This window comes from Ammospiza caudacuta, chromosome 9, assembly GCF_027887145.1.
Source record: "Ammospiza caudacuta isolate bAmmCau1 chromosome 9, bAmmCau1.pri, whole genome shotgun sequence".
NCBI classification, from domain to species: Eukaryota; Metazoa; Chordata; class Aves; order Passeriformes; family Passerellidae; genus Ammospiza; species Ammospiza caudacuta.
The window spans coordinates 23,380,265-23,506,451 of NC_080601.1; the positions used below are offsets into that span (position 1 = coordinate 23,380,265).

A 126,187-nucleotide genomic window follows, 5' to 3' on the forward strand; every position below is an offset into this window, starting at 1 on the left:
GGCGCTTCTGCCCTTGAAACCATGAAGGCTGCAGAGTTAACATGGCCCTTTGAGGTGGCACCAGAGAGGTAACAAGGGCTGATGTGCACAAAGCATGTGGCCACCAAGTAAGATTTGGTGTGTACTGACTCATTTTCACCTGTTTTAAGTATTAATAGTGGTGTTTGTAAGTATTTTTTTCTTTTTGTAGAAGTCATCTTAACATACTAATGTATGGAATTCTGTTTTCATCTCTCAAAAATTTCCAGCTGAGGACCCATTTATAAAATATGCTTAATTAAAAAAAAAAATCCTAACTCTTTTTTCATCTAGTCCCAAAATATTTCATTTATCTAGACTTTGGGCAAAGTCTACTGTTCATTTTTGAAAAAAAATATCACACACAAGAAAGACTTGGGCAGAAATGAGGCACTGAGACATAAAAGTGTGCAATGCAGCTCCTTCCCCTAACACCTGGGGCAGATTTAATTCCCTGGCATTGACCCTTTGCTGTGTGTATGAGGAGACAGACCTTTCCCAACCTGATCACTGTTACCACCTAACACATCTTAGATATTTTGTCTCACAAGTTTTCTATCTGGTGCTCTAGGAGAGGTTTTTTTACTCCTCAAAAGCACTTCTAACCACTAATAGAAATACTGGTTTATTGGCCCAGAAAACTGACTCATCAGAATCAGGAATTTCTGTGAGGGCCTTGCAGCAGTGATGGCAGCCACAGGGGATGGGGACATGCCGCACAGCAAACCTGGGGGCTCCAGTGACACATTGCTTCAGGGTCTCTGTGTCCAGCTCATTCACAGGGGCTCACAGACCCTGCAGTTGTTCTTGTTCTGCTTTGGCAGAAGCCCAGGTATGAGAGCAGTGACAAGAATGGGACAGTACCTCTCTTGGAGGAGAGGGGTAACCCGTGTCCTGGCAGACAACAGTTCAGTTCTTCATCACTTCCCAGACTCCAGGGGAATACCAGTCTGGAGATCTTAATCAAGGAAGCATCTGGATGTCCAGTTTTACTGCCTTTCCCAACTAACTAGCTAGCATGCCAAGGGCTTCCTTTCAGTTCCTACCCCAGGATGTGCATGAAACCAACCCGTGACATTTAGACAAAATAAAGTCATAAAAGGGAGCACAGCAATGTCTGAAACCATTCACTGGGCATGGATTGCCATCCAAAGTGATGTACATTATGAGAGCATTTCCAGGCAGGAACAGGAGCTGAAAATGTAGGCTCCAACATCTCATCAGTGCCACAGGGTTTAGCAGCTCCTCTTTCTTTAAGTTTCCCGCTGCATAATACCCCAGGCACAGACACTAGCAAACATTGTGAGAGTGACAATAATAAATAACCTGTATTAATCATGGAGCTTTATAAAATAAAATAAACACTGTAAGAGTAATCATTTCCTATGTCATTTTATCCTTTATCCTCTGAACTTTCTCAAGTTGGTTGAACTGGCATGTAACAGATATTTGCTCAGGCTTGTTTTCAGATGCATCCGCACGGATTCAGAATAAACAACACAGAAACAGTGCAGGAACTTGGAGCTTCCACTGCCATGACCAAGAGCAGAACATAACCCACTGAAGGACATCCTGGGGCCAGACTTGGGAAATGCTTAGAAGATCCAACACAACCAAACCCTTTCAGGCAGGAGTGCCATACTATAAACAATATATTAAAGGCAACTTCCTTAAACCTTTCCTGGAAAGAAATTTATGTCATAGTTAAAGGCATTTCCCAAACATTTTCATCTTTGTTCTTTCAATCTTTGATAGTGTGGGAAGGAAATCAGACAGCTTGTGGATATTGCTGCTACCCTTCAATTCTACTGATAATAGTTGTGGAAACATACACATAAGAATAACTTCCTGAATGAAACAATATTTAGCGCATATAGAGGCCTTTGTTCTTGCTGCCCAAAGAATATACAGTTATACACAATTATAGTGACTTTTACATGACCACTAGGATGTGTGAATGCTTTCTTTGAAAAAAAAAAGCAGCCAAATCAGGTGGGTTTTTCCACACAGAAGGGACAAACAGATATGTGCCAGCTCCATTTTTCTTAAGCCAGTTTTATCATAACAGGAAGTATTGCTCATTTTAAAATTGGTGCTGAATTATCTTACAAAAAAACTATGATGAACAGTGGACACAGCTTTCCCCTTTTATTTTAATACTTTGAACAGATTGTTAAAAAGAAGCAGCCAATGTGTATCTAGCTGAAACACATTCAGTCACAGGACTGAAGACATAGAGGTTTGATAATCCTGCCCTCACAATTAAAGACAATCTACTTTTTTTTCTTTTTTTTACTCAGGCATAAAAAGAAGAGAAATTTATGACAAATATACCTGTCACAGCAAGATGATAAAAATACCAAGCAGTTAAGTTTTCCCCTGTGTTTAGACTTTCTAATTTTGTAAGACAGTAACAACTGGGGAATATTAAAATGGCCATATTGGGTCAGACCAAAACTCCACGTAAGCAAGTATCCTCCAGCTGTTACAACTGTGCTGGATAATTAAATAAGAGGACAAAAACAAAACAATGGGAGAAAAATAAATCTGAACAAAACAGAGCAAGATGAAATAACTTCTTACAACTGCATACACATACCTACTTTCCATCAGAAATGCTAAAGGGCAAGAAGGACCCAAGCACCAGTCCTCATAGAAGGTCTCCAGAAGGAAAGCAAGGGAGCAAACTAGATCAGAAGAAGTAAATTAAGACAAAAGAGACAACAGGTGTTCCTTGTTTTTGTTTGTGTCAGGTGAGTAGAAGGATTGGCATTTCCCAAAGCAAAACTCAGATCCCATAAGAAATCCTGGGGAGTGTAACTTTATTAAGCTTAGCTTTTCCCTCCTCTACACTGGAACATGAAGAGATTATTATATGCTCATGTCTCACCTGTACTGTATTTTCAGCAATTTTATTTTCCAGGTTACATGATTTTGACTTTGCCCATGTTAATGTGAAGTGCTGTCTTTAATGCCTCTTTAATTTCAAATCAATACAAAATTCTGATGTTACCTAATTGGTCAAAACCCACATAATTTTCCCCTTCCAAGCCAGTATATAACATAGTTATCCAACACATCTCAACAGGATGACTTGAATCTGTCATTGAATGGAAACAAAGCATGCTTATTGCTTTTTCCAAATTTTAGTGTATATATATATATGTGTGTGTGTGTATGCGTGTGTGTTTGGTGTTTAAGATTAAGCGCCCTTTTTTCTCTTTTTTTTTCCTTTTTTTTTTTTTTACTTTAGTAGAACATGTTTTGTTTTAAAGAGGGATTTTGTTGACTGTGTTTCTGCTCTGGTTGCCAAAGTTAAGAGAAGTCTTTGGTTTCTTATATCAGACATTACAAATTTCAAGTACAAAGATTCTAATTTCCCTCACTCTGCACACCTTGCATAGTTATTCACTCTAATCCTACTTCTGAATTCATTGCATCAGATATTTATAAAATTAATTACATCAGAAATGAGACCTGCAAATTTAAATCTACGCTGTTTTGAGGTACTTTATGCCATATCAGAGAACCATAATAGATTTCACCATGTAACAAAACCAATGGTTTATTTCATCTATTTCAGCCTAAGATGGCAAGGACATAACCATACCTGCTTCTCCATCCTGCCAGTTGCCTGGGCAAGCAATAAGCATTTAAAAGATTGGGACATGTGAGGAACAGTGTCAGTGTTTAATTAGAGAACCAAAGTAAAAATAAGCCCTATGCATTAACCTCATTGGCTTTAAAGTTTGAACAAACCTAAGTGGTTTTTAAGTTGAAGTTTGTAAAACATCCTGACGGCTGCTCCTTTATTCTTTCTGAGTATACTTGAGATTTTAACCTTTATCTATATTTATAATTTTATTCTAAATCTTAACCTAAGAATGTCTCTTCCTTTGGTTTCCTGACTGGAAGACTGAGCTGTGTTATTACTGGGATGAGACATTGCTGATAGTCAAATCTTCAGGAGGAGGCCAGCATGGCTTTGTCCACCACATAGGCAGGGAGGGATTTTATTCCAAAATTCAGTGGAGGCAGTTAGGCTAAAACCAAATACTTTTGAAAATCTCATCCTAGTCAGTATTTCATCCTCTGTTTTGCTCTATTAAGTGAATACACAGAGTTTTGGGGTCTGGTTCTAGACCTGCTCCATCTAAATGGTGGCTATGTATATAATACACTGGCCAGGCACCATGCTGGCCCATCAGCCAACGAGTGTGGCACCAGCAGCAGGGGTAGTGTGGGAAATCAGAGGAGACAAGAAGTGAAAAAAGAAGCTGCATGAGTTCTTCCTGCCCTTGGTTTGTGTCTTTTTTTTTTTTTCTTTTTTCTTTTTTCTTTTTTTTGGTGACTCCACCCACATCATCGCCCCATTAAAGCTGTGGCCGGGGCAACCCTGAGAAGTGTGCATGTGAACAGGAGCATCTTCAGCACATCAGAGGACTTCAAAGCATAACATTCACCATTTCCAGTAACAATGTTAAAACTGTGAGTTGCCCTGTTCCAGAAAATTCAGAAAATTGAGAAAAGCATATTTGTTTTTTTTACACATCACATAAGTTCTTATTTTCATTATGATACTTCTAGTCTCCAGCTGCACATTTTCTGATTTCTCTTTGAGAGTGTATCAGGGTCTTTGCACTTCTTTTCTTTTTTCTAATTTTTTTTTTTTTTTAATGAAAGACCAGATTATCACACAAGAGCAACAAACAAGACTGAAAATGAGCTCTAAAACCTGGTGGCAATAAAGAGTGCACTGCGAGGAGCTGGCGACACCTCCGCTGTGTGACCCTGGGCAAGCCTGTGCCTTTTTGCTCCCTTTCCGCTGAGTAAATAGATGCCAGAGGGGCAGCTCTCTGTGTACCAAGCTCACATGTGAAAGCTGCTGAGACAGTGAGATCACAGAGACCTTTGCTTTGGTGTCATCATCCTGGAAAGGCAGAAGTACTGAATCAAAGGCATCAGGTCTTTCATGTGAATAAAGTGCTGATCCCACAAGCTCTGAGGCCTCTGCTGACTGGCCCTGCTGAGCACAGAAGAGCTGCCTTTCCACCAGGTCAGCAAACAAAAGGTGCTGTTCCAGTGGTCCCAGAGGCTGATGCCACTTCTGCAGGCTCCCATGAGAATGTCGATCTCCACGCCAGCGCAAGTGCTGACCTCAACCCACCACACAGATAATTTTGTCTTGATGAGGACCCAGAAACATGTGTTATATTAGAGAATTTGTAGCTCCAGTTGTTGGGCCTGGGGCATGGGAGGAAAGCAGCTACCTGGGCTTGTCAAACACCTGTTACGCGTGTTGGTGTTGGCAGAAGGGAAGCTCTTTATATCACTTTTAGCTACACAGATGACTCCATTTCCTAGCTGGAAGATGACTCCCAGCCCCCAGAGCGTCTCAGCCCCTCCTCCTAGGCCCTGCAGGGAGGAGAGGCTCTCTGAGAGCCCCCAAATGCTGCCACAGCATCCAGCAAAGGCAGAGCCACTGCGCCCCTGGGGACAGCGCTGCGGGCGGAAGGGTGAGCCCAGGGAAGGAAGGAGTGGGCGGACTGCAAGCATGCACAAATATGCATGACTCTCCTCCCACCTTCTAGTGGGTCTCACTGGAGAAATTGCTTTAATTCTCCATCTTCTGCCCTTCCCAAAGCAGAGGCATTAACTAAAGCCCTGTGGCCTAAATTGCCGCTGGTGCCAGGCGAGGATTGTCGTACCCTTGGGCTGGTCATGGCTGAGCACTATCAGCAGGGGTAGTGCAGAAACAGAGATAAGTGGCACTTGAATTTCTTGTTGTGTCCTCAGATTTCAGACATGTCCACAGAGTATAAGCTGTCAGTGTTGGAACTATTTTTCCTTCAGTTTAGGTGGGGGAAAAATTAATTCATGCCTGTTCATTGAAAAGCGCTGTTTTCAGCGTCCTGAGTAGCTGACTCCACATACTTTCCTTACCAAAATCCAGCCACCAAAGGCAAATGATCATTTAGATCATGCAGATGCTGGCATTGGCTTCACTGGGATCAATCAAAAAAAAAAAAGGGAAGAAAATGGGCAGGGTGAATTGTACTCTTCACAAATCAGTGACTTCACTGTCCTTGCACTTCTGGAGACAGGGCAAAGTTCAGGCTTGACCTGAAATTCTGCAATTCATTTTGTTTAGATAATTGTAAAAATATGCCAGTCTTCCTAAACAGATGCACGTATCCTATTTCTCATGGTATTACTACACTGGACACAGAGGCTGTTGTGCAACTCACTCACTAATTATCCAAGGGGGCTTCAGCCACTCCTGCAGGAAGCCATTCCCTGCCAGTGCAGGTGAGGGACCAAGCACTGCTTGTTGGAGTAGCCCTTCTTGCTGGTGTCACACTTGTCTTTTTATTATTATTTTACTGATTTTGATAGAACTAGTAAAGCTCTAATTCTGTGAGCAGAGCCTGATGAAATGGGACGTGGCAGGGGAGGAACAGAACTCCCTGTCTCGTTTTTAACTCCTCAGGCTGTGCCAGCTGCCCCAGCAGTGCTGCAGCCCACACAGCATCCACTTCTAAACCCACGGAAGATGGAGGTGGATTAGAAATAAGTATTAAATAGTTCTGCTGCATTTATAACAAGATATTCCCAATTCCAGGTATTTTGAGCACAAGGTACCTGGCACTGGCAAATCCACACTATATGTAAGAGTTGGGGTGCAGGGCAATATGTTGTCCATTCTGACAGCCCTGCCTGGGTAAAGGCACACACCTGGAGGGGGTTTTAGAGCTAGAGGATTCTCTAGAATCATCTTGTCTGGTCAGCAGGGACCATATAATTTGGTCCTCTTCAGTTTTGCCATTTTTTGTGGAAAACCTTTTTTTTTTTACTACCAGCGGATTAAGAAATTTTTTTTTAAATGCTCAAGCAAGGGGGAAAAAAGGCCCTTTGAAGATGAAACTAAAAATAAGAGAAGAAATGGAAATCCAGTGGTAGTTTTAACTCTAGTTTCAGCTACCTTGACAGAAAAAATGCGGTATTTAGATAACTTTTGGCCACCTAGTCAATTTAAGCTATTTTTGTACAATTAAAACCTGATTTATAGTCTTGAACTTATCTACTGTAATAGAGCCAAATGAACTTTAGAGATCAACTTGTTATAAAATTATCAAAACCAAAGGTTTTAGGCAAAAGACAGCAGATCCCTCTCCATAGCAGCACAAGTGCTACAAGAGGCAGCTGTAATGGCATAAATGGACATTTTATCAGCTTTCTGTCAGGGACTGACAAAATCATGTCAAATGAGGCATTAAAGCTCTAGTTTTGAAAAGTGTGATAAATACCAGCCAATCTACTGACATAATATATTGTGAGTCAAATATTTAGTTTTGCATTAAATCTAAATCCAACATTAGAGCATTTCCTCTTGATTAAAAAGGATAAAATGTAGATGTTATTTTATGCTTCAGTTCCCACACGTAATTAATGCTCAACATTCAGAGCTCTTTCTTACTTTATAAATGTGTCAGTAAACATGTCAAGGAAAGAGGGGAGGCACAAAGGAAACAAGTGCAAAATCTATATGCTTAATTCATATTCCTCCATTTGCAGTGGCTAATATGTTATTGCAGAGCCTATTTGCAGACACTTGCCCTGCCAGTGAGCAGCTAACTTCCCTGATTGCTTGTATAAACAGTCTTCCAGATCAGGAGACAGACGTTGTAAGGGAGTTCATAGCTAATTTAATTTCAGTATCATTAGGAATTAAAAGCAGGGCATCAATAGATTCACAATAAATGTTGGCTAGGCAATGTAAGCATTGCATGATGTGACTATTAAAAGCCTTAGTATTTGTGAGTGATCACATGGAAAGGTTTTTGAGAAAGTTTATCATCTTGAAAATAAGATGTACCAAGTTAGAGAACAGATTGCTGCAGAGATATGATGAAACATTTCAGTGTTTTTGTATCATATATTACTGATCTTAGTGGGCAAGGGAAAATTCTGCTTTTAAATGTATATATATGTATAGGCTAGTTAATGACCTACTCATATCTAGAAATAAAATGAGACAAATCCTCATGAATCACTGAAATATATTTATTCATTATACATTATATTTCCAGCATTATGCTTCAGCTGATTCTTGGAAGACAGAAGTTTGAGAAATGTGTTTTATAAACAAGTACTATGACCTCAGACTCTTGTAGTTTCAGGAAACACTGCACTGTAATTGCTCCTTTTCTAGAGAATATGTTTTAGAGAACTTAAATGCAATCCAGCACTGTGTAAGCTGGCGTGAGTTCAAGTCCAATGAAAAACACAAAATAAGTAAACACCTGCCAGCTTCATTTTAGGAAATATGTTGATTTATTTGTTAGGGAAAAGGTCTCTCTAGGCTTACTAATTTTGACACATAAATCAGCATTAAGTGCAACCTGCAGGACTTGGTATAGCTCCTGCTACCAGAAAAATAGTTCTTCCTACTCTGAAGAACATGAAAAATCACTGAAAACAAGAACAGAATAAAAATAAGTAAACACACAAACACAACAAAAGAAGAAAAATACAAACTAAGGAGACCTTAAAAGGTGGAGTTCAGGATTATTCAATTATTTTTACTGATATATTAAAGAAAATTATACCTTGATACTTCTATTTTATTTCAAAAATAGAAATTAAATGGATTATTAAATGGATGGCTGTATATCAATCTTCAGGGTGCAGGTTACAAGATATTGGGCACCTAAGAAGCTGGATGAACTTTATTGCCAGTCAAACCCCTCAAAAGTTGTTTACCAAGAGTAGCAAGGCAGCCTCTGCCAGTGCTCAGGTCTGCAAGGGGGAGGAGAAGGCGCACAGGAGTGATGCCCTCATACAATTCACCATTTTGGTGGGTAGATGTTTTTATTCAGTTTCCTCATTTTCTTATCTGAAAACCACAAAGACCCTAAGCAGAACCATAGCTCAGAACAGTTGTGCAAATATTTGGCCCCAGGCACTTTCCTGAGCTGGCTCCTGTAGTTCATCCCTGCAGGATCTCCTGGAGCACAGGGCTCTGCTCACAGGAAACCTTCAGGCTCTCCTTTCCACCAGGATGGCTTTTCTGGCCCACCTACCAAGTAGGAAGTCAACCCACTGTTGATATCAGCTATCACCAGGAATTACCTTTGAATCAGTGCTTAAAATGGTTCAATTGTTCCTGTAAAATGTCACAGCCAAATCTGCTATAATTCCAAAAGCTGCCGTGGTAAACCAAGTTACACAGGCTCTACCCTGTCCAAAAATGAGTTTGTGCTACTTTAACCTGAGAAAAGCTGCAGAACCATTTTGGACAGACTGGTTGATCACAATAACACAGGCACAACAAATTTCTCTGGCTTGACAGTAACAGTGAGTCTTGGAAGAGCTTTACACAGCTTCTACTCTTTCTGCACATTTCTGCAGTCAATAAACAACAGTGCAGGGCCAAAACCTCCCCAAACCCTAAAAAGGCAATACCTAAAAAATGGAAAACAAACCCAAACTCCAGACCCTGAGTAGTTTTTCTCTCTGAAAGACCTAAATTGATGTTGTTTTCTTAAAAATCAAGTTTTGTCCTTTTCCTGCCCATTGTCTTGTGTTCTGGCACCTACAAAATATTAAGGAAGACTCCACGTGAATGTCCTCAAATTTGGGTTGATTTATATCATAATTTATATCACTGCCTTGTGCAGAATGTAATTGCCAATTTACATGACATCAAAATGCAACACTAGCAGTTTTATTTGGCTTACACTTTGCACCTCAATTCAAGTACCTAAAAACCTAAGTAACAACCACACCAGTAGTGTAGGAGCTACTGATGGATGGGAACTTCAAGCAATAATAGGTAATTATAGAAAGATAATTACATTTCCCAAGAAGTTTGGAGGCATGTGCTCCAAGATTGGGGAACTGGCACGTTTCCTTGTCAGTGCTGTGTGCTTTTGTCCCCTTTTCATATTTTGACAGTCATTTTTCACTCCAAAGAGATTTTAAGTGGCACATGGACTGGCACAGAACCAGAATCAGTGGGAATATCCCCCAAAACTGGGAAATCTTGGTGCTACAGAATTTCTTCTAAATTATTTCTCTACAGCTACTATGTCTCATTAACCCTTTGTGAAGGGGGAAAAACACAACCCAGCTCTTCCTTAATTTCTTCTTTTGGGACTTGTTCATAACCTCATCACATCTTTGCACCGAGAGAAAAACGTGTCTAGCCCCTTTCTGAGAGTTCATCAAGTTCATGTGGCTGAAGTCACATTGCTTGCAGGAATGAAGAAATTGATCCCAGATTCCTTCTGCATGGAAACCAGTTGTCTTTCTCTGAACTGATTTAAAAACCAAATGAAGTACACGAGGACAGAACCTTCGGCACACAGGTTCTGGAAAAGGCTTCCTACATTACTGTGTGAACATTGATTGATCACTTACCCTTTCTGGGACAGGCATCCTGCAAAATGAAAATGTGTTAACCTGAAAGAATGTCTTCCTATGATGTTTGGAAATACAAAAAATGCCACTGATTGCTAGCAGTGCACAGCACTCTGGCATATAGAATCCAGGAGGTGCTCTGCCAAGTCCTCTATCAGCAACTTCCCAAGGAACAAGGAGAGGCCCGGGATGAGCTGTCCTTGCTGCTCTGGAGTCCTTCTTGTGCTGCCAGGCTGGCACCTCCAGCATTTTCACAGCATGGGGCTTCTTCCTCCACAGAGATGCCAGATGCTGTCTTAGTTTATATTTATTCTTAATACAACCTCTGTTATGTGACAGGCACTGAAATCAATCTTGTATTTATATTTGAAACAGCTTTAATATTAAAAAATCATTATTTTCTACTTGTATTTTCCATCCTGTTGACAAGATTCATTAGAATAGAAGAAACCTTAAAATATTTAGAAGTTTAAGGATCATTTAAGCAAACATAAAAACATATTTCATATGCTTTTTTGCCCTTACATACCTGGTGCATGGTAGTAGTTCAAAATCTCTCACATGGAGAAAGCTTATTTAGATGTTAAAAATATCACATGTTTACACTTGTAAATCACCATTAGCAAATGATTTTCCTAATGCTTTAGACAATATAGTAGCAAAGTGCAGCTGCTTCAGCCAGAATGGTATTTTAGTGATTTTTAAGAACTTAATGAGATCAGGTAATTGACTAGTGAAGCTAAAAATTTTACCTTCAATTAAACAATCAACAGTTCAGTACATCAACATAATCATCTTTGCCCCTCCACCTCTCCGTTATTAAATCAATACGTGGGTAGCAGTTGTCTAAGAAACCACTTCCTCTGTGTTTCTAAACCAGTGTTCAGGACCCATTTTAAAGCATTTATTCAATCTGTCTGGTGTAATTTGCAAATAATGGAAAGTATGTAGTAATGCAGATTCCGTAATCAACTAAATAAAAATAAGGCCTTAATCCATTTGTTATTTAATGACATTATTTTTCCTACATTTGTTCTAGTGCAACCACCAAATAACTTAATATTTTACATACACTTTTAAGTATCATCATGTGTGCCTCATTTGCCAGTGCTAGATTATTCCTCATATATATAGGAAATAAGATTGTACAGGTTGTGTTCATGAATTTTGTGATTGATAGCTCAGGAGACAGTCATGAGGCAAAAGTATCATCGTGGAAAAAACCACAAAATAACCGAAAATTATTTTGCCAGGAAACCCCTTCCAAGGGTTATATAACAACACAGCAATCTCATTTTGGAGTGGTTGATGATGAATCAATATAAACCACCCTCCCCAACCACATCTGTGCATGTAAGATGTTTATTACTTCAAGCCCAGGGAACTTCTGCTGCCTTGCAAAAGACTCTGAAGCTGGCCAGTTGCATCCTACCACACAGGACTTTCTGAGAAGTTCTGGTGTCATGTTATACACAGGCCTCTGTGGCATAATTCTCTTCCCTAGAAAAACCTGCACATTTGTTTCCATGTGCAGGTAGCATTTCTTTTGCTACAGCAAAAAGTATCAGGTGAAAGTGAAAAAGGGAGAAAAAACATGTACTTTTCTGTGTAAGTTTTTTAATTAAGACATAAATATATTTTCAAGTATACAGATATTCACCATCTGCCCTTTCTGTGAGTGTACTCTGACTGCCCAGACACACCCAAAGGCTGTGGGGTAGGGGTAGCTGGTGGGGGTAGCACCAAGCATGAAAAATATTCATTGTGAGAGTAACACGGGCAGAAAATGGGTGTCTTTTATTCAGTTATTGCAGTGTCAGCATTCTCTTCCCCTACCACAGTATGGGAAGTGGTGAACAGCACAAAGACTATCTGCATACATTTCTCACTGAGATTTTCAAGAGTAACTAGCGTTCTGATGGGGTCCAGTCCTCCCCAAAACAGAGTTATCATAAAGATAAATGATTCTGGGGAAGTGCTGTACATCTCCTGCCTGTTAACAGAGGTGAGTTCAGGTGGCAGAGACAGCCAAGAGCTGCTGCCATCTTTGCTGCTGCCACTGTTGCTGCTATTCCACTGAACCAAATTAGGATGCTTCACTTGGAGTGAAATGCTCCTGAAGTTGCAGGGGGTATTGCACCAAGGAGACAATATTATACAGGTGCATGAGTGGTGACCAAGCCAATGTCGATGCGAGCCTCCAGGGCCAAAGGCTCAGAGAAGGCTTTAGCTCTGCAGGGCAGATCTGATCCATCTCCTAGGGATTGTACTGACCACTAGTTTCTCCCAAAATCTTACTTAAATGGAAAACTTCAGTCTGGTCCCTGACAGACTGTCAGATCAGTCTCTGCCCTTTACCCAAAACAATAATTTTTCATTATCTGACAAACTTTAGAAGAAATTTTTGGTTTTCTCCACTGCCTGCATCAGTATGTCATGGGGGCTGCAGAGCTACTGTCCCATCCCATAATTTTTGCCTCTGAGCCCCTGAAGCCCCTGCTACTACACCTCAACTCCCTTGGCCTTTCTCACTGTGACTTCTACAGCCCCGTGTTTGTTTTCAGCCAACAGAGCAACTCATTCGCAGTTCCTGCCACATCTAACTGGCACTGACATGCTCAGAGATAAATTTAATCTGGTGCCTTACTGCCATGGAGCCCAGAATCAACCAACAAAACGCCCTCAATGAGCCAAACTTGCTCTGAAGTGCTGGTGGGGCTGCAACACCCATCAGCCAAAATGAACCAAATTAGTGCAGAGCTGTTCCTTAAAGGCTTATTGTCTCCAAACTCCACACAGCAACTTGGGCCAGTTCCAAGGTATATTTGGGAAGAACTTCCAGGATAAGTCCTTGGAAGGTGGCCTCAGCCACTAGCCCATCCTCTTGCAGAACTGGGTCCTTCTATACCTTAGGACTACAAAAGATCTCTCGGATAGACTCTGTGTGCTAGATTAGGTTTTTGGCTGTGTAAGAGGGTTTCTTATTACAGAGAAGGAAGTGGAAGAACTGATGTGTATAAAATAAAGTTACTTCTTCCCCTTTTAACCTGTGATTTTTATCCTGATAGCTGCAGTAAGTAATTGAGATACAATTGCAGGGTAGTGGGCAGTCCTGACTCATTTTAAAATGGCTCTCCCCTCATGTGGGTGTACTCCAGGACAAGAACTCTCAGTATGGCTAGACTAAGATAAAAGCTGTGTTTTTAAAGGTACTGGCTAACAAGGTTTGACTACCATGATTTGAAACCTTGCATAGACAGGACAAGTCAAATGCTAAAAGGTGTTCAAAAGTGTTTGCTAAGTCATTCTAAAAATACAGCTTTGATACTTGTCTAGACAAGGACAGAATGCTCCTTACAATGGCATGCCCACTGCACCAGCCAAGGGGTATCATAGGAAAGGATCAGCAAGAATTTTCTCCACATAGGTCTGTCTTCAAAGCAATGGCACAGATTGAAGTTCAGGGAAACCCTGAAGGGTCAGTCTAGACAACAAGGGGAAAAGGATCCTTTTTTCAGTAGATTTAGTTCAGTCAGGAACTCTTTTTTCAAAAGCAAGACCCACTAAGAGTCTACTGATATAATCTGCCGAGTTTTAGCAGGTCATATTCTGGGCTCCTTGCTGACTGCAACTCAGCCTACTAAAATCATGTTAAAAGTTTTGAGGTCTATGTGTCTGTCAGATGGGATTTTTAGTCCTTAAATAAGCTTGATTGAATTAGGCCTCCTGGAAATGGCCCCTTCCCTAAGGCTGATGAGATGGCAGCTCATTTTTCATGCCCATTCCATCTTTTAGCCCAAATCATTTGCCTAAACTGTACAACAAACGTGAAGTTCAGTTTGTCTTTAGGGTCAGTATTTCCAGCTGACTGTGAGCACCAATTAATTTCCTACAGGCCACGACAGCAATTCGTTTTGACTTTGACTTTGTTTTCACCAAAATGTACTCAGACAAAATCCTTGAAAAATCTGCTCCATTGAGCAGCTACTTGAAAATGTCCAGCCCACATGCTTGCTCACATACCCACTATAACAATTGTCTTGTAAAAAGTCAGCAGATAAATTCTTAGTCATTAATACATATCTTTACATTGGTTTGCTCCTACCATTGAAAATTCAGAACATCTCTTTCCCAGAATTGTGCTAGTATCTTTGACATCTTGAACAATACTTTCAGGAAAGAAAAAAAAAAGGACGAAAAACGAAAAAGTCACTATGACAATTCTAAACAAGCATAAGCACAGCCTCTCAGACTGTTTAATATCAGGCTGTGTTTTGCTATGTAAAAAAAAAAACCTCCACAATGACAACAAATCAAAACAAGCAGAAAGAAAACCAAATAAACAAACAAAAAACCCAACAAACCCAAACAAACTTATTAGTTCTATTTATTATTAAGGCTTAATGACATAGGTAGGTAACAATTTAATAGGGAGAAAGAGCTACCTCTCAATTAGTCCCATTAGAGATTATGTCTTTATGGCATGGGTGGGTATCTAACATTCAGGGGGAAATTCACGAGTCACCAACTCAATTGAAAGACTCCACCAAACAATAATTTGCTGTTATAACTCGAAGTGACCAAAGTAACACAGTGTGGATGTGCTTGAGATTCCCGGGGTTTAGTAGTCATTTGTCAATAGCTCTCAGACAATGGAGTTGTGAAATGGAGCCACTTAAGTTAACATGATAAGGCTTTTTACACGATTGTGTAAAGTTTTTTTGGCCTTGACATGCACCATCTGAAATATTTTAGAAATACACATTGATTTCCTGTTTTGGATAAATAGGAATAAGCAAACCTCCTGTGCTCAGGAGGCCTGGAGCCAGTCCATGATTCAAAATAAGACAGAGACTCAACTGTCAGCAAAGGCTTTTTGGTAAGCTGTTGTCACCTGGACAAAGTCCTTACTAAGCCCAAACTACTGCTAAACGTTAATGCGAAGTTGATCTGAATCAGAGCAGCATGCTCTGACCTGCTGTTCATGCTTCTTTCACGGTTATAGCTCTGTCTGTCTTGGTACTTTCTCATGTGGTAAAATAATGTCTTCAAAAACAAACATTTTGCATACACACACACACACATATGTATATATACATACCTACATAGCTAAAAGATAATAATATCCATCCAAAGATTTTATTGTCTGATTCTTTTTTTGGTCCTCTGAGGAGACATATAACAGCAGATGTCTTCCAGGCCTAATACCATTTCTTGTCATCCACTAAACTGAGTGGATGGATAAAACTCCTTTTATCCGATATGCCCAGAGGAAGGTCCTTTTCAGCGAAAGCAAACAATTAGCAGCCCTGAGTTATTATTTCCTATTATTGTGCGATAGAAGAGGCTCTGGACATTTCAGCGCGAAGGATTAAAGTGACCTGCTTCACAAACATCGCGCATCCGCCTTCCTCCTCTCCCGCCCCGCGGCAGCACCGGCGGCGGGCGCGAACGCGCAGCCCCACGCGTGTCCCGGACTGCGGGCGCGGGGCGGCTCCGGCCGCGGGCCAGGTGCGGGGCCGGGCCTGCGGGACGGGACGGGAAGGGACGGGAAGGGACGGGCCTGCGGGACGGGAAGGGACGGGACGGGAAGGGACGGGACGGGACGGGCCTGCGGGACGAGCCCGCCCGGCCGGCGCTGCCCGCGCATCCCGCTCTGCGCTCCCGCGGGCCCGGGAACCGCGCTGCGCACCGAGTCAAAGTACACAGCGGCCCGGTCGATAGCCTATTAGGCTAGAAACAGTTCTGCATATCAAAGGCCGACGAACCTAATGACTAAAAATATAAGTACCTGACCCGGAGGATTAATCACACACTGTCAAGCTGAAATTGGTGCAATTCTTCCAATCATTAACGTTTTGCTTACAAAAATGTGCTTTTCTGTTTGTTTTTCTGCTAAATGATAACCATTTTCAAGTTGAATCGGCTGATAAAAAAGTCGAAAACAAGACGGGAGTTGTGCTGGAAAGGTCATACGTGCCAGTTCGGCATGGAATAGCCAACGGGCAAACAAACAGGACAGAGCTGGCTGGCACGGAAGGGGCTCGAAGGTTTTCCCGAACGGTGTAAAGTGCTTTGCCTGTTTTTCTCCTGCCAAAGAGAAGAGACTGCCCGTGGAGGAACACTCGTCCGCCACACCGTGGTCATCCCCACGTCGGTCTCCCCCGCGTGGAAACGAGCTGGGGAAATTAGGGACAGAGGCGGGGGGATTGCTTCTGAGCGGCAGCTCGGCCGGCCCCGCCGGTGTGTTTTACCTCCCTGAGCCCCCTTCCCGGCTGGGCGGGTGAGCAAGGACATATCGACTGCCCAGCCCGGGTTACAGCGCTGTTTGTCACTTGTCGCGACACCCTGGAAATCCACATCCCTGGCCAGGCGGCTGCAGACGGCGCATCCGCGCTCCGCACCTGCAGGGAGCCGCCAAATCCCCGCCACGGCGGGGAAAGCGCCTGGGTCGGCGAGCCCGGCTTCCCTGGACCCCATTTCATCTCCCGGGACGCGACCCCGCGCAGTTCCTCGGGCAAAGCCCCCGCCCATCGCACCGGGCCCGGCTGGCTCCCGGCTGGTCCCGGCGGCATCAGCCCCGTGGAAATGCGGCTCGCCCGGCGCCCACTCCCACGGGCCGCCGCCGGCTGCCCACCCGTGACGGCCGCCCTGTTCCACGCGTGTTCCCATCCCCACGCGAAAGCACAGCCGTAACACGAAGTGGCGCTGAAGAGGCGACGCCAGTTTCGTGTACCTTGATATCGGTCGGGACAGATAAAGAGATAAAGAAAAACAGAGGCGGATGGCATCTTCCCTCCCGAGCGCTCCCTGCTCTGCTCCGGCCCTCAAGACCTCACCACCCTCCCCCGCAGCTCCCGGGACTCACGGTGGGCTGTCCCCGTCCCCGTCCCCGTCCCGGTCGGGATCCGCGTTGAGGCCCAGGACGGCAACCGGAACGAGGGGAAGCCGAGGGATGGAGAAGGGATCTCCTCCTCCTCAGCGCAGCCCCGCTGCGAGCTGTCTGCGCCCTCAGCGATTCCTCTCGTGGGGCTCACCGCGCTGGGGCTCCATCCCGGCGCTAAGGCGGAGAGGAGCCCCAGGCACGGCCCGGAGCGCCCCGGAGCTCCCTCCCTTTGTCACGGGCGGTGTTAAACCAGGCGCCGGTGCCCGCGCCACCGGGGCCGCCGTGCGAGCGGAGCGTTCGGCCCGGCCGTGGCCCCGACCGGAGCAGCTCAGGGCCAGAGCCCGTGCCCGGTGTGCTCGGGCAGGGGGCACAGAACCTCCCGATCGTCTCGTCTTTTCGGGCCCCGTTCATGAACGCGGTTTTCGGATAAACCGAAGTTAAAGCCACTTATTCAGAAAATTCAGCTGATGTTTCTTTAAGAATTAACTCACTTAGAAGCAACAGCTTGTCTGGTCTAAGGGCCATCCTCCCTTGCCAGTCACAACAGTCACTTGTTGCTATCTAAAAGTATTTCTTGGCACTAAATTGGCTTTTAGTAACAGTTGGCCGGGTGTAAATCCCCGTCGCCGGGTGCTCACTGTGGCACCTGGAGGGGCTGAATATCCACGCGGGTGCCCACCCAGGATGCCCACTACCAGGAGCAATTCTCACAGCCCGGGATCTGTGCTCCTTCCCCGAGTCATTTCGGAGAAATGCCGATGAATAACCACTGTTGACTCAGGTGGGTCAGCGTCTGCCCGGCTGGGGTCGATGCCCGGCCCCAGCAAACCCTGCCGGCCCCGCTCCTCCTCCAGCCCGCGCCCCTCTGCGGCCCCCCAAGGTCAGGGCGACTCGGGGGTAAACACCCACGCTTCCAGCCCGGGCTTGCCAGCCAGGTTTTCCTCCTCCCGCCACAGAGCCCGTTCCGTGTGGGCAAAACCAAAATGCGGGGTGAGAGGCTGAAACACAGCAAAAAAATACAGCAGAGAGCCCACACGAGGCTCCTGCAACCGAGGGTGCCCAGAAAGCTGCGAGGTGGCTGATGGCTGGCACAGTACTGAGGGAAAGGCGCTTACAACACACCTGGCAAAGGAGAAGTTTGGGTTTTCTCCTGCCAGTAACTGGACGGCCAGAGTGGCGAGTGTTGCAGAGTTTAAGTTTATTTCACAGATATGTCCATCAAAAATTAAATACCAGGTTTTGCCTTTTTTTTTAAACACTGAACAAATATGTACAAAATATGAACAATGTGAGGTATAAAACCACAAGATTTTTAAAGAAAACTAGTATGTACAGAAGCAGATACGTGTACGATAGGCATTATCTTCCCACGGCCGTATGCTTCACTTATGCCCTGCAGCAAGGCCCTATCACTCCCTGCATTTTCTTCTCAAATATGAAATCCATAAAAAACAGTGCTAGAGATTTTGAAGGAGAAAAATATTTTTTTTCTGCAAATTGAACCATCCAAACTGTGAGGCAAAATTCTCAGAAATCTGAGAAGGCACATTTAATCTCACACAAGAAGAAAAAGGAATCTGTCTGACAACTCTACCTGACAAAGGAAGGATGTCTCAGTAGAGAGCACACAAAAGAGTGTGAGTATAAGGCACTTCTCGGGATGGTCAAATCCCTTCCTATTTCACAGAACATGCTTCTCTGCTTACAAAGGGCGTTTATATTAATCTATTTAAAGTACGTTTGTTTACACATATAAAGGGCTTAGTCCTGCAATCCATACTCACTTCCACACTAGTTAAGAGTTTTGCCTGATCACCGACAGCAGCTGATTCAGACCCTCTCCACCACCATGAGTAAGGACAGGGTGCAGGACAATATTCCAGTTAGAACATTGATAATTGTACAAACATATCTTACAAATAATTAAATACAAACCATGGTCCTTTAACCAAATTAGAGATGGCAAAACTGAACTGTTTGCAGAAAGTACATCTTTCTTTCTTTCTTTGCTTGTTATAAAATTAGTCTATTTGGTGATGCTTTTTTCTTTCAATGTAACGGTGAAAGTTTTCTCCTGTAGCACGATATTCTTTCAAACCAGCCCCTGGTAAAGTGCAAGCCGAGTTAGGTCCGCTCTCTGCATGGGACTGTTAGTGGGCAGCAGTGTAATAGCCTTTATCACCTTCAATGTCCACTTCTTGATCAGAGTCCTCAGAGACATCTGACTCCAGGTCCTCGTGTGAGGCTGGTGAGGGGGTGTACTGTGAGCCATCCAGAGAGACCTCCTTACCCTTCTGCTCGGGGCTCTGGCAGCTCTCCGGCCTTTGCTCACTGTGACTGTCAGCACCTTCTACTTCTTCTTTTTTGGTGACCTGGGGGTTCTCCTGCAATGAAAGAATCCTGCTTGGCACAGAACTAGAGGCCACAGAGACAGGAGGCCAGGGAATTCCAGCTGTGCTGTGTGGGAAAACCACCTTGCAGAAAAAGGCAGGTGTCCTGCTGCCTCCCTGGGCCTCCTGCCTATAAACCTGCCCGAGTGGGACCGGGCCGGGCGAGGGCTCTGATCCCACTCCCTCACAGCCACAGGGGCTGCTGCCGTGAATAGGGCTCCCTGGCGATGGTTATCGCAGCCACTTCAAAAGAGTCAGGAGCTGCTGGAGCCCAGGAACCTCTGAACTTTTGTCTTTAGCAAAGCAAATGTTTATTATGAGTCTACAAACACCGACACACAGCTTCCTCCTGCCCTGATCTTTCTTTAATTACACCCGACAGCAAGAGGAGGGAGGTTGAATCCATCAGTGGTCCAAAAGCAAATGGAAAAAAACTACCAATTAAGCTAAAACTCAACATTAAAACACTCACCACTAAAACCAAATCAAACCCCTGTTTGTGAAGGCAAGAGTAGCCCTATGTTGGCTCCTGTCTGGAGAGCCCAGTCCCCTAAGGGGGCACGAAATGCTATGTGAAAGAAAAAGCAGGCAGGGACACGTACCCATGATATAACTGTGCGGGCTTGGAGAAATGGATGCGACTGAATGAAAAGGAGGAAATGACTTAAAATGGCCGAGATCCCAAGCAAGCTCTCCGGACACTGCGGCATGGGCCGGGCCCTAGGCGGCCTCTTGCCAGAATAATAGAACTTTATTAAAAAATCAACTGAAGATTGAGTTAAACTCAGGTGAAGGTCACAGAACAGATTCATCTAGAGCACCGTACCGTGATTAGTTTACTTTTCTTTTTACTTTTACATTAAAGGCAAATCTGCCAGTAAACTGTGTGCATCCATGTCACATTAGCTGAAGCCAGACTCAGGTCAAGATGTTGGAATTTTTCAAAAATATTTGAGCCAAGGGACCTCAGTTTTGCTGAGTTCCTATGTGCCATAAAAATCCCTAAATAATTACCTGCTTGAGCATGATTTCTAAGGGAGGGGAAACTGCTTTAACTTCTTAGGCTCATGCATTGTAACTGCTTGTGAAAGGAAGGTAAAAACTACTCAATTTTCCATGTGGCTCGTCAAACCAAACAAGGTGTTTGTACCTGCTTTCTCCTTTGTTAGCAAAATACATCAACTTGTGTTTATCAAAAGAGGGCATTTTAAAACACCAGTTAATATTCTCCCAAAAAACTGCCTAGGTAATTTACTGACAATTACTTATCTTCTCCACGTTAATTGGCTAAACAACATATGGGTTTACAAAACAATTACCCTGGAGTTTTAATAGGTGGTGTGTGAAAGACGGGCATAATTGATATAGGAACTGCATTAGAAGCTTTTAACGTTAGTGCTGCCTGAACGAGCCCTCACGGATTCCAGCATGACTATTTGTCTTTTTAATCAAGGTGAAGAGGTTAAACAGCCTTTCAGATGACTTCTGCATACAACCTGGAATAGGCGAGCACGGCGTAAGATAAGACAATTAAAATACTTATTTCTATAGAAACAGAAACATCTCCCTACCTGCTTTAGACGCCTCCATTTGGCTCTGCGATTCTGAAACCAGGTTTTGACCTGAGCAACGACAACAAGAAAAGGTGCAGGGTAGTCTTGGAGCCAGTTAGTGCCCAGAGCCTTTCCCAAGCCACAAGCAAAAAGCAAGAACCCGTCAAAGACCCCTTCCCGCCGACCCTGAGCCGGCCAGGTCCCGATGCAGCGACAGCAGCTGCACGGCGGGGCCTGGAGCGAAGGGGAAGGGGCGCGGTTCCCCGGGGCGCGGGCATGGCCTCACCTGCCTCTCGCTGAGCTGCAGCATCTTGGCCAGGCGCTTCCTCTCCGGCGGGGAGAGGTATTTCTGCGTCTCGAACTTCTTCTCCAGCTCGATGGTCTGGTCGTTGGAGAAGCGGACCTGCCCCCCCTTCCTCTTGTGCAGCGGCCGCTGGATGAAGGGGCTCCAGAGCAGCGGCTTCCCTGCAAAGAGAGGCAGAGAGCCGAGGGTCACCGCCGGCCACGGACACGCGGGACTGGGGAGCCCCTGCCCAGCCCCGGCCAGGCCTGGGAGCGTGCCGGGTCTAGGCTCGCTAATTTCCTTCGCCTGATTTTATTTCTCTCAGTTCCTACTCTGATCTTTCCCCTCTCTGATTTTTTCCCCTCCGCCAAACGGAGAGACCGGTTAAAGTCACTTTACGGGCTTTGGCAACATTTCCGTCAATGTGTTTCCTGTTGGTCTATCTCGCAAAGAAAGAGACCAAAAAAAAAAAAAAAAAAAAAAAAAAAAAAAAAAAAAAAGACCTTTGCTTCCTTCTGCTCTTTCACTGCGATGTCCTAAAGAAACCGTCTCCCGGGTCCCTGTGGAGAGCGGGGACATCGCGGGGCTGGGCAGGGGTGATGCGCCGACAGGAGGGCACTGGGTTTCTAGGAAGGAGGGCCCGCATGTCCCCCACCCTCGGCTGGGGCTTTGCCCGCCAGAAGCCGCGGGGCGCCCGCCAGGCTCACCCGGGGCCGGGTGAGGGGCGAGGCGGGGCAGGCAGCGACACGCCGGGGAACCGGCCCCGCTGCGGAGCCGCAGCCGCGTCCCGGGGCAGGAGGCTCCGGCCAGCGCAACTGAGTCATGCTGTTTGTCTTTCGGCCTGCACCCTTTGCAATTTGCTGCATTGTTTTTCGAGATTTTGCTTGCGTCAGGCTTTAGTAATTCTTGTGCAAAACAGACTCAAAAAATAGGAAGCAACTGGTTATTTTAGCTGTCATAAAGTCACATCCCACACAGAGGAAATGAACAATATCAGAAAAACGGATCCCGGCTATCAGAAGTCGAGTGTTTCCTGAATTTGTCTGTATTGAGGATGTCGATAAAGTAATCAGCAATGTGCACGACTCCCGGGGAAGAGCCTGCTTCAGGCGGCCAGGAAAACACTTAACAGCTTCTGAAACCAGATTTACTCCTATCGAGAGCTCAAGGTTTCCTGTATGAACGGAAAGGGTCAGCCTCTTTCATTGCACAAATGTGGTGAGTCAGGTCCAGTTTTGCAATCACTAAGAACAAGTGCTGCAGCCCGGGCACGGGGCTCAGCCCCCGCAGAGGGGTCGCTTCCCGGCCAAAGGCGCGAAGTAACCACCGGGACCCCCGACCCGGCCCGGCCCGAGCCGACCCGCAGAGGAACCTCGGGGGCCCCAGCGAGCGGAGCCGGCCTCCCGAGTGTTTTTCAAGTCATCCGCAGGAAAGACTGAGATCTGCCATGCGATCTCCAAGCACAATTAAAACTCCCCACCAAAACCACACGCGACATTACTAAGGACACTCTCAGAGTCACTTGGTTTGAAGGAAAACAAATCTGAGTCACGGCGGCCGCGCACTGTGGTTTCGCTGACAGACCCGGAGCACGGCACGTCCTTAATTTACTGTAAATCAGACGGGGGCCGGAGGGAGCCGGGGGAACACAGAGAAGCGGCGGGGCGGGCGGGAAAGGGGACCGCTTTTGGGCACTTCCCATTTACCCCTGCCCCGACGGCGGGATGGGGACGGGACGAGATCTGCGCCGGAGCCGGGGAGGGCGGAGGGGGGCACATGGCTTACCCAGGGGGTCCTGCCGGATCAGGGCGTGCGCGTAGTCGCCGACGGCGCGGGGAAAGGAGTAGAGCGGCCCGGCGTAGGCGCCCGTGCCATAGGTGGCGGCGAGGTGGTGGGAGAAGGCCGGGTGGACGGGGGTCGGCTCGTAGATGGGGGTCCGGTACGGGGACACCAGGCTGGTGAAGGAGGAGTTGGGCGACGGCAGCGTCGGCGGCGGCGGGGCGGGCAGGGAGTGGGGGGCCGGGGCGGCGGCGGGGCCGCGGCCCAGGATGTCCTCGATGTAGAAGGGCGTGGGGTGCGCGGGCTGGAGCAGCGGCGTGGGCGCGTACAGCGGGACGCCGACGCCCAGGGCCGCCGGCGCCGCGCCCGGAGGCTGGTACTGCATGGCGCGGTCGCCGCCCGCGCACCCCCGCGCCCCCGGCCGCCCCTGCGGAAAGCCGGCCCCGACCGCGGCGGCTGGGTGCTGGCACCGCCGCCGCGGGTTTCTCTGGGCTCGGGTTACCCTTCGATAGGTTTCTATTGGCGCGGGGCGGAGCCCGCGTGGTCTCTGTCCCCTTCCTGCCACGGCGCCGTCTGGCCAATGAGCCCGGCCAGGGAAGGGGGAAACCACCCCCCGCCGGCAATCACTCCCCCGCCTCCCGGAGCGAACTCCCCGCGGCGCCAATCAACCACCGCCGGGGGAGCCCGGGCCGGCGGGGCGCGATCTCTCTCCCGCCGGGCCCCGACGGCACCGAGGCCGCGGCGCCTCCCGCAGCGGTTCTCGCTCCTCTGCCGGCGCAGGGCGCAGCCTCAGCGGTGCTCGGGCTTCCCCGTGGGGCTGCGCGCTGACCCCTGCAGCGTGGCGCTGGCGCGGCCCAGGCAGGAGGCACGAAGCGGACGGGCACCCCCGCCCGACCCGGGGAGCTCTCCCTTGGAGAAGCCCGCGCTGGCGCTGCGCCTGACTGCGTGCGCCGGGAACGAGTGGGGGAGTGCGTGGGCGGGGGGCAGCACAGGCTCCGGCCCCGTGCCCGGGACAGGGCCGGAGCCCGGCGTGGCGGAGCAGGAAGCGGCGCCGCGCTGCTCGCTGGCTCCGACGGCCGGCACCGGGCGGCAGGCTGGGGGGCGATGGGGCCGCGCGGGGCCGGGGACCCAGTGCCCGATAGCCCGGCTGGGAAAGCGGCGTGACGGCTCGAGCAGCGCCACCTGGGCTCCATCGATTCGAGTTTTAAGATCCCGCCGGGTGATTCCCCCTGCCCCGCAGCCCCCGCGGGAGACTCCCGCTCCGTCCGGGCGCCGCCGACTCCGCTCCGCGGGGCCGCCCCTCGCCTGCACCGCTGCCCGCCGGACTTGGGCGAGGGTGATTGGAGGTGTGAGCAAGGGGCAGCGAGCCCCGCTCTGCCCGCGCCCCTCAATCCCCGGGGCCTCGCCCCGACGGCAGCGCTGGCGCGGCCGCTCCTTCTCCCGCTCCGTGCGAGCCGAGGCGACAGGTGCAGCCTGCGTGTCCGCGGAGCCCGCCGTGTCCCGTCTCCATCACACGCCCCCGTGCTGACAGCGAGCACGGAAAGCTGTTAAGGAATAGCAGCTGCTGGTATAACTCTGCCTTTTTGGTTTTTTTTCTTAAAAAAAAAAAATTAAAAAAGTCTGCAGTTCAAACGCACGAAGATCTTAATAAGAGGCTCAGAGCAAGACGAAAGGGTGTTGGGGAAATGAAAAACAAAAAAAATATTTTTTAATAATACAGAGAGGTTAGGTTTTCTTTTTCTTTACATTGTTAACAAATGCCAAAACTCACCTTTAAAGCGTGGTCTTGTGTCTTGTAAATATCAGGTACACGTAAAGCGAGCTGACAGTTTTGATTATTTTTTCTCTGTGTTCAGTCTCCCAGGCATTGCTCTTTCCAAGGGGTTTAGTTAATGTTTTCATCTGGAAGTGTTGGATTTGCAGCTTGATTTACTTAATAAATGTACAGTAAACCGATGACCCGTTGCCCTCTGGAATAACGACGTGCATGATATGAGGCAGCAGAATGGAGGGCCCCCACAATATTTTACAAGCTGTCGATTCAAAATCTTGAGAACAAGTTTATACGAAAAGGAAAAAAAAATGTTTTGCTGTATTATTGGAAAACAAATAAATAGAGGAAGAGATTATTCTTTTCTGACTTTTATACAAGCAATAGGCCTTGTTAAAAGGAAGTTTTAATGACACAGTTATTACATTCCACTACCACTGCATAATCCCTAACAAGAAAAATGAAGCACTTAATTTTGCAGTTGTACAGAACCGCCCCTTTCAAATTCAATTGTTAGACCTCAGCCTTCCTCTTTCCACGGGTTGGAGACTATTAAATCCGCATTCATGAAATGTCACATTTATTGAACTACATAATTTTTTAATATCACTAGTGCAGGTTTTATAGTTGATTTTATTGTTTTTATGGCCATTCGGGGCTCTAAAACCCGGATTTTTTCAATGTTGTCCTTATAATTTTTTTCACACAGTCAGAACTAATAAAATAGAACAGTTGTGACTTTTTAATGCAAGGGGTCTCGGAGTTTCAATATTTTCACTCTGCTGGATACTAAAACCAATAAAAATACATGAGATTTTAATTATTTTCTGGATTAAATAAAATCTTTTCCTTTTCGCTTGGAACATACATTTTGTTTGTAGTTTCTGTCGTGAAGGAGACAATGCAACATCAGACAAAATACTTTATTACCAATATTGTTGCAATGAATACAGTTTTGACCGGATTTTACAGTCGAACGGGCATTTAAAGAAAGGTGCTGTAGATCGGGGCAACCAAGACAGTGTTGAGTATTTCTATTATTTCTTCTCCAGGTTCCCTCTGGAAAGCTCTCCAATTTATCTGGAAAACCCTGATGGGGGGGGGGGGGGGGGGAAGTGGGGGGATGGAGAGAGAAGCCTTGGGAGGGAGAGAAAATATACGCCTTTCTCGATGGAAAGAGGAATGCTTTCACATTAATTTTCTTGGTATGCACTTGAAACACCACCAAGTTTTCCTGCTAATCTGGGGATTTCTGGAGGGCGGCGGGGCGGGATGCGTGCATCCCCGCACTGGCACGGTCTCAGCCCGGAGGAATCGGCTGGAGAACTCATTATTTTGTGTAATAACTTCGGGGCCCTGTCTTCCCCTTCACTTTCCGTGAAATCACCCGCCTTCGAGGAGTCCTGAGCTCAAGGAAAAAAAAAAATAATAAAAACCAAGGCCCGCACTTGCAGCAGGCGGCGCCGCTGCCAGCCCCGACGGCGGAGCCGGGCGGGACCGGGCGCGCTGCTCGCGGGGCGCTGCAAGGAGCGGCTCTGGCCCTGGCCCTGGCCCTGGCTCTGGCCCTGGCCCTGGCTCTGGCCCTGGCCCTGGCTCTGGCCCTGGCCCTGGCTCTGGCTCTGGCCCTGGCTCTGGCGGCGGCCGGACGCAATCCGTGTGCCGCTCCGGGGTCCCCTCAGGCCGGGGGCTGGCGGGGAGCGCTCGGACGGGCTGCCCGGGGTGCCGGCCGCCACCGGCCGCCCCACGAGTGATGTTACCCCGCTGGCCTCGCAGGACGGTGCGCCCGGGGCTGTGCTGCAAGCCCGGCTGTGCAGCCTCGCCCATGGGCTGCTTCGAGCCGGTTTCCCTCCCCTTCCAGCCCTTGTCCTGCGTGGAGCCCCGGGCCGCTTTCCCACAGGTGCCCCGATGGGGGAAGCCTTTGCCGGGGGAAGCCTTTGCCGGAGGAAGCGGCACCCGCGGGCTGCGCCGGGGCTCCGGAGCCTCCCGCCGGCCGTGCCGGTGCTGCGGGGAGCCTGGCCCGGCTGCGGGTGGTCGGATCGCCCTCGGCCCCAGCCCCGGGCGGGGCCCAGCACCGCTTTAATTTCGCGTTTATGTGTCACCGTGTTCGTGCGCGGCTTTTACGGGGCGGCGGTAACGCGAAACACCTGGACAGCGGCACCGCGGCCGCGCACGGCGGGGCGGGCGCTGGGCTGTCCTCCGGCCGCTGCGTTAAAATAAAATAAGAATAATTTTTAAAAATCAAAACCACGATCCTCCCCGGTGTCAGAAAAATCAGGAAATGAAAGCTTCCAAAACCAGCGACACACGCCAGGCGGTATTTCCACCGCACCCATGATTATCTGTGATAAACGCCCCGATAAACAGAATATTCCTGATTCCTGGGGTGGTTATATCGGGCAATACATAAACCGGTCAGCAATTTATGGGTGAGTATGTCTGGAATCACAGAACACTTTCCTTTGCCTCACGGATTGTTGTCACTAACATATACCTAGCCGGTTTCTGCTCTCCAAACTGGGATTTTCACCCACAATCACACCCTCTGTGACACTACAGGCTTCAGCAGAGTTACACCAGAGTAGGATCATTCCCAGCTGCAATAACTGCGTTTGGCTGTACAGAATTAGTGAGCAAATCAGCAAAACTTCATATTTTTAACACCTAGAGCAGGCTACCGACAGCGTCATTCCCTAATGCTACAGGACACTTTCCAAGAGGATCCAGCCCACAGCCATTCCACCCCTTCCCATTATTGAAAATATTTCAAGACTCTTTCAAGAGAGGTGAGGCCACAGCCTTGAACACCTTCCAAGGAGGAAATAGGAGGGAGTTCACCTCTCTGATTTCCCCAGCATCATGGAAGCCCTACTGAGGCACTGCACGTAGCAGGGTGATGTCAGTAGGTGCTGCCTTCTTCCAGATAACTCATCTGTTAGATATTCACTTCTTACAACTTCCTCCTCACCATCATGATTTGATTTAATAAATGAGTTACAACTGTAATAAACATTAGAGCAAGTTAGTCTTAAAGGCATTCATTATATAGCAGAATAAGACAATTCTTGGTCTAAAAAGGAGTGGACGACATATAAACTATTTTTCTTGGCAGACCTAGCAGGAGCTTATCAGTTTTTGTTCTACATCACTATGATTTCACCAAATTTAAATCATCCAAATGAAAAAAAATCTGTTCTGAGGGAATCTCCATCATGCTGAGTACATTTAAGGTTTCAGCAAAATCAGTTCAGCTGTTTCTGAGCATTGGGTTAGAGGAAAGCAGATTTTTTTTCTCCCTGGCATTTAGACATCTTTGCTTTGCCCTGACAACCTGCAGAGCCCCATCACAGGGAAAACTTCCAGAGATGAAAGCAACTGGAAAAAGTCGGCCAGGGGTTTTCTCTTTAGTCCCTCCTTTGCTCTTTTACTTGGGATTGTGGTTTAGAGTAGGGCAAAATAAAGACTCCAAATCTCTGCAGAGAGACATAGGCACCTCAGGAATGTTTAAGCAATTCATTAATGTTAAATGAATATTTGTGGGTATGAGAGATGTGCTGCCACCAGCAAGGGCGTTTTTCACCTATGCTGTCACAGGCTCTGATGTGAAAAACAAAAAAACCCAAAAAAAACAAAAAACAAAAAACAAAAAAAAAAAAAAAAAAAAAAAAAACAAAAAAAAAAAAAAAAAACCAAAAAAAAGAGCAAGCTACAGAAAAGCTTTAATGGTGCTTTTGAGTCTTGTCAAGGATTTCCAAGGCAGCACATGCCAGACCCTCAGGGGAACATATTGTTAAGGTGCTTCCATTTCCTGTAGACCCCAATATCATTAATATCTCTTCTGGGATACCTTGACTTGCAAAGTGGAATATGCAACATTTAGAGCTCTGTGGTAAAAGGAAGGAACACATGGCCCCACATTATAAACATAGTTAATACCACTTTCTTTCTGGACTGGGCTGTCTTAGTGATTATTTTGACACAGTATCTCTAAAACAGTTTAATTCAGCTGAAATGTGATACAATTCACCAGGGTTTTTTTCTGAATTGCAAAGAGGCATCCTATTAAACTACATAAATTGCAATACTTTTAGAAATGTACTTTTCTAACCCTTCCTTGGTCTGAAAACTTTCTAATCTGACCATTATGAGAATGTGGTGAACAATGCTATGAAAAACAAAGCAATATATTGTTCCTCATAGGCTCATATTTCCTATATATCTGCCACCAAAAACATGAGCTATTCTGGATCCTGCCTATAAGTGTGACTGAAGGCTGCTTGTTTAATTATATTTATTTGGGGTGATGGCAACAGTAACATGTTAAAACTTCTCTATATTTTTATGTGTTGGCTACACACATAAAGATTACGCCCAAAACCATATATAATTCCCAGGGGCTAGATTGCCTCTCACATCTTGCACAATCATTTACGTAAGTGCAAACTGAATCTAAAATGCTGCTAACACAGACTGCTGGCTACTGCACACCCACTCTGTGTTGATATAAATGACTATAACAAGACATCAGACAATGGACAATCTGCCTAAACTACGGTGATGACAAAACTTTTTTTTTCCCTTAACAGAGCAATCAGAACACAAATATGTTTCAAAGAGGACTTGTGCAGCAAGATTTTTCACGGTAACAGTTCCAATGAGTCCAAAGTACACACAGCTAAATTTGATGTCAGTAGGAATTAGGTATGAATAGGGAGTGTTACTTAGTTATTTTTGTTAATGTTTTCCAGAGCTTACACATTCACTCTACATTTTTTAGCAAACTTTATCATTTTGGCATCATAAAATCAATCCCTAGATAGGTTTGTTCTATATGGAGCAGACACACACATGCAGTTGCTGTTAACAGTCAAATACAGAAGCTTACAATAACCATCTAGCTAACTATTAATGGTTGTTTAACAGTGGGGTTAGAAGGATGGATCTGAAATCTGTCCTCATCTGAAAAATGGATTGTTAGACTCTCAGGGGGCACAAACTCTTCAAAAGGCTTCATTTTCACAGGTAGAAGCCAAAATACTTGGGTGGAATTGGCTCTAGAAAGCTGGAGAAATTACCTTAGAGACAAATTCAGAACTTGTGCAGTGGATTTGGAGCCCATTGGAGCTGATGATTTTCATAGGCAAATCATTTATTTTTCATAACAGACTGAGAGAATCTGCCTCAATGGTTGCACATGGAAATGTCCCATTAAGTACAATATTAAATAGCAGAAAGGAAAAGAAGAATAGTTTTTCCCTGAGGTAGATGTCTCCCCTTCTTGCTCCTGCCCCTGAGGTCTCCCTGTAAGGGAAACTGCTTAGCCCAGAATGAACTGACAAAACACAGCAGCATCAGTCTCAGACAGTGCCCAGCCTTGAGCCTGAGTCCAGAGACCTCATCACTTCAATTACGCTCTTAGCTCATGCCAGAGGGGTCAGGAGAGTTAGACAACACAACTTCCACTTCTTATACTATTTCTCATAAAAGCAAAGAAAAAATAAGTTGTGCTTGACATGAAAATAAATATGCCAATATAAAATCTGTATATATCTATAATCTGTATTCAAAACATTACAGTACCTTCCAAATACTTTGAGCATTGGACTTCACTAACTTTTTGGAAGAGCTGCTCTTTCTTAATCCTTCCTTAGTTTGTCCATCTCATAAATTTACCTCATCTTATTACAGGGGTTGGAAATTGTAGGTGTAGATACAGAAGGTTTTAGTGTTGAGTAGAATCGAAACCAAAGCCCAGATGTTCTCTGGAAGTCAAACCATGACACCAGAGTCAAACCTGATACAGATGCTAATTGAAATATTGATCTCTAACCATACTCTGTTTATTTACTTTCAAACCTTACAGCAAAACTCATCTGAAAAGATGTAAGTAGGTGTCTGAATGGTATCCTCAGCAGACACACAGATGACACAGCTGCTGGGAAGAGGCAGCTGGACTTCAACCCAGGGCTCGGTGCTACATCCTCAAAGAGGGACAGCTTGTACCTGTAAAGCTCAGCTGCTGCACAGGAATTCAGAGGCAGATCTATGGTCCACACGTCTGCACCTGACTCTGCTGGAGCAGGCACATGCAGGAAATGCTGGAGAAGGATCCTGCACTGCACTGGGGATCCCCCTCCCCAGCACCGTCAGTGAATCCCCACCATTCCAAAGCGTGTGCGACTCCAAGGTCTCCAGGACAGCCACAGACAGTGCAGGTTGTGGGGGTCACTCACACAAAGAGCAATGAGAAATGTTGTGCATAGGGGTTATATGCCAATCTATACAGTTCTTCACATGTCAAGGCACAGCCAAAGATATAATCTGTACAAAAACGGGCTTTTAAAAATCCGTTCAGACTCACAGAACATTTGGAGAGGAGGGGCAGAAAGCAGACTCCTCACCAGGACAGGCTTCAGAGATCCTGTAGATAGTGGGAGAGACCCACTAATTACAACTGACCAAAATTATTCCTTGTATAATATTACCAACATGTACTAGAAATTAACTTGAGAAATATCTTCATTTAGAAGAACAGATTCCACACTGCTCTCTGTGTAGCTGTGTGTTTCAATAATATTTGGGAAATCTGTACACTTTTCAGTAATTTTTTAAAGAAGGTAGTGCAAATTAAAGTTTTAGGATTAATTAACATGATATAACTAATTAAAACTGAAGGTAGAAGTAGCTCACATCTGTCCTTGGAAGAACATCCACCAGTCTGGGAGGAACAGTGTGAACCCTTTCTGACTTTTGCCATTACATGACCTTCTAAGATTTGCTCTTGAAGAAAAGAGATCTTCAGTCTCAGATGTATTGGCCATAAAGGCAGGTTTAATTGGACTGTGATTACAGAATCAAGTCAGAGTACTCTACCTTTGAAGATAATTAAGCAATTTAATATTAAAATGTGTCTAAACTAAGTCCTCTGTATACTTTTATTTCTGTGGCTTGCCAAGCTGTTTTTCTATTGTTTTTGTCTCTTCCACATTATGTTACATTTCCCCTCAGGACTGAATCTATTGGTAGACATGATGTTGCTCTTATGTAGTCTTCATAGCACCCATCTGACACCTGTAAAATATTAAACTGTAAGAATGTGTGTTAAAGTCAGTTAGCCAGGATAAGTGTGTTCTACAGATAAATGGGTTTGTTTGGGAGAGAGCAGCACAGCCTCTGTCTGTATCACTGAAGGGTAAATTCCTGAAGAGTCAGGATGCTGTAGATAACAATTAAATCACAGAAAGCAGCAGAAGGAAGTCATGTCACCCGCAGTGCACACTCCCCAAACCCTGCTGCAGTTGAAACTGTTGCAATACAATGCACTTTCAATATTTCCTGTTGCATTTTCTACAGTTTTTTTCCTATTTAGTTCACACATGGGCTTTGTATACTTAAGTGTCTCTGTCTGGGGGTTTCATGATGTGAATAGTTTCTTAGGGAGTATCAATAAAGCCCAAACAGGATCAGTCTTTCCATGTCTGCCTATACCCTAACTTAGACCCAGGGATCTGCTTTCTCCAGAAAGCACCTGAACCAACGTTCTGCCAGACACAGTAAAGTGCAGGGGACATGAACTGTGCTTCTGTTGCTTTTGGGACATGCAAGCAACACTTGAGCCCCTCTTCACAGTGTGGGCAATGGCCCTGCTGAGTTTGTGGCCGCAGTTCTCTGTGCTGGGCGAGAGCATCCCAATGTGTGTGCTCCTGGCAAACATTGCACGCTGAGACCAGGAACACCCAGGTCAAACCCACCCATGGGGCAAGGCCAGGGATGATAAAGCCTTGTTATTACATTTTCTTTATGTTTGTCACTACTTATGCTAGTCTCTTGTCCCACGCTAATCTAGTTCCTCTCATTCCTGCAGGTTTACACTTAAAACATTACTTGACAGTTATTATACCATCTTACTCCCTAAGCCTTGGTTAGCAGCTATGCTGTCAGCTCTTTGTACTTTTTCTCATCAGGCAGCTCTTCCAAGCATACAGCTACAGTTGGCTCTTCTTCTCTGAACTTCCTGCAGCTTGGCTTCCCAGTAACGAGGTGCAGAGAACTGCTCTCACCTTTTCCAGATGCTATCGCACGTCAGTTCCAAGAAGAGAGACTCACTTGCTCTTTCCCTGTGGTGTGTCTCCACAGAGCCCCAAATCATTTTGACATTTTTAACTGTCACATCACCTAGAAAGTTCAAATGCAAATTCAGATGTCCTCAGCACAGCAGTCACCATATCTTGTCTTCCCTAAGAGAAAAGGAAGACTTCAGAGATCATCTTTCTAACAAACATTACTATTTCTGTAGAAACCTCAGACTGTTTTCTAACTTTTCACACTAATCACGTGAATTGGCTTATTTATGACAGGGAGAGGAACAATAGGAAGTATTAACTAACCCTGTACTGGTGGTCAGAGTAAAGCAAAAACAAAGCTGGTTTCCAGTTCTCTGCGCTGAGACTGATTTTCCATTGTCGTTCCACATTATCTTCCCATTTAAGTCTGCTCATGCAATTCTGTTGTGCATCCTGTAATTCTCTTTTAGTAGGTTTAAAACAAACAAAAGGAAGTACTTTTTCACACAACACATAATTAAATTATGAAACTTGTTGCCATGGGAAGTGCTGGATGCCAAAAGTGTAAATGGGTTCAGAAAAAGAGAAGAGAAATTAATGGAGGACAGGTACATTGATGAGTATTAAGCATAGTAGCTAGCTCACTGTGTTTGGCTCAGGAAGCCCTTTCAGAACTGTTTGATGAAAGCAGGAAAGGATTTTTCTGCTGGTGCCTGATTCTCCCACAGCTCTCCTTAGTAGCCTCTTCTGGTCACTGGCAGGAAGAAGACAGTGGAGTTAATGGACTTAGTAAAGCAGCTCCAGTGCTCCTCTCCTAACAAGACACACAGATGTCAGCAGATGCCTGTAAGTTTAAAAAAATACAATTTTTAAGCCAAAAATTTACTTCTCTTTGGATGTTTTTATAGATCTGATCAAGCTGACTTTAGTACATGCCATTTACAGCAAAGTGCATAACTGAACTGGGGAATTTTAAGGTTTCAGAATGGCAAGATTTATTGGCCCAGCCAAAAGTTTGATTTTGCAGATATTATAGGTTGGATCAACTTCGCTGGGGACTGATGTCAAATGGCAACCTGTTATCTGTGCTGTGAAAGTTGTACCTGCTCCTGGAGCTCTCTCTCCTCACTGAACAAATGCTCCCACCGCCCATTGTGGTGCCATCTCTTCTTGTTGACTTTGCTCTGTAATTGCTGCTTTATCAGTCCCTCCCGAGACTTCTCAGTTTGTCCTGACTGACAAGCAAAAGGAACAGTGTCGTTTGTGCACACACAGGAAGGACAGGAAGGCAGGCTGCTGGGACAGGGACAGCAGGGCAGGGACAGCAGGACAGGAACAGCAGGACGGGCTGCTGGGACAGGGACAGCAGGGCAGGGACAGCAGGACAGGGACAGCAGGGCAGGGACAGCAGGACAGGGAGAGCAGGACAGGGACAGCAGGACAGGGACAGCAGGACAGGGACAGCAGGACAGGCTGCTGAGGAAGGAGAGCAGGACAGGGACAGCAGGACAGGGACAGCAGGACAGGCTGCTGAGACAGGGCGTGAGCTCTGGCCCTTTGGCTGCCACCTTGCCTGGGCAGAGCCTCACCCCACAGGCTGCACCTGTTGCACCAGTCTGTGAGGGAGGGAAAACTGGCCCTTAATTTTGATAGCACCATGAATTGCTTTAATTTCTTGTTCTGTATTTGGCTGCAAAAGATGTTGTCTGATTTAATCTGTATTGCTTTGTCATGGAGGTGTCTTTCTTTCATCATTTAGAATGACAATATCTCATTTTGGTGACAGCCTTGTTTCCAAATGTCTCTTGCATTAGCTCAGATGATGTGTAACTGCCTCAGTTACTGCAGAAAAATTCACTTAGACACAGTAATGAATAGACTGAAGTGATTTATTTCTATTGTTGAGAAAACTGTATGTGTTTATCTACATTGTGTTGTCAAAATGCACATGGCTAAAAACCAGAAAACAGTTTGTTGGCTGAGGGCCGGCCTCACTTGGAAAGTAATGACAATGCAAGAGAATCAAATTCAGAGACTTAATTTTCTCTTTATCACCAGAAGCCCCAACATAGAAAGTATTACCTTTGATTTTGAAGAATATTTCAGATCCTTTGCTTGCAGGAAGGAGGTCAGCCTGCACAATCTGACTGAATTAGCCACCTGCTGCTGTAGCTCCATCCCATAGTACTTCAGCATCTCAAAGTTATTGACTCAAATTTTCTAAACTTTGCTATAGTTCATCATCTTATAATGAAATATGAAATATGGAACTCCTGGAAATATGAACTTCTAGACTCTATGGACAGAAAGCTTACGTTCAAGCAAAGTCTTAGGAGCAGCACTGATTCTCTTTTTGTCTCAGTGGTACTGGGATGGAGAGCACGAGCTCCCTGGAGGGCTGCAGCAGGGACTCGAGCAGCACTGTGCTGCCAAATGAGAGGGACAGCACTGTGGTTCAGCAACTCTGGGTTGGAAACTGGGGGCCTGCACACCTACTTTTGTCACATTATTCTGCTGTTGGAATTCATGTCACAACATCCACGCCTGTTTGTGCATGTTCACCTGCTCCCCAGCTTTTAAACTAAATTCTTCTACAGGTATGATCACCATTCAGTGTATCTTGATGGGAAGCTCTTGGAATGTCCACAATTTAAGCATTAATTAAAACACAAAAGCAGCGATCTAAATGTTCAAGCTAAGGTCTTGAAAAAAGCTATTAAAGTATTTATTAACCCTGCTTCTCTAACAAGCTAAGATGCCCCCATGAAAAACTATGATCAAGCTTTATTTCTGTCAATCAGTTATTAAAATACTAATCCTTAGTTTTTCCAGTGCCAATTAGTCTGGTATGTGCAGACTGGGGTGCACTGGTCATGCTGCAGAATATTCCTTAGAAATAATAGGTTAAAATAAACAGCCAACCCAAGCCCAAAGGCAAAGAGCTAGTCCTGGACAACAGGCAAGATAATCAGGGAATAACTAACATGGATAATCAGTAAATCATTCAAATGAATTGATTTGGCTCTGGTTGGCGTCCCTGTTTCTGCCTGAAAGCTTCAGTGAAATCTAAATAAGTGGCAGTTATCTCTCTGTCTCTTCCTGTTATCTGACTCTAATGACAGCAGAGGAGAGAGGGGAAATCATGTCTTTGAATAGGAGCATGGCCTTTCATTTAAAGTAAATACTGCATCAAAATGGAAACTGCCTGAAGAGTAAGTCTGTCTTGGCTTAGTCCTGAGCAGATTAAGTAATGTATTAAAACCAGACAATATCAGTTTCTTGCAATGGCTTCAGGACCTTCACTGCAAATGTGCACACAGAGAATCAGAAAGTGCTGTTTGTAACGACCTGAAGGTGGCTAACAGGACAGCGTGAGGTAGCTGTGAAGAGTTAAAACTCAGCCAAGGCATCTGTATTTTATGTCTCAATAAATGCCTTTACCATTAAAAAAATCACAATAGGAAAATTTAAGGGGAGTGATGCCTATCCCAGATTCAGCAATGCACTTGTAGCATCCAAGTTAAAGTCACTGCCTCCTTAGGTTCCCATAGCTGATGAGAAGCACACAGGGCACCAAGCAATGAATCATGCCATGAGATTCCATCCCATGAGGTGCTGGAGAGATCAGGGCATTGAAGGTTCTGACTTGGGTACCTCCATACCAGTGCCTAAATGAACATAGAAAGGCTGAATTCAGGCCATACCTTGCTTTGGGAGGAGAACTGGAGACCAAGAGGCAGCTTGACCACAAGAGGACAATGTCCAACAAAGCTTCACCTGGACTGCTGAGCTCCATCAAAATGAGCCACAGCTGCTGAAGGGATGGTGAGGATTGAACTCCATCCTCTGTCACACCAAACTCCATATGGGTTTAAGCCTGGGCCCTCGGCACCCCAAACACAAGGGGAAATGCTTGCAGCGCCATGAATACAAGACCAGACTGTGGTGGCATGGCAAGAGGAACATGGGCTTTTGTTGGCAGGCCAGGGAGGCAGCTCTCAAACCATGGCAGCATGAACTGCCAGCACTCCTGTGCCTCACCCTGCTCACTTTCACCAGGAGTGGGGTACTCACTTGTCAGGGGCTGTCCACACAGCAGGAATGCCACAGCAGGAATTTCTCTGTAATATTTGGATCCTGGCTATGCAAGATTTGTATTTTCCCTTAGACTAAGAAGCAAAGGTCCAAATCAACTTCCTTAGTAATACTGTTTTTAATTCTTAAAACCCCCTAGGTGTACAATTTTATTGTAGATCCAACATCTTTTTCAACAGACTCTGAACAATTTAATGACAAATATGAGAAATACAGGATGACATAATACATTTCTACTTAAAACTTTAATTTGTTTTATTTTACTTTTATAAGTTTAAAAATGTTTTGACCCTGTTTTATTGGAAAGAAAATAAACTAAAAGTGAGGCTTCAACCTAAACAGTTTTTCACAGCAGTAGGTGTAAACCCTGGGAAATAAAATGAAGGCTAAAAATGTTCAGGGACTATTAAATGTAATGGAAAAAAACCACCTATCACTTAACTGAATTTTTGCTGCTAAGGCTGTTTAATGTTTGCTATTCTCAGGTACTAACATTTATTATAGTAACCTTTATAAAGTAAATTTAATTATCTTTATCTTTTTACAAATATAAATTTAGTTGTCCTACAATGAAAATCAATTGTCAACATAAGCTATGGTTAACATCTAATAAAACAGCCCTCTGTAAATCCATGATTAATAAGATTGGCTTCTGTATTAACTAACAGACATCATAAAATTTTCTTCCTTGCAATAATTTGTATATTCAAGGTTCATCCTGCTGGACTGAATTTCCTAAAATAAACTGTTAGAGTGAATGAACAAAATTTTGGCAGCTATCGTTATTATATTATAACCATTTAAATATATATCTGTAGCTGAATGGCTTCCAAATTAATGTCATATTTTAATTAAGTCAGAGAAGATGGTGGCTATAGCAAATGATAAGTGATTCACTTCTTTGTTTCCTTTACCTTCTGAACATAATGACAATGCTGCTTACGTTTTAGCTTGAGCGTTAGAGGAAGCTAACTGAAATGTGAAAAGCCAATTTCCCAAAACAATCTTTACATATGACAGGGATTACTTAAGCTCTTCTGTGTCACCAAAAATACCCCCAAACCAACAACAAAACAAAACAAAAAATAAAACAACCCACGCCCCCAAAAACAATAAAAATCCACACCAAAAAACCCCAGCCACTAAACTCAAAAAACCACCAACACCCCCCCTATTTAGAATTCGCTCCCTTAGAAACAAATGTCTGCTTCCAAAGTGGGAGCAGTGGTGCTCAGATTCAGCATAAAGTTGTGTATCATGCACACACTGCCCAAGGATTGGTGGGATGCAGGCAGTGCTAAGCTTCAATTGAATTTGGGTCTAGTTTTTAAGAGCAGAGCAACTTAACACCAATCCTCAAAGATCTCAAAGTCATTTTATGAAGTAGAAGTAGGTGTGCTTGAAGCACCTACTAAAAGAGTGTAAAAGAGCATACAGAACTAGGCATGAAAACTACTTTCCCCCTTGCCCAGACAAACCCTTCCAAATGCCATGAAATCTTTTGGCCATAGAAACCTAACTGGGCCTTTGATTGTTTTGTGGGTTTTTAGACATCATTTTCACTCTCAGTGTGTACTTTGGAAAACAGAGATTCTGATCTTTCATCTTATTAGTTCACTGTAAGTCAAGTGATTGCAGCAGAATTAGCAAGACTGGACTTGTACAATGGGAAATCAGCCCTTGGAGAGGCACCAGTCATTATTATTACTTGAATGGAGAAAGAGAAGTATCTAACTCTGTATTTAATCTGTTCTAAAAATGCTAAAAAAGCATACATTAGTTCCTGCTAGTTGTTATATTTTGCTTCACAAAACTTCCATGTTAATTAGGAAAAAAATCTTTAACCTCTGGCAATAAAAAGAAAATTCTTTATCATATAAAAATGTAGCTTTAGTGCTCTGGACATCCTCAGAACAAAATGTTATATATACATATATATGTTGACAAGAACTGAGAAGCTCTGAAAAAACTGAGTGTAATTTTATGTGATATTTCCATTTATTTAATTCCTTTATTTCATAATTTTTAATGAAGGAAATGCACTTGTCAAGTTCAAAGTTTTGGTCATTGTGCTTCATTCTCTGAAGTACAATGATTAGGTTATAAACAGGCCAAGAGTAACAAAAGCATTTCAAGTACAACTAAGGAATTCAAGGGAATATTTATAAAGGTTTAATATTTTGGAAAAAAAGAAAGCAATTCAGTAAACTTCCATTATTTTACAAAATTTAACTTGTGCCACCTGGAAGCTGACAATCACCTCATAAAGTTATAAAAGGCTAGAAAAATTGTACAATTTTCAGACCTAATATAAAAGAGGCAGCTTATTTCTAATCTCTTCCCTGATGACTGCCAGACCAAGCATTTGCTCCTTTTTATCTGTCTGAAGATCACTTGTGTAGCTCTCTAACCATGTCCTCCTACTGGTAGCTAGACCCTTTTCTAGGGAGCCAAAGAGTATATTGGAAGCCTAGAAATAGAACAGAAACATAGAAAGGCAAACATTCCCTTCAGTGCATTCACTGTTCTCCTATGTTTAACGATTTCAAGCCTGAGCACAGCAATGCTGCTGGCATGGAGCTTGTGCTCCCCCTCCAAGGACAGCCTGCTTTGCTAGGTGGTCTGCACCTCACCTCTGGAACCTGCCACTTAAAGCCTATGAATGCAAAGCATAGCATGATTTACTGGTGTTTCACTTCATCCAGCAACTGCATGGGTGGGCGTGCAGTTTATAGAGCATTGCCCTCTACCATAAAAAGTAGTTTGTAACAGGGAATGAAAAAAAAAATAGCAGTCAAATGGTTGTAAACACTTGTTTAAAATGCATACATTTTAAAATACATAGCAAATATACGTATTTTCCTGTTTTTAATGCTCTCAACCATTAGAATTTTCTTTTTCCCCTTAAATCTCTTGTTGATGAAAAAGGAATGTTAACTTTATTTTTCCAGTTCTTCCTGGATTAATTTTTTTTTCTTTTTTCACCCTAAAGAGTTAAAGGCTTCATCTTGTTTCCTCTACCCTTTTAACAGCTAATTGTAATGCTGACTGACCCCTAACAGAAAAGAGAAAAGCAATCTAGCAACCCTGCACCTTCTCCTCACTCCTCTCTAGCCCCATGCAATTGTTGGATACCCAAAGTAAAGGCAGTCATCAATAGCAGCCACTCAGCTCAGTCTTCTTTTCTCTCTTCAAATAAACATTGCATACCCCACAAATCTGATGCAGCAAGTGCTGCAGCCCCCTAATTTCCAGGAGGAAGCAGGAACTTTCCCCTTCTTCACTTTCCTCCTGGCCACTCATTTTTCACTTGAAAATGAAGCTGGTGACTCAATTGTCTGTGCTTCTTGTGGCCCTCTTACTGTTGTCTGTATTTCACATGCATTTAAACTTATTTTTCCTTATTTCACTTCCCCACATTGCATCTAAGTCTGTTGTTAAATCAAGGGCTGTCTCACTTAACCATTAATCTAGAATCCAATCAGTACTCATTAGATTAATTAGAACATGGCCATGCACTAGAGCCCCAGTCACTGCAACTCTCCCTCATGCTCAGCTGGCTTGTGCCAGAGTGGGTGTGACCTGAAACAAGAAACAAGCATTGCTTTGTTTTTCTTACCCTTCTTTTCTCCTTATCATACACCATACAATACACCAAAGCAAATTATTGCTGCTTTTTGCCATGTGGTGGGGAACAGAGAGCAGGCCAAGACAAGAATTTGGTCACCAGGACAGTTTGCAGTAATGCAGACATGCACTAGATCATCTTTTACACAAATGGAGCTCTTCATAAAGCAAGCCCCTACTGAAGAATTCTCCATATGGAAGCAGAAATTCAGTATCAGATTTTGAAACTTTTTTTTTGACAGATGCTTGAGGGAAAGCTTGGCAAAAGCTGTGTTTCCAAGTTCTGTTTAGCAGCCAGCACCTGAGCTCAGACCAACTTTTAGTGTTGGGGCCATCTAGTGGGAGAGGAGGCACGGACAGGGAGACCAGGACATGCTCTGCGTCCGGATTTTCATCCTATTCAGCTTTGGTGTGGCCGCCAGATACCTGGGCCAATGGAATGATCAGCAGATCACTGCCAGCATTGCAAACAAAGGACAAGACAACTTTGAGGGCTACTTTAAAAAAAGAGAAAATGTGAAGCAGCACCTGAAATTCAAACAGCTGCTAAGGAAAGCAGGCTGTCCCCATGCAGCAGGAACCAAACAGTCAAGGCAGAGAGTTTCAAAGAAGATCAAGACAGGGAACACAAAATATGGCATGATTTCATGGATGTAAGCCTCCTCTCACTGGCTATTCCAGTTTGTTTGTTCATACTAAACCTTACAGCTCCACAGGGAAAAGGTAGTAGGGTGAAAGGCTTGTGCAAACCTCTCCCACTTGGCTTAGGCTACTCAAAGCTATGGGAGCAATCTTTGGGGTTGATTTTTTAGTTAATAAAGGATTTCTTGAACCATTGTGGAATGTTAACAGGTATATAGTGCAAGAAAATGGAACCTAGAGACTGGAGAATTAACCCATTAAGTTTTAGGTGCCAGAATTTGCATCTGCAAGTTAAGAGGAAGAACAGTGGGGTTCAAACAAACAAAAAGCCCAAGACCCAGCAGTAAGACTTCACAGAATGAAGAGGCACTGAAATAAAACTATTGTCTTTTGTGAAAGGAGGGAGAGAACCATCCTCTCCTGACAGCACAAGACTGATGACATAGCTGATAATGTTTTAGCTAAATTAGACCTGGCACCATAAGAAAATTAGGTAAGTTTTATTCTGAGCAAAGTGCTTGTACATTTGTTTTCCATTTATTAATTTATTTGAAGTATCACAGTAAACAAAACCGAAATTGGAATAAAAAGCAGGTATAAAACCAGGCCACTTATTTACAGCTGATTAATACATAAGATGCTAACTCATAATGCTGGCAAAGCATATTTCCACATCCCTTTCTGGTACTTTAGATCTACTGAGAAACAGACAATTTCTTACTTGACCACATATATATATATATATTTAACATAACAGCACCGTAATCTGCAGGGGTTTTTTTCTTCAAAACTTCGCAAGCTGCAACATATAAAAATGGAACCAAGGCATGAGACTGAGCAGGTAAATCTTTTGATTGAGCTTTGCATCACTGTATCACTACATAGACACTGAGAATACCCAAAAAAGTTGTGGCTCAGTAAGACAGTAAGACAGAAATATCTAAAAACAGGGATCTGCAGAGGATATATCTTAGTTCAGCAATCTTAAAGGATGCTTAGATTTCTGAAGAAACTCTTCTGTCATATCCTCCATTTTGTTCTCCACTGGAGCTGCAGATTTGTTCTCTTTACCCTTTTTGAGACTTCTTTTGTGCTGGGATTTAAAGAAAATATCCAATGTTAAGAGAACACAAAGATTTCAGACTTCTGCTCATGTGCAATGCAGTACATAGTGTTCTGCGAAAAAAACTTGATGTAACTCCTGAAAAAGGTTCCTAAGAGATTGCATTTACTCAAGAGATTGACTGTAGACATAGAGAAGCTCAGCAGCTATTTTTAAAGGGTCCCCAAGAAGAAAACATGCTCTCCCCAGCAAGACAATCCCTAGACTAACATACCAAGAAGTTTACACTGATGTGCTGGTAGAGCAAAAGGGTCAGAAGCAAGTAAGTATTAACAATGCCAATATTTCTGTCAAGCCTCTAAGAAAATACTGCATATACTTTCAACTCTCCCATTAACACATGCCTAGCAAATTATGACAATTTTCTTTATGGAAGATTATTTGCTGAGGAGTTTTCAACAGTCTGCCCAGCTTGTCAGAAATCTGCATTATTTTATCTACTATTGACTGCTATCATAATCTGCTGTTACTTTAGCACAAAGTTAACAACGGATTTGTTAATCTACAGGATTTGAACAAGTTGTGAGACTCCCCTGAAATGTTAAGAAGTGACTTGAAACTACAGCACTGTTATGAAAGTACTATTTCTTCTCAAATACAAAGCTGTTTTGCTTATCTGAGGAAGTTACCTGGAAAAAAGGAATGCCACCATTTGTGTGACAATATACATTTGTATCCATTGAGTATTTGTCACAAGCAAGGCCTTCACTGGGTTCTTGCAACACTCCTTCTTCCAGCAGGTCCTAAAACAGAAGTTTTCCAGAAAGATGTATTTAATGTCTGAATTTCCTTAATGACTGTATTAAGAATGATCGTACCTATAAAAGACATGGAATTTCTATTTTTGAAAAACAAGAAAGAAATCTAAATTATTAATATCATTGCTTATTTTTCAAGAGATTATTTTTGTCAAGAGCTCAGCACATTTGAGCCCAAGTACACTGTAAAACACAAAGGCTACAACAGCCCTGGGGTTCCAGTCAACTCTCTAAAGGGCCTGGAAAAACCTCAAAGATGTGAAATATTCATTCAAGACCCTCATTTGCCATTTATATACATACCTGACCTGCACTATCCTCCATCTCCTTTCCCACACTGCTTAGCATAGCATCAAGATTTGGTTGCCTTTGCCTCAGTTGCTCCAGAAGCAGCTGCCGGGGCTCTGTTCTCACAAGGGTGACAGGATAGGAGTAGTCTTTTCTCTGTGGAGTTGTCCCTGTAATGAAGATGATACAATTTTCAGTGTTTGCTTTAATTTCAGATCCACAATTTTATATCAACTCATTACAGAAATCATGCCTTGTTCACACACCATTCTTTGCACATATCTTAAAGGTGTAAGGCTGCCAGGTTATGTCCCCATCAACCTTCACTTATGAATTCTGGAACTCAAGCTGTTTTCTTTAAGACCATTCTGCCCCTGACCTGATTAAATACCTGTTGGAACATCCACTTTGAGATCCTCTTGCAGGAAACCATTAACCTGAGTTAGTCCATGCTGCACTTTTTCCTTAAGTGCCAGGTTCTGCTCCACAAGTATCTCCTGATCCACCTTTATCTGATCCAGAAGGCCATTTAGCACCTTCTCCTCAGCAACCTTTTGGCTGCCAATGTGGTCAGCAATTTCAGCTATTGCTTTATCACAATTTTCTTCATTTTTCTGAAAATGAAACAAAAAAACAACCCAACTAAAAACAAGTTAACAGGAAAGGTAAGACTATGGCCTCTTTTCTAAGATGTGGTGCAGGATTAGTGACATGACCTGAAACGAAACAACTGAGACCTCAAATTGAGAAGTTTCAGTGCCAGTTTTACACTCTCATTTTGACAGCTATCTTCAGAAGAGTCAGTTTCTTAGAAAGTATGATCACTTTAGAAAGCTAGTCACAAGAATAAAGATGATGCCATCTGGCCCAGACCAGACTCTTCATGCTTCTATGCACAAACCCTGCACAGAATTAGGATATTCACCTGAACGTGAACATCCTGTAAGTACTAGAACATTTATGCATTTGTAGGGGAAAAGGCAATTGTGTTTTCAGCCATTCCCACTGAAATGAAACTCTTGAAGTGTTCAGCAGGTGCAACAGATACAGAGGTCTTGAGACCAACAAATGCTTTTAGTTTAGAGTTTGACTTGATGCTTGGAGATCCCTTCCAACTCAGAGTATTCTGTGTGAAGGAAGTTTCTAGTGAGTTTTTCCTTCCAAAAGTTTGCAAAATATTGGATTTGCCTATTACAACAATAAAAATCAGGGTGGATGTGAAATTTGTGATAGAAATTAAGAAAATCCCCCAAAAAACGAGAGAGAAACTCTTAGATAGGAGGCCAGAATTTGTATATACTTAAAAGGAATACTTTCTCCCATATTGACTCAATCTGACCAATAAAGTAATTTGCAAACTCCAGAAAATAGCCTGCATGTGATCACTGTGCATCTCCCAAGGAGAGTACTGTAGATAAAGCTTTAGAATTAAACACCACCAAGATGATGCAAAACACTCAGATTACATGTACAAGTCAGTTGTATGGCATTAGCCATGACACCATTTTTTGAGGGTAGGGGCACTTGAAGTTCAAAGTCTTTCTCTTAATTTAGGCTTTTGATTTCCTCTAGTTACATCTTCTCAAGCTCAGTAACATGAGTCTGCTATCAAAAAAAACATAGTTTTGTTTTGACTACAACTTTTTTCTCCCCTCTATAAATTCTGCAGTAAAGTTTGTCTCAGGATGTTGCATTAGACTACAAATGACTATAAGTACCTTTTGTAAATACTGAAATTGCTGTTTCTCATCCTTTAATGACAACAGGTGCTGATTAGTAAAGTTGACCATCTGAGCAGTTGTAAATTCACCCCATGTATTGGTATCCTGAGCCACATTTTTGAGATTGGCGAGAAGATGTTGGCAGTGGTCATTGGATTCTTCCAGCATTGCCTTGTTTTCAGCATTTATGCTCCTGAGCTCTTGAGAGAAATGATCCAGATAGGCAGTAAATTTGCTGTGATTGGAATTTGTACTGCCGACTAAGTCTGTAGTTGTCCTGCAACAACATATTTGTAAGAGTTTAGAGATTTTGAAAGGTAGATTTTAACACAGTATACTTTTAGAAATATGAAACCAGAGCCAGTGAAATAGCACAGTTCCATCAAACTATTAATTATAATATTGTTGTTCTACTTATTAAATCTGCAGCACTTGCAGTAGGTTTGCTAAAAAAACAAAACCCCCACCAACCAAAAAACCCAAAAGAGAACAGAAAGACCCTAACCACAAATCAAAAACAACTTCAGCAAGACCTTAGTTATTCAGTCTGCAATTGAATGAAACATATTGCAACAGACACATTATTATGCTTCATGCTAAACCTTTACATGTTCTGAAGTCCAGACACTGAGGGATACTCCTCAGCATATTGCTCCCAAAATGATACTTTCTTATCTCAACATGCTCAAGAGACAAGTTCAAGGGCAAGCCTTCTAGAACTACTGTTTACTCTGGGGAAAGGCCAACTCTGATCTACACTCTGTGGCAGAACCCAGCTCTAACACACAGGCCATGCCCAGCAGGCTTTATAAGCACATAAAGATGGAGAGCATCCAACTTTGAAGTTCTCTTTATATATATTTTATCTTGTGTAAGTGTACAGCAAAAAGAATGTGCCCCTTACAGGTGAACATTTTCTTGCATAGCAGTGATGGTGGTCTTCAGGCTTCCATTTCTTGTAAGTACATCAGTTAGGCTCTTCTGAGTCTCCTGAGCAAACAGGTCAAGCTGGCTTTGCAGTGAAGACATCAATTCAGCTGCACTCTACCAAGAAAATTACCACAAGTTTTGCTGTTAATTCTGCACTTGTTAACAGTCTTAAAGCATACTTGAATGCCTGAACTAAAAATGCAGAAAAGGCAGAGTTCTGCAATTCTAAAGCAGAAGATACAATTTTTGTGTAGTGAAGATACAGACACCTTCTTTTTGGAGATGTATGTAAATGGACATATAGTGATATACAGCAAGGGGAAGGGGGTTTTTGCTGCATTCCTACATAAGCTACCTAAAGCAGCCTAACAAAAGCTGAATAGAATTAGGATCAAGTTACCGTCCTCCTAATATTTTTGTGAAACAAGTACAATGGCTTACTATCACATAAGAGTTTAAATCAAAGCAAGCAATCACACTTGATGTGAGGATGTTTTTTTACTCCAAGGATACCTTTCTATGTGCCAACCTCATCATTTCCACTTCTTCTTTTAAGCTGTCACAATTATGCTGGAGCTGAGCAAAGCCACCGGCTGTTTGTTCCTGTATTCTTTTCAGTGTGAGAGAAAGATCTGCAAAGAAGGTATCCATTTCCTTTTTATGGTCCTCCATCTTAAAAAAAAAAGTTTTACTTATAGTTATATTTCTGTATCTTGATTGAAAAAACTGGTATTTTTCCCTAGCATAACGAGATAGACTAGAACTCTAACTTGAAGCAAAGGGCTTTATAAGTGCAGTATTGTTTACACTTATGGTTGTTAACAAGATAAAGCATCACATTCCCCAGGAAACAAAGGGACTACAGAAAAAGTCTGGTATGAAGGCAGAAGATTTTTGGAGTGGTAGGACTTGCCTAAGTTGACTTTTTTTTTCCGATTTCTTAATATACTCTCCCCCTTGTATTTCAATGTATCATCGAATATTTGTTACATAAAGATTTAAGCATCTGTGTTTTGCCATTCTACTGTGGCACTCACACAAAAGGTTGTGCCAATACAGAGAACAAGCAAATTTACCACACCCAGGAGAGGAAAAAAGTCTGAAAGAAAGTTAAAAGACAGGACTTATAGAACAAGATAAAGGGGAAAAGGCCAGACAAGAAGTGGAAACACTCTGACATACTGCAGAAAAACAAAGAACATATTATCTGTAAATTAAATAGAAAGAGAGCATAAGGCAAGGAGCCAGGTTATGTGCATTACCTGGTCAGCCACAGCAGAATATTTCTTCATGTTACTCTGGAACTGACAATTTAACCCCAAGACAAATTCTACCATTGGTGTCAAGCTATTTACTGCTCTTCCTAATCCAGTCTGATGTTCTTCCTAGGAAGAGGAAAAAAAAAATTAAATCGGAACATGGCTGTTCCTTCATCTACATTTGCAAGAAGTTACTGTGTACATATCCATGTGCTCTATTATGGCAGTATATGCTATTTAGTACATTACAGCTTGTGGGAGTGACATGGGAGAGACAATCACGGTCAGGTGGTGAAGCAGACACAGGTAAAGAGCACCAGAAAAAATGCTATACATTTACAGAATCCCTTTTGATCAAAATCGGTTTTAAATATTTAAGTAGGAGCATGCAAATGTACTAACAATTAATCTCAGCAGCTCTGCTTTACAATCAAGTGATAGATTCTCATGCTGTGTTATTTTTTCAGATATGTGAGAAACTTCAGTAGACACCAATTCTTTAAGAGAGGCAAAAGATGCTGATACAACTGATGCAAGAATATCCGCTGTAGAAGAACTGGTAGACAGGAGGTCACCTGCAAAAGAAATCCAGAGTTACAAACTTTTTAAAAATTTCCCTGTAAGATAGAATTCTTTTTATTACTCATTACTTTATTGCCCCTCACAGGAAGGCTGTGGATCATCCCAGACACATCATTACTGGTGGAACTGTAACCATTATGCCACTTAAATAAAGCCACCTCTTTCCTAAAACAGATACATTTCAGGAAGTAGTCTTTGAGATTACAACAGGATGACTACTAATACAGGTATTACACTTACCTATAAGATTTGTGTAATATGTCAACATCTGTTGCTGCTTGAAACTGTTTTCAGTAATTGAATCTTGTATTTTGCTGAATGAAGCATTCATTTGTCCTGCAAAGGTATTTTGGACAGCAGCATTGTGCTGATCAACAGCCCTCTTACGGTCCAGTTTCGCATGGAGCCCAGACACATCTCTTGTCGTTTCTTCAACTGTACTTAGTAACTAGAATTTTTAAAGTTATTCCAGTAAGTCTTGAAACAAGAAGTCAAGCATTTATTATATAAGGAAAGGCAACAAAAGTTCCAAGTTAAAGAAGTTATCTCTCTAGGAAAACAGGTATTTCCCTTTACACCATCAAATTACAACTGTTCTGGACCCTGGTGTTATGTCATTTATGCTTTTAGAACATGGGAAAAAGTTACCTACTAGAGAATTTCTTCTGTTTTAAAATCAAAGCATTAATAAATTACTTCCTCAGTATTTAAGGAATAAAGGTATCATTTATCTCAGAATAGTAACTGAAAAATACCTGAGTGAGCACTTCAACTTTTTTTCTGAACAATCTGACAGTAAATATATTCCTCAATATAGTACTAAAACAAGAGGTTTTAGTACTAGTCCTGAGATAAACAATTTAGAATTCATAGAAATAGTGAAGTCCTTGTTTGTAGTGAGCATAAATAATTTCTGCACCTATTTGTCTCAAACACTCCACAACCCACATGTAAAAACCAGGCATTCCCTCCTAATCTTACAGGAATCCAAATAGCAAGAAATTGTCATGGTGCCTGAAGGTACAAGTTTCATCAGTTTGCAGTTTAAATAGCAGGATACACTCTCTGCCTAACTCAAGTGTGTTTTGATAATTACTTATTCTGCAAAAAACCTCATAATAATAGATACTGCAAAGCACTGGAACTCCCATGACAAACTGGCCTGAAGGAAAGTTAGTTCCAGACCAACCAGAGTGTTTAGCAGTCAGCTGTCAACACTACCACAGAGAAAGTCCTGCAATCTAATCCTAGTTTTCCATCTTAAATTCAGGTCATGTCTCACTCACATCATGCTTTAGCAACAATAGCCCATCCAACTCCCAAAACCAGGAAGCTGTTTTACATTAGGAACAAGAACTGTGACAACCTGGCTAGCTGTGTCATGAAGCTCTTGTTCAGTATTTTCCAAAACTGAAACCACATATTCTTCTTCAGCCAGCTGAACTTTGGTTTCTTGCAGATCTTTCTGTGTTTCTTCCAGTTCTTTCTCCTTGATCTGCAAATCTGTTTTACACTGTTCAAGTTCATTTTTACTAATTCTGAACAGTTCAGTGACCTAAATAGGAAGACAATAATCAAAAAGGCAACACCACTTTTTACAAATGTGACAGTCTCATTTCACATCTCTCAAATTACACTACAATGACAGAAGGCAAATTGTCATCTAGCAATGTAACTTCAGCTGTAGGACTCCAGACTTAAATCTAAACTACAGGTTTGTATAGTCTCTGTAATCACTGAAAATATCAAGCCAACACCATTCTCACTGTAATAATTGCTTGCTTCTCCTCTGAAAACATAAGAGCAAACTACCATTACAGAACACAGAAAAGAATTCCACTGAATAAACATAACCAGATAGACTGAGAAGAGCCAGTAAAGCTGATTACATAGAGGAGTTACATCTATCAGCAAATTAATATCTACATTGCTCCTAAAGAAGGAGCTCCAATTTTTGTGTAATTTGTTAAAAGGAAGCTCCTGACCACTCTCCCCTCATTCTTTGTTCCTAAGCAGATAGATACCTGTCAACTGAGATTATATCATTTTACAAGCAGATTTTTTGCTAAAAATTCAGCAAAGAAAATTATAGTAGACAGGAAAACAGCTTTAAAAATAAGTACTGCGATCTGCAATTTCATATTCATTATTTCAAATTCCTAACTTCAAGGACTAGGAAGCTTCCATTCTTGACTAATTGGGGAACTTTAAGACCAACAACAACAAAACCAATCTTCTGACTGTTCTTTCTTCACACTTTTTTCCTCCTTTTGACAGGAGGAATGAATTTTTTCCATTTTTTGGCAGATTTCAACCACAGTTGAAAAACATAACTTACCCTTTTCACTTCTTCCTCCATGACACTGATTTTGTCAATATACTCTGTAATTTTTTCTTCCTGGACTGTCAGCTTTCCATTAAGGGCTCTCAAGCAAGGATTAAAATAAATGAACAAATTAGTTAAGTAAGAGGTAGTTTCAAGATTTACACTAAATTTTCAGTAATTTTGGAAAATTCTATACAAATAGCAAGTCATTTTCACTTAAGGCAGAGAAGATTTAAGGCAATTTTCTATTGTAAACTTTCTAGCCCTATTTAAAGTGAAGTTAAGTATATCAAGTTTACTTTCCTGTACTAGTGTCCACTGAAAAAATAAAAGGCTGCATGTGTAAATCTGCATGCTGGCTAATGCTTATAGCAAGTTCCACACATACATAAATTCCTCAGTGCAAGCCCATGAGATTTTATCTGTATAATCATTAATTTTGAAAGAACAAGTTGACCAAACAGCTAAGTTTTCCTAACTATCTGCAACTTCCTGGATGAAAAATATATCTGAAAGTATTTCTGTATAAGTATAGGTACCAGTATCTGAGATTTGATGCTAATTATTTTATAGAAATTTTGCAGACATACTCATAGTTTTCAGCAGAGATATAGACTCCATTTTTCTCTCGAGCAGCAGCAAGGTCTCGCTTCAGACGCTCAATCTCTTCAGTGTATTCCTGCACAAAGAAACAATCACATGAACATGAACATTTCTATTCTGGTTTTGATTCAGCTTAACAGATACCTCACAAAGGTAGTGCTCTACAGAAGTGTTGCATAAGCACAAGAGCAAAGCACTTCACCTCTCTTCTAAATTCAGTACAGCACTATTTAAATTCATATCATTGGCTATATGTAGAGCACTGAGACTTTCCATTTGAAGGTCATACTTGGTTGCATTTAGCAGCTTACAACAGGAATCCCAACTTCCTTAGGGACAGAGCTACTTTACATTGGCTCTTCACTTGTACTTACTGACAAGTTCCCTCTAATTCAATCACTTTCTAGGGAAAGTGCAAAACTACAAACATGTAATCCCCACAGTCATAGCTAGTAGCAATAGCCCTCTGTTCAACTTCAGTCTTATTAACAGTGCCAGTATCTGCAGAGTCCATGGCAATCTAAGTGCAGCTTTAGTTTAAAAGCATCAGTTCAGTAATTAAAATCACTTCAGAGAAGCACAGCTACTAGTTAGTTTCTTCTGTACTCATAACTCCTGTACAGCAAAGATTACATTAACAAGAAGTCATACCTAACCTGTAACTTAATTTTTTAAGATATCTGTCTAGTTACCTTAATAAGAGCTTTTTTGGTTAGCTTCTGATTAACTTCAGGCTTGTTCATGATGTTCTTTGCTCTATGGGCATATTCCAGTGTACTCAATGTTTCCTGTGAAAAACAGATGTAACACTAGGTCAAGCTGATGAATTAACTCATATTTCTGTATCATTAGTAAAATTATTCCTAAAATATTACTTATTTTAGGAATAGGTTTTCAGACTTAAAATTTACCTCAAGATTTACAGATGCAGGTGAAATTGTGGCAATTATTGATGTTTTTGTCCGTCCTCCAAGAGAGTCTTGAAGGATTCTTGTGAGTTTAGATTCCCTGTATGGAATATGAGGGGTTCTTTCCACTAGAGCAGTAATAACTCTTCCAAGTGTCAGCAGAGACTGGTTGATATTTCCAGCTTCACGAGCTCTTTTGTCAACAGCCCCAGATCGACCAATGTTTTCACTTCCTGCAAGATCAACCTGAAAGGCAGGTTATACTTCTGTCTCAATCACTCTGAAGAATGCTTGCCCCAAAGTCTTGTAGAATACATAAAAGAGCTAACTAGTTTTTCAGGAGACACTGGGGTGACAAATGGGACTGATATTTTTCAGAGTGACAAACGCACTTCACATCACTTTATGAAAGCAATAATTTTTCCCTTTATCAGGAAAAAACTCTAATAAACTCCAGTACATAGCTAAAAATTCTATCAATGACACTTAGTTCAATACTTACCAAGTTTAGCTTTCCAATTTTAACAAGTTCTTCTCCATCTACTGTTGTTTCTTTCATATGGATGGTGATTGAAAACACAGAGTGGGAACGGCTGCAAAAGACACCAGTTTCAGATGTTCCATTAAAGCCAAATATTAGTTGCTATTTGACTGCTGCAAGTTTTGTGCTCTTTATAGAGAATACATTTAGCCCATGAACTACAAAGTACATTTTTAATACACAAAGTTATTCTGCTAAGTAGAATTTTGTGTGTGTATATATGAATTTGTATTTAAAACCAGTGATGAGGCAACTGGTTGACATTTGATTTATTCAATCCTATAGATTTTCTCTTATTTCAAGGAAAACCAAGAGAAATGCCTTCGTTTTGCTTAACTTTGAGTATTCTCAACTCACAAGCATCACATGAAAACTGACTTGCAATTTTTTTTTTCAGTCCTTGTGCTAAGAACAGTTTCACAGAATGTGAGATTAAGGAACATAACTTTCCTTATGCAGGCTAAGAAAATTCAGCAACTAGTTGAATTCAATATTAAAAATTTAGAAGTTCAATTAATTTTTCAATCAAAAACAGTAATACAGTTTAAGATCACAGAATCACGGAATGGTTGCATCTAGCTCCAACCCTGCTACCATGGGCAAGGACACCTTCCACTACACCAGGCTGCTCAAAGCCCCATCCAACATGGCCTTGGACACTTCTAGGGATGGAGCACCCACAATTTCTCTGGTCAACATGTTCCAGTGTTTCACTATTCTCATAGTAATAATGATTTCAGGCTGAGTTTATTGCTTTAATAAGCTTTTACTGTAGGAAGCTGACATATATAGGAAGCCATAGATGTCAAATAACACCAGTTTGACCATACATAAAACACCTCTGGCACATCCATTTCCAAAATTCCCTGGAATCTCAGACAAAATGAGTTCTGTGTTCCAATCAGTAGCAGAAAATACCCATTTCCTTCCACCACTAGACAGACATGCTCAGTATATCTTGAAATTAAAATACAATACAGAGAGGGTACATTCCTTACTGTTCCAGCACTGGATCACTACTTTTCACAGTGATATAGATTTCACATCTGCAGCTCAAGAATGTGAAAGCAGTAATAAAAAGAATGCTATTTCTGACCCAGGTGCCCCTATTACATTCTATGACCTGCAACCACACGAAGCAGCCCTTATTGCCATAGAATATTATCCCCAGCTTCCACAACCTAATTTGCAAATTTTACAGAAGCTGGCTGGGGTTAAACCATGACTCCCCTTCATACTCCTATTGCAATCATCCCACAGCAGGCGGTAAGGAAGATATTGTAACTCTGGCATTCTAACCAACATTTGATAGTCTGCACTGTGAGAGACATGATGTCATGTTTGCACTAGCTGCTTACATCTTCAGTAAGATTCTGTTTAACAAAGAACAAAACAAGGTTTCTGAAATGGGGAAGACTTTTACCTGGAATATGCGTTCATGTAAGTAGCTGCGGTTGTTCTTTTGGCTGCACCCCTTTCCAGGATTTGGTAAACTTGATTTTTGTTGTGTACAGTTACTTCCTCCAAGCCTTTAATAATTACACCCCTCTGTCAGAAATTAATACATGCTTATTATACATCTCTCAACAATTCAGAAAGCCTCAAGACAACAAATTTTGTAGCACTCACCTTATTTCGAGGATCATCAAACATCTGCAGTCTTTCTCCAACATCAGGAGTAGGATTCAGAAGATCAAAAAGCTCCTCATTATAGATTTCCAAAAGAGAGACTTTCACTGAAAATTCGGTTCCATTCTCTGTGAGCTTTTCAAATATTTGATGCAATGTACGGGGTATGATACCTGCTAGTGGATCCTATAAAATAAAAAGAAATATTTAATTTATAAATGTACTGAAAGAGATTTGGAGCTAGGGCATAGAGTTTCAACTAAACAGTCTGACTGGATATAAATAAGAATAAAGATGACCTTCCATATAAAAGTCACCAAGAGTTGAGTGTAATACATTAAAGATATTAAGTTGTTGGGAGTTTAGCTGACTAGAGACTGGAAAAGTACAAGGCCATTGCTAATTCCAAGTCCTGCACCTGCAAGATAGCATGTCCTTGGGCCTAGCTGGGTATGATAACAAGTAGACAGAGAGACATGGGAAATAGGGAATGTTGGCCCAAAGGAATGAGGAAGAGTTGATGGTATAGTTTAACCAATGGATTGCTTGGCTTACAGAATATTCATAAGCTTATTACTTGCTGTATAAGTGTCTGATGCTCTCTTCAATAAACTGAACTTGCTGTAGACTCGTATTGAGTCCTGAGTTTTCCCTGCACCTGACAAATGGCTCGTCCCAGACAAACGGACCATTCTGCAACATTAAGTTGTCCTTTTCATATAAATGAAGGAGATTATTTGTTAATCTACAAACATTTAAGGAAAGTCAGCTTCAGAATTTGAAAGGCATCAACTTTTGGTTTTCTTTAGTCTTCTGCAGTTTCCAACTGTGAACTACAGTACAGACAAAAATCTCAGAAGTGATAATATACCTCTTCCCAAGTATATTCTTCATTGGGTGACCGCTCCCCTTCCATTGTGAAGGTCTTACCAGTACCAGTTTGGCCATAACTGTGAGAATAAAAATTAAAATGTAAACAATAAACTAAAATACAAAAAGTTTCCTAACGCTAATTATTGGCTTACTTACGCAAACACCGTGCAGTTGTAGCCCATAATGACTTCATCCAAAATGGGACACACGACACTCCGGTATACATCAATCTGCTTTGCCTGGGCTCCAAAAACCTATTGGCACAAGACAACACGTCCCATTCAGCCATACAATAATGTGTAACATCACACCCAGTATTAGCTTGTTTCTGGAAGACCCCAAGCAGTTACTAACCATATCAAATGTGTAAGTCTTTCTTGATGACTTATCTGTCACTCCTCCAGTGCGGACACTGACTTCCTTTCTGGCTTGATCACAGTCCACAACAGCGTAGGAGCTCACCTTCAGTTCTGAGGCATTAAAAGGCCTAAAAGGACAGGAGTCAGAAATATCAGACTGAAATCATTGAAATCAATCACAAGAACACAAACAGATGAAGCAGTAATGTCACTCAGTTTAAGGATCTAGAATAGTAAAACTGGGCAAAAACCCCAAAGTCTTTAACTTTATCTGTTTAATAATTAAGAAAAAATGCCGCAGTTTGGCAGTTTACAGGCCCTTTTTTCCACTGTGAGACAATTCAGGCATCCACAGCTTTTTGTTTGTTATATACATATTTTTAACAGGCCTATAACCACTTTCAAGATCATATAGATGCTCACATAGCTAACAGGCATCAGGACACGTTCAGTTGCAGGGGGCAGAAGATTAAACATATCAAGCAACTGTCTAAATAAGAGCCTTAAAAAATCCAAAAGACACTTATTACATGCAAGTCAATGCAATAGTGAATCAAATGCTGATAACAAAACACTCTAAAGCACCAAAAATACCAAGAGACCCTACTAATCGCAGGACAGTAAGCAGCAATACCAGAACCTTCAGGTACTGATGCACCTGAATAAAACAACGAGGGGGGGGTGTGTGTGGGGGGTGGAATACACATTAATTTAAAGTGGATTATTGAAAGGTAATAGTAAAATATTTAACACAGTAACAATAAAATTTTTGAACTTTATGGTGAGCATCTTGTTTCACCACTAAGTTAATTCAAACTTGGTGCACGACACTTTTCTTAAAGAGACATTTGCCACTATTTCTCCTGAAATGTATGGAAATACCCTAAAAGGCATTAAATCCTATTTTATTCTTCATTTAGTAGTGCTACTGTACTGAATGTCTATGCTACCTATATGTAGGTGACCTGAGCAGTCAGCTTGAAAATATAACTTCTACAAGCTTGTACTCTAAAATATCTTAACACTAGAGACACTTCAAATACTCTTTCAATTGTAATGTTAAAGAAAAAAAAAACAAAACACAAGAAAACCACAACACACGGCACCTCGAGTTTCCTGAACCTTGTGGCTAACATTTCTCCCTCAATACATCACTGAGGCTGAAGTGTCAGATTCTAAACAGACCATGGGACACCTGGGTGCAAGATTGACTGATGACAACACAAGATCACTAAAATCTGGTGCAGAGGAGCAAGTCACAGCTTCAAGCTCGTGACTTTGAAAGTAACAGAGCAATGAACACATTCTGCTGTGTAACCATGAAACACTGACCCAGTCCATGGCAGGAGGCACAAGAGCCCACAGCTGTGCTACTAAGGGAACAATTTAGCTGGGCTGGAGTAGGCATACAGATCATCACCATCACACAAGGAGCTGCCTGGTGTGCCATGGAGACATTTGATCTCAAGTTCATCCCCATAGCTATGAAGCACATTATGCATATTAACAATACTAATGGATGCATTTTGAGTTTCCAAATTAATGTTTTACCAAAGCTCAATAAACATGCTGCTTGAAAAGATTTATTATATGCTAAGATTGATCAGGTTTTGGGAACAAATCAGGACACCAAAGAACACAGATGCATCTGCTTTCATATCTGTAAGATAAGGACAATCTGATTGGATGCAAAAGAAAAAAGAAAGGTGGAAGAAACACTTACTAGCTCAAAGAAACTGAAGCTATTAAAAAGAAAAAAAAGCTCTGCAAAGGCATGAGCAGGCAAGGAACTTTTAAGAGGTTAGAAACTAACTCTTGACATAGTAATTAATCTGTGGGCTACAACAACAGCAGAACACTCCACTGTTGATAGTCCTAATGCTACTTTCATAGGGAGCATCATATGTAGTTAAAATAGATATTAATACTTGATAAAGCTATTCCAGAACAATTAAGAGAGATAAAAACAAAACAGCTGCTCTTGACAGTATTTCAAATCCAATTGCTCAAATAAACTTATTCTCTTGCAATAGCCTTGAGTCACAACACTTTCACCAATCCCACATTTGTTTCAGAAGCTTTATAGGTGCATTGCAAACATAAGGCTAAATTGATTTTAATTTCTATATTCATTGTGCACGTGTAAAAGCAAAATTTGTAAGTTTGAGAATTTGACTGCAAAAGGCATTTAAAACATAATACATAAACTAATATTTTGAGGTCTGGCTCAAAAAAACCCTAACTTCTACAGGTGATTTAAACATAATACATAATACATTACCAATATTACAGTTTTAACATACAGTGCTTTAAGATTATTTAAGACCTAGCACTAGTATGCAATCCTTTAAAACCACCTCAGAATTACAAAGAAAACCTAATATTATAGTACATGAAATTTATCATTTCATACAAAAAAAGCAAATTCATCTCGTCAACCGAGACATTTGGTCATTTTTAATTCAGCAGGTGACCGCCACCCCATTGTTTGTCCCCGGTAAAGTCTGCATCAATGAAGTTATATCACAGAGGGAGTAACAGCATTTTTAGCTGTCAAAGCTTAGCAACTTCCCACAGGAGCTCACAGAAGGGCAAAATTCAGCCTGGGTTTTGTGTGTCTCGAATATCACACTAATTCTGCGTAGCTCTTCCTGAGCTTCCAACACAGCTCCATACTGGGTGTGTGCTGAATGAAGACCGCAAACTGCAGCTTTTTGCCTTTTTAAGCTATAAAAAATCGCTCATAACAGCCTTAGCTCTGCGGAGGCGCCGCGTCAGCCGCAGAGCGGTGCCCGGGACAGGCGGCTCCCAGCGCGGTGCCGAGGCCGCTCAGGAGTACGGGGGGCACGGGGCGGGGGGTGGCTCCCTCGCCCGCGATCCCTCCGGGTGGACACACCGGTCCCCCGGAGCACGTACCCGCAGCCGGACACAGCGGCCCGGCAGAGCCACAGCCGCACAGTGTCTGTCGCAGGGCGGCGGCCTCGGCCCGCCGGCCCCGCGGGCTGTCCGGGGCACCGAGCACAGAATGTTGGGCCCGAGTCCCGGAGGCACCAACGCGGGACCTCCCCGGGGCTTGCCCGCGGACCGGCCCCCAACGCTCGCCCAGAGAAGGGCCGCCACGCTTACCTGCACCGCACCACCACCTGGATGTTCTTGCCCTTCTCCTCCTTCTTGGCGCCGCCGCCCTGGGAGCCGAAGGAAGCCATGGCGGGACGGGCACGGCACCGAAACGCTACCGCGGACCCGGGGCTCGGTTCAACCGCGCGCGCCCCCGCCAACGCCGCTTTGAACCGCGCACGGCCCGGCCCGGCCAATCAGCGGCGGCCCCGGGGCACCACGGGAAGGGATTTCAAATCCTGGGGGTGGCGCGCGCCGCAGCTGCAGCGCTGCCCCGCCCCGCCGGCGGCGCCGTGAGGGCGGGGAGTTAGAGCGGGCCGGGCTCCCCGAGCCCCCGGTCCCGCTGAACTTGACACGGTACCTGCTGTCCACCCGTTCCTACCGTAGGGCCCGTCTGCGCCGCCAGTACCGCGAGGGGCCAACAGGACAGTGTCTGGTCTTCTCTGCGGCTGCCGCTGACACCCACGGGTCTGGGGGCAGCCAAACTCCCCGCCTGCTATCAATTTTCCACGGTCACGTAATCCATGGAACCCTTTCTCACAGGTCAAGCCCTCCGTTCTTCTGTCCCTTCTAGCTCTCCAGCTGGCCCACGATTTCGTTAAACATCATAACAAATAAATACAACTCGCCAATGCCTTGTGGAATTGTAGTGTTACTTGGCCCGTTTAAAACAATGCCCAGGTTTCTATTTACCCAGTGGGGCACAGCGCTTACCACTCCCAGCAGGGCCCCGGCTGCCCCCTCGGCCGGAGGTGCCCCAGTGCAGCTTGCCAGGCAGACCCTACTCCCAGCCGTGCACCTCTGGCCATCCCTGCAGAGCTCTGCTCTGGTCCCTCTGCGCCTTGTGCACGCCTCAGCTCAGGCAGGTCTGCAGCACAACTCGTCTGTGTCGGTCTGAATGCCACACCTAACTTCCCCGTATTTACAAGTTGGTATTGCCTTATCGAGTAGTGGGGAAATTGTATGTAAGAATGAAAATAAGTAGTTACAGGTTCAGGACAAAGCACCACGGGTGCACCACATCCATCCTTTTATTTTGAAACTACATCGTGTGAACCACTTTGCCATTTATGTCACCGTGCCTTCCCTGTGAGAGCTTCCTCTGAGGCACTATTAAATGCTGTGCTAGGTGGAGATCTATGACAGGATAAGAGGTCTTCTGGGTAGAAGTGAAGAAGCAGATGTTAGAGGAGATTCAACTTGTCTGATGTGCTTTTTTTTGTTAAAACTGTACTGGCTCCTACAGCCCATCATCTACCTGTTACGGCCTGCAGTACTACAGTGCTTTGCTCTTGTTCTGGGCCCTTCACAATTTCTGAAATTTAGATTGCCCATCTATATAATTTTGCAGGTGTCCACACCCTTTTCCCCCCCTAAAGTTAGCTGCTTTGAATCTTATTATACTACTTTCCTCCGTGAATTCTTAAAGTTAATAACAAATTAATCCTAACGCATAAGGCTTGCAGTCATTTTCCTGACAGTGATATGAAGCAACATCCCACTATGCTCCTCTACCATTTATCTGAAGAGTCAGAACAATGCCAGAGCCAATCAATCTTAAGTTACGTGCAAAGAACAAACAGTGAACACTAAAAATCACAACACCACATTTTGTTTCAGCTAATTAAAGATTTAACCAAACAAGAAAATAAATATAATCCACGGCAAACATATTTAAACTAACTTCATTATTTGCTTTTTTGTGTACCATCTATGCTAACAGCAAAAATCACTTGTACTGACAGTTGTGCAATAGCTACTGCTAGACTGAAAAGTCAAATACAGGTATGCAAATAATCTAAATATTTACCTTTTGCTCTATACACCTTCATATGGATCACACAAAAGAAGGCAGCACTGGAACACAAGAATTCCTCCAAATAATGCATTTTTGTTCATTTCTAAATGAAAAAATCCATTATTTTTCCTGAAAATATAACATCTCTCACAAACACGGAAGAGATCATTTAAACTTGCATTAAAGCAGTAAGAATTTATTTGATTACTGAAAGTTAAATTTGGCCAATAGCTACCTTTGCTATAGCTGTGGGAAGTGGAAAACGTGTATTTCTGGTAATCAAGTTAGCTTAAAAAAGCATACAGATTAATGGCTGCAAGTCTGTTTTACAAGGTCAGCTTATAGCATAGGTTGTACATTTCCTTAGACTAGGTAGAGCCTAATGATACTAATACACCATAAATACAAACTGAGTAACAGGGAGCTAACATTTCCAGAGCAATAAAAATAAATATGAGAAAAAGGAAACAAGAATATTCAGGCCACAGTCATTGGGAGAATGACCTTTAAGAAGACAGGTAGTTCATCTGTGACAAATGTTTTATTTTGTTTAAATAGAGACAAAGACATTACAGAAATCTGAATTATATAATAGCACACACAACAGCAAATGTAGCAATTTCAGAAGAGGGTATTAATCCCCACGTATGGATCAAGAAGGACAATTTTAAAGTAAGGCTTGCAAGCAAAAAGCCATTAAATTGCAGTGGTATTCATAGACAAAACAAACACTGTTTTCCTAGGGCCTGTATCAGATCACCTGGGGAATGGTAGGTATGGAGGCCTGAAAAGTAGTAAAATTGTTTACATGGAACATGATTACCTACAAATTAAAAAGGTTATATAAGGTATAATAATGGAGAGATATAATTAATACAAATGATAAGGTTCAGTGAGACTTCTTCAAGGCTTAGTAACACCTGATTTGATTCCCAACATGGTACACAATGTATCACCTGTATTGAGCATGTGGAGAGTTTAATATTTAATATTATCAGTGACATAGTAAAGAAAATTGTTGATTAATTGCATATTCACATTAAAGGGGAAATCACCTGCACTTCAGACAAACATAAACCAAGCTGTAGCCTTTGAACAGCCTGATCAGTTGGCCAGTAATATTCTAAACTCTGTGTTGTCCACATACAGTAAGTTAAATAACAAGAACTGACTCTCAATAAGTACTGCTATATTCTCAGCTGAGAAGTCTACCTTCAGTCAAGGTAAAAGGATAACTATGTCACTGTTAAAAGAACAGAGAAAATGCAATAAATTAAATACCTTACTGTTAAAAATTAGGGACTCAATGCACATAACAGGATTAAAACCAGAACTGGTTTCAACTAACCAGGAAAATACACAGAATAAAAGAGTTCTTTTTTTTAGGCTTGTGTGCCAGATCACTGTCCAACACAGACAGTAGCACTTTTATAAATTTTATAGTCACAGTAATAAAAAATTAGCAGTAACATAGGGGGATGTATGCATTTGTGTGATAAGCTTAGAGTTAAGCTAGTAATTTTCCATACAGTTACCTATTTTCAGTTAAGATGTGCAGCTAGATGACATCATTTACACAACAAGAAAAGAAATAATGAATGTGAAAATTGGAAACACACAGACTGAAGCAACATGAAATGTCTCTTTCGCCTCGTTTCCTTTAACTTAATTCTTTAATTAATTTAATTTTATTCATTCAGTACTTTTATCTTGGGAACAGCCAATGGACAATCCTTTTTTCATGTATGTCTTGTCATGAAATTGCTGCTATTTATTTTGGAGTGGAAATAACAATCATGAGTTATGCTTTTTTTTCAGCACAAGGCCAGTTTGCTACAAAGCTCTATTATATGCAATTACAATTCAAATTTAATCCACAATTTTATCTATGTGGAAAAGCCATGCTTACATTAGAAGCCTAACAAGATTATACTTAAGAGTTTCACACTTAACTGTGTCTCAGCTTTCAGGCCATACATAAAATACTGTTTCATTCTAAATTATTTTTAACCTACCTACTTTGAAGATCACTTTCCCTCACTGCACATTTATGTCACATATCCTGAAGAGGGATCTCTACACTGCTACTTCATAAGGTTTTTTCATGGGAGTATTTGAATAATTTCCACACTTTAAATTATGCTGAGGCTCATTTGGTCTTTTAGGCAACACCTATTTTTCTACTAGGGCAGATAAAGAAGGCAGGACCAAAAGCACCAATTGTCTATGAGCAATTAAAGTTTCATGGGGAAGAAATCTTAGTTGCAGGACCAGCCTGAGAAAGGAATTTCACTGGAAGTCCTCTTTACTTTTGCTGAGGGTGTCCTATTAAAAATATCTTTAAAAGACAGAAAATATGTCCAAAACAGTATATGAGTGTAATTTTGGGTAGTATAAATGGACACAGAGAGGAGTCAAAGAACACAATCTGATTTGAATAAACACCAGTGTGCCCTGGTTTTGGCTGGAATATAGTTAATTTCTTCTCAGTAGCTGGCACAATACTGTGTTGTGGATTGTCAACATAAGAGCAATGTTGATAACACACTCATGTCTTGATTGTTGCCAAGTCATGTTTATCCTGCATTAGGGACTTTCTTGTGTCTCATTCTCTGCCAGTGAGGAGGTACAGGGGAAAAAAAAGCTGTGAGGGAGCACAGCCAGGACAGGTGACTTGAAGTGGCCAGAGGGATATTCCACACCATAAAATGTCATTCCCAGAATATAAAGTGGGGATTTATATTACCAGTTACCCAGAAGGGCTTGACTGGGCCTAGGGGCAAGGTCTGGCATTGGATAGCAGGTGGTGAGCAATTGTATTGTGCATCACTTATCTTTTTCTTTTTACCATCATAACTATCATTACTTACTATTATTTTTATAATTTATTTTGTTTCAGTTACTAAATTGTTCTTATTTCTAGTCGAGTTCTCAATTGTTCTTATTTCAAGTCAAGTTGTACTTTTGATTCTCCTCCCCATTACACCGGGACGGGTGGAGGGGAGGAAACGGCTGCCTGATCCTTCGTTGCCGGCTGGGGTTAAAGCAGGACACACCAGTGACTTTGAACAGCCGCTAAATAAGCTTACAATGGATAAAATAGGTGTAAAGTACAGTAGGCGTGACCTCTGTTGCATACCTCTGCATGTTAGATGCATGAGGAGGTGTGATCTTTCATCACACCACAGAAACACAAGTGCTCGGTTTAGATTCACGTATTAGCAGACCACCAGAGTCCTCCTGGCACAGTCTACCTTGCTTCCCCAGGATTGCCCCTGTATATACTAGGCAAGATTTACAGGAAGAGGCAGGATTTATTAGAGCAGCTAAATATAGATCAGGCCAGCATTAGCTAAATATATACTACATTAGGCTAACAAACTCGCTGTTGGGACCCGAAAAGAGTAAATTGCCTGAACCTGTATAATTCTGTAGCATTCACCCTTACATGACAACTGTATTAAAGACAAAGGCAGAACTATTTCTACTGTACATTCAATTTAACAGAAAGACTGCAATTCACAACCCCTTAATCCCCCAGCTGCTCCTGAAAGGGAGGAGACAGATTGTGAAGGGGCACTCACCCTGCAGTCCTTCTGTCAGGCACCACGGGATGAGCCTCTCTGACGCACTGGCAGCAGCAACAGGGTGGAATTCAGATTTAACAGCTCACCATTTATCCTGTCCTCTTTCTGTCCAGCTTGGTCTTCACTTTTACATGCACTAGGGACTGGAAAAAACCCAGACTGCCTCAAACCAGAATCCCATGAGGACATGTGTTAAAATTAGGCACCCACACAGTTCTAAATCCAAACAGTTGATTGAGGTGAAAACTACCAAATGCCTTGCTCCAACCAGGATGAGTTAACTTGAGAGACAGTTCCATGTCTAAACTGAGGCCAGAAGTGTGGGTGTACTTGATGTAGGCACAAATGTTTTAAACTGGGTAGCTCAGGTAGGGGTAAGAGCATCTCTATAGCAGCACAGACCTCCCTGGAAACCAGCAGATGAACGTCTACCCAAATTCCCTGACAGATTTTGTTGATTCCTGGTTGATTCTGCTGACCATATGAAGTGTGCTGTCACTTCTTAACAGCAATTTTAACCAAAGCTGACTAGTTTAAAGTTACTTTTGATACCTCTTCAATTCCATCTTTGGGTACAGAAATTACCTTAGTTAACTCGTCTGGCCATGTCTTCCTACATTTTTATGATAGGAGGATTCTGTGAATTTCCAGCTGTGAGATACAACCTTTTCTAGAAGGCAAGCAGTGGGGAAGCTAAAATCAGGCATTAAATGTAGCACATTTTGTCTTTTCCCCCTCTTAACTCTGAAAAATAAGACACAGAAAAATAAACACATATGAAGAAAGCACATTACCAGAACTTCAACCAGTGGGTTGTTTTGGGTTTTTTTTTTTGGGTGGGAAGGAGAAGAGGGTGGGGGGGAAGGAGACTTGTTGGTTGTTTGGTTTTGTGGTGTTTTTTGGGTTTTTGGGATTTTTTTTTGTGTTTGTTTGTTTTGCATTTTTGTTTTGCTTTTAAAAAAAATTATTTGGGGGTTTGTTTTTCCTAGAAAAGAATTAAAGCAACCAGCCACATCCACGACTTTCCCATACGGAAATCTACCAAGGAAAGTAAAGTCACCCTAGAATCCCAAATCTGCGGGTTTATAACAGAAACTCATCCTTATCCAGCATTTACACCTCGTACACCCATCCTGCGAGGCGAGTCCTGTGTCCGGCGCGGCGGGGCCGCGGAGCTGCACGGCAGGTGAGCGGCGGCCAGCGGGCTCCAAGGGGAGCGCCCGAAGGAGGGAGAGCGGAGGGCGACCTCTCCCTGGGGGACGGAGGATTTTGACACCCGAAATCTCTGCCTCTCAGGACGGCACTGCACCCACTGTGCTCAAATTACGAGGCGTCTAATTACCTTTTGTTTGGCAGACGCCGCCAGGGAGCGGAGCGCGGCCACCAGGAAGCGGGCGGGCCGCGACACGGTCCCTTCGCGGGTGCAGCCCGGGGCCGCCCTTCGCGCCGCAGCCCCGTCCGCCTCCGCCGGGCGCGGCCCCCCCGCCGCGGCGAGTGTCGCCCCGGCTCCCCGCCCAGCCACCCACCCCCTCCACCGCCTCCGCCTCCTCCCAGAGGCCCCCGGCCCCCTCCTCAGCCGCAGCCCCGGCCCTCCCGGCGGCAGAGGCGGCAGCTCCCGGCACCCCCAGGTACGGGTCCCGCCAGGCCCGGGCGCGGAGGGCGGACGGGACCCCGCGGGCGCCGGGAGGGATTGGCCGGGCGGCGGGGGGAGGCGGGCGGAGAACATGGCGCCGGAGAGCGGCGCGTGCTGAGGCGAGCGGAGCCGGGCCGGGCGGCGGCGGGGAAAGGCCGGTGCTGGCGGCGGGGCCGCCAGGGATATGCGGCAGCGGCTCTTCCCTGTGCTGAGCCGGGCTCTGCCGGGCCGGACGCGCCTCTGGGCCGCCCCGGCCTCGCGCTCCTTCCCTCCGGGCTGGCGGCGGAGCTCTCTCGGGTACGGTGCGAGTGCGGCGGGGCCGGGGCAGGGCCGCGGGTTCCGGGGCCGTGTGACCCGGGGCCGTGAGGCCGGAGAGCCCCCGCGGTGTTGTGTAAGAGGCGGCGGCGCGGACGGGCGGGGGCACCTTGTGAGTCCAGGGGAGCGCCCGCCCTCCCCCGAGCGCGGCGGGGAGCAGGGGGAGCTCGGGCCGCGGAGTGGGGCTGGCGCCGGAGCTTTCCGGGCGGGCGGTGGGCGAGAGGGGGGCGGCGGGGCCGTGCGTGCCAAGGAGGCCTGAGCCCTGCCTTGTGTCCTGCTCTGCTGCCCGGGAGAGCCCGCGCTGACGCGCTCCGGTGTTTGCAGCTGCACCTCCTTTGACAAAGCAGGCTTGGTCATCAGCCGTGTGGCTTTCGTTGCCCGGGGGCTTGCTTTGTTCTCCTTCCTTCTCCAAAAACCTCAGTGAATTGTCGTGTTACTTAACTTGCCATGTCTTCCTAAGGCATAATTATGAAAAAAAGAAAAAAGTTTCAAATCTTTAAGAAGAGACTGCTCTCAGTTACTCAAACTTGATGGGAGCGGCCTCTTCAGTTTCTGCCGAGTTATCTGGCAGTGGCATCGTGCGGGGCTTGTTACTGCGTGTTTGTGTCACCAGTGTCCCCAGCTCCGGTGGACATAGCGCAGCTAACCTCGATCAAGGGAGGACCGGGCAGGAGCCTTGGCACAGATCACTTTTAGGGACAGTTTAAACTGCGTAACAGCTCGGCAAAGTTTGTCCGGGAAGGGAGCTAGGGTTACGGACAAAGGCTAAGTTGTTTTCTTTCTTTAATTAACGCTGTAGCTGTTACCTTAGTAGCCAAACCTATATTTAATGCTGCACGAGTTAGAGACGTCAAAAGTAGCATCTTTCCGGGGAAAAAGTGAGTTATGATGACTCATACTGTCGGTGCTCGTGTGTCAAAATTCGAATGCACTGTTACTGTTCATTATTGCTATTTATGCTTCAGAATTGTAAAGGTAATTCACAGTGTGGAGAAAAGCCAATGCTTTTCTCAGGCTGTAGTTTGTCTTGCTAGATTACTCCTCTTTATGCCTGTGAATATATGCAGTATTTGGACTTTATGTATGTGAGCAGGCCTGTTGTGTTTTCATACTGCCTACAACCATGATTTAATCATCCATTTAATTTTAATTGTGAATTAGGATTTACATAAATGATAATGAAATGAGAGCAGGCATAGTTCTTTCATGCGATAATTTTTTTGAGATGTGAAAATTAAGAATCTTTTTCTTCAGTTACATGTTCCTGTTTTCCATATCTGTATTTTGTTCATGCTTGAACTTTTTCTTTTTGTAATATTTTTAACTTTCATCTTTATGTCAAGTAGCAAGATAATTTCTCAGTTACAACTTACCTCCTTTTCATCTGATGTACAGAATTAAAATTATCTATTCTATTTGGGAAGTCCCTAGAAGGATTCTTATTTCTATGCTTGCCTGCTTTTTTGCTCGCTTTCTGCTTTTTGTCTTCAGTCAGTGTAAGGCTGTGGTCTCATCCCTTGGATGAAATGGCACCTTTGGGAATTGATTGAAGTGTCAAGTATATAACTTACTTTGCGCATGAATACAGAAGCATTCCCCTCCCCTGTAAGATCCAGAAGAAAGAGGGAAGGGTCAAGAAGTTCATTACCTCTGGTGTTTCACTGTACTGGAAGGTATTAGGCTTCTAGCTATGGGAGTCATTGCTGGTTATTGTAGAAGTAATTTACTAAAAGTATAGTCAGACCACTTCAGAAATGGCATGTTGGGTTGATATTTTTAATGTATTAATTCTGTTGTGTTTGATGCTTTTATAGTAACTTTGGTGTCCAGTCTTCTAACAGCATAGAGATCAAAAAGTTCATAAAAATCTAGAGAAATTGATCGGTTTTGTGTCTGGTTGTGTATTTGTATATGCATGATCTGTCAGTGAGTATCTTTGCTTTCACCTTTTCTGATGCCCATAAGTGGGTAAAATGTTCTTATCACATAGTACTGTATGTATATAATAAGGTGATTTTTGATGGATCCTGTTTGAAAGTTGCTTCACTGCAGCTTTCTATTAAAGTATTACCTTCTGCCCCTTGTTTTTAGAATGAGTAAGAACTATAGCTTGCCTGAACAATTGATATGGAAAAGAATGCAGTAGAGCTCAGTGTTTATTTATAATTTTAACAGTAGAACCAGAATTGTCCAAAATAGTGAAAACCAAACTACAAAATAGGTGAACAGCCAGGACTTCATTTGTTGAAACACACCGCTGACTCTTGTAAACTGCTCATTGTTATTGGTTTGTTTCTCATGTCAAAGCTCTAGTGTTAGATAAACAGTTGCTTTTACTGTGGCATTACAGTGCTTTTAATGATTCAGAATTCTGAATTCTCTCTGTTTTTGTCACTAGATCAGATTTTCTTGCCAGTTCTCTCATCTTTCTGTGAATTTCATGTTGTTATGCAGTACAACTGAATCTCATCTTGGTTTTTGTTTTTTTTTCTGATTCAAACCTCACAAGTTTTTTCTTTTTGAGTGTATAAGACAGATGGTAGCATAAAGCATTAAGTGAGTTGGCTTTACAGAGAGTTTTGGGCAATCTGATGTGCTGCTTACACATAAAATCTATGAAATACACATCAGAACACAGAATAAAGCACAGAGATGTCTCCTGTAGCATCCAGTGTAACGTTTCCCACTGTGTGTACAGGGCCATGCAAAGACACCAACACAGTCCTGGGGTTGTGGAGCAAGCCCTGCAATTGTAGGGTGATGGAAGAAAAATGTCACAGGGAGGAAGAGAGAATGAGAGCCCCTGGTCTGCAAGTATTCAATGAACAAAGCAATTAATTGAATTAGTGAGTACATTTCTTAGGAAAATCTGTAAAATACACTTTGAAGCAAGCAGTTGGTCACGTAGCACAGAAACTTGTCTGATCAGTCATGCAATTTGAAAATACTGATGTAAACCAAATTACTATGCCAGATCCGTGAAAATTTTAATGATACTATATTTTAATGATATCTAAAGATTAAGACCAGATAATTTTACTTACCCCCCTCCCCCTTTGTTTCCCACCTCATCCCCCAGGTCAATCAAATACTTCAAAACCCTTTTGGAATTTTGTAAAATATTGAAGCAAAGAATTGTTAGGGAAATATTAATTGTTCTGTTTCTGGTGAATGTGGTTAGAGATTGTTTACTTTGGAGGTTTGGATGAATTGTTTGGAGCAATTTTTGAGGACATAGGAAAAGTAAGCTTAAGTAATTAAGAGATTAAAAAAACTTGTTATCCTTTATTGCTCTGTGTAGCATCAAATTGTATATGGTCCTGCATTTTTGTTTGACTTTTTTTACCCAGTGCTTTGGAAACTGGTCAAGTTAAGGACTGTAGATGTAGGGCAGTAAACTGGCTTTATGGTGCCTGATTGTGTCTCATCTCGTTTGGTCACCACATCACTGTAATTATCAGGCCAGTTACTCAGCTGGGGCCTCATCTCACATGTGAAACTACCAGGGAGGGCCCTTGTTTTAGCCGAGGTTACACGTGGTGTGGTCTCATTAATGCTACTGTAATTCCTGTACACCCGTGTTACACACTGGTGTTTCTGCTGTCACGTTGGCAGTGCAGCTGTGGCAGACCGAGTTTTACTGCTGTGATCTAGAGTTCTGGAAGCTGGACTCTGGGAAACAAGAGCATGGCAGGCATCTGCCCTGGCCACCGTCATTAGGAGGGAATTTTCTGAGTCGGTTACAGACTTGGCAAAAAGATGCAGACTGAGGTTCTGAAAATGCTTTAATTGTAGCGAGACTTTAGAATTTCTTCAAAATGAACTACATAACAAAACCTTATAAATATTCATCATCTTCAGACTTGCCTGATTTGGCGTGATTAGTTGTTCTTAATAACTTGGGAACACTGATTAAATCATTGTGGGGCTTTGTAGTTGGACCTTTTGTGTATGAAGTAGTAGGCTGAATTCCTGATGAGTTTAAAAGTGATAAAACATGTTCCGTTTTGAGCACGTTATCTACTTACGAAGTCTGTCTGCCTGTGCATGCAATCAGAATTGTTTAGATCACTATCAGGAATGTGTTGGGATCTCATACATTCTCTAGCTTCATGGCAAGCAAATTCATACAAGACTGATGCTTTATGGATGTTGAAACATGAGGTATTTTAATCTCTAAGTGTCTAAAAGAATGATTGATGAACATGTAACTGGAAAAAGTATGGATAGTCTCCAGAAGGATCCTTTTTGGTAATGTTCAACCTGAATTGATTTAACTTTCCTGCCTACAGTTTAGTCTAAAAAAAAAAATATTATAACATACAGGTGGATGGAAATGTTAAGAGAGTAGGTAGATTCCTGATTGTTTTACTGATAGCATAATTCTACTGCTGTCATGATCAGCAGTAGGTGCAAGAGAAAAAAAAAGAGGGGTGCAGACCTGTGCAAGAATGCAGATTTACTTGGTTGTTGCAAAGCCATGAGCTTGGGACTGAAGAAGTTCATGGACTCCTCCAGAGTGCTCAGTTTGGTGCTGTCATCCTTGTAAGAGGTGAGAAAACTCTGGCTGGTAGTTCTGCAGCACCGGGCCTCCTGCCAAAGCACACAGCACTTCTTTCACTCCATACATTGGCAGCTGGAGAAGTCTTCATGTAAACCAAGATGGATTGGTAAACAGCACAGAGAACATGTTACCAATGGTAACTCCCATGCAGGACAGAACAGAGGTTCTCACTCAGTGAGGGTTTCACTTCACTCTGGTAAATGGTAAGCAATTAGTCGCATAAAAACTTGAAGCAAATGTGAATTTTAAGGCAATGGATAGAAAGCAAGCATCAAAACCTGCTGAGATGGTAACTTGCCTTTCATCTGGAGCAGACCTGTGTACTAGTACTTGACTTCAGTGTGTGCATACTGTCATGACAAATAAAACCTTGAGAAGCGCTTTGGAGTTTGTGCCTTGGGGGTCATATTTTTATTAGCTAGTCACATTCTTGCATTGAAGCAACCCTCAGGAGTTTCTGTTAATTGGTTTTCAAATATGGTCCTTTAATTTGTTCAAACATTGGACTTAGATTTGACTACACAGGCTAATTTTTAATTAAAGTAACTTTGCTAAAATAACTCTGAGAGATTAAAATAGTGAAGCAGAATCATATATCACTTAATCCCACTCTGTAATACTCTGTTTGCAGGTGAAACCTGGCATCCCCAGAGAGCCTTGCTGCTTCAAAGGGACTGCCTGCCTGGAAATGATTACAAAAATGGAACCTCAAAGAATAGAATATAATTTCACTAGAAGTACTGTAATTGAAAATTCAGTGTTGGTTTTAAAGGATACTTTTCTTGTACAAGTGAAATAGTTTTGATGAGGAGGAAGAATATTTCCCATTCATTGAATAGGGACACTGTTTTCAGCTCAGACATCCTTATTCTTTTTTCCTTTCTACCTTTGTAATCTTTCCACCTGTAATTTTTGAGCCAGTGGAAGAATTTCCACTGCCACAGTAATGCTTCGTATTGTTCCTGCTATTTTGGCTTTATTGACTCTTTCTCTGTTGCTTCTGCTTTATGAAAGTAGTAAGGCAGTATTTCTTTTAATGTTTTTGTTAGGCTATTAGCTCTGCAATAAACATAGCACCTCCTTTGAGGAAGAATTGTTTTGCTACTGACCAGCAGCATCCAGTGCTTGCTGTAATGACAGTACAGCAAGTAGCTGTAGCACATGGATTTTAGGACAGCTTCTGAACATGGCCTTAGAAATAAAGCTGCTTCTCAATAAGTACAGGATTTCTGCTTTTCTTAATTTTTTTTTTTTTTTTTTTTTTTTTTTTTGCCTGTGATTAAAAGCAGTTCTATTGTCAAAAAGTGATTTATAGAGTTTTAGGATTCTGGTGTGAAAGAATAAGAGTGTGGTATTTTATAAAGCAATTGCACTTACTTAAAAGCTGCACAGGAAAACAGTCATATGAGGGAATGTTTAGTATTGAGTCTTACAGTTCACTCCTTAAGAAAACATAGTGATATAGAAGTTCTCTCTGAAGTGAAAATTTTCCTTCTCACTTTTGTATTGTAGTAACATATCAGCAGGAGGAGCAGCACGTAAGCAGGAAGGTGTTGGTCTTGTCCTCTTGACATATTTGCCTTCCAGGAGCACTGCTTGGTTGATCAGCCCTTGCTTTTATTCCAGTTGTCTGGTACTGTGATTCACTTTGCAGCAAAATAATCGTAGGTAATCATGCAAACCCATTTGAAGTTAGAAGATGTTGTATTCACAATGCCCAGTGAAATAACAGTGAAGGTAGAGATAAAAATTTCAGTCCTTAGTTTGAAGGTTTAATTACTGATGTTGTCCTTTTGAAAATTGTAGCTTTTTCCTGTACTGGAATTTCCTTACCAAGCTGGAAGTAGCCTGTGAAGGAGGCAGAAGTAGGGAATCATAATAAAATGAAGTGGAGGTGTACAGCTTCATGAGACACCAATTGAAATCTCCTAAGGTTTCAGAGCTGCGTAATTTGATGAATCACATTGGAAAGATGAGTCATCTGAACAAACAGTAAAGTTCTGTGACTTGGTGATGTGGTATGGAAATAACAAGGAGATATCAGGTGATAAGGAAATTGTATAACATTTAAAAAAACGCCACAACTCGAATAGTTTATCGTATATATGTGTCTTCTGAGAGGCAACTAGTATCTTATTGAGATGGAATATTCTAGCTGAAAACCAAGGTGTAGGTGTTCATTAGCAGACATGGAATCAGGAGCTTAAGGGATGTCCTTGTTCTCCTGCATACTTAGATCTGTCAATCTAACTTGTGTGCAAGTGAAAAACAATCAGAAGCAGTTTAGTTACTGATTTTCATATATGAAGAGTATCTACACTCACTTAAAAAATTTTACACGGTAGCTTAAGTTTAGTAGAGTATTTCTTAAAACTCTGAACATGGAGGCATCTTTTAATTGTTAGCATGGCTTGTATCAGTGCTGATGATACAGAGAAACAGAGATGTGGTACTTGAATCTTTGTATTTCAATAGTATATGCATTTTTCAGTGGAAGAAGGCCATAGGGATTCCAAGCAGGATTAGCCTGAGCAGGGGGTTAAGCTAGTGGATAAATGACCTGTTTAAATGAGAATGTACATATTTAAATTTAAATTCAGCATTTCAGTTACTGTTTAGTGATTACACTTGTTTTTTAAAGCATTTGATACTAGGAGAACAATGTTTTACTAGTTTATATGTTTTCTTCTAAAATGCATTGAACCACACTTTTAAAAAAGTTATTTGATATTGTTTATAGCTTTTGCTTGGAGACATTCAGATTCTGAATCACACTAGTTTCTTAGCCTTTTAGAATTATGCCTTTAAAGAAGGATATCTTGTAGCATCTGTTAAACTAATGGTAGACAGTCTATTCGTGTTTATCATGGCAGTTCTTCAGTCTTTGTATTTTTGTGGCACTGTTGTAAACAGTGTTACTGTTTTTTGCTTGAGTGTACAAATCCAGTGGTCTGTTAGTAAAATTTTGTTTATTTGACAGAGTTACAACACTTACAATCAACAATTCAGATACATGAAATACTTTCCTGAAGTTTGAAAGTATACTTGAGGTAGCAGTATATGCTTCCTTTGATTTAATTTTTATCGTAATTGATTAAGGGGTTGACATTTATTAAGTTTGGGTTGTTTCAGTTACAGTTAATGTGATACTTGAAGCACTCAACTAAGTGATCTACATCTTTATTGTGTTTCTTGGTCTTCAAGGGTTTTTTTTTTTTTTTGTTTCAGCAGCAATATCTTTCAGGATCTGAATTTTAGGAAAGTTCAGTGAATTTTGCTTGTAATAGAACTTCTAGCTGTTGATATTGCCCTGTATTGTCTTAACATAATATTAAAAAATTAGCAAGGCTTAAGTGAAGATAATAAGAATTTTTTTCTTTTTTCTTTAAGGTTTCAGAAGGAGTCAAACAACAAAATGAACAATCCAGCTATTAAGAGAATAACAAATGAAATTATCAAATCACCTGAGGATAAACGAGAATATCGTGGACTGGAATTGGCAAATGGCATTAAAGCTCTTCTCATTAGTGACCCCACCACAGATAAGTCCTCAGCAGCACTTGATGTCCACATAGGTATTCAATTCATATTGTGTTAATTATGTCATTAATAAAAATGCTTCAAGTTCTGGTATCTTGATGCAAATAAACTGACAGGAGTGGTATGCAGTTGGTAGCCTAGTCTTTTATTGTAATTTATAGTTTATTTAATTCTTTGACACATCAAATTCAAAATTATTGGAGCTAAATGCTTTTACTGTACTCTGTGTTTACTCAAGTGTAGCTCAGTCAGTTGAAAGACTGCTTTTAACCATTAAGTTTCATGTTATGAAAGATCTTTTGTAAGCAGAAAAGGGGTGGGTGCAAGTGCAGTGATTTCAGACAGCTCCATCTGTCATGTCAGACTTTTTTTTTCATGCTAAGTTGTTGATGTGTAGAGGTGAGAAAATGCTGTAGTGCTAGAGAAGTTGGAGAGGCACTCCCTAACTTCAGTGGTGCCTATGTGTGCAAACAGAAATATGGGAAATAGAAGGGGGAGGCAATTGCTTTGACTCTTCGGGATAATAGAACTGAGTTACATCTCAAGTTCTATTGGAAGATAAGATGCAGTGTGTGCATAACCTAAACACGCTCTTGCCATGTCTGTAGTTGGGAGCTCTTGCCCCCCTTTGTGTTAGGGCAGAAATCATGATGGACTTCAAAAACTTCTGGCCTTTTCTGTTGTGGGGATGGCTGTCCCAGATCATTATCTAGTTCGGAACATCCTGAATGTGGTTTTGTTTAGGTCCTGTGACAGTGATAGCCAACTGCAGCATTGCTGCACACTCTGAGGAGAGGCTGCCACTCTCCAGCTTCTGCCTTCTTGTTTCCATTCTTCCAAATCATTGTTGTCTTTTAATCTGTTTGTCTTCACACCTGCTAGCTGGTCATCCGTAGCTGCTTGTGTTCAGGCAATTACAGGTTATCACTCATCCTATAAACCACAGGATAAATACCTCTTTAATTATGGTTGGCAATTGCTGCCTCTTAACACAATGCTTTTAATAAAGTCAAGGTATAGATCTCAGAACATTGTGATATGCCAGGTCTTTACAGATTATGAGTCATGGACTTCAATTGAAAATCATCTGTATAAGGAAGTGTAAGCTGATCTGGAGAGGCAATTTGAGACACTAATTGGTTCAGTTACTAATTCTAAATTTTCAAATATTTTTTCGAGGAATAATTTTAGTTGACTGTAGTTGCAGAAGTGTTTTCTTACAGCCACAGAATTGATATAATTGTCTGAAGCACCATACTATAATACAGAGTTCTTTAAAAGACTTAATGTTTTAGTATTACTTTTTTATGAATGGCTACATGAAATTTTTCCTCTTGCAGGATCCTTGTCTGATCCCCCCAACATTGCTGGGCTTAGTCATTTTTGTGAGCATATGTTGTTTCTGGGAACCAAGAAATATCCGAAAGAGAATGAGTACAGCCAATTTCTAAGTGAGCATGCTGGGAGCTCAAATGCTTTCACGAGTGGTGAACATACCAACTATTACTTTGATGTGTCACATGAACATCTAGAAGGTGCACTGGACAGGTAAACGTATTTTTTAGTATTTAAATTTTATTATATATGTTCTACTTGAATTTATTACTGTAAAAGTTTTCTGATAGTTCTATCATTATGATATTTAAAAAAAAGGTAAAAACCATCTTTTGTTAAAATTGATAACCAGATATTTTTCAGTTTGAAAGTCTTATTCATATTTATTTCATCTAGGAGAGTTCTTCATTGAGACAGAATTTCTGAAGTCTAAATGTTGTGTTTACACTGAATATTTTTGGAAATGCAAGGCACAGAATCTGATCATGAATTTACACATTGTGCAAACACTGGGATGGTGCAATCAAAATCTGTGCTTCCCATGGGATCCTTATTGACAGCAAAACAAGGGTGAAGTCTAGAAATATTTAAGGATGCTCTTAGTAGAGGGAGCTTGCTGAAATCTCAGTGTTTTGTGGGATGGGACAAAAATTGAAAACTGTGTAGCCAGTGAGGTAGACTGAGTTTTCTCTTTGGCTTCTCCCTGGATATCTGACAAGACTTATTTGATTGCTGAAATTAAGAGCCTCTTTTAGCTAAAATTCAGAGTAGGAGAAATTTTCACTATGGGAATTTTGATGTAAGACCCTTGATTCTTGTACTACCTTATATGATGAACATGTCTGCATTTATAAACAAAGAAATTGAGAAATAAGGATATCAAATCAGTGTCAAAACTGTAAAGAATTCATAAGTTCTGCATTAAAAAAGAATTTATTCAGCTGTTTTCAGGAGGAACCAAGTTTTATACTTTTCTGTTGCAATTTATGTACAGTATTCTTGACTTAACTAAATTTTTTCTCTTTAGATTTGCCCAGTTTTTCCTGTGCCCCCTGTTTGATGAAAGTTGCAAAGATAGGGAAGTGAATGCTGTTGATTCTGAGCATGAGAAGAATCTGATGAATGATGCCTGGAGGTTATTTCAATTGGAGAAGGCTACTGGAAACCCCAACCATCCCTTCAGTAAATTTGGAACAGGTTTGTCAGAATATTCTTATCCAGTGGCATTGTTTGTAACATACATAGCATTATTGTTTATATAAAATTGCTAAAGACAGACCATAACAGTTCTCTCATTTTCCTTTCCATACTTGTTTATTATGGTGCTAATGGCATTTTTCACATTGTAGACCAGAGCTAGACAATAGCATAGGAAAAAGTTTGATCCAAAACTTTGAGTACAATGATGAAGAAATCTTTGTGATCCTGATAATTACTGCAGTGAGTGCTGTTTTCCAGTTACTGGATTTGGTCATCATTTGGTACTGTTGAGTCTTTGTGTATAACAATGTGAACAAATTGTGTTTAAATTGTTGTTAGCCACATGCTTTTTGTTTTTTAATATTGCATTTAGACTAGATGACAGTGACTAGGTTAAATCAGAAAGATCAGCAAAATACTGTGAGAATTACTGAGTAGGAATATAGAAACAAAAATCTGCACCATAGAACACAACAGTAGGAGACTGATAGACAAAATCATCTTGGACAAATCCCAATCCTATGACTGTAGTTTTTTTATGCTTAGTAACAATTTAAAATAATTGTTACTAAGCATAAAAAAGCAATTCAAAAAGCAATAAAGATACCATAGTTCTGGACAAAGTCACAAATGTTTGATGCTTTGGTAGAAGTTTCAGTGTTGGGTGGTTTTTTGAATAGGCATTATTTTCTACATGAATTTATTTTTGAAACCTTTGAAGTAACAGGACTGCACTGTTTGATCATTGAATATAATGTGTGCAAAAAAAAAGTTTTGTGGATGGGTCAGTTTGCTTTATGAATAATTGATACAAATATTGAGTGTGGTAGAAGGATGGGAGAGCAGATAATGGGCTTTAAGGCAGTGGTTTCTTCCTCTGTCTCTAAAAAGACAAGATGTACCTTTACATCTGTTGATGGAGAGCATATTTTTGGGTCTGGTAGCCACCTGCCACAAGAGCAGGTATTGCTGTGTTGACCAGTAAAGAGAGGCTCTGTATAAAACTATAACTCCATTTTCCAAACAGGTAAATTTTAAAATAAAGCCTTGGGAGCTGTGCATTAGTAGGCAGGTGTTCAAAGTACATTCTGTAATCTCTGCTACTGAAGGCATTATTTAATTCCTATGTAGCACACATAGGAAACATAAGTGGAAATTGCAGAAATAGTTTTGTACAGTTTAAGAAGGTTGTCTAGCTCACACAATGGAAATATTTTCTTGGGGAGAATACCCAAAATGTGCTCAAATTCAACAGTAACAGTCATATTCCTTTCTCCTTAGATTAGGTTCTGATTCTGAAATTAAATTACAGCATGTAGCTATCCAGTAGGTATGACTTGGCAGAAGTAGAGCTCAGCTTTGATGGTTTTTATTTACCCAAAGATATGACAACTGTGATGCATTTGGCAACCTTATTGTTTCCCTTTGATCAGCTGAGATGTTGTTAATCTAGCAGAGTATGGGAATTACTCCATTTGATGCTTCAGGTTACTCCTCATTGCTGTGCACCCTGTTTGGTCAGCAAACCTTCTATTATTCCTTGTCTGTGCATAGAAACAAATGCACCTTCCCCTTTTCTTTTTAAGAGTGTGCATTTTCCCAGATACCTCTCACTGATCTCCCTGAATTAATGCTTGTGACAGTGATTCTTCTCCATCATTACCCTCAGTGTCAAGTAATTTTCCAGGCACTTGTGCACTGGCTAGTGTCCATTTTCCTACAGCTACAAGGTGTCTTTTGACTGTTGCTTCCTAAAGTCCTCCAGTACTGTAACAGCACAGTTACCAACTGAAACTTTGTTATTTTATTTTATCTTATGTATTGATGCTGTGGGAGTAAACAGAGTAGGGTGTCTAGAACTTCACCATTTAATTTGTCTGCATATGGTGAGGAATATAGACAAATATTTAAAACATAAGACAATATTGAGCCAGTTTTCTTATTATGCATATTGATTATTTTTAAAATTAATATCCATCCAAAGGAAAGCAGACTGATTAATTTATATATTTCTTTTTGATCTGTAAGATTAATCTGTAACATTAAATGTCATTAACCTCACATATTGTTAATTATTTTCATGTTACAGGGAACAAATTCACTCTGGAAACTAGACCAACCCAAGAAGGAATAGATGTAAGGCAAGAGCTACTGAAGTTCCATTCTACTTATTATTCATCAAATTTAATGGCTATTTGTGTCTTAGGCAGAGGTGAGTTTGCTCTCTTGGTTGAGTAAGACTTTGCATATATGCTTAAAAAAAAAAGGAGGTTCCAACTGCTTAGAACCTTTCACAGCTGAGATGATATTTTAGAGAAGTTTGCCAAAAGCTTAATAGCAGTTTGTTGAAAGCTGTTTGCATTTTGAAAATGCATTGGCAGACTAGTATTTGTATGGTGTTTCACAGTAATGCTTAGATGGTGAGTATGAATGGAAGAAAGTGAGCTTTTTATCTAATCAAGGGCAAGTTCACTAAGGAATTGTACATGGAAACTTTTACAGTAAGAATCACATTGGCAATTGTAAATCTGTACTAAAAGAAAACTGTCCCTGCAAGATTAAATGAATGCTTATTTTGCTGATATGCATAGAAACTGGTGGCCTTTAATAGAATAACATGCAGGTCACAAAATTTTAATATATAAGGAACCTTCTTGGTTCACATTGTTTTGTTAGTTTTTTTCCCCAGCACAGCTCTGGTAGTGTAGTCTAGGACCATGCATCTGTTGGGCAGGAAAGATTCTACTTTCTCAGTTTAACTGAGTTTAACAAGGTAACTGCTTTAAGAAATCTTTCAATCTATCAAATCTTTCATTTTGAGATGTCCAAGCAATTGATTTTTTTTTCTTCCAATACCCACCATTGGAAGTCTTTCATTAAAAAATTGTCAGTAGAATCTTTTTTTATCTTATGCTCACTTTGAGAAGTGCTCCAAAATGCATTTCTTGAGGCAGAAAGCAATTTTGAAGGCAGCATTTCAACAGAAATAATCTAGGTCAGTTTGGGTGAGTTAATGCACGTCATCATATTCTTTCTGCAAAAAGTCTTCTCTCATTCTTGCAAAGTACTGCAGTCACAGACTGAAATTAGAAGTGCTTGAACAGGTCACAGGTGTGTGTGTTTTGGGTGCCAAGGACAGACCTGGTTCAAAGTGTACTTAAAGTGCTGGACATGAGCTGAGGCTAAAGAAAATTCAAGTTTTGGCAAAACTACTTTCACTCTAGAAAATTTGCAGGTGTAATTCTATGTCCCTTAAACTTTTGTAGAATGTTTCTTTTTGTAGGTGTTCAACATCTGATGTATCTTTCAGTTCTAGCTTAGTTTAATCTGTAAAATGTAGAGATATTTTCAGTTACAGGATTTAATTTATTCATGATTGAAGCCTTCCTTTAATAAGCATGGTGCTTCTAGCATGTTGCAGTTTAAAATTTAAATATGAATAATTGGTTTATTTCTGAAATGAAAAATCATAACACCATTAAAACTACTTTTCTGTATAATTAATGACTCTCCCAAACAATATTAAAAAAAAAAAAAAAGTTCGTTGGAATCCTTATATAATTACTGTGGTTTTCCTAATGTTTCTTTATTCTAGAATCCTTGGATGAGCTGACTTGCTTAGTGGTCAAGTTATTTTCAGAAGTAGAGAATAAAAATGTCCCTATACCAGAGTTTCCTGAGCATCCTTTCCAAGAAGAGCATCTCCGGGTATGTATAGAGATATGTCTTCCATCCAGAGTGTACGTTTTAAATGTTATTTTTTATGTTTCAATAATACATTGTGCACTTCACTACTCTTTTATCAATGTCCCTGTTGAATTCCATATTTTTCTATTGATTTTGCACACACTTTCCCATGCTGAGTATAGTTTTATATAGGTTATAGTAAAGGTTGCACATTTGGTTGCAGTTGTAAGCTACTGTGCGATAATGAATTTTCTTTGTTTTTATAAGGAATGTCTGAAGTATTGCCCTAAGTTTTAGATACTTTTGAGATTTAGGAGATGTGTTTGTAATGTGTGTGTGTGTGAATGGAACATGATACATGCTCCTGAGATGGATACAGTAAATGAATTTTCCTTTGTTTATGGGTCTCCTTGCTTGTTTCTCTCCTCAGCAACTTTATAAAGTGGTACCCATTAAGGACATTAGAAATCTTTATGTCACATTTCCCATACCAGACCTTCAGAAATACTATAAATCAAACCCTGGCCATTACCTTGGCCATCTGATTGGGCATGAGGGCCCGGGGAGTCTTCTGTCAGAGCTTAAAGCCAAAGGTAAGTCCTTCAAGGGTGGAGAATTGAAAAATGTTTGATCATACAGTTTTTTAAACTTTACTGTGTCTCACTTAAAATAGATCTCTCTGTGTTAAAGACTTTATCTATTTGAATAATTTGAACTCTTAAGTCATTTTGTGCTTTATTTTTATTTCTGCAGCAGGGAGGAATAAATAGGTAACAGTCACTCAGGCTGTGAGGCTATTATTTCTTTTACTCCCCTTTATGTGCCTTGTTTAGAGAGAGTTATTTAAACTTTGGCATAATGATCTTGTCTCTATTCTGTCACTAACTTTGAGGTTACTGTCAGGTCTCCTAATGTCTGGAACATTATAATGGTGTATTTTTTGCTATTTACTTTCTATCATTTTGTTCCACACAGAATCCAGTAATCCAGTGATCTTGAGTTTGTCATATCACTCTGAGTACAAAATCAGATGGAGCTGACTTGGGTTATGTTTAACTTGCACTGTTGCTTTGGGCATTAATGAAGTAAAGGAAAACATGTAAATGAATCAAAATGGGTTTTAATGTTCCTGAAGCATGCAAAAAGTTGCAGAAATTGTTATAAATTTATGTAATATAGTTTCTTTCTTATGACATAGGGTGGGTAAATACTCTTGTTGGAGGCCAGAAGGAAGGTGCTAGAGGTTTCATGTTTTTCATCATTAATGTGGACTTGACAGAAGAAGGACTTTGTAAGTGAAGCACTTTGTCTATATTCCATGTTATTGCTGATGTGATGGTTTTGTGTTTGTATCTGAAGAGACTAATTGGTATTATAGCTTGAAAGCCAGTTTGTTTTAATTAACCTGTTAGTGTTCTGTGTTTAGTTCCTCTAAGTATGCTAACACATTTCACCTAGCATAAGAAATCAACTTAAGGTTATAGTAAATTAGTTAATTAAATACTTTAAATAAACTTCTTTAGAGAAGAAGAGCTGTTAATACATTTGCGTGCTACTTATTCATACTATTTAGACCCAAGTTAAATTATATTGTAAATAAATTTTTTCACATAATAAGATATGTTCAGTGCACTTCTTGGAATTATCTGGGCACATAAACACTTACCTTAAATTTATATCTGAAAAAAGCAAGTTCAACTTTTTTGGTGGGATTGCGGATGTACTTAAAGATCTTGATGTTTCAAAGTGTAATTAAAAATAAAACTATATTTGTGTTCATTAAATTTCTTTGTGCAGAACTGAATGAATTATTAAGTATTTTTTTCTTGTCAGTGCATGTTGAAGATATTATTTTGCACATGTTTCAATATATTCAAAAACTACGCACAGAAGGACCTCAAGAATGGGTTTTCCAAGAGTGCAAGGTAAGTAATTGGGGCTGTACCATATGTGATGGTTGTCTTTTTACAAACTTTATATATTATTAGATTATTTGACTTTGTAACTAGCATTTAATAATCACATGGTAATTAAGTTTGTTAGTTTTTAAGATGCAACATGACACAAATGACAAGTACACTCAGAATACATTGTCTTAGTGTTGGTGTGGAATGCTCTTACAGAGCTGGGATTAGGATGGCACAATGGAGGTGGAGGAAGAAGGATCTTGCTCTGCCCACAAGGGTTTTACATAACTTTGCTTAGTCTTCACTGGAGAAGGGGGGAAACATTTACTTTGAGGAGTAACATTGAACTGGAAACTTAAATGGCTGCTATTCTACCCCTTTGAGATTGTAAAGGCAATAGGGCATTGAATCTGCTGTTTGTTCCCCTCATCTTTTTGAAGAGTCAGCTAAAGGCTTTTCATGAAGTACTTTGGCAGTACATGTCAGTCTTTGTTGAACTGTTCATGCTTCTTACAAGTCTGAGTAGTTCTGTGTGCACAGAGCAAAAATTTGGTGTCTTATTAGATAGCACTGCTCTTCTCAGTGTCATATATATATATATATATATATATATATATATGTAGCCTCATTGGTTCAGTACATATGCTTGGGTAAAGATTCCTTTTCCATCTCAGCTTTTTTTGATGCAAACTATTGAGTCTCCCTGAAATAGAAATTCTGCAGGTGGGTTACCTTTGTTTCATACACTTGGACACTATATACCTGTGAAAGTACTCTCAGGTCTTGTTATCCTCTGCTAAAAGTCCCAGTGGATTTGTTTCACTGACAGAGTAAGCAAATCCAAGGTTTGGAAAAGGCAGTTCCATCCTTCTGTCTCATCCCTGTGCCTTTCCCTTGCTCCTCTTCTCGCAGTCCCAGAACTCCTGAGACTGTGGGACTGTGGGATGAGTCAGAGAGCTTGCAGACTAGTATGAAAAGAATCTTTGAGTTTACTTTCAGCTGAATTGTTGAGTTAATCAGTCTCTCTGCATGGTTTCATGGAAGGATGGACTGTACTTTTCACTGGCTTTAAAGTCTTAGCTCTCTTCAATTCACCCTTGCCATTATATCCTAAGAGTGATGTGTTCTATTTCTCTGGCTGAGACAGCAAAAAGAAACACACTTTTTCTGTCTCTAAACTTACTCTTGGCTGACTGAACAAAAGGAAGAGAAAAGGAAGAGGGAGAGAGAGGCTTCAGTTAGCTAATATATGACAAACATTGCACTGGAACACTGTGTACTGGTGGGATCAGAGTTGGTGTGTTTTCAAATTATCAGGAAATTTAAATATATGAGAGATGAGGCAGATCTCTTAGCTTGAAAAGGGCTTACAAGATTTGTGTAATGCTTCACATTATGACACTATCACAAATTGCTTGGGAGTTTGATACAACTTGAATAATCCTGAAAACTTAGTTTAGGTATTGTCTGCTATAACATGGATACAGCAAAAGTACTTGCTTTTCTTTCATTATAAAAAGGAATTATGTAGCCAGTAATTATTCTTAAAGTAGGCTTTAATTTATGATCTTTAATCATTCATACATTGTTTTCTAGGATCTAAATGCTGTGGCATTCAGATTTAAAGATAAGGAACGACCACGAGGTTACACATCAAAGCTTGGAGGAATGTTGCACGTAAGTGGAGAGGATTGTTTTTGTTTGGTTGTTGTTTTTTCTAATAATAATTTACCAGTGTATTTGATTATCCACTTAATAAATACCGGCATCTGTGAGGTCCATTGCACTTCTTGTATACTGCATAGGCCTTAATTTTGGCAGTCAAAAAGTCACATTCTGTTCACTCTTCCATTTTATACTTCTGTATTTGGTAGAACTGATTATACAGTAACTGGAGGTGCTATTTGATCTGTTTCAGTGTTTCTAAAGACATATGTACCTTACCATTGCATTTGGTAGCTAAGTGTTCTCTAGAGAAATATTAGACAAAGAATATTTTTTCATAAACACTGTGTTCCTTAGTTCATAGTGTTGAAATACTGCAGTAAGCAGAAATGTTTGTATTAAGATTGCAAATTGCAAATGCTTGACTTCACAGATGTGATTGCATGTTGCTACTGAAAGAATCATGTACTTTTACTTGGTCTTTCATGCTTCTTGCAAAATTCCCTCATTTTGTGCTAATGGAAGATTTAGGGGGGTTTACTGATTTTTTTTTTTTGTTCTAGTGAAATAACACAACTTTTCTACATTGCAGCCATTTGTCATATTTTATACCTAATGTCTGTCTCCATCTGTTCAGAGAAATTTTTGGTTTCTTTGCAGGAATTACCGGTTTAAATTCTTTTGCAGGAATTGCATGTCTAAAATAATGGTGTTTAATTTTCAACTTTTCTATCTGAATGCTGAAAAGCATTAGACTTGGCTGAAAACATGTAAATGGATATTTAAAGAGCTCCAGTGTGGCATGCTGTCTCTTGCTTTTGTTCTGTCCAATGCCTAAAATCTCTAACAAATGGACTTCTGACTTCTGAAACAGTCTTTCAGTAATTGTTGGATTATTTCTGATTACAATTGCTGTCTCCAAAAATCAGGCCAGGAAGTTGCCAGCAGTGTTACAAAGAGCAGGGTATTGAATGAGGACTTTTTTTTTTTTTTTAACTGTCTTTCTTTTGCTTTGCAGTGTGAATGGTAATTTTTGTTCTGCTTTACTAGTTAAATGACCATCAAATTCTGAATCTTTAGCATTCCCACTTGAATTTTTAATAACACAGGTTTGGTTTGTTGTCCTTGATCTCCACCCCCTATCTCCCTTTTTTTTTCCACAATCCTTTTTGTGACTTACTTTCTGTTCTGGAAGTCATTCCACTGTAATTTTTTGTATGATGTATATAATTCAGAAAGCCATTTTGGAATATTTCTGGTTGAGAAAAGTACATTGGTATGGCAAAGTGCAAGTACTGAGCACTTACGTCACTTGGTAATTTTCCCTTGGTAAACAGGTGTTTATCAAGAAAGTTTTCCTGTCAACTACATTAATCATTTTTAGATGAGTTTTAGCTTTTTTTTTTCTTCTGAAGTTGCCATGTACCTTAAGAGATTTTCAGATTGACCCTAAATAAAAAATGTTAGAATTAAGTGTTTAAACATTTGTTATACTTTTAGATATTAAAATATAATTTTCTTTAAATTATTGTAAATAAGAATTGAACTGTTCAAGAGTCCTAAAAAAGCCTAGATTTTGTGTTTCTTTGTTTTATTTTGCTTGTTTATGTTTTGTTTTCCATAAATGTACTCTCGTGAGTACTTGGTCTTCTTTTACCTTCAGAAATATCCTGCAGGGGTCAGCATTTGCCATGTTATTTTTACTTTAATCAAAATACCATTTAAAGGTGGGTGATTTTTATATTGAGACATTAAATATTCTAAGAGAGAAGAATGGTAAATATGAATTATGTAAAATTGCCTAGTACGTGAGAAATATGATTACATAGTTAGAATGCTACTCCCTCTTGTTTAGTTTTGAGGGAGATTTTAAAACATCCTACACATCCCTAATTGGAAATTACCAAAGTAATATAGCTTTAGTGACCAGGAGTGTTTGCTTTTGTTTCCTCTACTGAACCATACCTTTTTCATGCTTGCTTTTGTTTCATTCACCCACGTATTCCTCGGCTTTGTTTTTTAGTATTATCCTATAGAAGAAGTATTGGCTGCTGAATATTTGCTTGAAGAATTCAGACCTGATTTAATAGAGATGGTACTGGATAAATTGAGACCAGAAAATGTTCGGTGAGTTAAACTGTATTTTAACACAAACATCATAGGAAAGCAGATGAACTAATGGAAACACAAAATCTTAGGTGTCTCTTGCAGCTCCAAAGTAAATGTGATTGAAAAACATTCACTATGTTTCTTTGTATGAGAAGGTCTTAGATATATGTTAATTTATTTTCAAAAGTTAATGTATTTCAAATAATTATTAGATAATGTCAAATAAACTTGAGTTATGAACTATATTTGCAAATGTGATGGGTTCTGGTGTTTCTGGAGATATGCAAGTAATGATGGAATAAATGGAGTTGCCTATATCAGCAGCAGTAGTTGCCATAGTAATTAATGCCCTTTAAAGAAGGGCCCATATCTTTGTGTGTGGGTGTGCATCTGTGTGTAATGTGCGTGGGATACTTCAGCTGGAGCTTGACTGTGTCGAAAGATCATCTTTTGAACCAACAATACCTTAATTAAAGTCTCTAGTTCTGTTTCCCAAAGTATTTAATGCTTCTCTATTTGGAATGTATTTTCATCTTACTCTACCACCCAAGTTCTTGAACATTTGATACCTCTAACATATGAGCACTGTTTTTAGTAATTAACATAGAGAACGTGTAATTACTTGATCTCTGTAGAAAGCTTAACCAAATTCCACCTGAATGTGAACTTATAACTGATTTTAGAATTGCTTACAAGCAATAGGTAAACCTGAGCTGATGCTGATTTAGTAAAGAAGCTGCAGGTGTTAATGAGATCTGATGTTTATTATAGCTTTACATAGCTTTGAAGCATAGGTCTTAACATTGCAAGAAAATAGTCAGTATTATCTGATTCATAATGTAAATTGGGTCTTTGTTACTGCCCAGGGAACTTCCAAAACGTCTTCTTACTTAAACACTGAAAAATTGCTGGAGGAGATTAGTACAGGTGCATACATTCATAGATTCTTCAGCTTGTCAGATGCTTTGCATGCTACAGACCACTTACCACTTTTCTGTTACTCTTGTTGCTGGCTGTGCCAGCCTTTTGACATTCTTTCCTGACTTAAGAAATAGATGTCATTTAATAGATGAAGAAATGTGTCATTTTAAACTTTTGTATAAAAAAGGTGCTAAATATTGAGAGAAAAAAATGACTTTCAGAACTGGAATAAACCTGGTTTTATGGCTTCTTCAGTTAACTCTTAAAGAAATTATATATTGTCTTATCAGACTTTCCTACTTTGATTTGACTGAAAGAAAATACTAACTTGTATGTAGTACTATATTCCTTTTAGATATATTTTAAGCACTTACCCTGTGAAATTAGAAGTAGATTGAAATGAACTGCAATTTTTAAAAATCTTTTACTTAACTAAGACCTTCAAAGTATAGTAAAATATAACAGGGAATATAATTTTATAGTATCTTTTGTTTTAAATTGCTGGCAAGATACATTATCTTGGGAAGGGGAAATTTACTTAAGTATTGCTAAAAGTGATTTTGTGGTACCTTATGAAGATTCAAAAAAGCCACTGTGGATTTTGTTTTTAGTGGGCTCTTCTAAAAGAATGAGTTGAGATTACAGATGTTAATAAAAGGGTCCCTTTGTGATACACTTTTTTTAAAATTACATCTGTATCTATATGAATAGAATGAATTACCAATTCAGTAGCCTGCTCCCTTTTGTCTTTTTTGAGCAATTTTATATGCCTGTAAAAGAACTTCTGCACATCTGCTTTCAATATCTATATTGTTTGGTGATCCACCATTTACTGATGTGTATGCTCATGTTTACTTTTCTGTTCTCCCTTTTTATGAAAGAATTATTATGTGCCACATCCTAACTTTGCTTGTTGTTTGGCATTGTTTTCCTGGTTTTATTGTTTTTTTTTTCTTTTTATGTCTTGCATACATTCTGTCTTGAGGTGCTTTACTTGGCACTGATTTGAATTTTTTCTTTGTATTGTGGTTTTATTTATCATTTCTTTTCCATTCACCTATACTAAGGACCTCTTGGCATAGCTATATTGTAGTAACTGCATTCAGTGTCTTTTCCAAAGTATGGATTTTCAACTATTATTTTCTTAACAAACCTTGAGTTTAAAAAGTATGAAAAAAATCATACAGATGGTATGCATATAAGTATGCATGTGCTTCCATTTGACTGATCCATAATAGAAAGTGTTCATATTCTCCTCCCACTTCCACACTACTTGTTGCATTTAGTGCCTTAATTTTCCTAAGAGAGAAACTTTAAAATGTAAGTATTATTTTTACTTGTTCACACTGTATTGGGTTTTACCAGCCTGTGAAGATAAGGGAATAGACTTGGCATGTGTAGCAATCTTAGCTGAAAAATGTAATTTTCCTATCATTTCCAAGGCATTTTTTCCCTTCGACATCTGCAGAATAAATGCTCTTATTAAAATTTAAGAGGATAGTGACTCACCAGATTAAGCAGCTAAAGAACATTTTCCCCTGGATAGTAAGTGGGTTTTTTTTCCTCTATTGATAGCAGAAGTGCAGCACTAGTACTGTCCTAGAGGGAAGACAAATAAAATGAAAGCCAAAAGTGTTGATAAAGAAATTTCTTACTACTGGAATTTCACAGACTCTCAGCAAAGTTATCTCAGTGCACTTGGTGATGCTCACCCTGAAGGTAAACATGCTAGAAATATCTGTTTGTTTTTAATTGCATTGGATCTGAGCATCCATTTTGAAAATGACAATTTCTTCACTTATTTCCCCCCACAAATCCTTGGTAGCAACTTAGTTTTACTGAACACTGAGAAATAACTTGTGCTTCTGCAGTGATCAGAGTGCTGCAGCCCAGCAGCAGCTCTGTGTGTAGTTTCCCCTTACTCTGCTTTCTGAGGGGATTTATATGTGAGGGCCTTTGAGGAGCTTGTGTTACCTCACATCAGTTTTACTGTTTCCATTGTTTGATAGCATCACAATTTGGAAGACAAAGTTTAAATTAGGTAAAAAAAAAAATCAGTCCTTTATAAGTATAGATGTGCTTTTACACATTTGTTACTAATGTCACAAATACTGACTAAGTATTCTAAGTCTATTACTTTTCCACCTTTAGAACCTTGAGTTTCAGTACATAAATCTAGAGTATTATAGTTGATAATATTTGGTGGAAGTACATTCATTTTAAAGCACACATCCTCTTCCCAAGTAACACTGTCCTGTGGATTTGTCACCTGTAGCTTCAATTTAGATTTCAGGAGGGTGAAAAACAGGATAGTATTTAGTAAATATGCATCACTGTGGTTGTTTCTGAAATTGGGTATTACAGCAGATTGCATGTACAGGAATGTATATAGAGAAGTAAATAGCATTTATGAATGGCTCAAGCCTAAATATTCTTAAACAGGTCCTATTGAAGATTACCTGATTGCCTGTTTTGATTTCCCACTGCATTTCCACACTGTCCTAAAACATACGGATGTTCATAGTGCTGGATGTTCATAGTGCTGTACAGCACAACAGAGACATGAAAAGCAAAAGTAATGTTACATAATTGGTGACTTTAGAGATGGATTATATATAGAAATAGAAATATATTATATATAGAAATACCTGCATGGCGTAGCATTTCTACCTGCTGTGCTTCTCTTCCCCTCTTTTTGTGTCCTGGTCTTCTTTCCTGTTGGTCTTAAGTTGTAATTCTTGGGCAGACAAAATGCCTTTGATTTGTTTCTATTGTTGTGGGTATGTTTCTGACAACTCAAAATGTCATAATCATTCCAGTAGTCATTTGTGATAAATCACTGTTCTGTTGAAGCAGAACTGCTTGGAGAATTACAATGTTGATTTCCACAATATTGTTTTCTATACAGTGAATAGACAATTATTTTTAGCTCTTGAATTTTAGTATGGTCCTGTAGGAAATGTTTGGGTGCTTGGATTGTCATTACTACTTGAGTTGTAAGTATGTTGGAGAAGGGTAGGAGGAGGAAAGGTTGAATAACAAACATATTCTAAGAGTATATTCTAGCACTCAACATCTGTCTTGCTGCTCTAGCCACATAAGTATTGGAATTTTATTAGGATAATTTTTTCACTTAGAACTCTGACTTTTTCTTATTATTATTTACTGTGCAAAAAGATCTGGTAGGTAGGTTGCTCTGAAATTCTAAGAGACTTTATAGTTTTTGTAGTCTCTTAGCAACTTTGTGCCTCTGTTGTGGTTTAACCCTGGCCAGCAGCCAAGCCTCACACAGCCACTTGCTCACCCACCTACCAGTGGGATCAGGGAGAGAATCTCAAGGGTAAAAGCTGGATAACTCCTGGGTTCAGATACAGACAGTTCAATAGGGAAAGCAAAAGCAAAAAAAAAAAAAGAGCACAGCAAGGAATCAATGTGCTGCTTCCCAAGGGCAGGCAGGTATTTAGTCCAGGAGAGCAGGTAGTTGTGCTTCCTTTTTTGACCATTTCAGATTTCTTAGAAACATCTATTTATTCTTCCATTGAATAGTTTTTTGTGTCTGTTGTGTACATTGTTCAGTAGAATTAAAGGAATTTTCTTGATACCTATCATGCAGGCTACTAACAAAATACTGATAAGTTAGTAATTTTCTTTATTCTGGATTTCTTCTTTTTTAGTGTATTCTTTAGTTCAGGCAGCACCTTGATGATTGGAGTTCTTAGTCACATGGTTTTAGGTAGTCCTGCAAGAAGCAGGGAGTTGAATGTGAGATCATCCTTATGAGTCCCTTTCAAATGTGAGGTTATCTACAATTCCTGTGACACTAGGAATGGAATAAAATTTCTATAATCAGTATTTTCACATATTTGGATGTTCATACAGGTGTATAGAAAATGTAATTGCTTCATCAGTTTTCTAGAAGACTGCAAGAACTGCTTTGTTTTCTGCAAAAACAAAAGTCTTAAAAATAGAAATTGCATGCTGCACTTCTGTTGTGTAACCCCAGGTTGTAACACTTCAGAAAAACAGTGGCATTAAATGACTGTGGTAACCTGATTTCATGGTTAACCTTGGCATGTAGTTCAGTATACTTATACTTGCTCTCCTGCCCTGTAATTGTCTGTGGACTGTTGGCAGAAATAAATGTGTTCTGGTGATGAAGCGTGCTTGGAAAAATGTCTCAGTGTTTTCTCAGACCCATTCATGCCCAAATGTCTCTTTGTTTTCAGAGTTGCAATAGTTTCCAAGTCTTTTGAAGGAAAAACAGATCGAACAGAAGAGTGGTATGGAACACAGTACAAGCAAGAAGCAATTTCTGATGAAGTTATTAAGGCATGTTAAAATTTGTAACATTCTAATATCTGCAAATGAAAGTCAGTGGTAAATTCTTTGTCCAGTTTTCCATATAGTTGAAGGGGGAGCTTAAATCCACTGCTTTCCATAGCATGAAAATCATACAATGAGTCTGTTTAATGTTAAAGGAAGTAAAAATGTTGTATCAGTCTTTAGGTATCAAATATTTATTGCATAGGAGGGATATATTTTAATGGTTATAAACCATGGTAAGTGCAGGGAATGTTACAGTTTTTTCCTGAAAGAAGAAGAAGATCCCTAATATGCAGTGGTTGAATAAAAATGTAAGCATTAATATCTCAAAACTTAAAACTCTCTGTTATCTGTTAATGAACTGATCACTACTTAAAAAAGGAATTTTTAAAAACTGTTCTTTGTAACTATTTCTGAAGTTGATTTTTGCAGCATAGAAAGTATGTTTTGCCAGTTAAATGAGACTGTAAAAATCAAAACTAAAAAAAAAAAAAAAAAAAAGAGGAGGGCAAATCCATGTCGAAACTTTTTATTGTTCTGATCTTCCAAGAAGAGATGGCTGTAAAATTTGCCTTAGGGCTGAATTGAACCTTCTGAGTGTGCTCTGAACAGACATTGCATAGGAGCACTTCCTTGAGGTTGATCTTGCCTATGTTCTTCATTAGAATTCTTAGTTAAGTGTTCAGTTTAATGTCTTCATTTATGGTTCGCAGTAGCAGAAAATATAAGATATAAACCTACCCTCCTCTCTACTATGAACTTTTCAAAATTATTTTTCTGTAATCCTCCTTCTAAGAGCAATTCATCCTGCTGGTTGCCTACTCCACTTTTTTTTCCCAGCTATTTCCCTCTTTCCCTATTATCTTAATAATATTTACACAGAACGTACTGGAATACATTTTTAAATCTTTTGTTTTAGTGTAAAATAAATAAACCCATATATGCTTTAATTAAGCAGAAATTGGCGTAGCTTCATTGTTTCTTCTATTGATCTAGAAATGGCAAAATGCTGACCTGAATGGGAAATTCAAGCTTCCAATGAAGAATGAGTTTATTCCTACAAACTTTGAGATTTTGCCATTGGAAAAAGATGCAACACAGTACCCTGCCCTTGTCAAGGTAAACTATCTGTATTTGTCCTGTTTACTGCTTGACCTTCTGGGAAGTTAGAATTTATTTCCTCTGTTTTATAAAATATAGCTCACCTCATATTTCAAAGTATAGAAAACAAAAAAGTAGAAAACTTGAATATTTTGCTACAAAGACAGTAGCAAAGAAAGTTAATTTTTTGCTGAACTTTGGACTGTGACAATTTGTGTTCCTAGGAAAGTGAATCTAGATACAGCTTGAACTCTCTCTGCCCTTTTGAAAGTGTGTCAACAGTTGATAAAAATAGCAGTAGAGCTGTTTATTCAGCAGAAGGGTGACTGCCACTCTTACATATTTTTGACCACTGTTGAGTAAGCTGAGGGTGTAGGGAAGGCTATTGTTTTGTAACTCTGTAATGCCTGTGATTGCATGGAAAAATGAGAGAAGTGTCATTTAGTGGTCTCAAAATATAGTGAGTATATATTCAATATTTTGAATATATCTATATTCACTATATATACTGAATATAGTAATTCAAGCAATGGGAATTTAAGGGGATAATTCAAAGTGGTGATTTGAAGTGGTGAAGAAACTTTTTTTAAAGCTGTGGCATATATTGCAGTTAAAAGATGACTTAACCAAACCTCTTTTCTTGACACAGGACACTGCTATGAGCAAACTGTGGTTCAAGCAAGATGACAAATTTTTTTTGCCAAAAGCTTGTCTCAACTTTGAATTTTTCAGGTATGCAATGTTAAGTATATCACATAAAGTTATCTCCAAAAGTTTCTTATTTATTGGGAATCTGCATTTGTGCAGCAAACGCTTTCTTGCACTTCAGAGTCTTTGTCCTTACTTTGAATATGAAATAAGGCTTAGATGCAGGAAGGCACATCTAAGAAATGCAGTAGTTGAGTAGCAAGAAATTTTATGTGCTCCTTCCATTTTGAAAGGAAAAGTTTACCTAAAAATACTTTTAAACCACATTTTCTTTTATATTTGATTTGCTATACCTAAAATATACCTGCCAGTAGAACCCACTACATATTGTAATATCCCTCTTTGAAAATAATTGTGTATTTTTAAATTAATTACTAAATTACAGCTATTTTAACATGTATTTTCTTTATGAAGTGCTATTCTGATAATAGTTTTAGGCTCAAATTCTCTTTTCATTTGCATACTGCAAATCAGTTTAAAAAAGTGCTTAAAATTTTGGGATTTTACTTAACTGACACCCATAACTGATTGTACTTTTTTTTTTTTTTTGAAGAGCATTGTCTATATTATCAATAAGTGTTTGATTCTGATCTCAAGATATATGATAAAATGATGTAGTGTTTATTCTGGTCTTGCATGACTTTCATCATAGGAAGATAGTCTTTTTTGAGTGAGCATGACAGTGGAACTTCTTTTTGTTCCTTTCAAGTAATAAATTTCTAGCTTTAGAATTAAAAAAAGTTTTTAAAGTGCTGTTTTTAAAGTGCAGCTGATTCTGTTTTTGTGAACTACTGAAAGCCAGAAAAAATTCAGGGACTCTCCTTTTGCCTAATTAAGTTACTTGGTGATATTGATGGAAGGGCCATTGTGGGGGCTCCCATAGATGCACTGTTGAATTCTTGGTTTGAGAGAACTCTTGAAATTTTCCTTGCAGGATATTATACAGAGGTTTTTTCAGTGTGTGTCATGTCTTGGTACTGGTTTTGATACTAGTTGGGGAAAATAGTTTGCTTGGGCATTTTCTCTTTTTTGCTTTTTGAAACCACAGGCCAGATGTTAGAACTGTTTCAATGTGTGTTAGAACGTCAATGTGTCAGGAAATGGAGGATCAAAATGGGAGCTCCCCATCTCTTGTTCAGAGAACAGCAATTGCAGTGCTTTGCCTTCTTTTTCATTCTTGGTGGCTTTCCTTTGTGCTGTGTTTGGCCAAAATCCAAAATAGGATTTTACTGATGGACACTGAGTTTACAGTTGCGGTGTTTTTTTAAATCAATTCAGGTGAACCATAATGAACTATAATATCAATAATCTGTGAATGAATAAAAGATAATAATTGGGTTTATGGAGAGCACACAAAGGTATAAGTGTATGCAATACACACAGTATCTTAGAATAGTTTGTGTTGGAAGTGACCTTTAAAGGTCCAGTCCAGCCCTCCTGCAGCAAGCGGGGATATCTTATCTAGACCTGTGGAGATGGTATTTCCCAGTTTGATGTGTGCTTTCATCTCAGTGTGCCCTTATTAAAAGCCAAAAGTACTTGAGCTTTGCTGACCATTGTAATGGAATGATTTACCTCTTTCCTCCTAGGAGCAGTTCCAGGTGAGAGCTGGCTTTTTTCCTTAGGGTTGGGAGCAAGGGTTTTTTCCTTTTCCTAAAAAATGAGATGGTAATTGTGCATGAGTGAGGAGATTTTGACAATACTGGGTACATCACCTCTAAAAGATGTTGTGAGCAGGTTTGTCTAGTTTGGATACTTAAAGGTTCTTGGAGAATCTGTCTCTATTTGGTCATGGTGATGGTCATTGAAGGAAATGGTGAAATGCAGAGTGTTTATTTATGAGACTTGATGGAATCACTCATGTCTCATGGGACCAAGTGAACTGGTGAAAAGCCACTTTTATGACATAGTTTTTCATAAAAAGTCTAAGCCTTAATTCTAGATCAAAATATGAAGCCTGTGCTGCCTTGTAGTGGATTACAAGAGTTTGTTCACACTATAGACTGCTTCAGTATGATAACAAAATCTAGGAGGATTTCTTCTGCCTGCAGCCCTGCTCAACTTGAAGCATAGAAAGAATCCTGGTCCTGATGTAGTAGTAGCAATTGCTGTGTAGATAAATTAAGAGGAAGTTGATGAGGTTGGTTTCTCCCTTAAATATACAAATTTCACAGGAACAGTATGTGTATGAACCTCTTGAAATCACCTTGTTCCAAAACTGAAAAAACCTAGGCATCCTTGTGGTAAAGAAACATTGCAGTAAAAACATCTGGCATACTGCCCAGCCTAAAAGAGGATGATAACCTTTTGCATTTGTATGGATTGCAACTTAAAAGCTCAAAAAGTATCCTTTTTAAAAAGGAAGTAAAACAACCATGTCATGTGGTAATGCTTTGAGACTCAGCACTTCAGTGTTGATTCCAGCTGTGTCACTTACTGCTGTTTGAAAGGGGAAAGGACTGGACTTTATGGGGTTTTTTTTTCAACAACTCAATCATTAGTGATCGAGTTGTTCTACTTCTTTGAGTCTAGTGAAAAAAAGGTAAACTAGAAATAAGCATTTGTTTACAAAACTGTCAAATAATAGGAAGCAACTCCCAGAGCAGTGTTATAATAATTGTTTTCTGTTATTTTTCACTTGAGGATTAATGATCTAGTAGTTTTGATTTTGTTCAAAATTCCCAGTTGGCCTTTGCCAGCTAAGTGAGAGTACAGAATTTAAAAGTGATACAGACATAGTAATCACTCAAACTGATTAAGTCTGGGAAAAATGGGAAAGAATTTAATGAGTCTGGAGGAAGGTTTATAGGATTGACCTACATCTCACTTTGAATTTGGTCTTAATTAAAAAATTCAATAGTAATTGGATTTATATCATTTGGCATATTAAAATTGCTCCGTTTTGGGAAATTCTCATTGTAGGGAGAAATGCAAAGACAAGTTCTTTTGTCTTTTTTACTGACTTGTTTGTTTAATCTGGGCTAAGATTTCAGACTATAACAGGCTCTGCTTCTCAAATACGTATATTTGAAATTATTAATTTAGTTTGTTAAAATATCTTCCTGTGCTTCCTTAACCTAAAAGGAAGGAGAAGTTAAAAGCTATGAGGAACCTTCTTAAAAATATCTTTGCCATGTGTTTTAGTAATCAGTTGGTGTGTTGAGATCTTGTTTTACTACATTGATGTTGATACACACAGTGACATACCCTGCTGTATAGATGTAAACATATGTAATAGCCTGAATATCTGACTGCTTCAGGAAAAAGTCAGGTTTGAATTGTAAGCCATATCCTGACAGCCAGTGCTTCAGATACTGGTGATCATATCCGTGACATTGAGAATGAATTTACATGCACTTCAGAGATTTTACCAATACATGTAGTGCAAATAACTTGTCTTCTCAAGTCTTTAAAACAGACAGGTATTTAACAATTAGCATGGTTGAAGCATTACTTGAGTCTTTGAGTTGCATTTCTCTTTTTGAGAAATTTACAAGAGTGTTGTATATGATCATGTGCTCCTAATGCAACAGTAGGTTTTGGAGAGTTGTTGCCATTGAAAAAATAACAAAAAAATTACAACAGTAAGAAAATGGATACACAGACTTATCTCTTAAGCTGACCTTGGCATGTACTGCATATTATCATACCAAAAATTGTTGATCTCCTAATTTTTGTAATAGAAACTTATAGTGTATGAGTATTAATTAATTAATGTTCGGTACATGGACTTTTATTTTGGTCTGTTAAGCTATGTTGGTGTATTTAGTTTCTTTTACTCCTGGTGAATTCTGACTGTGCAGCTAAGTAAATAAAACCTGTCTTGATTTATGAGCATAAATAGAATATCTCTGGGATCTTGAGTGAATTTAGTCATCAAACCATATGAAAGCTAAGTAACACTTTTCAGATGTGTTCATATTTGGCTTCAAAATAGGAGTCCTTCAGAATGGGATCCATCAACATAAAACCCCAGAAAATACTGTTTCCTTCAGATCAAACTTAAAAGGCCAAAAGAAACAGAGAAGTAATTTTAAACTGCATATTTTACTTTCAACATTTTCTTCCAGCCCATTTGCTTACGTGGATCCCTTGCATTGTAACATGGCCTATTTGTACCTTGAACTACTCAAAGACTCCCTCAACGAGTATGCATATGCAGCAGAACTAGCTGGCTTGAACTATGATCTCCAAAATACCATCTATGGGATGTATGTAAGTACTCAAGTCAAGGAAAAGCTTAGAGCCTTAAAACTACTTCCACTCATCAACATTTTTATATTGATTTGATGGAAGGACTTCTAAATAAAAAAAATAAAGGCTGTTAGTCTTTTTGATCTTGGTTATTAGCCATCCTTTCTTTGATTTGAATTTAAGTTGAATTTCATTAAAATTCTTCAACAGTCTTTTAGTTCACATTAAGCAAATTTTCTTCTTTATTTCTATATCATTTGTGAAATTAATTAGTTTCTAAGATTTCTTCCTCCATTAAAAAAAAACCCACAACCCTAAACCAAGCTTACATATTTGTTGGTCAGATATCTACTAAAAACTTTCTGACTGATGGGGTAAAAGACCCCCTTTTCGTGCTATTAAATAAATAGTATACTTCTGCTTTCCTGTTCAAGAACTACTGATCATGAGGCTGCATATACATACTCTTCAGTCATGTTTCTTCATCCATTACCTTGTCACTGCTTGAGGTATCAAAGCATTTCTTTTGTTTTTCTTTTTGTTAGTCGCTACATTTATGCTGATCCTCTCCATTGCAACATGACATACCTGTTTATCAGGTTATTGAAGGATGATTTAAAAGAGTATACATATGCAGCACGCCTCTCAGGTTTGGTCTATGGCATTGCATCAGGAATGAATGCAATACTTGTAAGTAAGAAAAGATCGCAGGAGGAAATGAAACAGCTTGGGAGTTGTTGAGCTTGGAGAAAACATTGGACTTCTGCATTTCTAAATGAGATGGTTAATGATTTTTTTTCCTTGCATATATCTCATGAATTGAAGGCAATGCAAGACTGTATTTTAATCGGTACTGAGTGACCTGTTTAAGATTGCAGTGTCTTGTGAACGTGTGTAGTGCAATTGTTGCATTCTGGTTCACATTTTTACTTGTCGCATGATAATCTGGAAAGCAGTATTCCTGGTTTCTGTATAAAAATATTAACTTTTCTGTTGAATTAATCCTCAGCTTTGCAGATTTTGTTATAATTATCTAATTCTACTGTAGTGAGCTGTGGAGATGGATTGTGCATGTGTTCATTAGAATGCAATGCTGGATATTTATGCCTTTTTCTTTTGTTTTTATCACATTTTAAAATCTGCTATAAAGCATTGACAATACTTGATAAATACTGGTATTATGATAAATTCTTACTTCTTATTCAGCTTCTCTTATGAGATTTATTATAGGAGATTTTAGTAGTCTCTCTTGAAGTTTGGTTAAAAGCTTTTGTTAACCACCCTTATGTGCCAGAATGTGTTTTGAAATTTCCTGTAGAAGTGTTACTTTCCAAAGCATTTTAGCAGAAGAATGTACTCTGTATTGTCTTTACATTTTCTACATGAGAGAGTGCTGCATTTTTTAAAATCAAACACAAATATAATTTCCTGTTTGCATTCACCTGACTTACTGCAAACATGAGGTTAACCTCAGTTTCAAAGCTTGCTGATGTTTGTATGATCAGGGTTAATTCCTTAAAAAAAAAAAAGTCGTAATTTTCTTAATTTTAAGTCACAGTTATTTTAAATATTATTTGAGAACTTAACTTATTAACTTAACTTAATTATTTGAGAACTTAATATTATTTTCCATATTGTAAGAAGTTTTATAATTAATAAGTGTAACTTATTAATGAGTATATTGATGCTTTGAGCAAGGGCAGATGCTACTCTGAGAAGTCACCCATGGTGATTGTTGAACTCTTTGGTTCCTATGCTAATTTAGCATACCAACCTTTGTCATAAATTTATTTATGATAACTTTGTCTTCAGATCCATTGTTAGCTATGTTTCAGCAACTACAGAACAATGTATTCTTCCTACTGAAAAGCAGGAATTCTATATGTTGGTTTATGTTCTAAAGTTTAGTTTTACTTCTAATTAAACTGCACAAATCAAATCAAATTCCTGGTTTGAGATACCAAATTTTGAAGTTTTTCCCTGCAAAAAAAGACCTTTTAATGCCTTTTTGCCAGAGAAATTTTCTATAGCTTGATGAAATCATACAGTCATTTTTAAGTTTTATGTTATTTTTTAAATGAGTAAGTCTATTTCATTTATGCTTTCAAAAATATATATGATCAGATCAATGTGTCATCACAATTCTAGGATGACTACCTTGATGTTTTAGCTCAGCAGCATCCTGGTTATAAGGTGTGCTGCTGTTTATAGCTCCCCTTTTCTGTAGTATTGCTTACGTCCCCTTAAATATTCTTTGATCAAGAACATAGATATGAATCAAGGATTAAAGTATATCGGAGAAGTAAATTTTAGAAAGTTGTGAATTCAGACCTCACTACTAAAGTGAGGAAACCTAGATTAAAACCATTTCAGTACTCCAAGACTATAATCATTAAATATCTGTATTCTGAGTACAGTTTACTTACACCAACATGAAATTCCATGAATTCTGTGCATTTAGAACTCCTGTGCAAATACGCAATAATGTATTTGTCAGTGAGTTACCTTTTGATGGGTAAAAGGATTTAACTGAAGAATGATTAAATGTTCTGTAATGGTGAATTTAGCGTAAGTATTGAAAAGCGCATTGCTCATGGCGTTGTACAAGACTTGGTAATGGGTTTATTCTTTTATTTTCCACATTTAAAGCAACTTATGCACTTTTTCCATAGCTCTCTGTGAAAGGTTATAACGACAAGCAACACATCTTGCTCAAGAAGATCATTGAGAAGATGGCTACTTTTGAGATCGATGAAAAGAGATTTGAAATTATCAAGGAAGCGGTAAGCTGCATGAGAAATTCCCATTTTGGAGTAATTGACAACTGAATGCATTGACCTGGTAGGAGATCTGAGGGCTGACAGTCTGTGGAAATAGAGGGTGAAATGCTGCATTAGTGGGACTTCGGATGGTTTTTTCCTTTTTTGTGGCTGTGAGTTTCTCAGAGTTGTGTATGTAACATTCTTCGGTTAAAAATAACCGGTTCTGGAATCTTTTTTTAGTCAGTCTTTCTTATGATGTATCAAGGAAGCACAGCTTGCTTTGGTAGGAGTAGAAATCAAAGTAGGGGGATGGAGGGGAAAGTCTTAGCTTTAAATCCTTTTTGCAATTTGGAAAGGCTGCAGTAGGAATTAGGCATAAAAGAAGTGGGAAATAGATGAAAGGGGAAAGGAAGTGTTGAAAAAGTTAGCAATGTTTCTTTTTCCTGGATTTGTCTTGGCTCCTGGGCCTTGATCCTTTGGTGCAAAGGTGACCACCTGGTTTAGTACAAGCTGATTTCTAGCGGTTACACCAGCTGGGGAGACTCGCCATGTCTCTGCCAGACAGATGAGGGAGATCCCAACTTTGGGCTTCTATTTGGAGCAGACAGAAGGATACATCCTCAGCAACCTGAGGCATGGTCACTCATGCCCTGAAATGAGTTACTTTTTCCTACATAGGAAATGCTTACAGCTTGCCAAAACTATTAGTTTGCACTTTCCAGTTTCTCTGGTAGAGGAAAAAGGTTTTGCTTATTTTGTAAAAGCACAGCTGGACTAGAAAGGAGTTTTTTTGCAGAAGCTCCCTGGTTCTTCTCTCATACGTCCTTTATCCATGCAAAACATGCAGAGAATTTTCCAGATGCTCCAGATTTTGTTTAAACAAGTCAGCCAAAGTAGGTGACAGGGAGAAAAATACATTTTCTATTAGCAGTATTCTCCTACCCCTGGTCAGTCATCATAGAAGGTGAATTTCCTGGGTAGAACAACTACCCAGGAAATTTGATCTAAACTCCTGTTTACTGCAATAATTTAATTTCTAGGCATTAATTTTATGGACAAGTTTGATTTCATACACATTTCAACCATCTTAATGGTTTCTGCCTAATCCAAAGGCTCAGAAGACTGCATTATTACTAAGGTGATATAACACAATTTTTTAGAGTTCTAACAAGCAAGGGAATGTTCTCAATACCTGAACTGTACATTTTTGATGTTGAGAGTACAGTGTTAATATGTTTAGAAGTCTATTTCTGAATTTCTAACTTGCACCTGATTTTTTTGGTTTAGTACATGAGATCACTTAACAACTTCAGGGCTGAACAACCTCACCAGCATGCAATGTATTATCTCCGACTCCTGATGACTGAAGTTGCTTGGACCAAAGATGAATTAAAAGAAGCCCTAGATGGTAATGTTCTGCCACTTTATTGTTTTTTTCCTTATGTTACCTAACTATTGAGGGTACCTGTTTTGAACTCTGCTCACTTTTGAAGGGAAGCCCCTGCAGTGCCAGGCCTGAGCTGATGCTGGCTGTGCTGCTCTTGCCCTCCAGTTTCAAGAGAGTAAGAGTAGTTCATGGAAAAGGTCTCAAATGGCAAAACTTGCAGATACAAGTTCAGGCAAAACTTTACTAACTTTGGGGGTACATGAACCTGGATGTGGTGAATCCAGTACTTAATCAACATTGGTGAAATAATTTGTCTCTAGTTGACATCTTACAGGCACACTGGAGTGTATCTGCGTTGTACTTCCCAGTGTGCAAACTATTTTGTTTTTTCCATGGTTGGGGAATCCTAGCTTATGTTTCTGTAGATAATAAAGACCTGTAGCTAATAAAGAAAAAATATGCAGTTTCTGTAGATGATGGCAACAATAATAAAACTATATATAAATAATAAAACATTGTGGATCTTAACACAAAGTAGGTGCCCCAGTATATTTGAAGGAAGAAGAAATTTTTAATTATGAGATTTAAGTGATTTTTCAAGTCCAGATGGAATGGGGTTCTGAGCAATGAGCCTAGTGGATGGTGTCCCTGCCCATGGCAGGGGTGTCAGAACTAGATGATCTTTAAGGTCCCTTTCAACCCACACCATTCTGGGGTAACTCTGTGTTTGTAGAACTGAAGAACTTTTCCCTACCTGTATTTTACTGTGTTGTATTAAAAGGCTGTTCCTGGGACAGTTTGCAAAATGTCTTGTAATATCTTCTTGGAATACACCAACATTCTTTACAAGAAGAATACCTGACTTTAGTATTTGTGGGGTTTGATTCAGAACACCCATCCATGAATACCCCATCCAACCATCATTCCTCTTACTCCATTGATTCTATAGGTTAAACTGTATTTTGCACTATGTATGAAAACTGCTTTGCAAGGCCAGGCTGGATAGAATGTGTGTGTATGTGTTGTGCATGTGTCCTCTAGGATATATTGCCAAAATATTTTTCTTGTGTACCCTTTGTTCCAAAGTTAATAGCAAAACACTATATTTGAGTTGAGGTTCTTTTTCTTAGTCTGAATGGTAAATGCAGAGAGTCTTTCTTGAGCATTATAAACTACATGCTGCTTGTTTAGTAAATAACTAAGGCTTTTCCTTGGAGCACCACCTGAATGATTGCAAGTGTGTTCTCTGGAGAATGAGTGTTTGTTCAGCATGATTGGAAAGGCAGCTTTTTTTAACTTTTTTTTTTTCCCCCTGAATCTGGGTCAAGACAGCATGTGAATTCTAAGTGAAATAAACTATATGGTGAGTGCTGCTATTTAGACCTGGAAGCATTCCAGTGCTGCATTTTTAAGGAGAGATTTCACTTCTTCCTAATGACAGAATTCTCCTCCTCTGAGAATGCACTGTATCTAATGATGATTTAGGCCTAGGTCCTTCATAATTTAAAAATGCATTTGAGTGATTTAACTGTCTAAATATGTATTGTAGATGTCACCCTTCCCCGTCTCAAGGCCTTCATAGCACAGCTGTTGTCACGGTTACACATTGAAGCTCTTCTCCATGGCAATATAACAAAACAGGTTGGTTTGATACTTTCTTAATAAAACATTTTTTATTTAAAAGCAGCATAAAAATGAGGCACTGGTTTAATCTTTGCAGCTCTTGAAGCAGTTATGCCAAATGTGATTTCATAATTTACTTTGTACTTTTTTATCTTTATAGGAGTATGAGAGTATAATTTTTTCCACTTTAGCTTTAGTAGGCTAAGTGCTGCCTCTATATTGCTCTTGGAAATTTAATAAAAGCAACTTAGGATTTGAAAGTCTATTTTATTTGAAAGTCTATGTTGCATGTTACTGTGATCAAGCTGCAGAAGGAGTGATGTGCTGCAAATCTTGCTTTTTTCTACTGAAAACCTTCAGAATAACTAGCAAAGATTTAAGAATCCAGTATCCTTCCAGTTAAGTAGTTTGCACATAGCTAAACAGGAATGGTGGATCATGAAAAAGCCAAGTGTCAGCTCTCAGGGGAGTGAAACTCAGAAAACATTTGTTTTGTCTTCCTTTAAAATAGTAACACTTTGTATTTGCATATGAATTCATAAGAAATACTTTAATATATGTACCAATACAAATTCTAATACTATTTTTATGTTTTTGTGTTCTTTTTTCATAAGGCTTGTTTAGAGTATTTTGTGTTAGAACAGCTCTGGGATAGTTTACTAGCAAGGGCTGTTACAGACAATGCTTATGACTGCTGAGTGTATGGAGGAGAAAGTTAATTTGTAAAGTGGGAAAAAATAAGATAGGAAGGAGCTAATAGCTTGGAGAGACAAACTTTTCTTTGTCAAGAATGTCTCTAAAGTATTTGTTAAAAAAATTTATAGAGTTCTTGCAGAGAATTCTTGCAGAGAAATTTAAAAATAGTCTCTTTTTCCTTCCTTATCCCTTACATGTTTGTATACAAAAGTCAGTTGCTTTTGGAAATAGAACTGAGTGCCCAGAATTTTTTAGATTTCCATGATGATGCAGTTATGTCAGAGAAGTGCATTCTTTACTTGACATAATGGGTGGCTATTGAAAGTCCTACTGCTAAAGAACTGGGAAAGATATCCTGGTGTACCCATAGCTGTGTAATGTTTAGAAATTATCTGCAGACCTCCCTCAATAGAAAGTAGAAAAAGTTGTCTGTCCTTCAGTACCCATGATGGGATAATCACTGATAAAACTCAGCAATTTTAACCTGGACCTAAGAAATTTTTCCAACTAAAATAAATCAAAATTTACATTGTCATGTGACACCTTTCAATCATGAAAAAAATTTTCAGTAAATCTGGACTTGAAAAATTAGATTTATATAGCTGCTTGAAATTCCTAATTTTTTTTAAATTCATTCTGATGCTTGGGCTTTTTTGACAATTTCTTTTATATATTTGCTGTAAGTGGATGCAAAGTAAACTAATCCTGTTCAGAACATCTGTCTGAGCAGTCTTATTGTCAGTATTTTAATATGATGACTTGACTGAAAGAATAAATAGTCTTTTTCTCTAACTTTTTAAACTGTTATTTTTAGACCTCTATCTTTTTGTCTTTGATACTGCATGGGGGTTTTGGAGGTGTTGGTAGGGTGTATGTTTATTAAGTTTTCAAACCTTTTGCATGTTTTTTATAAAATCACTTGTGTTGTGAGTTTATGGCAATGCAGAATGCGACATTTTAGCTTTCAGCCAAAACTACTTGAGCAGGTTCCTGTAATTTCCTGTGTGCAGGCTACAAGAACACATAACCCTTAAGAGATGGAGCTATTGAGGTTAAATCCTTGAATGAAAGTAATGACTTTGGATTTTTTTCACTCCTTATAGATATTTTTCTAATTCTTACTGTAATCCATCAAATAAAAGAAAGTATTTGTGCAATGAGTCTTAACACCACCAACACATCAATGAAATGCATCCTTTACCTTAACCATTTGTTTTCTTAAAACTTTCATCTACTGAAATGCTATTTGCTCTCAGACATTCATTTGAGAGATATCTCCTTTTCACTGTGAAAGATGAGCACATCAAGTAGTGGAGGGAAAGTGAAAAAAACCCATTGATCTTTAATTTCAGAAGCACTGGGGAGAATTGGGAGTAGTTAAATGTGTAGACAATTTAAACATGAAGAAGACACAAAAAAACTCTTGCCCTCCATATTCACTCTTCCTCTCATCTACTTAACTTCTACTGTATTTGTATTGAATTACAATATCCCTGCTTTATATTTCTGATTTTTTTCTTTTCTCTCACAGCACCATCAGTAATTGGAAAGTCTTATGCTGCTGTTAAATACAGAATAACTAATGATCATTAAAAACCCTTTTATGTTTTCTTTTCCAGGCTGCATTAGGAATTATGCAGATGGTTGAGGACACTCTCATTGAGCATGCTCATACAAAGCCACTCCTTCCCAGTCAACTAGTGAGGTACAGAGAAGTGCAGCTTCCTGACAGTAAGTTAAATGATTGATTTATGATATTTAAGGCACATTAAATTGAGATTCTCCTTGCTCACATTTTAAAATGCATATTACTGTGTTGCTAGGAGTGTGTTTTGAAGTCGAACTTCCTTCAAGTATTCTAAACTTAAAATTCAGAAATATAGTTAGGGTGTGGCTTTACTGATAAATTTATGTACTAATACATGACCTTTCTAGCACACTTGACAATTACTTGGATTTCATTTTTAATTTGTGTATGTAAATTGGACTCCTTGGGATGACGTGGATGATCTTTTGGTGGCTGCCAACCCACAGCCCTTCTATGATCATACAATTCTGCACTTCAATTCCAAGTCACTTGTTATAATTTATGGAAATAAGAGCCCCGTCCGAGTCTCTGCTACACAGAGTATATACATTTGAGTAAACACCATTCTTTGAGCATTTCTGATTGTCAATTGACCATTAAGAATTGCATGTAATGACTCTTTGCAAAAACAAAAAGCTCTTACACAAATAACTTTTTTTTCCTTACACAAAGTCTTTTGGTCTTGTATGTTTTTACTTCCATAGTGAAAAAAGTGTTTTTTATAAAAAGGAGGTTCAAGGTATTGCTGAGAGTGGTGACATATGTAGCTGTACAGATAAGATTAATTACCCCTAGCTGATTATCTGTGGGAACTATCATATACAAAAGAAGTTGTTGGTATTAAATGCTGAATTATTTTTAATGTTCATAATAATTTCTGTCAGATTATCTTTAGAAACTGTTTACACAGTAGAGCCTATGCAGAATTTCACTGCAGTTCCAAAAATACTTGCTTGAAGAGAAGCAGCCAGTTTCAATTTACTTGCTAATATTTCCAAGCCGTAACATTTTGATGGTAAAATGATGCATTCTTTTCTTGTCTTATGAAAAGTATGCTTTTAGTGGAAATTCTGCTTTAACAGTCCTAAACCACTTATTATAAGTCCATTCTACAAACCTTAGCCCATTATGTTTTTAATTGTCAACTTGCATGAACTTCCGTGTTTTAACTTTGTCTTTTAGGAGGTTGGTTTGTATATCAGCAGAGAAATGAAGTTCATAACAACTGTGGCATTGAAATCTATTACCAGACAGACATGCAGAGCACTTCTGAGAATATGTTTTTGGAGCTCTTCTGCCAGATTATCTCAGAGCCGTGCTTCAACACGCTGCGCACCCAGGAGCAGTTGGGTGAGTTCTCAGCAGCTGTGTGTGCACACCAGTGCCACAGGGACCTGGGGAGGTGCTCTCTCCCTGCTTACTGAATGCCATTTCAAGGGCACTTGCTAAATGCAAATCGTCTTAACTGCTGATGACTCAAAGAAATTCTGTGCACAGAGTCTAAAATAAGAACAAGCAGGCATGATTTTTAAGATGTCTGAAATATCTGAAATCAGCTCCAACTCAAAAAAGTGTGATCACTGTGCAGAAAACTTCATGTTAGAATTTGCCAAAAGGAGATTGGATCAGTCCCCTAAATTTCTTGATCTTCTTAAAGAATCAATAGTGGTTTGATGTTTCCTCCTTGTGACTCTACTTGTAGGTGCACTTCAAGATTCGTAGAATCACAGAATCATTTAGGTTGGGAAAGACATCTAAGATCACTGAGTCCAACTGTTAAATTGTAAGGCCTAAATTAGAAATACTGCTGTGTGGGTAATGGTAATCTACTGTATTGGTGAAGACCTAAATACATTTCAGGCTTTTTAAGACTATAGCTGTTCACCAATAAGTACAAATAATTGTTACCTGAACCAGTAAGACTGAGAACTGGCAAGGTTATTCCAAACAGAGTAAGAAGGAGAGACAGAGACTTTGCATGGCAGCTCACATGATTGTAATACTCATGAGGAGGAGTACAGGTTTTCCAAAGGTGAGAAGCAGACAAATATTTCAGTGTGATGACTGCCAGGGATGTCAGGCAAGATTAGGCTTTTTGTGAGCAACTGGCAGAACCAGCCATACAATACTCATCACAGCAGTTTCAACTACCTGTGTATGCCTGCTGAAAATAGGATAGACCCAGGTTATTTAACAGGATTTTGAAATGTTCTGGTGGCTGGTTTTGTATAGAAGTTGAAAGTAACAGCTGAAGTTGGGGGGGAACTGAGGAAGAACCAGTTTAGTCCAGCACTTCATAATTGCCAAATAACAGAGCTCACAACACTTAGGAGGGGCAACAGAGATATCATCAAAATCCAGTAAATGTCATGGAATTGTTAGTAAGATTTCTGAGAAAGCTTTGGGAAAAAGAAGTTAAAGAGTTAGAAGTTTGCTAAACAGTAGAAGTAGTAACGAGAATTCTTCCAATAAATGGTTAAGCAGTATGAGAAAGTGGGGGAGGAAAGTTGGCAATGATGGAAAAAAATCAAAGTGTTCAAATCATTAAAATAAAAATGTTCAAATCATCAGAAAATTCAGGATGGCTTACTCAGTTTTCACTTAATAAATACTGGGGATCAAAGTTCATGTCTTACTTTTGAACAGGAAAATAACAGATTAGTCAGATTAAATTAGAAATTTTTAAAAAGTTCAAGGTGTGATGAGTTCTGCATTCTATTCCAAAGAATGAAATTAGGAAATCCTGGAATTAGAAGTCTTATAATGGAAAATGTGTGGATGATAAGGTATTGGAAAGGTAGACACAGCTAAATGCTACATGTTTCTTTTTAAAAAAGGGAAGAGAAAAAGCAGGGAAATTATAAATCAGTCAGTTTAATTCAAATTCCAGGAAAACATGGAATAAATTTTCAAGCTAGCTCTAAATTCATAGAAGGTAACTGAGAGACTGTTACTGAAGTACCTAGGTGGAAGAACTACACATTTGGGTACAGGAGTTTGGAAGGTCATGACTGGAGAATAGAGAATAGTTCATTTGGAAAATGGTGTTCTACAGACCTCTGCTCTGATCCAGTCTTCCATGCTGTATTCATCAAAATTCTGGATGATAGAAGAGTGAGGGTATTCACTGAATTTTCAGATAATTTGGGAGAGGCTGCAAGTGTGTGGGAAGGTAGAGTTAGAATTTAAAATTAGTTTGACATTTTGGAAACATGACTTGAATGAAGACAAGATGCAATTTGTTAGGAACAGTTTGGCAGGAACAACCAATGGCACAGATACAAGCCAGGAAGCAACTGGCTAGGTAGCAATTTTGTAGAAAACTCTGCAGGGTACAGTGGATCAGAAGTAGGACATAAATCAGCAGTGTCATGCTGCTGTGTAAAATGCTGGGATATATAAATGGACACATTCAAGATGCACTCACAGTAATACTCCTAAATTGTTCAGATAAAAACTTAGAAATACTGTCACCAGCTTTGACATGAGCATCAGGAAACCATAAGAAAACTATAAAACAGCCTTTAAAAGACTGTTATGTGATAGACTTGCTATTAAAAAAGTAGAGGAAGACTGAAGAGAGGATTAGTTGTTCAGATTAGAAAATCATGCAACAAAAAGGAAGGGAAAAATACTTTCTCTAACTCGTAAAATGGGAAGTAGTGATCTTACATTACAGCAAAGAGAATTCAGATTGGATGTTATGAAAAAATAGTAAGTTTCTAATATTGAGTCTAATGAAGCACTAGAGTACAGCTTCATTTCTGGTAACCCAATCCTGATGACAGAATTTCTTTTGTTTTGTCTTAGTGTGCCTCATCTCCTCCTTGCCCCTCCCCTAAATTGATATTGACCTCAGTGAAATAAAGATGTTCTAAAAAAATACAGTGTCACATTTTGAAAACCTACATTATTTTATTTATAATACAGAATTAAGTTAGCATAAAATTGCCTTCTTGCCAAGCATGCTGCATTTGGCAAATTCAATGCTGTGACAAAGGATTTCTTTTCATTTTTGGCTGTTCTTGTTTTGCCAAGGTTACATTGTGTTCAGTGGCCCACGTCGGGCAAATGGCATCCAAGGACTGCGATTTATTATCCAATCTGAAAAGCCACCACACTATTTAGAGAGCAGAGTTGAAGCATTCTTAAAGACTATGGAGAAATGCATAGAAGACATGACAGAAGAGGCCTTCCAAAAACACATCCAAGCTTTAGCAATCCGTCGTCTAGACAAACCAAAGAAGCTGTCTGCAGAATGTGCTAAATACTGGGGAGAAATCATTTCCCAGCAGTACAACTTTGACAGAGGTAAGACAAATGGTAATTCCTTTAAAAGTGAATGCTCTAGTTTGGCTGCATTTGTGAGTGTTGAGTGTCATATTCATTTGGGAACAACTGAAACTTTTACACAGCCTGTACATAATTTACTGTCTGTTTCCCTGTGATGCAGTCAGAAACACACTGGCATGCCTGACAGCACACACATTTACATGAACCCTATTTCTCTTTGCATCGTGCAGTTGTTTTGAGGGAGTGCTGACAGAGGCAACAGCAAGTATCTTAACTAACATGCAGTCTGTCTCAGCTTAGAGTGGATTTGAAGAAACACTAATTTTTTTGGGTTTTTTTTTCATCTGTGGTGCTTTGAAGGTTATAGGTTTGTAGGAGACCAAATGAGATCCAGCTTCTAGTATGATTACTGGAAATGGACTGACATTTATTTACTGTGTGGTCCTACACAATATTTAAGTTGTATTTGTTTAAATACTTTAAAAATGTATTTTAAATTTTAAAAAATTGATATACATTGCTAATACAGTTAGACACATTAGTAATACAGTTTCTGACATTAAAAAAAATCATTTTATGCACAGATCAGTTTTTCCTGACAGCTTCATGTCTCGACTCTTATTCACAGCTCTAATTTTCTGTCTTCATGCATAATATGCTTCCTCCATAAAACTCATTCTGTATTCTGTGGCTTCTCTTCTGCATTATGTGTACCATATTGGCTTTCCATGATAGCAAATACAGTCTTTTTGCTTCGTGATGACTCACTGAGCTGATTAATAATGAAGAGTTTTGACTTGTCATCTAGCTTGGTGTAGAGAGAATAAGAGCTACTGAAAAGTTTCATGTCTGAGCATAAGAAGTGGAATTGAAACTTATCACTTCCAGTATTTTTTTTGTGTCTGATTAAATAGTGTGGGGTTTTTCAGCCTTAAGTGTTTCTGATTATACCATAATTGGATCAATAGTATCTCTTTGGAATTTCTGCTAAGTGTAGCCATATTTTTGATACCTAAATTCTTCTTATTATTTCCCTTGACTTTTGTATCTTTAATTCCCCTCTGCCCACTAGTAATTTTATGTCATTAATTATTTTAATATGACTAGAATTGTCAAAATCAGAAATTCATTTCCCAGCCTTAAGCAGTGAAAGGATGTTTTTGTTTGTACATTTTTAATATTACTACTTTTACTGTTTTCTCCCAAATCTTACCTAGTTTTCCAAACTGTATTGTTGATTTTTTTTTATTTCCTCCATATAGAACTTCATATTGCTTGGAGCCTGCATTACAGGCTTGTTCACACTCTGTTCTCTTGCATGTGTTTCTTCCTTGATCTTCTTGCTAATCCTAAGAAAAGCAAGCACGCCTACAGGAGACCTTCCTGCTTAAGCAGCACTGATATTAGGTGATTAGTCCATGACAGTTTAATTAATATGAAGGAATGTAGTAACTGAAACATATTGTCCCCAATATCTTAAAGGTGGGACTGCTTCTTAAGGGATAGGTAGGCACCATTCCTTAACATGTCTGTAAAAGCATGTCCTACCATCCTGTTTCCTAACTCTGACAAAAAGCCATCTATGACCTGTATTAGAAATGTGTAGCTGATTTGAAGATCATATGCAAGAGCAGGCATATCTATTTTAGCTACTGAATAGCCCAGAGTGCAATCAGTATTCTTCAAACTTGCATATTTTAGTAAGTCAAATCAAGTAGACTCATTGAAGTACAATTTTCTGCCAAGGTTCTACTGACACTTTGAGTGAAGTAAGTATTAACTTGAAAGATAACAATGAGAAGCTTTTCATTTGCAGTCAATTGCAGCATCTGAATTTGAAAGAAGTATACTTTGTATAAGCAGTGTGCTAATAACCAGCTGTGATCTGCAGACTTACTCTAATTTGTGCTGTTGTTGTGCAGATAACATTGAAGTGGCTTATCTGAAGACCCTGACCAAGGATGACATTATACAGTTCTACAAGGTAAGTTAGTCATGCAGCTAAAATGTTACTGAGAATGAGATGGAGTACAACTGAATCTTATTTGGGCATGCTCTGAAGGGATATACTGACACCTGTTTTAGGGAGGTGGTAAAATGGATGCTGGTGTCTTTTATTTCCTGAATATTACTTAGTTTAATAGCAACTGTAAAAATTGCACAGAATGATAGGATTTTGTTGTGGTTTTTTCCTTGCTGGCTCTTATTCTTGTTTCATTTATCTTTCCTTTGTGGATATAAAATGTGCTGCTCTGTGACCAAGCCTGGCCAAAATTGCACATTTGTTCTTTTATATTTTTCTTCAATCAGTGATTCAGCTTATTTTATGGGAATGAATTGTGAATAAAACAGATGTTTTTGAAGCTTTGTTCACTGTAAAATCAGTAGGGGTTTTTGTTGCTCTAATGGTTAGGCAGAGCAAAGGAACAGCATAATGATGCAGTAAATGTACATTTTAACTCAGATGGATAATGTAAGTGATTCAAATGTGTCCCTGTCCTGTCCGTGTCACCCCCCAACAGTATAAAAAAACTTGGGCATCATTCTGTCTGGTTTTTAATGTGTAATAGATGATGGTATTTCACTATATTGCAAAGTGCTCATGGAGTTTTATTACTTATGGAGTACTGGTAGCTCAGGGAGTTCTCTGGAAAGTAAGATCAACTTAATGTCTTCAGAATTCATTCTTGGATAGAAAAATTTCTGCCTGTGAAGAATCATGGGCATGTGTGTGTCTGTCTTCTTTTTTCCTCTCTTGGGCAGAGGGGGTTGTTTACTTTTATTTTTTTTTTAATAGTACTATAGCATACATGAAGTTGTGCAGCAAATGCAAAGTTAGTAAATGGAATTTCAGTACCTGGTGTTTAATAAATGAGAATTTTTGAAAGAGTATGCATATTCTGGGTTTGTAGGAATCTATACTATTTTGCTTACATCAGTGCTCAATATGTGATTATCCAGCATTCCAGAGCAGAAATAACAGGCTAGATTGGATAGTCCAGCTGAATTTAATGAGTGTTCAGGGTGATGTGCTTCCAGGAGGCTGCCAAGGGATTGAAAGTTCTGCAGAGATTTTAGGTTGCATTCCTGATACTATGATAGTTAATGGCTGTATTTCTGTTACTTACAGTTTTTCCAGGCAGTACATGAATTGCTTAACTTGTTTGTAAAATAATTCAGGAGTACTGTATGGATGACTTTTAATAATAGGTGAAGGCACATCCCAAAATTCATCCCCCATTTTAAGGTTTAAATTAAAATTTAAACTCTTTCATTCTTTTTGTTATTTTATAATGTCTAAGGAATACTTCCTAAACCTGAAGGACTTGATATTTTTTACTGTAGGTGCTGTTGGCAATAGATGCTCCCAGAAGACACAAGGTATCAGTACATGTCCTTGCAAGGGAAATGGATTCCTGTAAGTATTGTGCTGAATATAATATTTAATCAATTCCTGTTCCAGCAAGTGATAGTTACAGATAGCCATGTTATATCATACAAATGCACTGTAAGAAAAACTCAGCTTTGGAGATAATGCACCTTTCAGAGGAATAAGGTGGGTTTTATCCTAGGTGTACTTCACATGGGTGCTTCAGATTTTTTGTTGATTTTTTAGACAAGTTTTTTGGCTTATCAATATTCTGAAGTATATTGATAATAAAACAATATATCCTAAAATACTACTTCTGCTTTCAACAAGATATTTTCAAACAAACATTAAACTTTGTAATAGCCTACAGGGGAGCAATACCTCCAACCAGCCCAAAATTAGAATGTGCACTTACCAATCCAGTGTGGGCATTTTTTTGCCAAACTAGCAATGAATGCCCATGATAGTATTTGAACACCCTCAAAGGGGGAAACAAACAAAAACCAAAACCTCTGGGAATAGAAAACATTTTATTAAAACTTCAGAAGGTCAACTTTTATTTGAGTTTTATTTTGAAGTAATATAGATCAGTTGTGCAATCTAAACTGTATTGTTCCATTTTAGAATTCAAGAAGGAAAAGGCAAGAAGTGTTTCTGGTTAATAGAAATAAACTGAGAGGAAAAACTTCTAAGGTTTTGCTTGCAAATCTTTCACCATTTTATACTGGACTTAAATTCCAACAAACATTTATTTGCAAAGTCAAAAATATTAAAAGCTGGTGTGTGGTACAGAGAGAAGCTCATACTGCATGCATGTCATAAAAACTCTCTTCTGCCTCAGGACCGATTTTTATGGTAGTGTAAAAATTGTGGCTTTGCAGCTGAGTAAGGAAGACTTGCTTCAAAGCACCTTTCCAGTTCTCATGACTGGAAATTGCTACATACAAATAGTTCTAGAACTTTTCCTATCTAGAGAAGACTGCTTAAAGTGTAGTAATTGTATTGCCAGATTGGGTATTACTTGCTTGGAATGCTATCTTCCCAAGACAAGGCTAAGCTTGCAAGACAACCTGACAAGTGATTGCTTACAGAAATTATAACAAGTCCTAAACCAGCTCCCCAGTCCTAAATCTTTTAATCTGGTATTTGGCCTCTCTTATGCTATGGAAAAAAAATATTGGAATTACAAAAATAAGTTTGGGGGTAATTGGAGTTGGACATGCATGGGTATAGGCAGGGAATACTTGGGATTGCTGTCCAGATTTTTGGTGCCTGGAGAAACCTCTACACTTCTGTAGGCACATCCTTATCAAATGATGTGCTGTTCTTGCACTGCTCTTGTATGTACCACTGGCATTTGCTACTGTGCTCATCATTTGTACTGAGAAGCAGTTTTAAGTATTGGTTGATCAACAGATGAGCAGTTTTTATTTCTAAATTTTCTTTATGTATAAGTAAAAGGAATAAAAGCCCCTGCCTCAGCTCATGTTTTCAGATAAAATAATGGATTAATATCAGTATTTCTAGAGACAGACTTGTAATATAAAAGCAAAATGTTTATGAAACCTTATTTAGTGATACTTCAAATTTAAATATTTAAAAATTTTTATTTTAAATATTTAAATAAAGATGCTTTATTTAGATACCTGTCTTATAAGAGAAAGAGTTAATCAGTTTTGTAAAAGATAGTCATTAAATTATGGTCCCAAATTAATTTTTCTGATGTTAAATAGGTCCTGTTGTAGGAGAATTTCCATGCCAAAATGATGTGAACCTGGCACCAGCACCACCACTACCACAGGTAAAAAGAAACAACACACAAAAAAAAATCCTAGCCTGCATTTTAATCTAGAGGTTTTGTATCATTAAGTACAAGTTTATAGGGAGAAACAGACCTCTGGAAATTGCTGCTGTCATGGGGCTGACGTTTTAGCTCTTTTCTACCTGCATTTTTGTCCTCCCTAACAACAGGGATTTTGCTGTTTTCTCTTTTTATCAATTTGTCCTTTTTCCTTGATTCTTTTCAGTCCTCTGAAACAAGAGCTAACCAGTGTAGTAAACTCCACTGGTTATCTGCACTGTGGATAAAATACAGATGACTGTCTGAAAATACTGATTGTATGTGATCAGATAAATCAGGTGTCAAGATAGAGATGCATATGCATCAACAAATTTATCATCTTTGTGTAAAAAACCCAAACAACCCACCAACCCCAGAGCAACAGCAAAACCAACTACTTGGTCATTTTCTTAAAGCTTAAAATATTAAAGCACATTCCTGTTCATGTGTTTATTTGTGGAGGAAACAACTTGGGAAATTCTATTCATACAAGTATTACAGATTGCTCGGTGGCTGGATGGGACAGCACTGGGTCTTTTTTGGACCTTCAGTGACTGTTCTTGAAGGATGGCAGTGTTTGTACCAACAGGTGATTAACTTTTCACAATGTGGTAGGTCTGTGTTCTTCATCAGAAGAACATTATTTCACCTGTAAGGTGAAATAATTCCTATGAGCAGAAATTTCTGTGTGAGGATATATTAGCCATTATGACTGAAATATTAGAAGCTTACTTTGTTACTACATCTAAAAATAATAGTACATAGAATAGCTATTGTGGTTAGGATCTCGGTCTGATGTTCAAAGGACAGGTGGGGTGCTCTGAATTAGAATGAAAATGAAAAGATCAGCTCTGCATTTATGGGAGATTTTGATGTTGTTAGCAATGCAGTATAGCTGTTTGAATGATATAAATATCAAACTGGTTGTTCAGTAAGAAATAACATTGTATTTTGGAGGTTCCTGTAATAATGAAGTATGAATCACTAATATTGTAGAAAAGAGCAAGGCAGGTATATTTATGTGTAGCTGTAGCAACAGTTGAAATGAAAAGCCACAAAGGAATTTGCCACTTTTCTGATTGAAGATACTGAGCAGACTTTTTCTTGCATGCACTTTTTTGCAGCCAAGTGTGATTGAAAATATGACAGAATTCAAGCGCAGTCTGCCGCTCTTCCCACTGGTGAAACCACATATCAATTTCATGGCTGCAAAACTGTGAAGAACCCCAATGGATGAAGAAATGTAAATGATCAGTACTGACATGGTTTCAGGGGACTTTGTGATGAACAAAATTATTAAAGATCATTGGGATAAATGGTTCTGTTCATTATGAAAGTCCCAAATTCCTCCTTGGTTCATTTGACATTAGCTGTGTGTTAGGGATAGAGGATATATAAAAATCAGTTGTGGTCATGTTTCATTTATATTACAGACAACCTGTTAAAAACCAAAATCAACTGAAACAACAACAATAATAAAAAACTTGTAGATGCAGTATATTTTTAAAATAACATATCCCTTCAGAATTTCATTTTGATGAAATAACCCTCCAGAGCAAACGAAGTTGCTTGAAATGTGCTTGTTACTCCTGAAAAACACCATTCAGTATCCCAATAATTATCTTATTGGGATTTGGAGGGGGTGAGATAAGTAAGTCCTTTTTGGGATGGGGTCAACAATTTTTCTTAAAAATAGAGATTTTCACATTTTTTTGAAGTGACGTGTTGAATGATACTTTTTTAATTGATCCTTAATGCAACAACCAACATATTTTCTATTTAAGTTTTATGAAGACCAGTGGGGCTGGAAGAAAGGAAATTTGACAACACAGTAATAGGTGAGAGAATTGTCTTAATGAGAATAATTGAAGATAAGGGCATGATTTTAATCTTTCTATACAAATTTGGGGACATTTTATATTAAAACTAGTAAAATGCTGGAAACACTTTATTAGTGCATCTTATTTTTGTTACCAAAAGTGTTGTCCCAGTCTCTTGATACCGTCAACATCCTGTTCAGTTTTCTAGCATTACTGTGAACTGTCCATTTGGTATATCAAATACTTTCTTTGGTGTCATCTTTTGTTTTCAGTTGAATATGTGCTGATGGAGAACTCAGTCTGTTTTGCCTCACCTGTTATGTTGGGTCTCAGTCCAGCAAAGCACTCATTAATGCAAATAACTTTAAACACACACGAGTTCTTTACTCAAGAACAGGTGCATGTCAAATAGGGGCTCTCTAATGAGTCAGATACATCATTACTTTGATTCTTGTCTGGGTCCTTCTTGTCCTTCAGGAAGGTGTTTGGGACAGTGCAGTGCTGGGGTAGCAGTGCTACAGCACAGCCTGTGCTTCAGGTTACATCACAAAGGGTTTGCTCCTGCTTCTGGGAAGAAGGCAGAACTCAGAAGGATCAAGAACTATGCTGAAATGATGTTTATATATATAGATAGATATATATATTCCATAATGTAGTAAAATGATAAAACAATATAAGGTGTCTCACCAACTTTACTGACTTCTGCAGAGTGGTCTGTGCTTGGGACAGCACCCAAACAGGAAAAGGCAAGGAGCAGGAAGTTCTCCTACCTGTGTAATACATAAAAGAGAGGGCACTTAATGGGACAGGAGAGAGTATGTAAAGCTCTGAAGGTGTATAATCTGCTCAGAGGTGTTAGTGAGAATCTGCTTCTTACTAAAAGAGCCTGCAGGTAATGCCCTGATGGGATGGGCATGTGTGTCAAACATCAGAATCCTGGTGTAATCAGTGGGGCTGTTCTGTGATTGAATCAATGTTGGTTCTTACACTGGCTTAAGGCCAGATTAAATGAATGCTTGTCAGGGAAAGGGCCTTAAGTTGGGTTTGAGAGTCTCTTCTAATTGAATAAATATGGTGCATTTAAAAGTTGTTTCAAAGGTTAATGGTACATGTTTCAGTATTTTTTAATAAATTTGGTGAGAGTTTGTGATGTAACCTGTTGCCAAGGAAGGCCACTAGGCATCTTTTTTAGCCTGATGAAGAGAAAAAAAATAAATACAGTCTAACAAAACCAGTAAAGATATCTCTGCTCACATTTTTCATGGATCCTTCTCATGAGGCTTTTTGCCCTCTTGCATTTCACTTTTGTTTATAGTTTTCCTTTAGTAAAAGTATTTGTATTATATATATTAAAAGATTTGACAACATATTATAAAAATATATATTTTGGGATTTAGTATCTAAACATACCACTCTTATGGTGAATATAATGAAATGGCTCCTATTGTGTGTAAAAATAAATATATATATATTCATGGAAGTATTATCAACTCTTAACAGATTATATAAATAAATTGGAATAGTAGTGTATCTAACACAAGCTAACAAATCATGTTTTCCAGAGGAAAAAACGTATACCCTCAAAGTTCTGTGACTGGATGTGGAAACCCATGGAGTTTTCCAACAACTCTTAATTGCTTTTAAGTGTTCTCCAGCATTTTACAGTTTCTGAGTTTGATATAGCAGTAAATTTTGATAAACTCAGGCATACTAATGGGTTCATTTTAATGGATCCAAAGCTGCAGTGTCTACAAGCAATAAAGAACTACCTAGAATACACTGTAATTCAATTTTAGTGCTTGTTAATTAGTTTATGTAAGAAAACATAAATTATTATTACATAACTGTAATTTTTGCAAGTGCTATTTTAAGCAGTTGATGTGGAATTGGGTGCATGTGACACAGCCAGTATGACAGAGTGCTAGAGTTATTCTGTTTACAATAAACAATCTGAATTTAATGTTTGGAGTTCTTAATTTGTTTCATTTTAATTTTTGCATACTGGTAATGTTACATCTATCAGTCTGTGCATGCTTTTTATTAGACATTAAATGGGATTTTCTGCTATCCAGCTGGACTAGTTTAGGCCAAATAGCATTGCTGCAAAAATGCTCCCAGGCACTTCTTGGGGAGTTTCAGAAAACTTCCCCACGTGGCATCCCACACCTCTTAGGTAGATCCACCTTGTTGCCCTCTAAGTGTATGAAAAACTTAGTAATATAAAGGTAGAAATATTTGCACAAGACAGAATTTTAATTATTTAATCTGAAACTGTAAATTTAGGGCCTGGCTGCAGCCAGACTGAATCTTGCCTAGTGCAGCTTTACAGTGTTGCTTTGGAGAAATTACTTTGCCTGGTCATTTCCTTGGTTCTGTGCACACCAAAAGATCACATTTCAGAAGGTGAGGAGTGTGTGATTGTTATAGTAGTGAATAATGTCAGTTCTGGCAGCATAAAGATAAAAGTCTGAGGGGACTCCTTGAAGTAATAATGACAGTGAGCAGCATTAAGAGAGACAGGTTCTGTCCTTGGCACTGGGAAGAGTGTCTGGTACTCTCAGGGGAGAAAGAAATTCCAACAGCCCACCTGGAAAATTACTTGTCCCAACACCAGGGCTTTGTCCACTCCCAGTTGTTAGGGGCTGATACAAATCTTGACTTACTGACTTTACTGTCTTTTAAAAAATCAAGTTATCCAAATCTACTTTAACTAATAGTATTAGCCATAAAAGAATGCTTGAGCTTGTTCAGATTATTTAAGTGCTTGGATGTGAGCAGCCCTTATTGATAACACATTCCACAGTGTAATCATAGCATCTGGAAAAGTGTTACACACCTTTTTAACTTCATTTATTATTACCTAGCTCTTGTTTTAAAACAGGATCAGCAGAATTTTACCTTTTCTTGTCTGCTTAACTGGTTAGTGTGCTTTTACTGTAGGTCTGCTGTAAAGTGAAAAACCATTATCTTTTACATTTTTGTACATTTTTCCCATGTTCTTTCAGTAGGTGACCATTGAGCTGACATGGTCATCCACAGTGACACTGGGGCCTTTGCTTGAGCTCATACCTAACGTGAAATTCAAATCCAACTCTGAAATATGTGGTTTGCAAGTCAGTTTTAAATATTGTTGCTAGTACAAGGCACCTCTGGGTATTTTAAAGCCAGAAGAGATCAGAAAGTCAGGCCCCTTTTGTACCTTGGAATTTTAAAAGAAGCCTGACTTAGATAGATTCTGCTGAAAGGCTTTTATTTGAAACGTTTCTATTTACCATTCAAAGAATAAAAGTTACAGTATGTGTTGTGGGTGGAATATAATGGTAATAGTGGGTGAAATTTGAATTGCAGTTCAAAGGAGCAAAGTGTATAAGGCCTAAGGCCCAGGAGATTGTCACAATTAAATCAACTTACTTGAACTAGCATCTAAAGATAATTTAAGAAAAATATTTATGGCTTTCTAAATTAACATTTCTAAGCCCCAGTGCAGCATTAAAGGATGTAGACATCACATTGATGAGCATTTGTTTTAACTTTTAAGACTCTGTCTTTAGTGGTGCAGTGCAAAATTCCCCATTAAATCCCTTGGCTGTGCAATGGGTGGGGGAAGATACAATGGATGGGATTGCTCCAGGTGCAAGGAGTGGCCAGGCTTAGCCTTTGGGAAACTCCAGAGAGAGCCATCCAAGTTTAAATCCTACATCTTTCTGGGGATTTGCCACCACTTTACTGGGTGTTAGATGTGCTTCCTTCTGCATCAGATTTCCATTACAGATTTTCACTGTCTGCTCAGCTTCCTTTTCAAAAAGGGAAGCAAGGAATTATGGTACTTCTGCAGTGACTACCAAAGACATGTAAAATTTTACTGGGGCAGCAGCTGGAACTCAGGACCTTTCCAGCCCTCTCCCCCACCCATACCCAGAGCTGGGTGTCCTGTGGTTTGTGTGGGCTCAAACACACATCTGCTCTGGTGGGGAACACTTACAGAATCAGCTCAGGTTCCACAGAGGGGAGTGAGGCAATCCTCTGTTAGTAACCTGGAAAGTGGGAAGAACAGGCTAGGGAAGAATCTAATAGAAAATGGAAATGAGGGTGATGTTTTGGTAACTTCAGCTAACCACTGTGTTGTGTCTAGAAGAGCATATGTTTAATATGAAGTCTGTTGTAAAGGATGGACTCCTGTGATGGCAGAGAAGGAAGAAGAGCTATTTGTGAGTTCCAGGCAGATGTAGGAGACCAATACTAGTGCATTTTACATGGCTAAGGCTGAGTCATTTCAGAGCATGTGCAAAAATGGTATTATGGGGTATTGAATGTAGAAAACCTGGGTGTGCCAATGTCAGTGAAAAGGCAGCCCTTTGAAGATGTAAATTTTAGGTGTGATGCCTTTTAGTGTACAGAGATCTTAGAAATTTTCTGAGTAATACTAAAGGTGGTGCACTTGACAAGACAATGTTGGAACTAGTTTAAAATACCAGAAATACATAAACATTTCACAGTAATAGTACTCAAAAATAGTCTTTTTTAAAACTTTCCAGCTGGCTTTGGAATCAAGTAAGTTTAGCAGGACAGGTTTTAACCAGAATAATTATTTGTAGATGTATGTGAAAGCCAGGGACGTTCACAGGCTTGGAGCCCATCAGTGCTCTGGAGTCAGTCAGCTGCCAAAAGCACCTCCTCCCTGTATCCCATTGGCATTACAGTAACTTTCAGCCTGCTAACAGTTCTGCAGGGCCTGAGGCATAGAAGTGTTTTTAACAACCAATTTCTTAAAACCCATTAGTCCAAGTGAAGTTATTTGTTTTGACTGGGAGATACCCATATCATGCACTGGCACATACCTGTTAAGGGGGAGTTTCAAGAGTCTGAAAAAAATCTATGCAAATAATTCTGTTCACAGTTTATTTCCAGATAAGATTGTAGGAAGAGAAAGTAATAGTGACAAATGTATTTTAGGAAGACAGGAATCTGTATGTATAACTGGATCTGTCATCTCCACAAGCTGATTGTTTAGTTCTGCCACTCTGTGTGTCACCTTCAAAGGCAGAGATGGCTGCTGCTCACCTCACCTTGTGTGACATCTCCCTGCCAAGGTGAGGTGAGCAGACACTGCCATTGTCACACCAGCCCAAAGTGTCCCTGGTGTCCCTTTAGCACTGGCACACACTGTGTGCAGGCACCATGCATGTGCCTTTGGATATTTTTTCTGTGATTAGAGTTTGTCTTCTAACCCTGGGAAGTTTTACCCATGAAGTTGAACAAAGCTGGCACCTACAGTATGTCCAAGCCTGGAGAGCCACCCTGGGCTGCTGCTGGAGCTCAGCAAAGTGGGAGGTTTAAGCAAGTGAAACGATTGCAGAAATAATTTGAAAGCAGGTGCTACTCAACTGCAGCAGGAGACATCTGCTGATGTATGCACAACATGATTCTATTGCTGTGAATAAGCTAAGAAAAATGTACCTTATGCAGCCTTTCCCTGGAAGTAGGAAGAGTAGAATATTTAAGAGTAGAACGGCTTGTAGGCTCTGTGTAATGTGAAGAATGCATATATAAAGAATGCTTGTAGTTTGGATTGTCCACTTGAGTTTAAATGTCAGTAATTGTTAGTTTAAAGATGCTATGAATGTGAAAATGCAAAAGATTGTATTAAGCTCAGTGTATACAAAGTGTAAGCATGAGTTGGGCTGCCGGCCCACACTGTGAGCCACTTCATAAAAATGATGTTGAAATGGAAGATAATGCATATGAGTTGCATGCCATTTTGCACTTCTTGTCTGATAACCATGTCTGTCTGTCATGTCATTGTGTAAAAATTATAAATTCTTGGGAAAAGGGGTTGTGTTACTGTGTGAACTACCAATGCACAACTGTGGTGCTGTACAGCTAATAATAGTATGTGTTAGGCTTTTTTAAAATGTTGAATTGAGTAATTTAGAGTGAAGACAAGACCTTCATTTCAGGACAGTTTGTAGTGTCTAAATAGTCCTAAGTTTCTTTGAAAGCAACAGAATAAAATTACCAGAATTTCTCATTGACTTTATTAGTTCCACATTTTCTACCCAACCAGACACCAAAAAAATAAAGGCAGTTGAGATAATTGATAACTAAATCCTTAAGCTGGCCTGACAGCTGGAGTAAATGTGTTGCCTTGTGGTCTATTGATGGCCCTAGATTATGAAATATGTATATCTTAACAATGGGTTTGGCTGCATTCTTGGCTAGTCATTTTAAATAATCTTAAATATTTTTTGAATAGTTAACAGTCCTGGAAGTCTTGCAACACTGATGTTTTTGTTTTAATGTGGAATCCACCTACAGGATAGAAATATTGCACAAGTATCTATGTAGATAGATACATTATTTCTTGGATACAAATAATCAGATAATAATCAAATAATCCCGCATTTTCACAGATTGTTGGACTGAGCTTTAATTTGGCAATGGTGTCACAGAGATCTGTGGCAGAGATGTTAAAAAGATGCCAGAGGATCTGCCTTGCTAATCCCCTGCAGCCACCATACATCATGCAAGCAAAACAATAATGTCTGTCTACTTTTGTGAAGTATGCATCTGTAGTGTAATGAATCTGGCACTTTTTCTTAAGCTGAAGTAAATAATATACCTTCTCAAAACTGTGTGGAAAGATTTAATAGATCTAGTTGACCAACAGCTCAACAGAAGCAATTGTTCAGAAAATGGACTGCAGCTCAAAATCAAAGCCAAGTGTCAATTTATGTGTATAATAAATAAGACTGTAAGGGATAGCACAGTTAATAAATTATTATACTTAGGCTGGTGGCTATTTCTGGTGCACTGAACGTGCTGAGGTGCCCCCAGCAGCCATACCAGAAATGTCCTGGCAATGCCATGCACAGTCCTGGTGCGCTGGCATTGCAGGAGAGAGTGCCCAGTTTGGGGAGCTGTAATGAGAGTGGGGAGCACTGCAGCACCCACAGAGCCACAGCAGCTCAGCACTGTTTGTGATGTTCCTTCCTGGTCCTGAAAGTGAGAATGGCCAAAGCTCTCAGGAGAGGAGAGTGATCCTGCCTTTACTGGCCCCTGGCAATCTTGGATGCTTTGGGCAAGTGTAAAGCTCTGCTCTTGAGCAGCAACTCCATCAAATCACATCTCCTTACTCAACAGGTCTTTCCTTTGGCTCAATTTAATGTCACATGTTACTACCTTTTTCTTGTCAAAAAGGAAGTTTAATATATCTCCTCTTCTGCAGTATTTATAGTGCATTAATTAGAGCTATTTCCAACCAGTTACCTGTGCCTGCAGGTAATGGATGTGCATAAGTATTTGAAATTGCTTGTCACATCTAGTTCTTCATCTTTGAAATGAGCAACAGAACTGGATGTTTTATTTATGGTGATGCAAGAGAGTGAAAGACCTGAAGTATGAATTTTGGGGTCACTTGTTGAGTCTTTAGAGCTGGCACTTCCCAAAATATTTTTGAAAGTCAAGTAGAAGTGACTTATTGGACAGTACATTTTGAACTCTTTAGTGCCATTTTTATAGTAATAAATAAAGGAGCAGGACTGTAGGCTTAAATTTTCAGAGGAATGTGCAAGTTCATGATGTAGTTGTACATATTCAATAATTAGTTCCTGCTGTTTGACCAGGCTAGGGTAAGGGAAGACTAGGAAAGGAAGAATTAATTTTTTGGGGTTGGGTTTTTTCTTTTGTTAGATTTTCTTATCTGTTTCAAAGTTCAGAATATGCTATGCAAGAAAATAAGTAAAATCTAATATCTTAATTTTTAGAAAGTGTAAAGTTTTTAAACAGGTATATTTTAATTTTTTAATGAGAAGCTTAATTTTCGTTGCTTGGAAAACAGCATATACTTCAGAGTAAAAACGTCAGCCTAAATGATATACCATGAAATAAGAAGCTTTTGTGGTACCTTTCTTTCACACTGTAATTAAAATTCTTCTTGGTGCTATACATACAAGGTTTGCTGTTCTTCCCTGTAACAATGTGAAGAGTTGTGCATCTCACCATTATGCATGAAAATTATTTCCCTCGTTCCGCAGATGAAAATCGTGTTTGTACGATTCTACAGATAAAAACCCAAACGGAACTTTGAATGCTTAATCAGAGAAAATAAATCATTTTAAATCGCAGAACTGGTCCCGGTGTGTGTTTTCTAAGGAGCAGGACAGCGTGACTCCCTATCCCCGCTCGCGCTGCCCGTGCCCCTCGCTCCCGGCCTTCCCAAGGGTGTTCCAGGCCGGGGCTGCCCCGCCTCTGCCTTCCCCTCCCGCCGGGGGCTCCGTTTGTCACCGCCCCGGCCCCTGAGGGCTGCGGGTGCCCGTGAGTTACCGGGGCCGTGTGGGGCAGCACCGAGCGCGGCCGCCGCTCTGCCCCGTGCCCTTCTCTGAGGGCAGAGCTGAGCGTGCCCAGGAGGCTGTGCTGGGCACTGCTGGGCACCGCGACAGCTGCCACTGCAGGGACACGCATGGAGACAACAGCGGTTTTGCCCACGGAGCAGGTTTGAGGGACAGTGGCGCACAGGCGGCTGAGGGAAACAGAACGGCTCTGGTCTGTCCCGGCGCTTGGCATAATGGGGCCTTGACGGTAGCGTGCTCGTAGCACAGACTGGGAGGTGCAGTTGCCAGGTGTCCCAGCGAGGGAGAAGGGTCAGTGCGGGACAGCTTTCGTCCCGTGGCACGCGGTGACACCAGGCGCGTTATCTGGCGGGGCACACACGGGCCCGTCACGTGCAGGACGCGTGTGCCCGGGCGATAAGGGCCGGGCGATAAGGGGCAGCGAGGGGCTGAGGGACGGACTCGCTCCTGCCTCGCACGGTGACAGACCCACTGTCTTCTCTTCCCGACCATCCCCTTCCCGTCTCCCATCCACGTCCTTCTCCTCCGGCCAGACTCAGTCCTCATCTCCTCAGCCATTTGTCACTTGCCTCCTTCAGCCCATGTGTGATCAACATCCCCCCACAGCCTCCTGCAGCCCCCGGCTCTCTGTCACAGATTAATGCCCGCCAGCTCTCATGCGCTTCTCTCAGTGACGGCTCGGTCCGTGTTGCTAAAGCCACGTTTTATCTTTTGCCTTGGAATAAGATAGGATAAGCAGGGAAGTCACCAAGAGCTGTGGAGAACAGCCTTTTTGCTTTCAGGTCCAGCCATACAGCACTGCAGGTGGCGATAAGGTGCTAAGATCCATCTCTTCTCTTAATGTGGCCCTTAAAAAAACCCAAACCCTTGGGAAACTGCAGTTCAGTTTCATCCAATCCCACCTAAGCACCTCCAACATTCAGATTTTCAGGGTGTTTGGAAGATTCCTCATACTCATCCTCAATTCATAAAGCACACCACCTCAGTCAATCTGAATTCCCCATTCCCCCCTACCATCTAGTTTTCAATTCCCTGCTTCAAACTGTAAGACTGTCAGAGATCTGCTACCATTGCCCATAAAGTGTCCAAACTATGCCAGAAGAACTCTTCCATAGTTGCTCACTGAGGCCACAGATCATGGTGTTTGAAGCTCAGTATGAATCTTAGCAATTGGAAACATGGTCTTATTTAAGGAATTACCAGGCAACCAGGTGGTGAAAGCAGCATTCCTGTGTCAGGTGGAAGTAGAGGAGGAGGACATGGAAACATCTTGCAGAGCTCTGTAACTTAAGGCTGACATGCCCTTGAATGGAATCAAGGGTATGATTGC

General features: G+C 40.0%; 3 protein-coding genes across 6 annotated transcripts; 1 reads left to right on the top strand and 2 right to left on the bottom strand.

Moving 5' to 3' along the window:
• Positions 1–18,507: 18,507 nt before the first annotated feature.
• Positions 18,508–23,735, bottom strand: HHEX (hematopoietically expressed homeobox). The gene is made up of 4 exons (XM_058810641.1): positions 23,338–23,735; positions 21,556–21,734; positions 21,288–21,338; positions 18,508–19,710 (listed from the first exon to the last, which is right to left on the bottom strand). The coding sequence occupies exons 1-4, from the start codon at positions 23,714–23,716 to the stop codon at positions 19,477–19,479; spliced, it is 843 nt and encodes a 280-aa protein (XP_058666624.1). The 5' UTR covers positions 23,717–23,735; the 3' UTR covers positions 18,508–19,476.
• Positions 23,736–42,056: 18,321 nt separating this feature from the next.
• Positions 42,057–58,696, bottom strand: KIF11 (kinesin family member 11). 2 transcript variants are annotated; one of them, XM_058810539.1, is made up of 22 exons: positions 58,553–58,696; positions 55,422–55,554; positions 55,224–55,321; positions 55,066–55,144; positions 54,195–54,380; positions 53,989–54,113; positions 52,527–52,617; positions 52,028–52,270; positions 51,809–51,904; positions 51,104–51,192; positions 50,526–50,613; positions 49,554–49,742; positions 48,428–48,635; positions 48,008–48,180; positions 47,609–47,731; positions 46,860–47,018; positions 46,321–46,460; positions 45,414–45,693; positions 44,087–44,309; positions 43,711–43,865; positions 43,279–43,392; positions 42,057–42,619 (listed from the first exon to the last, which is right to left on the bottom strand). In XM_058810539.1, the coding sequence occupies exons 1-22, from the start codon at positions 58,630–58,632 to the stop codon at positions 42,497–42,499; spliced, it is 3,195 nt and encodes a 1,064-aa protein (XP_058666522.1). In that variant the 5' UTR covers positions 58,633–58,696; the 3' UTR covers positions 42,057–42,496. The 2 variants fall into 2 exon arrangements, with proteins under 2 accessions (XP_058666522.1, XP_058666523.1); XM_058810540.1 differs by lacking the exons at positions 55,066–55,144; positions 55,224–55,321; positions 55,422–55,554; positions 58,553–58,696 and adding an exon at positions 54,494–54,550.
• A 6,837-nt stretch (positions 58,697–65,533) lies between these two features.
• IDE (insulin degrading enzyme) lies at positions 65,534–118,485 on the top strand. 3 transcript variants are annotated; one of them, XM_058810325.1, is made up of 25 exons: positions 65,534–65,556; positions 73,831–74,015; positions 75,321–75,528; positions 76,343–76,512; positions 78,605–78,727; positions 80,111–80,223; positions 80,633–80,795; positions 81,401–81,493; positions 82,036–82,127; positions 83,706–83,786; positions 85,798–85,901; positions 91,031–91,133; positions 92,124–92,246; positions 92,878–92,960; positions 97,007–97,151; positions 99,803–99,913; positions 101,180–101,300; positions 102,829–102,920; positions 105,218–105,329; positions 106,369–106,536; positions 109,225–109,497; positions 111,402–111,463; positions 112,825–112,897; positions 114,583–114,650; positions 115,814–118,485. In XM_058810325.1, exons 2-25 carry the CDS (start codon positions 73,856–73,858, stop codon positions 115,907–115,909), a joined length of 2,937 nt encoding a protein of 978 aa, XP_058666308.1. In that variant the 5' UTR covers positions 65,534–65,556; positions 73,831–73,855; the 3' UTR covers positions 115,910–118,485. The 3 variants fall into 3 exon arrangements, with proteins under 3 accessions (XP_058666308.1, XP_058666304.1, XP_058666307.1); XM_058810321.1 differs by lacking the exon at positions 65,534–65,556 and adding an exon at positions 65,662–65,858; XM_058810324.1 differs by lacking the exons at positions 65,534–65,556; positions 97,007–97,151 and adding exons at positions 65,662–65,858; positions 97,676–97,820.
• Positions 118,486–126,187: the final 7,702 nt, after the last annotated feature.

Excerpts from the sequence above, each read along its gene's own strand:
- HHEX (XM_058810641.1), bottom strand. The coding sequence starts at position 23,716 with ATGCAGTACCAGCCTCCGGGCGCGGCGCCGGCGGCCCTGGGCGTCGGC. Across the intron at positions 21,735-23,337 it reads GATCCGGCAGGACCCCCTGG|GGAAGCCGCTGCTCTGGAGC; the intron begins GTAAGCCATGTG and ends CTCTCTTTGCAG. Across the intron at positions 21,339-21,555 it reads TGCAGCTCAGCGAGAGGCAG|GTCAAAACCTGGTTTCAGAA; the intron begins GTGAGGCCATGC and ends GTCGTTGCTCAG.
- KIF11 (XM_058810539.1), bottom strand. The coding sequence starts at position 58,632 with ATGGCTTCCTTCGGCTCCCAGGGCGGCGGCGCCAAGAAGGAGGAGAAG. Across the intron at positions 52,271-52,526 it reads AAATTGGAAAGCTAAACTTG|GTTGATCTTGCAGGAAGTGA; the intron begins GTAAGTATTGAA and ends CCTGCCTTTCAG. Across the intron at positions 43,393-43,710 it reads TGGAGGATAGTGCAGGTCAG|GACCTGCTGGAAGAAGGAGT; the intron begins GTATGTATATAA and ends CTTCTGTTTTAG.
- IDE (XM_058810321.1), top strand. The coding sequence starts at position 65,746 with ATGCGGCAGCGGCTCTTCCCTGTGCTGAGCCGGGCTCTGCCGGGCCGG. Across the intron at positions 74,016-75,320 it reads AGCACTTGATGTCCACATAG|GATCCTTGTCTGATCCCCCC; the intron begins GTATTCAATTCA and ends TTCCTCTTGCAG. Across the intron at positions 112,898-114,582 it reads TGCAAGGGAAATGGATTCCT|GTCCTGTTGTAGGAGAATTT; the intron begins GTAAGTATTGTG and ends GATGTTAAATAG.